The 123,558-nt window shown below is 36.9% G+C and overlaps 4 protein-coding genes across 5 annotated transcripts; all 4 read left to right on the forward strand.

Moving 5' to 3' along the window:
* The first annotated feature begins 20,063 nt into the window (after window positions 1–20,063).
* nos1 (nitric oxide synthase 1 (neuronal)) lies at window positions 20,064–72,409 on the forward strand. 2 transcript variants are annotated; one of them, XM_014989807.2, is made up of 30 exons: window positions 20,065–20,227; window positions 25,054–25,817; window positions 29,438–29,540; window positions 35,334–35,471; window positions 41,677–41,822; window positions 43,470–43,632; window positions 44,683–44,774; window positions 46,242–46,383; window positions 46,466–46,605; window positions 47,538–47,712; window positions 49,759–49,860; window positions 50,992–51,186; window positions 51,300–51,385; window positions 51,871–52,015; window positions 52,857–52,961; window positions 53,036–53,094; window positions 53,174–53,290; window positions 53,986–54,039; window positions 57,590–57,764; window positions 58,121–58,259; window positions 61,265–61,343; window positions 61,503–61,696; window positions 63,930–64,099; window positions 65,324–65,534; window positions 65,951–66,038; window positions 66,546–66,667; window positions 66,882–67,030; window positions 67,289–67,483; window positions 67,742–67,860; window positions 69,098–72,409. In XM_014989807.2, the coding sequence occupies exons 2-30, from the start codon at window positions 25,120–25,122 to the stop codon at window positions 69,111–69,113; spliced, it is 4,317 nt and encodes a 1,438-aa protein (XP_014845293.2). In that variant the 5' UTR covers window positions 20,065–20,227; window positions 25,054–25,119; the 3' UTR covers window positions 69,114–72,409. The 2 variants fall into 2 exon arrangements, with proteins under 2 accessions (XP_087864794.1, XP_014845293.2); XM_088008668.1 differs by lacking the exon at window positions 69,098–72,409 and having other exon boundaries at window positions 20,064–20,227; window positions 67,742–67,864.
* A 448-nt stretch (window positions 72,410–72,857) lies between these two features.
* On the forward strand, window positions 72,858–86,142 carry lrrc74b (leucine rich repeat containing 74B). The gene is given in 13 exon segments (XM_088008445.1): window positions 72,858–72,863; window positions 75,237–75,430; window positions 75,432–75,475; window positions 75,956–76,093; window positions 78,850–78,900; window positions 78,903–78,986; window positions 80,277–80,483; window positions 83,671–83,726; window positions 84,484–84,565; window positions 84,568–84,598; window positions 84,851–84,929; window positions 85,852–85,947; window positions 86,026–86,142. Coding segments are annotated over 13 exon segments (1,185 nt in total).
* Window positions 86,143–88,091: 1,949 nt separating this feature from the next.
* On the forward strand, window positions 88,092–101,524 carry nipsnap1 (nipsnap homolog 1 (C. elegans)). The gene is made up of 10 exons (XM_014989809.2): window positions 88,092–88,235; window positions 91,945–92,072; window positions 92,665–92,710; window positions 94,914–95,008; window positions 95,389–95,459; window positions 95,571–95,711; window positions 96,646–96,677; window positions 96,796–96,890; window positions 99,315–99,398; window positions 100,881–101,524. Exons 1-10 carry the CDS (start codon window positions 88,156–88,158, stop codon window positions 100,943–100,945), a joined length of 837 nt encoding a protein of 278 aa, XP_014845295.1. The 5' UTR covers window positions 88,092–88,155; the 3' UTR covers window positions 100,946–101,524.
* Window positions 101,525–101,940: 416 nt separating this feature from the next.
* castor1 (cytosolic arginine sensor for mTORC1 subunit 1) lies at window positions 101,941–118,969 on the forward strand. The gene is made up of 9 exons (XM_088008669.1): window positions 101,941–102,270; window positions 108,530–108,600; window positions 110,718–110,911; window positions 111,880–112,015; window positions 113,914–114,037; window positions 114,482–114,598; window positions 114,811–114,893; window positions 116,824–116,918; window positions 118,591–118,969. The coding sequence occupies exons 1-9, from the start codon at window positions 102,158–102,160 to the stop codon at window positions 118,660–118,662; spliced, it is 1,005 nt and encodes a 334-aa protein (XP_087864795.1). The 5' UTR covers window positions 101,941–102,157; the 3' UTR covers window positions 118,663–118,969.
* The last annotated feature ends 4,589 nt before the right edge of the window (window positions 118,970–123,558 follow it).

Below are 123,558 nucleotides of genomic sequence, written 5' to 3' on the forward strand. Positions count from 1 at the left end.
ATTCCATGTAGTACTGGCATCACGTTTAAGAATGTTGTCCTGCATCAAGCTAACTTCTCTTTCCCACATTATGACACAGCCACCGCCATGTTTCGTTGAAGTGATTATACCACCCAAATCTAACATTTTGACTTTTATCTAAAATGCCATGTGTGAAAAAAATGGCCCATTCACATATTCTTTAACAGATCATCACTGTCAATCGATTCATAAAGTAGATGAATTCATAGTGATGATCTGTTAAGGAATATGTAAATATTTTTTTTTTTTTGTTTTTTCACACATGGCATTTTAGTTAAAAGTTAAAATGTTAAATTTTGGTGGTATAACGTAGCTGGAAACAATCAGAAGGATAACTTTCTTGCTCCAGCCTGGCTTTTCTTTGCATTGTTTTATAAAAAGTGACTTTTGAAGGATTTGGTTGCACTGGATTTTATTTAGAAGCATTAGCGTAAGGTGAGCAGAAGACAAACTTATAGTAAACTTTTCATTTCTGTTTCTTGAAAATAAATACCATTTATTTTCCTTCCACTTTGCAATTTTGGGCTTCCTTTTGTTGGTCTAAATTCAAACGTGGAATTTAGACCAACAAAAAAAAAAAAAAAAAAAGCAAAGCACTAGACAGCATGTTGCATAATTGTTATATGAATGAAGTAAGAGCCTATGAAAGACACTGACATGGGTGGAAATAAGCACAATTTTCACAGTAGTTTTTTTTTATTTATTTACTTAATTTTGTAAAGTGTTGGATTATATTCTAATAGAACATAAAGAGCACATAACTTTGCTTTGAGTGAATCTTGTCACTAGAAGCTCAAAGGACACTTTGCCTGTCACATTTCAATGTGTGCGAGATTCTCATATTCTGTTTTACACTGGCTTAACTTAACATATAACTGAAAAATGAAATCAAACAAAAAGTTAAAATCTTTGAGAGCCAGTTTTATTTTTTTATTATTATTATTTTACAATCAGTGCATCGTGTGTGAGTGTACACAGCGAAGGCAGACGGCAACCAGCAACAGACCTACTTTTCTCCAACTCCTCTTAACCTTCCTTCACAAACTTAGCTAATGAAACCATGTGGGGATCAAATGCAAAAACACAACATCAAAAATTAAAATAGGAAAAAATTATTCAGAGTGAAGAGCATAAGACTGCAAAATGAGGTGTCGGCTCTCCTGCTTGCCTAATTTTCTGTATCAAAACAAAATATTTATTGGTGACACATGAAAAGTAATCTGGGGGAAAACTAGCTTTCTATGACAAACTAAGATGAGTTTGTGAAATGCAAAGACACATTTTTCCACTACTAATTGCTCTCAATACACCGTTGGTACTACAAATGGCCAAAAGAAGTGTAACGTGAGCCGTTGGCATTTGATTTTGAAGACAGGGACTCGTAAAATCATTTCTATGTGACTGTTATGTTGTACAAGGGAGCACACTAAAAGGCCTTCATATAGAGTTTTGCTAAATTATTTATACTCCTTGACCTTTCTTACATGTTATCACATTAAAACCACAAGCTTCAGTGTATTTTCTACTGGAATTTTCTGTGACTTACCAAAATAAAGTTATGCATAATTGTGACGTAAGAGAAATATATGAAAACATATATTTTTACAAATAAAACATCCCTAAAGTGTGGAGTGAATATGAATTCAAGTTACCATAGTTGCAGAGCTGCAATTTGCAGGCACTGAAATTATAGCTGAAAGTCTTTTACAGCATGTCTCCACTAGTTTTGCACACCGAGAGGCTGAAATTTGTTTGAATGTTTGTTCACCAGTGGTCTGTAAAGTACCTAATGCATTCACTGGACAGCTGGACTTATAACTACATTACACACAAAGGGATACTTTATTAACTAGGTGACATTTGAAGGCAACTGGAAAAAAAAGTGGAAAACCTTTACTCCCTTTATCCATTACCCACAATTATGCATTAGTTTATGTTAATCTAGCAAAACATTTCCAATAAAATACACTGAGGTTTGTGGTTGTGACAAGAAAAAAACATGGAAAACATTAAAGGGAATGAATACTTTTTTTCAAAGAACTTTAATCCTGTTGTTTTCTTCTCAGTAGGTTTAGTTTGCCAATTTTCAAAAAACCTTATTATTACTGAATAAATGTCAAACTTGAGCATGTACAGGATGATGTCAATTACAGGCAGCTTTTCCAAGGGGGGAAAGTTGATCCAACATAAACAGATTAACCTGAATATTCAGAGTAACCTTTTTCCTAAAGGCGACAACTACAAATGCTCATTCTAATGTTCTCTGAATCTGCTTTTACCATTTCAGTAGAAATTGCTTGCTGTGAGAAATAATTATTTTTTTGTACAATGCTCACCCCTTTGTACAGTAATACATGCCATTTCTTTACCACCTTCATGTCTCCAAGATGCTTTGCTGCAAAACAATCATTGTCTGATCTACCATACTTCTTTTCCTGACTTAAGACAAATCACCTCCGTAACCTCATCCTCAAAATCAATCTCTTGTTCTTCATGATTACCCGGATCATCATTCTTATGACAAACAATGCTGTCTACACTGAAAGGAGCACATCTGTCATTTGAACTCGTAATGAGTCGTCATTTGTATAATTTGTACAGAAGTTTATAAAAGTTTTCTACCCTTCAAGAAATGATTTAGTTTCTGCTGTTGAACTGAATGTCACTGAATTCAAATCTACAGGCCTTGTTATAAAATTTGTGTTTTTTGTGCAACATTAAAAGTTGTTCTTCTGACCAGAAGAGAGGAGAAAAAAAAAGGAGCATTAAAAAAAATGAAGTCATATGTTGGTGTTTTGCGTGAAGTTTTTGTGAAATGTTTGAACTGAATCAGACAAGGTGTTTTTCAAGAAACATCAGGTTGGCACAGCAACAGCTTTATTTCATACCGCAAACTTTAGCCTATTATTGTTAATAACCTTTTATCTCTGAGCATCTGTCCCATGAGACAGGATTGTTGATTAAAAAAAGCAAACAGCATGACTCACATTATGCCCTGAGACATCATTAATGTTGCTATTAATGCAGCTTATGTTGCTTTGACATTAAATTTAGAAAGTTAATTTATTATTCTCTTGATATTGACCAAGGAGAGGCAACTTTGGACCTTTAACACTTTTTCTCATAAGTTGTGGCAAAAAAACAGAATTTTATCTCTAAAACAAAACCTGAGACATCATAGATGAACATTTTTCTCAGCGGACAGAAGTGGCATCCAGTGTGGTTTTTATAATTATAGTTCTAATGTTTTAAGTTCCCACATGGCGTGTGTTTGGTGTCAGTCTTTTGCAATGTTGCAACCTTACTTCAAATGGTATTAAATTAATATCTTTCCTCAAAATCTCTACACACAAATACGCCTTTACATTAATGTGAGATTAATGTGAGCAAAGCTTTCCAAATTCTTGCAAATTTGTAAAAAAAAAAAAAAAAAAGAAAACCAATGAATGACATTAATGTGAATATCCACAGCCACAGATATCATTGTATATTTAGTGTAGAATGTTTTGGTAGTAAAATATTAACATAAATGTGGAAGGTTTTTCCAGACGACAGTAAGTTTTACAATGCAAGATGACACCTTACTCTATTTCAACAAATGATGTATGCTGCTATTTTTTTTGTTTTATTTCAAATAGCTACGGTAAGTAGCATAAGCAAAAGCTCAGAAGTCAAAATATACCCTGGTGAACATTTTTAACATATTCCAATAACTTCATAACTCAATAGATTATAATAAAGCTTGTGTTGGGCACCACAGTGAATTAATGTGCAGCAATAAATAATTTTTTTCTTTTGCCAGTTTTATAATTTGCTCTGAGACCAAACAGGACCAACAATGTCTGTGTAATTAACCAGTTAATGAGAACAAACTGGTTTACAGAATACTTTATCTCCATACTACGGGAAAAAAACAAAACAAACAGCTTTTAATTAACTCCCAACAACTGAGAATCTCTGAACAAACTACAGACTACTGACACTAAAACAACGACCACACATACTTCAGAAAAAAAACATACTTTGATCCCTCCCTTAAGTCTTTAAACCTGCAGACGAAATAATCGTAAGAACTCTCAGTTTAAAGTAAAAATAGCAACTGTGACATGTGTGGTACATTTAAAAGGTATGCAAGCAGAATACAGACTTATGGGAAAACTGTGAAACCCAAAGGTGTCTTCAGATTCAAGGTGAGATACAATCTTTAATTTCAGACTTTAAAGAGGGACTTCAAATCAGCAAACTTAGAAGAAAAGGTTTCTGTGTGAGAGAACTCTGATTTAAACTGAGTCGGGGAAGCATCTATTTGCTGTGGAACCACCATCACATAGTAATTTGTGATGGTGAAAAGTCAGACAAGAGGAGCGCAAGTAAAGTTTTAAATAAATTTACTGCTAAAGTTTACAGAAAACAAAAAAGTCTGCTGCATATTTTGCTGTTTCTGTTTGGTTTAGCTAAATGTCTGATCACTCTTCTTTATTCAAAAGGGGATAGGTTATTGGTGAGCAAATAGAAATAATACAAAGTATGTTTGTATTAACTAGATTTGTGTACAGCTGAACCCCACTACATTTCCAGATACTTTGGCAACAAACCAGGGCAGGAACAGGCAGAATTATATTCCAGCGTTAACTATTTATGTTTTGACCTGCAAAACTGGTGCTGTCACTCGCCACAAATGCCAAGAATGATTACCAAACAGAAGGACCGATGATGGGTCCACTTATACAAGCCACTTCCACAGCATGACAGCAAAAGAAACATGATCCAGTGTGTTAAAAATCCCAGCATGAAGAATGACTTGCATTGTACTTACTACAATACCTTATTCAGTGCTACACAAGTCACAAAGCTAAATCCTCTGCTTTGTTTATGATATATTTAGAGTTTGTAATGTTTATAACAGTAGATTTTTATGTCGTCTCTGTGGCTGTTCAATACACTGTTTACCAGTGACGACCAAGAATGTACATCAATCAAACGAATAACATCTGAATGGGATATGAATAGATGTGAAGAGTTTAGAGTCTGAAAACATTTGTTGTTCTTGTCACCACTTTTTTAAGCCTGCTTCCGTTATGACTCCTGGATTATCAGTCATATTCTGGATCAGACATGTAAGGCTAAGTCCCTAGCAGCAGAAACACTTCCCTACTCTGAGTTGTTTGTTGTAAAAAAAAAAAAAAAAGAAGTCCATCTGAGAGGATGAAAAGGCTTTTATTTGCGTCAAAATCTATTAAAAGTAACTCACTAGTCAGCCAACAAATCTCACTGACACTGACTTTTTTACGTCAGCCATGTTTTGTTTTTTTTGTTTTTTTCAAAAGCAACTCTAAACAGCTCAGTTTTTCTTTAGGTTTCAAGGAACTCAGTGGAACTCAGTGGAACTCAGTGTCTTCAGCAAATAAGTTATTATCTCATGTGGCTCATCAGGGTGAAAATCTGAAAAATCCTCCATTTTTTCCTGTATAATGTACATTTTTTGGAGAAAGAGAGGTATAAGCAAAAGTCTACTTTTCTTCAACTGAGACCTCCAATTGCATTTGAATGTGTTGTTTTGCATTCTGGGGTAATGATTAGATGCCCCTCCCATTTGTACTTTAAATGGGACAATAATAACTGAATTTTGATGGGAAACGTAGTAATAATAATAATAGTTTGCTTTGGATAAGCTGAGCAGATGCTGCCAAACTGGAAGCGGATTGCAGCAGCTCCTAATGCTGTCACTGATTAAAGCTGGTTTTCTACCCTACCACACACTTAATTACAGTAGATTACAGTTAATTGGAGATATTTTGACTCCCCTTGCAATCACCTTGTGTTCATTAGTCCCTTGAAAAAATTTCTTCAGAGAAAACAAGATTCCAGAACCATAAGATCAAAGTTTAAAAAAGTACTTTCTACCCAAATATTTAAGGCAAACAGATTTTAACAATGTGCGTGAAATGGAAATTGTTTTCATAAGGACTCAGTACATTTTTAATTATTTAAAGTTCAATGCTGTGAGAATCTGCTGCATCTTATCTGTGACTCAGAGGTGTGTTTCTTTTATCATAATCTATAGTTTCATTTCCTAAATCATAATCCTATATTGCAGGTGAACAAGAGCTTTAAATTGACTGAAACATGCCAGTTTTAGTCCAGTTGTTGTCAAGTAGTAATTCTGGTGTTAAACAAAAGTGTTGTGTCCATGTTTATTTTGTCATTGTTGTCTTTAGATGATTTTTTGTCTAAGAGTTCAGAACTGAAAAAAATGCATCAAAAACATCAACGTGAAGAAGACAATGGTTTACATTAGCAAATGAACCATCCTGAGCCACTGCATAAGTTATGTGCAGCAGTTTTGAAGCCGATTGGAACAAACACACAGGCAAACGTAAGACCAGCCTTTAACCATTTCCTTTCCCAAGGACGCTGTTCTGCTCTGAGATCAAACTCCCCCACTTTTTATGACTATCAGAAAAGTCACATTGACTAAAGAGGCCATATGGTTGTAATGACTGACATGAGTTTGACATTTACATCAAAATTCATGGAGTTGTAGTAAAAACGTGCCTGGTTGTAGAGCACAACTATTTACAGCTTACCATTAAACACTGTAATTAACTCTCTAATTAACTCTATTAATTGGGCTGAGATTTTCTGATCTCATTTCTACACATTCAGATTGGAGGCTTGTATGATAAAACTCTCCCATATGTCTCATATCTATGACACATGCACTTCATACTGTGGGATGAAACGCAAGCTTAAATCCTCAAAAACGATTAACTTTATTATGTTAAATGTAATTATGTTTTATCCAGGGTGCAGTGAGCCTTTTCATAGGTGTGCAGCAAGTGTGAAAAAAGAAGACACACTGCAACATCAATATCAACAATGTCTGACATAATGATATTGTTAGGCATTTATTAGATAAAGGCATTAGCTGATTCCCATCGAAACAACATTCATTATTATTTTTCCTCAGAGAAAGTGTTTATATATGCAGCAGCCATTATGGTTGCACGCCATGTCTGCATAAATCACTGGGGACCTCTGCAACACAAAACAAAATTTGTGCTCATTTGGAAAAGTTTTTCCAAAACTAATTTAAAGTTTTTGAGATCAATAGCTCCAGTGGGCTCATCCCCTCACTTATAGATTATAAATTTGAAATAGTTTGACACTCACATGGAGCCTATTATTGTGCTACACTGAAGTCATTTCAACATCTACTGCGGTTACATGCTAAAACTCCACAAAGCAGCCTCGTGTGGATTATAATGCTACATTCATGCTCTATTTACTGTAGCAGACCCCAGAGGATGATCAGGGGCAAAAGTTGGAAGCCAGACAAACTACTTGCTCTCACCAATCCACTGAAGAACACGTTGAAATGTTTTCTTATCATGGTGAACAACAGCACCGCTTTCTTTTTTCTGCGTAGAGCTTGACATGGCTGTCACGAGTTCGAGTCCTGGCCAGATGACCTTTGTCATTATTACCCATTTTCCTGTCTGACCACTGTCAAATAAAGACCACTAGAGCAAATCAAACATTTCAAAAAAAATAAAACAAAAGAAATTGCTGGTCACTATTTTCAAAAGATTTTGTTAAAAGGGTCTGAAAAGCTGCTAAATATAGCAACAAAGTTACTAAGTGCATTCCTAAAAGCGGTTATGAATAGCATAATGGAAAGGCATTGTTATGAACTTGTGAAGACGTGCTGAAGTCGGTGAAAACAAATTCTTAAAGAGAGAGGTCAAATTGCAAAGTCAAATTTCTTTTAAGTTTTCTATCATATATACCAAATTCTTTAAACTGAAAGTAACATAATTACGTGATTGTACTATAAAATGACTCTATGTGTCTGAATAGTGCATATCACCGCCCCATTAATATGTTTTGTGTGATATTAATATGTTTGCAAGACAATATTAAAGACGTGCTTAAAAATATAATTGTCAATGTCAATTTTGTAGATAACAGGTCTGAACAATGTTCTCAGATCTTTAAAAACATATTTATAAAATGGTTATTAAACAAAAACAAGCTTCATTGTGAATTGCACAACAAATGTGGACTCATCTAAAGTGTTCTAAAATATTTAGAAATATAAGCAAGAGTTGAGGAAAATGAGAAATGGTTTGAATACAAAACTTCCCACATCTCAAATATTTAATGCAGGCGTTTGCACACCACCCACAAGCTTTTCAGTGTTGACACCTTTGGCTACTGCTTTCACCCTCAACAGTTTGCAAGTAATCGGAAATGCAACAAAAATGCAGAGATTTTCTGTGTAGATAATGGTTTTGCCTGATGACCTCAACAAAGTGCAAAACAGCTCATTTCTATGCTGAGTGTTGCCTGTGGCTCTTTGTAATCCTTGGTCTTTCGTTCTACAGGGTTGACCCTTTTAGTTGCTCAATTTGCTGGTTACAAGATGATCTCAATTCCAACACAGTGTGGGTGTTTTCTTTTCAAGTGAAAGATTCTGCATAAAATTACCCAGGGGAGATTCTGCCTCCCTGTGGCCCACGGGTCTTAAGAGATTTTAGGTTCCACCCAGCGCCTTCAAATCCACACTAATTTCATGTTTTGGACCACATAAAAAGAAACGTGCTCCAAAATGATGATTGGTGGGGAATTACTGGCACCATCTTGCACATATTCAGACCTTTTAAGTCTTATCTCAGTTTTCCCTGTGCTGCCCACTTAATCTTGACCTCTCCAGCAATGCTAATCAAAGCTGGCAATGTCTGAGCTGCAAATTTTCATGTTGAGAAGGCACAGCATGATTTAAATGCCAAACTGTATATTTCCTTGGCAAAACAAACAATAAAACAAAAACAAAAAAAAGACAAGGGCTATTCATGACAGAAATCTAAATTTGACAAAAAACATATTATTTGAAGAACGAGTAGCTCAAACAATAACCTAAAGCTTTAAAGGGCTGTAGAGATTAAACATGCAGAAGCTGAAAAAACAGTCGAGTTTTTATGTCTACCAAACTTGTAAAGCCATTCCAAATAAATATTTGCACCTGCTAAATCAAACAGTGTCTTCCTCTAATACAGTTGCAAAGTAACTTCCTTCGCAAGTCAATCACTGCCCTCCTAATGCCTTGCTATGGCAGGCCCCAATAAAGAGACATTCTATTGACAGAACAATAAGTGCCTTCCATGCATGCAATGCATGGAAGTGCAATGCATAGGGAATGCCTTCATTATGCATTGCCTTCAGTGTTGACACCTTTGGCTACTGTTATCACCCTCAACAGTTTGAGGCATGCACGTAATGCATGCCTTCTTGAAGTCGTGCACGTAATGGCTGCCTTCCAAGCATTACAAAGAAGGCCCCAATAAATAAAGACACATTCTATTGACAGAAGAACAATAGGTGCCTGGAAGGCACGATAGGTGCCTTCAATATATTGAAAGCATTGAAGGCATTTCAATGCTTCTCCTATGTAATGCTATGACAGGCCCCAATTAGAAAAAAAAAAAAAAAAAAAACTTTCTCCACTGCCAGTACCTAATTTTTGATGTGATCCTGACAGAAGATTACATTGAACCAGAAAAGCTTACTTAACTCAAAAAGAGTGCAGATACATTTTTAGACATGGTACACTTGATAGTTTTATTTCCATCACTATATTATATTATTAGTGCTATTTTCTTTGTGAATGAAACAGATCAGATAGTAAGATGCAAAGATAGAGCCTGTGTGCAGAACAATGTTTATATGTTACCATCTGGATGAATATTTAAGTTTTCATTATATGTTTTGATCCTGATGTCACTGACAATTAAAGTAATTATTTTTCAGGCCAAGAGTTGATCACTAACGGTATGAAAGAGTTAAAATATATGGGAATAAGACTATTCTTTCACTTATTTTTGCTTCTGAGTTTAGAGAAGTTAAATACCCTCATTAAAATGTTCTGTATTTGTTTCAATGGAGCTTATTAAGGTTTAAAACATTCATTAATCGTAGCTATGAACACCCCAAATCTTGTCTTCAGATCTTTTATGGACTCACCAACTTGTTTGTTTATTTTACTTTTTCTGTAAAACATAGAAGAACTGCATCGCTCAGTTAGTGGATTTCCTTTGTAAATCTTGACTCAAAAGTTCCCTTTTTATACATTTCTTTTAAATTGTTCTTTTGTGAGAAACAACAGAATCTTAACCTCATTTTATAGTGGGCTGTGCAATTTTTTATTTTTATTTTTTTGGCTGAAAACTTTTTTGTGACACTGTTACCGCATCAATGTTTTATTATTCAAGAAACAAACAATTTTCTGTGCCTTTTAACCCTTTTAAGATTTTTTTTCCTTTTAAAAAATGTGTTTGTTATTTTCATCACTTAAAGTGTACGAGTATCTACTGTTGCAAAAAAAAGAGGACAGGTTTGAATGACCTATTGTAACTACAGTCTCACCCACATGAAGTAAATCCCACCCATCCATCCATCCATCCATCCATCCATCCATCCATCCATCCATCCATCCATCCATCCATCCATCCATCCATCCATCTATTTTCTTCCGCTTCATCCGGGGTCGGGTTGCGGGGGCAGCAGCTTAAAAAGGGAGGCCCAGACTTCCCTCTCTCCAGCCACTTGTTCCATGTTTTGCCGGGGAATCCCAAGGCGTTCCCAGGTCAGCCGAGAGACATAGTCCCTCCAGCGTGTCCTGGGTCTTCCTCAGGGCCTCCTCCCGGTGGGATGTGCCTGGAACACCTCACCAGGGAGGCGTCCAGGAGGCATCCTGACCAGATACCCACCTCAACTGGCTCCTCCCAAAACTCATTCTTGCCAAAGAAAGGATATTCCATTTTGTTAGGTAAGTGTATCTGGTACAACTCTTTCTGTTTAACTGGTTTTTGATGTATAGTTAATCGCCTGGCATTAAACAAATCCTTTTTAACAAGAAGAAACATGTTGGGGAACTCAATGTGAACACCCTCCTGCCATGACTGACTATGGGTTTAAGAAAACAGAGCTCAATGGTCTATAACTACTTTCTGTGTAATAATTGTAAGCACAATGTGTTTGTAAAGACTTCATGTTGTTATTGTGTACTTTGATACATTTTTAATTTCAATTTAAAAAAAATCAGTTCTAAATGAATTAGTTAAATGAATGTGTAATTCTGGTGTGCAACTTAACTCACTGGTAAGAATGCATTCAACCAGACACATTTTTTAAATGCTCCATTTAATGGATTTGTAAGATGATGATATGGAGTTTTCTGTTAATGAAATTAAAAATAAAATATTTACTGGATCTTGGGTTGATTGAGTTTGTTTTGGGTTTTGTTATTATTTATGTTCCTTAGTTCTTTCTATAAGTTCTGCATTGCTTCTTTTTTTCTTCAATTCCTTCCTAGTGATTCTAGGGTAACACTTTATTTGAAGGGGGTTGAATAAGACTGTCATGACACTGTCATTAACATGACATAACACCTGTCATGAACATGAATAAGCCTTCATGAATATTTATGACTGTTGTCATAAAGTGTCATTCGGTAAATTATGACACTTTTAATACAAAGTTGACATTATTCAAAATGTCTTTGTTATGACAACTTGACATTAACCAGGAAATCATTACTGATATAAATTTGTTATAAAAGTATTACTGATTGCACTTTAAAAATTAGGTAACTTTATGTTATTAAAGGTAAAGTTTAAACAGTAATGATTTCCTGGTTAATGTCAAGTTGTCATAATAAAGACATTTTGAATAATGTCAACTTTGTATTAAAAGTGTCATAATTTACCGAATGACGCTTTATGACAACAGTCATAAATATTCATGAAGGCTTATTCATGTTCATGACAGGTGTTATGTCATGTTTATGACAGTGTCATGGCAGTCTTATTCACCCCCCTTCAAATAAAGTGTTACTGATTCTAGTCATGTGTATTTATTGTGTCTTAGTTACTCTAGTTTTTATTATGTTTCTTATGTCGAGTTATTTTACTTTGATTCATTTCCTAGTCCCCAGTGTGCTCTCCTGCGGCCCATGTGTCACTTTCTCTTTCTCTCTCTCCTCTCTCCCCACACCTGTAACCTGTCAGCTCATCAGCCCAGCTCTTGTATTGAGTATTCAACCTCCCAGTGCTTAACCCTTGTATGTCGAAATGGGGTCCAACCGACCCCACACATGTAAAATCTGTATCATTTTCCATAGACCTCTACGTTTGCCTCAGTCCTCCCACGCACAAGGGTTAAGAACCTCATTATCAGGTCCTACTTGTTGTTTCCTCCCATTTATTCCTGTTTATCCTCTCTAACCTGTTACATCTTTGTTGTTCCTGGTTCTTGTGATTTTTCTTCTCCTACTTCCTTCTTTTTTTTTTTTTTTTTTTTTTTTTTTCATTAAGCCTTCAACATAATCCATTCTCCCAGCTACTGTCTGCATTTCGGTCGATCAACAAACTCACACATCATGTCAAAATTAACATTATCTTTGATCACTTCAATATATTTGCTGTGTTTGTGGCATAAGGGAGCAAAATTGTATTTGCTCTTGCTCGCATTTAGTGCCATAGCAGCAACCAGTGAGAGTAAAATAGATAATAGGGAAAATTATACTGCTTAATGAATCTGTGTAGTGTGATTGAGCTATGCATTTAGATTTTACATGTGCTTGGATGAGCAAATGTGCTGTATACTGGTTTGCTAAATTGTCAAAAGATTAATATGTTCTGTACATCTGTCTCCAGTACTTTAATGATCCTCTAAATTTCAAATGGAACACACTTTTACTACTAAATCTTGTTTTTCTAAAAGCAATCCCCTTCTTTTCCTCCCCACTGATACACAGACTTAAGGACTTATGAACTGTGTGTGCCCCTGCTGGCTCTTTCCAGCCATTTTATCAGTATGTTTTTAGGAAAGCAGCTTGAAGGTAAATCGTCCGATTAAGCAGATATACATTTAAGAGACCATCTGTCCTGCAACTAGATTCAGTCTGTAATGTAATTTTAACCATGAAAGCCGCATACAAAGTATAAAGAGTGGAAGGTTTTTTTTTTTTTTTTTTGCCTTAAGATAAAAATAAAAAAAGCCTTTATAATTTTTATCCATCTAAAGCTGGAGGGGGGATGATATTTCAAAATTGCAAATGGATAATAGCTGATGTTGGAAGAGTCACCAATTTTATCAGATATCTTGTGTCTCTGGAACTACTGCAAACTTATTCACGTGATTTTATTTTTATTTCGTATTTAATGGAAACACAATTCGAAAATTGTGTTTTTTTGACATTAGTTTTGTAAGATCACATGGACTTTCAAGTTAAATGTAACAAAAACATTATGTGCAAATGGTACAGAAAAAGAGAAAATTTTAATATGAACTTGACGAAAACAGCCCCAAAACACATTCCATTTCTGTGAATGAAGCCTACAAAACTATTATTGAATATCCTAAGAAGGTTATGAGAAAGTATTAAAATACCTCATCAACCCATTAAACTCACCTTCTATGCCCTAAGTTTTGCTCAGTATAAGTTATCCACTTAGGAAATAAAAAATATATACTTTTTTCAAAACTACTTGCACTACTAAACTACTACAACTACTAAATCACATATTACAGGACATTTGAAAATAAAAATTCCCAAAAGTCTTAGAATTGTTCAGCTGTTTGTTTTTTTTTCTTCTTGTTTTGCTTAAAATGTGTATCAGCTGTGCTGCCCCAAACCCTGTTGTCTTGGAGATAGTCCATCCTCTCCATTTGGCAGGTGTGCAGGACTCATCGATCAATGCAGCACACCTGGGGTGCATAGAATTAAAGCATTTCCAAGGTATGCACAGCAGACATTCATTCATTTCACTGTTGTTTTGTATTGATAAATTACTCCTAACCTGCTTCAGTTCAAGTTAGTTTCTGCACACATCTATGATTAGGAATTGCCTGTGGTCTACTAAGTTGTCCTCTGTGCGAGTCTAAGTGCTTTTTCATTATGTGCATCAGTTAATCATAGTCTTCCTTAAGCTGTACAATCCAGGTGTGGATCTTAAAACATGATGTCTTCTAAAGGAACAATTGATTAGATTAGCATGTTTTAAAATATTGGTCACAGTAGATTTTTCCACCGCAGAATATAAATATATTTGCTTGGATCAAATTCAGAAATTGTGCTTGTTGCACAAGTACAATTTGGGGCGGGGGGCAGAAGAGTGTTTCAGAAAAGTAAAAAGAAACAAATGTCACTTTTACCAAGAGTTTTAACTCTGGGAAATGTTATAGTTAAGCAGGGGCTTTACACAGTGATCCACATGGTGTATGGCTTTATGAGAGGGCAGATGGTCCCACTCAAGCAGGAAGTGATTGACATAATGACACGGCCGACCATGGAAGGTGGGTGTATGTGTGTACTGAATGAGCGTCTGTGTGATTGGTTCTAAAAATAAATCCTTTAAGTATATTTCTGAGCCTTCGTGTTTATAAACAATATTCTTGATGGAAATTACTTTCATTTGATGTGAAAGTTTTTGCTCTGTCACCTTTTTAAAATAAAACCAATACACTAAACTAACAAAGTTTCAAATTTGCAAGTGAGCAAACGTACAAAATCAGAAACTGATTTTAAAAAGAAAATTTCCTTCCCTGGACTTTATTCAGTTTTACTTTGACTGCAAATCTTTTCTGACCAGTTATATATGCCTTGGCCAAGTACACAACTAGATTTGCCAACTATTTATTCATAACCCAGCACTTCTATGTGGAGATTGCAGAGAAACTTGAGTCTCATTGTAACAGGTGTTCTTCTTGCTTTCAGTAGTTGAGTACATTTGTGCAGACAGTATTTCTTTTGTTGGTTTTCTCTTCCGAGATGAAAAATTGCCATTGTTTCTGAGGTCTATAAGTAAAAGCATACACTTAATAAACTCCAGTCACTGTTTGCTTGTTACTTTGGAATTTCAGAAATCAAAATAAGGGACTCCCACTAATGCGCGTCGTCCTAGTCTCACAATCGGGGGACTGTGTTACCCAGAAAGCAGTTGGGCACAATATTGCAAGACCAACACACTGAGTGAAAGAATGACTGGGGCAGCCTACTATATAAAGTACTCAGGACCACTCTTTTTTCAGGGCAGTGCAGAGACCACTAAAGGGGCAGGTACTCAAAAAACAAAGAAAAAGGGGATATACAAAGAAATACAATCAAAGCTAAGGAAAATATGTTAGATATTTTATTAGTAATTTTTTGTGCAGATCTGTTTTGTTATAGGAAGGTATTGCAATATTCAAACCTGCAATTTAGCAAGATATGCAAATCAGAGCTAGACCACCAGACATATTTTGTCTTTACAGAATTACACTATTAAAAATATAAACAAGGGCAAAATGCAACCTTTTACTGTACTGACATCTATAAAAAAAGAGCTGCCTGTTTCCTACTGCAGTGGAGATGAAGATGATCCATTCAGGAAAGCAGAGCTGCATCAAACTTTAACGTGGAACTGCAGAAAAACAAAAGCAAAAATTTAATTGTTAATGCATGTCACCATGAGAAAAGCCTACTGAGTTTTTCTTTAAAATTAAAAAAAAAAATTAAAATCACAAATTTTTGTCTCATGAAGTGAAAACGTTATTTGCAAAACAAACTTATTTGTGCTTGTCAGAAATATTTTCTTACTATTCTAAGTTTTTGTTTGTGACTCAAAGTTTTGCTTGTGATTCTCACATGACGTCATGGGCAAGGCCTAAAATCACAACAAAAGATTTCTGATGTGTGCAAATAAAAGTTTATGTTTGGTAAATAACTTTAAGTTCACGAGACAAAAATGAGTTATTTAATTTAAAAAAAAAAGTTTTTTAAACAAAACGTTTTTTTAAAAAAATAAATAAAAAGATCATTTCAAATCCAAAAGTTTTGATTACAATTTTATTTTACTTAACTGAGTTTTTTTTTTTTTTTTTTTTTTTTTTTATTGAATAATTTGGGGGGGAGGGGGGGAAATAACTTCACACTCTGCGAACCAGACCCTAAACTTATTTAAAGTCTGAATTGAGTTTTTCCCCCTTCATTAATGAGACTTTCATTACATACATTATATCCATGGTAGTTCAGGGTGAGTTATTTTTAATTCTAAATGAATATCCTTGTTGGACTTTTATTTAAGTGCTATTCTCCTTTAAGGTACATTTACCTAACGTTAGAAAAAATGCAATGTACATTAAGCAGCAAAGGAAATTAAAAGATCGGACATATATCCATTATGGGGATGATCGGTTTTGGACGGGCGATGTGCCCGTATTGCATAAGCGATACTGAAGAATGACTGATGTCATTAACGATACAGGGAAGAAGCTTTTAGTTATCTAGCTTTGCTAGCAAAGTCGTTAGCTAGCAGCTAGCTAATAGCACAACAACAACAGCCTAATGTCTGTATGATAAAAATACCGAATCGATAGATAAGAACAGTTTCTCCTCACCTGTTTGTCTCCTCCCGCTCAGTAGTTCTTCAGAGGAAGGCAGACGCAGAGGCCTGTATTTCATTACCTCTCTGCTTAAACCAATACTCCATGCTGAAGCAGAAACGATACTACAACGTTTTCCGTCATCTGACAAGTAGCAAGTCTACTCCACTTTATTCACCATAAACGTTTTTTTTTTTTAATTCACCAAAAAGCTCCAGTTAGCCGCTTTTTCTCACTGCGCGAGAGGCAATTGTGTCATGCGTCACGGGCAAAAGGTCAAAGGTAACAAGGGGCTTATTATGTTTTTACAAAAAAACCCGACATAAAACCAAATAATTTTAGAGCGCACTTGGGGGCAAGGAGCAAAAGGGGCAGGTGCTCAAGCACCCCTAGGCCCCACCCTCTGCACGTGCCTGTTCTTTTTTATGACCCATACACGTTTGTAGAATACGGAACAAATCGCGTCCTGTTTCCTTTCAACACGGAACACTACATTTAACAGCCAATTACGGGACGGCTCCGTATTTACCACCAGCCCCACCCTCTGCACGTGCCTGCAGAGGGTGGGGCTGCAGGCACGTGCAGCCTCACCTTCACGTGCCTGCAAACGTTATTACCCAAACACATTTGTAGAATACTGAACAAATCGCGTCCGTTTCGGTTCAACACGGAACACTACATTTAACAGCCAATTACGGGACGGACGGGTGACAACCCTACTTGGAATGTAAATTGTTGATTTTGTTAATTGTTGCCAGTAAACTGAGTTAAGAAACCAGTTTTGATCGGAAGGCATTTTTTGCTTTGTCTTCTTTTATTCTCTCTATCCCTTTCAACAAGTCCTGTCTGAAAGGGAATCACCTGTCTGAGTGCCAAGGAGAAACTCAACAGGTTTACTATTATGAGTAGAGCCTCATGTGATATTGGTAATTATGTGGTATAGATGCATCATGCTTGATTGCTTTAGGTTTATTTCAATGGACACACATAAAGATGGAAAAAGTGGGCAATGTGGCAAAATGTTACAAAGGAAAGTGGACAATAAGAATAGAGAAGCAAAAATGAATCAAAGAGATACAAGGAAATGTTTCTAGAAATCTGCTGGTTTTTCTTCTTATGTAGAAGGGGAAGAAAACAAAACATGCTGTGTTTTCGTTTCCGTTTTGTTTTGTTCTGCTTTGAAATCTGATCCTTCCTTGAGAACACTATGTGTGGAGATAATTAACCCCACACAATGGTGTAAAAGTTTTTTTACATTTGTGCAAAAGAAGTGGCATAGTCAATAATATGACGCGCTGACCTTTTAACGTGTTGAATAACTGAGTAAAATGTGATTTACTCGAGGTGAATGATGCAAAGTGATTAGGAAAACACCTAGTTTGAGTTGTCAGACCACATAGAATAGATTTTTAATCACAGAGGTTGAGGAGGTTGAGGTTGAGGTGCGATTTGTGGATGTGTTTAGGAAAACTGTTAGGAGAATGAAGTTTGAATTTTTCAGAGCAGTGCTCAGAGTGCATAGGGATCTGATGTCCTGTGTCTTTGCTACAACAAGCAAAAACTGAAAAACTGTACCCCCCTTTTATTTATTTATTTATTTTAAATAAAAATAACCTTTTGCCATCAAGAGGTTGAAGGCCTTCTTGCTCCTTCTAGCATTTCAAGATTATACATTATCTGTGATGATGATGCAGCTGGAGACCACAAACTACTGTAGCCATGAAGTCAAAGCTAATTGCATTAGGCTGTTTAGATTAAAAAGACAACAACCCTCATCTGTGAGTTGTGAAATTTTTGTGTATTTCATTGCAGTTAAGCTTGTTCTAACCTTCCTGCCTTTTCTCCACCAAAATTGTAATCCTAAAATGTCAACGTTGCATAAGATTAATAACCAATGTTATTAAATGAACTTAAAGAAAAAAATTAAATGATCAGGTTGTTTTCACAAGGTTTTTCTTAGCAGGCTTGCCCATTTAGTAGAAAGTAAAAAAAAAGTCACTTTTATTAACAGCAAAATGTTTTTTTTTCTTTCAGCATTGTCCTGCATTTATCAGAATCTGTCTTCCAGTCTACTCCAAACACTTTTTGTCTGTACTGAGCACACAGCATGATGAAGCACTCCTAAGGGCACATTGTACTCAAGGTATTGGTATCGTTCTGCCTTACCTCCAACTGTCACGAGACCAACACGTTTATTTTAGTTTCATGAAGAACAGGTTCTTCCATGTTTCAATTATGTTCATGCCAAAGTCTTGGCTAGTCTGAAGTTGATTCATTTTCAAATTGCATCCAAAATGCTTTGGGTGCTTTGGTGCACAAAACATGGTATGCAGTTTTTTTGTCTTGTAAAACTAAACCTGCTTTAAGCTGCTCCACATAATGTGTGTGTTTGTCAAAAATTGTCATTGGACTATTTTACTGTCCTGAGGTTCCCATTGTGTGGAGTAGCTCCAGTTTTATCAATACCTAGAAGTCACGATTTACCATCTGTACCTTTGTTATAAATGTTTTGCAGTACCTTTACTGTCACAAAGTATAAAAAAGTCTATCCATTGCTGAAAAATTAGAGGCTTTATCGGTTGAAAATTTGAAGACTTTATGAATCTTTGAAGTAAAAATGTGATGAGCTAAAAACATTGCCTCTGATCTTTCTCTGAACCAGGGTGAAAACTGTTACCATCTGGATGAAAATGCACGGTTCCACAGTTTTAATAAGGTTAAACTGAGAAACGCTTTCATAACACCAGTCAAACCTGGTGCTAAACGTGGAACATTACTCAATGCGGAATGCTGTCCTCTGTTCGTCTTGAATGTACTTTTGATTCAAGGTGAATCAAAAGTACATTCAATATTGTTGTCTGTAGACAACAATAATCCTATTGTTGTCTGTAGACAACAATACTATTGTCAATAATGTCTGCTGTGATGCAAGATGAATATCAGACTATCTCAATTCTATCCTGTTTTATATTGTATGATGCAGTTATCCAGCAAACCTCCAGGCCTTCACAGAAAAACTGGATTTAGACTGAGGTTAGGACTTTATCTACCAACTGCATTTTTAAAAAAAAAGAAACTGTCTGCACACTATTTTGTGTAAAGTAAAGTAAAGTAAAGTAGAATAAATGTATAAGCATACCACGGCTTAGATCTTGTATTTAAAATAAAAAAGTTTCCCCTCCATATTATTATTATTATTATTATTATTATTATTATTATTATTATTATTATTATTATTATTATTATTATTATTATTATTTATCACTGGAATGTTGTAAACTGAGTCTTAAAGTAATTGGTTGATGGAAATTAAATGGACTATTTTACATGTCAAGTTCGTAAACTAAGTTGAGTATTTTGAGCTTTAGAGAACTTTCAGTATAATGTTTGTTTACCCAGTTGGCCAGAATATTTTGTCTGTCTTCCTCTTTTCCTTGCAAAGCCACAGAAGCCAATAAAGTGTGGAATGTGAGTTGAGACTACTGTTGCGCACTCACTGACGATGGCGGCTACCTAACCCACCTGCAGCAGATTTCAAGGCGCGCGCACGGCTCCCTCCCAGCCCCGTCACAGAGGCTCCCGTCGCTTGGTATTTAAATCGCGCCCCTGCGCGCAGAGAGCCACAAGCATGCCTCGTCTCTAGAGAGGCAGGGCGCGACTTGGAGACGCTTTGGTTCAGAGAGAGAGAGAACTGTGCAGCCGCTGCTGAAGCAGAGCGCAGGAGTTTTATCCCAACTTCACTGCTGCAGGTCGTTGAGACACAGCGACCTTGTTCTCAGGGGTAAGTTCCTGCTGCTGAAATATCTCAGCCCGCTGTCGTTGTTTCTCTCCTCCAGTGTCGGTGTTTATCTAAGCTGCGCATCCCACCGTTATATGACGATGTTGATCATGAGGAATGATGAAAGTAGTCTAGAAATTATATAAACGGTGCAAATTTACAGCCTTCTGCCTCAGTGTGTGGTTTTTCAAATTCTGCAAAAGTACTTGTTGCTGATGAAAATAACACTAGATTTGCGATTGATGGGGAAAATCCTGTTTGTTTTTCTCCTTCTGTACACTTACGCAAGAAAGGACGGCAATAAAAACATTTTTTTTTAAATAAAAATGATTTTTGCGTTTTGTTTAGGTGAAAAATTACATGTAAAAAATGAAATCTATTTGGATATTTGTCTATGTGCTCATGGGTAATTGTTGTTATTGGTAACAATACTGAGTGATTTTTTTTAAATTATTTTTTGATTTGCAGGCAATTCAAGGAGTTAGCTATATTTTTGCGTGTGAGACATTCGACAAATGCATTTCTGAAACCAAAAGTTCACATTTGAAACTTTGCATTGTTCATTTTGTTGCTGTCTTAACAGGGACCCAAAATAACTTGCCCCTTTTTATGTATGATCGGATTAAACAAAATATGCGAGAAATTCTGCAGAATGGCCTTTGATCCCCGTTTTTTTAATCATATCCCGCTAATTAATTCACTTTGTTTTTCACGTGCTGCAATGTGCAACAATAACATTATGTTGAAAGCACATTTTCACACATCGACTGACAGAATTCAGTTAAGGGGAAAACGGAGAATAGTTGACCTTGTGGCTCCAAAAGGCGCAAGAAGCTGGCCGGGTTTAAAAAAAAATAAAAATAAAAATTAGAAAACTGGTATTTTCTTCTATCCATGAATTCTCAATCTATGAGAGCAAATAAATGCCCTGGTTTGGAAGGAAATGAAATGATTTCCAGTTGCTATGAAACCAATGAAGAATTAACATAACAGACGACTTTGGGTTGTCGTCTGTACTCATGATGTTGGTGAGTGTAGCAATTATCTAATTTGTGACTCCATATTTGTGCCCCCCCCCCTCTCCCTCTCACGCTCCTTTATAATCCATGTCAGTTATTTGCTTGACATTGTTAATGGGGTTCTTTTTTTATTATTTTTTATTCGTAATCCCTTTGTAGTCATACCCTTCCAGACACAGCAGTATTCCCAGAAAAGACCCTGATCCCGATATTCAGAGCACATTCACCTTCCATTTCCTCATCGTCTCTGGTTATTTCTTATCTCAGTGGGGGGGAAAGCTGCACATATGGAGAATTAAAGGGCCGCCAGATTAAGTTATTCCAGCCAGAGTTCACAGTATTCACCACAACACTTTTTCCCCCTCTGAATGCATGAACTGAGGACACCGCTCCCTGATCTGTGGGTGCTGTTGGTGTCTAAAAGTGCGACTTGTCTACATGAATATACTGGTGTGTACAGAACTTTGTTTTGTATGACAAGCTTGTGGGGAAAGACGTCAGAACCAACTTTACTGAGAATGTTTGTGGCACATCTGTAAAAACTGAAAGTGCGGTGTGAGAATGGGCAGCGCGCACAAACTGCTGGATAAGCTGAGCGCTGACCTTGGTGTTGAATTATTCCCGCTGCGCGCACAGTGCCTGCCTGCCTGCCCTCCGTGCGCCGACGGCGCGCGCAGAGCGGCGGCTCTCCTGTTTCTCTGACACGCGGCACATTCCTTGCACGCCACCCACGCGGTGAGATGTGAGATTTTCAATGAAAAAACCGCAACTCGTTCAAGTGGCTTTGCATTAAACAGAAGAAAGAAAAAATAAACAAGGGTGATGGAGCTGAATATGCAGTTTCCAATTCAGACGTAGTCATTTAACATTTTTCTTTAGGTATTTACAAAACGGGCGCTGCTGAAATGTTTATCCAAGTCTGCTAAATTTAGGCATGCTGTATCCATGTCATTGTCATTGGACATTTGAGTACAAATAAAGTCCAGATTGACTTTTTATTCAGACATTTTCAACGGTTTAAAATGGAAATTTTTACTGTATTACAGTTGATTTGTGACCTATAAAAGTGTCAGATTGCTAATGAAAATATGCTTTGGTGTCTATATTGTTTTGTGTGTGTGTGTGTGTGTGGGGGGCGTGGGGGGTTCTTTCTTTTTTTCTGCTGCTTGTGCAGATGAGGGTGCAAAGCTAGCTTGATCTGAAAATGCACGACAAAAATTCTGATGTTACTTGTGCACATCCGATCTTGGAAGCCAAAAGTGAATGTCTGTTTAGCTGTTGTGACTCAGGGGATTCGTCTTACAATACCTCTGGACAGAGGGCAGCAACACCCTCAACAGGAAAAAACAGCTGCTGCCTTCCTTCCTACTTCATTCAAATATTTTTTTCAAGTTTTTTTCAGTACAAATTATGGTTTTCTAAACTTTATCCCCATTTAGAGGTGGAACAGACATTTGGGCTAACTTGTTACTTTAACAGTTTTGAATAGAGCTGCTTTTACGGCACAATCTGATATGCACAAGCATTTAGTGCTTCTTTATTTGATTACGTTTTCTAAGTAATTGGCAAACTTTCCAGTAATCTTCTTTGGACAATTGTTTAGGCATAAAAATTTGGTAAAAAGTAATCAGGGATATTTGCTGGGGCATTGCAGTATATTGGAGCATGTGCATCAATGTCACAGTAAAATTTATATTATTCCCCCTATGATTTGAATGTTGTATTATTGATTCTGGTATCTGATGTATAAAATGTGGGTTTCATGTTTTCCTCGATTCAGAGAAAAAAGGATCTGTTGACACTATGGTCTGAGCGGTGTAGATCTATGCAGTGGGTGCGGGCTATACAACAATTTAAAAATGGATTGATCAATTCCATTTACTTTGAAACCATGAGCATACTAGAGAAACTTACTAGTAGACTGGAGAGCTATGAAAATGTATGTGGAGGTTAGGTCACTCGAGAGAGGCCCGTTTATGATTCTGAAAGGCAAGGCTCACTTGTATTGCAGCCTCATAAACGGGATCCAAATTTAAAGTGCTTTTCAGAAAACAAAGGAACAGAGGAAAGGAAAATTATAATAAAGATGAAAAATGACAAAATGGAACCTTTTAATCATCAGGAAAACAGAAGCTTAACTGTACACATTTTTAGACAAAAAAGCTAAAACTGAATTCATTCAATCTTTTACAGAATATGAGAAAACACAGTCAACTGTAATGCTTTTCCTATTTTAAGGTACCCAACAGTTGCTCCATGTAACAGGTTTGTAGGGAATTGGCTCCAGACCTGAGAAGCAGATAAATGAAATGTGGCCCCCCTTTAAGGTCTGAAAGTTGAGTAAACTCTAAGTGGTGTAGCAGGTTCATTCAGGTTCATATAGATTTAGTGGCAAAACCATTTTGTGCTTTACTGACCAATAATCAGATTTTAAAATGTATCCTTTAACTAGCATTTAAGCCAGGAATTGAACTGGGCACAACTGGTGCCCAGTTCAAGGACTGCAGTCGCCATTTGTGGCGTGTTTGGACAACCACTGATCAAAAGTGAGGTGATTTTATTAAAAAAAATAAATAAATAAAAAGCGAGTTAGAAAATGTTCAAATAAAGCACCAAAATGTTGTTGGAAAAATTTATTTGAAACAACTAGCTTCCTATATTAAAAACAACTTTTTCCTTTTAAATATTGAGAAACCTTTCCAAGAAAATCTAGCAGTAATGCATTTTATTACGTGTTTCTTTAAGTGATTCCATTCAGTGTTACTAATTGGTTGCTTAGTCTCTAAACATTGTTTAAGCCTCATTAGGATGGTATGTTTATATCCAAATTACTAATGCTCTTTAGCATAATTGCGGCAAGTAATTGAATGTTGCGGAGATTTCCAAATAGAAATAATCTGGAATTTATTTACAATATTCTAAATATTTGCTTTTCAAATGATTTGATAAATGCATCTGTTCTAATGCAGTTCCCTCAGTGTGCAGAGGTATAAACAGGTTTTAACAGATTGCAACTACTGCTTGAGAACATCACCTGCAAGATAATTCTCCTAAGAGCAAAGCATGCTACAGATCCTAGTCTGAATTTTTGTTTTTCTTATTAATACATGTGTTATGGTGCTAAAAATACACATGGGTAATAAAGGATGCACTTTCACCACATGATTTTACAAAAAAACAAACACAGAGTCACAAGACCATTTGAGCAGGCATTGATAAGCACTAAATAGGTATTTAGTAAATTAATAATCCATTTTTTCAGCTGTGTCTATAGCAGTGGCTGCTATGGTGATTCTACAGGAAGCAATGTTGGACTTGGGAAAATGATCTTGATGCAACATATAAACTGACTTGAGATGATTTCTAAAGAACTTTGATAATTGATTCCTACCCCTAAAGTCTGCCCTGGTCATTCTTCCAAATCACTTTCAGAAATCCATGCAATTTTCTCACATCATGCAAATCTCTTAAATATTTTACTGAAGCTGGAGAGTATGCGTAAGTCTCTCTGTGTGAGAGATTTTAATTAAATCCTGTAAAGAGAAAAATGGAAAATACACAAATGGCTTAAAATAACCAGTCAGTTTTTGTGTGATGTAATCAGCCACATGTATGTGGATTCTATATTTATTGTAAATTATCCAAACAAAATCAAAAAAACCACCTGACCCCCGACTTGCTTCTTGTTCTTTAGATGAAAATATAGAGTGAGATTTTACATAAAGTTCTGGTTACCAGCTTTAACAACTTCTGTACCCGTTTGACTGACTTATCAGTTTAACTAAAAGCATTTCTGTTTCCTCTTTTCAGAAACGTTCCTGCGGGAAACGGTACAAGTGAACACATAGACACAAGTCACACGCACACACAAGCACAATGCAGGAGTCGGAGCCCACAGTCTGCCAGCTGCAGCCCAACATCATCTCAGTGCGCCTTTTCAAGAGGAAGGTTGGTGGTTTGGGCTTCCTGGTGAAGCAGAGGGTGTCCAAGCCGCCTGTCATTGTGTCAGACTTGATTCGTGGCGGAGCAGCAGAAGAGTGTGGCCTGGTGCAGGTGGGCGACATAGTGCTAGCCGTCAATAACAAACCCCTGGTAGACCTTTCATATGAGCGAGCGTTGGAGACTTTGAAAAATGTGTCGCCTGAGAGCCATGCCGTGCTCATCCTCCGAGGGCCCGAAGGGTTTACCACCCACCTGGAGACCACCCTGACCAGAGACGGCCGCCAGCGCACGGTGAGGATCACCCGACCTGCCTTCCCATCCTCAAAGTCCTTCGATCAGTGGTCCCCTGTCAGTGCATACAGCCCCGGGCAGCAGCTCAACAAGGAGCCCCAGCTGAGGGCCATTGAAAACCTGTCCTCTCCTTCCATCACTCAAACGCTCTTGCAGAGGGGAGGGATGCAGGGCCAGGACGGGGGCCGCGGAGCACTGCTGTGCAACGGGCTGGAAGAAAACAACGACCTGCTTAAGGAGATCGAGCCGGTGTTGCATCTCATCAAAAACAGCAAAAAGGAGATTAACGGTGAAGGCCAGCGGAATGCCGGGAGAAGAGATGCAGAGATTCAAGTGGCATGGTAATTTCTAAAGTGATAAGTCATTATTGATCCCTTAATTTGACTGTCTTTTGCCTTTATTCCCCTCCAAGCTGATGACTGGAGTTGGAGCCCAGTCAGAATTAGAAGTGAAACCCTTGTGGGGGAAATGTTATTGGCTTACACAAGAGCCTGCACCTGGTCTGGTTTCAGAAAGAATTCCTGTTCACTCTGTCACCATGCAGTCTCTGAACAGCCTGGCACATCTGTGTTGCATTAGCTGTTACATCCAGGCTGTCAGTACTATGACTCAGAGTACAGTGGTGTACATAATTCATGTCTGCATGCTGGCCTCCAGTAAACCCCACTTAAAGTGACAGTATTTGGAATATATTTGTCAGCTGCTTTTCTTGATTCACTAAGCCAACTACGATGGCTCCATTAAATGACTTGCATCAGTTTGGCAGCTTTCCCTTAATTGTGAGGCTTGTGGCAAAATCCAACAAATTTGAAATGCACGGCAGAATTGAAATAATTTGCATGAGATATGTTAGTGTCCTGCATAAGTAAGTATATTAGGGTTTTTTTTGTCAGCTTGTGAGATATTTAAAATTCACAGCTTGGAGGAATTCAGTAGATAAATGTCAGGGCATTAGTTCAGTTGTCCAGGATGTCCTACGAGGAAAATTTAATCAGGAACATTTTCCAGACGGTCATAAAGGTTGCACTTAACTGTAGAATACTTGAAGTACTGTAAGCTTAAGTACTCATTTGGGACAAGGTTTCACAAGATCCTTCAGGAAAAAGTAACGAAAATCAATGTTTGACTTTGCCTAAATGGTCTGCACAGTTTTCTGTTATTGACATATCAGCTATCTGCTCCCACACAGTGAAGTCACATTGAGGTTGCAGTCTGCTTTTGATCAATATCTCATTTTTTACCCACCAGTGAAACTCTTTTTGTCCATCATAAATATAGTTTAAGTGATTTGTTGATTTCTGTGGATAGGTATACAGCATAGCACACAAATACAGGAGTTATGTTTTGAGTAGCTTCAGATGAATTGGATACAACCACAGTTGAAAACTAACAATCACATGGTATTCAGGTGTAAGATGACGTGGTTAAGATTGGTCTTTATTTACAGGGTCCAAAAATGACAACTAACCTTCAAGAAGGCACCGAAACATTTTAAAATCTATTTCAAAATGCAATTTGAGGTTGAATGACAGTCTTTTTATAAAATTCTCTGCAGCAAAACTAAAGTTGATCAGACTTGCAAATTAAACCCTAAAAATATGTGCACTGCTGGTTTTCTTTACCCTTGTGATAAGTCAGAGTAAAGGGATTCTCTTGATTGTGTTCAGCATGAGATGGAATTAGTTGATTCTTCTGCAACATCAGTCACCATGTGTTACACAGACAGTAAACACATGACTCCTATTTGGGTCAGAAACCATTTCCAGGATTAAAGAACAGATTGTGGAAGCTTTTACTCTGTAGGCGTTCAAACCAACAAGCTAAAAGTCTAACATTCTGGATAATCTTTTTTTTTTTTTGCAAAGTCACACTTAATTTTATTTTTAACTTTCTTATTCTTAAGAAATCCTCCTGCTTCTTGTTTGGCCTCAGATCTCAATGGTTAACCCTGAAATAATTGGGGTTGGCCTGTCCAAAACAAACTTTGTGAAAAGCCATCTTACAATTTTTAAACATGCGTTGTGCTCGGAGGGTATGAGGATATGAAAACGCCACTAGATTTCTTTTCATAGCAAAGCCAGCCTTGTTTCCAGCATGCGACTGTCTAATAAAGCAAGTGCAAGTTATTATGAGCCTTGGATATGAAAATTAGTAAGTTTTAAAATCAATATAAAATTTGAGACTCCTATTTTAGAGGATAAAATGAAGTAATTCTTGAGTTGTCTGTTTTGATAGATGATGAAAAGACTTCAGTTCAATCTTTTGCTAAATTGTATACCTACTTTGTCCCATCATATTGCCATTTTGTCTCAATTACTTTCACATAGATCACCAATGCATAAAACTTTTCATGACACTTGGGGGCATAAATAATCATGACATTTTCAAATCTCTGTATATTTTTTCCTAAAGGCTTTATCTTGAATTCTGTTTCTCTTTATTATGGTTTTGATGCTCATTTTGACTAGTTGACCTTATGTTGACCCTTCTATGTTTGATACTTCTGATCCTTGACTCTTCCTGATGAAACCGTAACTCAATCAACACATTTTTTAACAATACACAATATGATCTTAAAAAATAAGTACTTTAAGTCATTCACAATAATTGCAAAAGTATAGTCAAGGTGGAAAAAAATAAGATAATTTGAATATCTGCATGTCCCTTTGGGATCTTCTGCAGTAATGTCAAGGGTTGTACAGGAAATACTCAGCAAAAACAGATGTATTAAAGCCAAACCTCCTCATTCAAAAGCACAACTGTGGTCTGACTGTGTAACAAGGCATGCCAAAATCAACATTTTATGCACTATCAAGTCACCAAAGAGTACGTTTCAGCAATCAGAAGAAGTTATCTTTTGACTGTTTTGGTTTCTGATGAAGATCTCAACTGAAAATAAACATAACAAAATTTTTGGTTATTTTTAACATAAATGTTAATGTATTTCCGGGTAATCTTTCCACAGTAACATTTCTGGAATCAGCTTTTAAAGACCTATTGTCAGGAGCAGAAAAGCGCCAAACAATGGCCGTTGCTTGTTTTCAGCAGAGAAGGAGGTATATTTTCACAGCTCCACGTCAGGCAGATGATGCTCTGCGTCAGTCAGCAGTAATCGCAAATGACACATGCGACTTCTCCCATTGTTTCAGCCCGTTTGAACTCCAACTCTGCAGCGTCGGAAAGAATATGCTTTCCCAAATTGTGGCAATAACGAGATGGAATGTGACAGGAAGTGTGAAAGAGAAAAAAGGATGCCTATGAGGATTTACAATTGGCACGGACACGTGCTCATGGCGATGGCAAGGAAAGATGGGCGGGGTGGTGGTAGGGGGCTTGAGTGTGTGAAAGACTGTAGGAGGCAAAATGTGTGTGGGCGTTTTCGAATGGAGGAAACCAAACTTAAACAGGGAGATTAGTTGTTTTTTTTTTGTTTTTTTTTCCAAGTCCTGTGTTCTTCAGTGTGGTGGCAGCTCCAAATCCCACCCACAATCCCATTCTCACAGCTCAGATTGAGATATCTCACAATTATGCACAATCCTTCTTCACTTGTAATATTTCCCTATTGTAATTTTTACACCTCTTGGTTTGTTCAGTGTTTCTATTTAAGAGTCATCAGGATTTAAGTTTGCATTTCTTAGAATTTGCTTGATTAGTTTTGCCACATAGTTGCTTAAATAATCCACAACTAGCACTACCTGTAGTACAAAACAAATCAGTGCACCTTTTGAAAAGACAATCCTGTTTAAGGTTTACCTTTTAGACACAGAAACCTTTCATGATTTTAATAGCATCGGTGAGCAAACAGTCTTGTGTCCACAAAACCAAAATTGAGTGTTTACAGTCTGTGTGTGCTTTTAATTGTCAGGGTTTGCTTTTTTGTGAGATTTTTAAATTGAAATGAAAGTACCTTGTGCAAGATCAGAGTGCACACACCTGATGGAAAATTGGGTTTCTCTTCCAGGGACCTCGGTGTGGGAAATGAGACATCCATCCAGCTGGGTTCGGATAATGACAGGATGTTGGAACACGTGCCAGTGGCAGACCACAATGCTGATATTGACAAGGTAAAAAAAACAAAAGTACAACTAAAACGGCATGTTAAAATAATAGCAATGCTTTAAAAATGAAAACAATTTGAAAATAAGTTTATCCAAATTAGGTCTGAATGACCCACAAATCACGGTTGCTTTTTCTTTGCATTTGTCTGTACTGCAGTTTAATTCTGGCCAGGCTTTGATAAGGTGTCTTATTTGTAACTCTTTTACATTTTGTCACATAACTGCAAACTTCTGTGCATTTTATTTCATGCAGTAGAATAACACAAACTAGTACATGTCTGTGAAGCAGAAGGAGAAGGAAACACTTTATTTGTAAATATTTTTTACGAATAAAGTGTGAGAGGCAGTTGGATTCATCCCACCACCTCAGTTCACACTGACATCACCAAATGCAGTGCACACAGTTTCTTTCAAACCTCACCTAATGAGTAAATGTAATGCAGATGTGTGTAGTTTTACTTCAGTGTAAATCCAGCTGTTCAGTGAAGCATTCAGGTTTGTTTGAGAGCATTAGTGAATAAACAAAACCATAAGAAAAAAGGAACATGGCATGTCAAGGATAAAGCTGTGAAGAAGCTTAAACAGATTTGGGTTACTAAACAATGTCCCAAATCTGAAGCACTCCTCAGTCCATCTGCCAAACATGGGGGGGAAAATTTATTGCACAACAGCAAACCTACCAAGACATGACTGTCAACTTTAAATAACAGGCTAGAAGAGGAGAACATTCATCAGAAAAGTGGTTAAAAGGACATTGGTACATCTGGAGGAGCTGAGGAGATCCAGAGCTCAGGTGGATAAAAATGTTAAGAGGACAAATGTTAGTCATACTTATCACAATGCTGTTCTTTATGGAAGAGTTGCAAAAAAAAAAAACATTATTGAAAGAAATATGGTGGTGGCAGCATCATTCTGTTGGGATACATTTCTTTAGTAAGGACAATGAAAGGTTACACCAGGGTAGGACTTCACCTTCCCATCCACAGCCGAAGTTCAACACATGTTTTTACAATTTAAAACATGTATTTTAATAGGGATATGTCTTTATCATGCAGCTCTGCACAAGGTGGCAAACTGTTTGCTGATCCAATCACCTCTGCATTTTATTTTTCTGATGATTTGTTGCAGTGTTAAATCTGACCTTCCACACAGAAGGATCTCATCATCGGTCTCAGTGATGTGGGTAGTGTCGTAATCTGCACACAGCCCGCATTTTCTGCACAATTGTAACGCTTCTCGAGGCTTCATCAATGCAACCGGATGGGGTGGAATATTTCCAGTAGGCCTAATGAATACATGCAGCTGCAGTACGAGTTCTTCCAATCAAATGAACCCTTTTCTTTGATTAATCAATTCTTTCAGACCTACAAACAGAATGGATTTTCTTTTGGAATATGTGTTTTGTTTTTCATAGAAAAAACAAAAACAGATTTCAATGGCAAACTGACCTCAGAGGTGAATTTAATATGAAACGTTTTTGCTCAAACCTGAAGATTTGAAATGTGCATTTTGGGGAACATAATTGGTACAAAACCATAAATGAGAAATATTACTCCAGAGAAAATCTTATTGAACAGTTAGTGGTTTTAGAAAATTGCATGTCTAATTTATTAAGCTGCCAGAATTTTAGATGACACGCTCACCCGCGATTCAGTTTTCTCTCTGTGGGAAGAGATTGTTCTTTCAATCTTCAACCTGAGTTTCTCCTCCATTATGATTAATATATAATCACTCTGCAAAACTATGACAGCAGATTGTTCTGTAAAATTATCACCGATTTCTGGTGGCACTTTCTTGAAGAAGTCACTGAAGCAGGAAAATGTACCTCACAATCTTTTATTTATTTATTTTTCCTTAAATCCTAAGAAGTGCATAAATATTTTACAATCACACTTTTTCTCTTCTCAGGCTGTCTGTTTTATCCACTTTCTATCAGCTGTTCCCATCTACCAGATTTTGCCACTCATCATCTCAATTTCCCATCAGATGTTTTAATTGATGGGTGGAACGTTTACTGCATAAATACGTTTGCTTCAAATACTTTGGTAATTATGCGCCATCATGACATTCTCTTAATCAGTTTAGCTGTTATTGTCATTTCTTGTACATCAGATCCTCTCTTTTCCACCCATACCTCATTCTTGACATTGATATATGTTGATTTGAATCTGATGGGAGGCAGGAGGGAGGACCGGATCATTTAGATAAAGGAAATATAAAATAGTCTTCTGATAGATTGACCTGTTTTGAGTTGAGAAATACAAAAAAAAAAAAAAAACTACAGTGGTCAGAATTTATTTTCATCCAGCAGTTGATGTTCACTCTTCATTTATTCATTTGGCTTGCAGCCTCACAGAGGTGTGGACATACAGATTCATTTATAATTGATGGAGCACAACTTTGGAATAGAGCTGTTTTAGCAAATTGTCACACATTCCCTGCATTATTTAAAAGTAAATGGCAAAAATACCATCAGTTTGTGGCTTGATTCTAACTTTAAACCTTTTTCTCTGTACACTGACATAATATGCAGTTCTTTAAACATGTCAGACCTTACCAAGCTCACCTAACATGTCAACTTTATGACAGCGACAATGGAAAAGGCCTGAACAGGTATGTCATGTTTTGAGTGATTGCCAATTTCACCTTTAAAAAGAAAATGGCAGAATTAATTTGTCTTGCACTACATAAGACTTCCTCAAACTGCACAAGCTATTTACCTTTTCTCCTACTGGTGATCAGGATAGGTTTTGAATATCAGGCCTATTCAACTCAATTGTGTTGAAACCTGACCTTACAGCTAAAACTTGGCTCAGTCTGGGTAAATGATCGCTAGCCCATCAACATAAAATGACCTGTATGTCTCAATGGCAGAGTCAAAGTTCAAACCTCAAAACTTATTGAGACAAGTACACCTTCAAATCGATGTGCATAATAGAACACCTGCACACCTCAAATGGAAGCTATGGTGTAAAAAATAAGTTGTTTTGCAAAAGATTAGAACTTGTTGCCTTGCTGTACAACATATTAAAAAATACTTGTTGTGAAGAGTATTTATTTCTCTTACCCTTTCTGTTAGTTATACTCTTCACCAAGAATACTAACCTTTCTCAAACCACACACACAATTCATAAGTTGCTCTGAGTTTTGACCTCTAAAGTGAATTGAACTGAGCTTGCTAGTATTGAAAATGTCACAGTCAAATTTACAGGGATCTAGACACAAGTCTGTCAACTTCCATTTTCTTGTATGTTCTATTGCTGACTTTCAGCAATCCACCTTATTCCTGGGAGGGTTGCTGTGGAAACTATTATGGGTCTTACTTCCGGCGCCCACCGGAAGTAGCAGTATTTCACTGTAAAATTTATAGGGTTTTTTGCTAATCTATATTCATGATAGAAGATTCATCTTTTCCGGTTATTGTGCAGTATTTAGTAAAACTTGTATCTCTCAGATAGCATCTTTGCTATCTGAGAGATGCTCAGTACAAAGGATCGTAATTGTGAGTTTAATCATGGGGAGCGACAGGAACACGATCGTTACGTTTTGTAACGGAACACTTAATTAGCAGCGCTGCTAGCAGCTCGTTTCTCTGAAGAGCTGACAGTAATAAAGAAGAGAAAAGCAGAGAAGCTGGACAGAGTTCTGAGCTGCTGCTTTGCACCGAAAGTGCAAAACAACTACATAATATTAGCTTGGTGTGATGTGAATTTTATTTTTCGTTTGAATTTACAAAAAACAAAGTTCATGAAGTGGCTGCAGCAAGTGGTTTTTTTTTTGTTTGGTTTTTTTTTTATCACGTTTGGGCCAGCAATACATTTTTATAAGACAAAATAAAATATCCGGGGTTTATTTAGTCCATCACAACCAGAACCTCTTTTTAATAATCAGACTAAGTTTAATTTGTGGCTACAGCAAGTGTATTTTGAACGTGCTCCCAAAACAAAAGCGGTAGTTTTCGTCGCCTACCGACAGATAAGGAAACAACAAGAATTTGGCTAAAAATTCAAAAGTTGAAGAGAGAACCCAAAATGCTTTACGTGTGCTCGTTTCTTTGTGTGGATAAAAAGCCAACGGAAGGAAACCCGCATCTGCATCCAAAGCAACTGAATCGGTGAAGTAGGTGAATATGCTAGTGCGGGTTATTTACGGCCGTTTCTCCAAGTCACCATCCCACTCCGCAGTAACTGTATGTAGCGGTAAAACAATATTGTCACATTTAAGCTGTGATGGCTGGTGTTCACATATATTTTGGAGACTAAAACCTCTGACGAAAGCTGGTTAGCGAGTCGCTAACATTTAAATAAATTGCGGTTCCGGTTTGCGGCGGAAGTCGTGTTCATAAATCACGCAAAGCCTCATGGGGGCTAAGAATAAGGTGGATACAAGGTGATATTAAAGTATCAAGATGCATTTTACTGGTGTTAGGCACAAAACTCTCACTGGTAGATATTTTACAAATGAATCTGGATTCAAGGCAGCTATATTTGAATTTTAAGGTTGGTGTTTGTACGATTTATGAAATGTTGCAGATTTTCTGATTGGAAAATTCCATCTTGAGTTAAGAAACGAATGGAAAACTTTGCAAATCAAGCTCTTCTACTTCCACCTCCATTTTTTCTCAAATCACCTGGATTAAGAATTACAAACTTAGCATAAGATGATCTCTTTTGATTGTTTTCCCTTTTTATTATAGCTGCCAGTTATGTTCCCTTTTTTTTAAAGTTCTTCTATTTTGACATTTAAAATGTGCATTAGTACCGAGGCATAAAATTTAAAGAGTACGCTGACATTCAAAACTTGTTCTTGTCGGGGGGGAAAAAAAAAAAAATCTGCTAAAATCTCAAACGTTAATGCCAAAGTTACCATTCAGTCAATCAGCAGCCATACGTTGTGTCACTGTCAAGAAATTCTGTTTCAAAAAGTCTGTTCTGGCAAAAAGTTTTTCTTTTTTTTTTTTTTGTGGAACATTAAATTCTTCCTCAACTTTAGCGTCAATCATGTGTCACTGTTTAGCTGCACAGTGAGTCTTGGCTGCTGTATGAGACTGAACATACAACAAAAAAGGCCTTTATATGTACTGTTCAAAGCTCCAGACTCCTTTTTGCAATTTGATAAAACACAAAAAGACTCAGCCAGTGAACACTGTTGGCATTCTCTCCAGCAAGCATAATGATTATGTCCCTGTTGCTCAAAACTGTGTAATTAACAATGCCGTGGGAGATGATGAAAGAGCTTCTAAAGAGTGCCATTGATTACTCTGATCTTTGGCAATCACTTGCTGCTTTTCTCCAGGAACGTTTACAGGCGACTTTGGGGTTAAATTGCCTTCATTGATCAGTCAGTAGCTTGAGAACCTCAATGAGGTGAGAACTGGCTCACCCTCGACTTACGGTTTCGCACTGATTGCCTTTATCCTGGAGTAGAAAATAAAACGGAATTGGAAGAGGGTAAGAATGTGAATGGTTTTTGTAATGGGCTCTGCTTTCATAAGCCTGTGTGAGAGGATCTTGAACACAATGCATAACAATTTTCCTTGAGAAGAAAGAGCTTGGGTCCAAGCTGATTGCGTGGTGAAACACTTCTGGATAATGCTTGTTATCTTCACCCTAACTCTCCTGTCATAAGCTTCACTCGCATTCGCTTCCTGGCTGTGGCACCTTCCAGCTTTTCTCGATATGACACCTGGTGAGAAACGACTCGTCCAGCCAGCGCTGCAAGTGTTCCAAGGGTCAGAACCTATTAGAGTAGTTATAGTTGTGACTAATGCATATATACATCTTTGTGTGCTCTCTGCAGTCTACAGCCCAGGGCAGGATCTCACCCATTAAATCGGTGCAGAATGGCAGCCCCTCCAAATGCCCTCGCTTCATAAAGATCAAGAACTGGGAGACAGGGACTCTCTATAATGATGTCCTCCACCACAGCTGCAGTAAGGTGAGGCAAACACATCTAATGTTTTTTTTTAATTATTATTTTTTTATTGATGTAACAACCATCCAATATTTAAGCAAGGGATTTCCTTCTATTGTGTAAATCATTCTACAGTGGAAAAGCTAATTAATGTACAATTATCATAGGGATGAATGAAAAATAGTTTTAATCTGCCTCATTAATTTTATTTCAAAACAAAAAGACACACTAATGGTGCTTCCATGAACATATAAAACACAACTTATATGTTCACAATAAATAGAAATAGATTGATAAATTTATTGGAATTTTAACAACACTACAAAAACTAGTGATGAAATGCAATTTCAATCATTTCTCACTAGTTTCAGCTTTGTAGTCCTAGAAGGGCATACATTTTAATTTTCACAAGCTTCAATTTTCAGGGATTTTTTTTTTCAACCTTTGCCTGGAATAAAACCAGACCCTTTTTCTACGCTTTGCTTTGTGAACTTTGGTGATATTTGAAAGGATTGGAGCTGATTTTACCAAGCCCTAGTGTTTGGTTGTGATGTTTAAAATGTTTAGCTTGACCGTGAAGGAAGCTATGCTTTGGAGCTTACTGGAAATTGCATGCACTGTAAATAACCATCCCCCACTCCAAAAAGAGAAGTGCTGAGCTGAACATCTTTTTCTGCAATAAAATGTCTTAAGCATTCCTCTTGCTCCGGCTTTAATTGCGCAATATTTGGAAGCGTGGCCAACACACCCTGAATGCCTTTCACTTCTGCTGCCATTGCAACAGTAGGCAGACTACAATTTAAAAACATAAGGAGTTGCAAATGAAGACATTGATTTTCTGCACTGTTTGCTGATTGGCCAAGATGAAATGCATCCTGAGAAATCCAGAAATTCAATGGACCAAATCCCAGACGGAGATGAGAACTGAATGGAATTGCATAGGAAGGTATTGTCCAAACTAGTTCAACCTTGTAGTTTGTGATTTTCTTTTAAGCTTAATTTTTAGATTTTTTTAAAAATAAAATATGTTTTTCATCTATCATTTTAGACTAACATTCAATTACTGAATAATTGGATGCATTAACTTGGACGATTGTATTAAACTGAGATAATATTAAAAGTTGCCATCGTTGTAGTCCTTAAACTCGAGTTCATAAAGGTTAGCAGGAGAATGACATGGGTATTTCAGTGTTTGAGATCAACTGAGCAGCAGCCATCTCTTTTAAATTTGTTTTTGTTTTTAAATTATCCCCATGATTTGAACAACAGGAAACTGCACAAAGAATGTGAAATCTTAATTGGTCATTATCCAACACTATTATGTCAGAATTCTCTGTGTTGCATGTTTATTATGTGACTGGCTATGCTGTTCTATTCCTGTTTAGACAGCCATTGTCTGTCAAATACAGATCATAGCAGCCCTGGCGAGTCTTTCATTATGCTTCCTGTAAAACAATACTTGCAATTACCTGTGAATATTTATTTGGTAAATACAGGGACTTTGCAACGTGCTCAACCAGTTTAAAGTACATCTACCTAAGCACACTTGGAACTGGCTGTTGGAAATTTAGTTTTCTGGTGCTGATATTTGTGACTTTTTGGCATACTTCATAAAAACTGTCACTGTATGGTAGGAGAGTGATTTTCCCTTATATTTCAGGACTTGAGCACTTTGTAGTCAGTGAGTCACTGACCCATAAATTCCAATGTGGATCAAAGTCTTGTACAGTCAGATGTGAGCCCATCTGCTCAACAGAACCTTGACCCAAAATGGGTCACCCAACAGCACAATGATCACCAAACACACTAGCAAAACTTCGACCGAGTGTCGAAAATGGAAAACAATCGCTTTGTTGCTAAAGCCCGGTGATGGGCTCCTACGTTTCCTGGTTATTCCAGACCCGTGCATGGATAAATCCCCAAAAATGCAGCAACAAAATCAATATTTTTTATTTAATTTCAAATTATATTTATTTAGTTGGTGAACATAATCTAAGAAAGGGGTGGAGGCATGATCATGTGGCATGCAGGTTCACAGTTTACTGTTTTCATCAAGTGTCGTGGCAGCTGATGTGTGCAGCACTGTGGGACAATTGGTCTGAAACTATCGGGCCTGTTTTTTCTCTAATCTTGTTTGGAGAGTGCAAATATCCAAAAGGCCAATCTTCATTCTTTAAAGTTTCTATGTGTTTGACATTATTAGAAAGCTTAAAATCCACATTTTCAGAATCGCTAAATAACTCTAGTTGCTTCCAGGAAGACTTGTTCCTGGTTTTGCCGTGGCCAGTCATGAATTCCTGTGCTGTGACCAACAAAACCTAAGAAATGTTTCAGAAATATGGCATGTATTTTCTTACATGACTAGCTGCACAAATTTGACAGGTTATTTGTATCAAAAGGTATCAAATTGACATTGGGTGAAATTTTAGGCTGATATAACAAATGAGTGATGAAAGGCTGCAAAATCTGCAGGACCTTTTCAGATTTTACTTGTAAATATAATGGCTGCAGAGCTTCACCTTGTACTACAGGCTGGATATCAGAGGAAGTTTCTCAGTTGACTGAACAGTGTGCATACTCACCATTGCACAGCTTGACTTCAGCAGTCTGAAATATAATAGCATAGCTTGGTGTGTCTTCTTTTGTCATTCTATTCATCCAAGACCTAAATTTTGTTTGTGAAGATTCTTGTCTGAAGATTTATGGTCAAACAGCAGGGGATTAGATATTTTGGAGTATTTTTTCATTGAGTAATGAGAGCCTTATAATAAAGCAATGCATCATCAGCACACTGGTATTTGACAGCTCATATGGATGAAATGATTTTCTGTAAAAGAGAACTAATCAATATGAAATTTTCATTTTTGTCATATTATTTTTCTTAGTACTTTTTGTAAATCTGTAACAAAGCCATCCTAGTTGCTACCTTTTCTAAGAAATGACATTTCCTCCACATTTAAGGCTCATAAAATCTCTAGCCATAATTGGCACACTGTTCAGCTGTCCAACAGCTGCTTACAATGGAAATGTTACAATTTTCCTGGTATGGGGAGTTGAAACAGAGCTTCAGGTAATTTGTTCAGCATTTCAAGAATTGTGCCTTTAAAATTATTCTTTGCAAAATTATAGAACAAAAGTTCACATCACAGCCTTGGGTAGGAGGTTTTTGTAAATGAAATGCCTAACTAAAAACAAGTGTTTGCATAGATGAATTTTTACTTGTGTTGTTACACCATAAATCCAACAGACTTCTTGTCCAGGTGAGCTTAGCTGTTGCACTCAGTTGTGGTCCAATGATGCATAATCAACGAACTGTAAGTTTACAATGTAGAGATCAAATATGGAACAACAGTGACTGCATGAATTTTACGTTTTCATGTAAACATCTTTAGGAATGACATACAATTTGAAGAGGAATGTTTGTAGCTAAACAATGTTTAGATAATTCAGCTTGCTGCCAGCGTTTAAAAAATACAGAACTGGTAACCTCTAAGGAGAAAGAGGAGGAATACATTTGTAAAACCAACAGTCTGTTATACATGATGTTTATTTTTACCTGAAACCAAAGATATGATTTCTTGTTGTGGACAGCAGAACCTTTAAGTGAAATTGAAATATTCAGTTCTTTAGATGAATAAGAGCATAATATATATATATATATTTTTAACACAGAAATTACGCCCCTTTTCTACCATACATTTTCATCCATGAACTTTTCATAAATTTGCTTGGAAACTGCAATCTCAGTAGCCGGTTCTTTAGTTATTACTTTTTTCTGTCTTTCACACCTTGTAGAGGGTGTTGACAGACATGATCTGTAAGCCACATTTAATTAATGAAATGAATTCCTCTGATTTTCTATTTTTGTACCTATATGTCTATGTCAAAAGTTCAATTGATTGTCTCCATCTGGCAGAAACTCTATGAACTAAAAAATCAATGGGTGGATGTTTTTTTTTTGTTTGTTTTGTTTTTTAAGCTGTAGAAGTTCCTTTTCCTAAATCAGCTGGTATTTGATACATTTTGTAGGCTATTTCCCAAGTTAGCATAAAGACTTTAAATGTCTTATACCTTATACAATATTATATATTTTTTTAAATGCTTCTGTACATGTTTTTATATTTAAAGCTATGCAGTAATTTCACTTGCTTGGGTGAACAAGGTCAAATGTGGTGCAGGTTTTTGACTCACCTAAACTTGCAAATCTGTGTGCATCTGACTCACTGTTGCAAGAACACAAAGTAAACGAGATCAAGCAAAAATGATTACTCTTTAAAAAGGTAGAAATACAAAAGCTTTTTGTTTTGTTAACTGACAAAACAAATAAAAATCAAAGACAAACTGAATCTTGTTAGCACAATTTATGTCAAAGAAATGCTGTCACAGTTTGCAGGTTTTAAAAATAAATAGAAGGATTTAAAAGGATACGTCGTTTTCCAGCTGAAACATGTCGGCTGGAAGGTTAGCATCCATTTATTCATTTGCAACACAAACTAGATGCAAAAAAAACCTTATTTATCCATTTTAGAGACCAACTCTTTTGTGTGAGATATTTTTCTCTGTATTATTGCACAAAAGAATTCAAATAAGATGTTCAGTCATCTCAGTTATCTCATTTATGAGACTGAAAGTCTTAGATGCTAATGCTTAGCCTTTTTTTTCTGTTCATTTCTCAGTTGCTTTGTTTTTTTCACAACGTATTTTGTCAAGTAGCCAAAGTTTCTACTGTTAGTCAATGAGTCCACCTACCGAAGAAAAGGTGATCATTGCTGTTTTTAAGCATGCACCGTCCATTTGTAAACAGAAACCTAATCCCTTTAACTTACTGGACAGCCTGTCATGTGCATCCCAATGAATGGGCTGTAATGGCATCTTCAGATTTATTATATATCACAAATGAGCCGTCTTATTCCAAAAGGACAGCTGGCTGGCATGAATGCCCAGAGCAGTGTGACGAGCGGACGTGCTGGAGCATGAGTTATCCCTTTGTTTTATTTTTAACTCTCTGCTCATCCATTTTCCCCTTTTTACTCAGTCACCTCTTTGTTTCATCTGTCTTGCTCTTGCTTGTCGGTCACCTCTCCCCAGCTTCCTGTTTTGTTGTTTTTTTTACTGCTTATTCCGACTTGAAATCCATTTGTCTTCCATTGTTGTTTTTTTCTTTCCTCAGTTTGCTCATGGATTATTTTTTTTTCTCTTTATATTTTTTTTTTCTTTTTGAACACATCCTTACAGTGTTGGCAAAGTGTAAGTGGGTGGTTGAGTTTAATGAGCCAATTTTGGGCACACTAGGGTCCTAGTCAAATTTTCTCTTTGCTAACACCCTCCACTTATGCTGCTCTCGGTTCTGTGTCCAAAAAAATCAAGGTGATTGTTGACTAAATCTTTAATAACATGATGACCACACGGGGGGGGATGGCTTTTTTTTCATTGTAGCCATCTGTTATTTATGTGTTTGTCTTTTTCTTGTATTTTTCTGGTTTCTTCTATTCTTCAAGTCCCCATTTAACGACACCTCATGTTGGAACGACACCAAATGACTCACTGACTTACTCATTCATTGATACACATGCCATCCATTTATATAACAATGGGAAATGTAACATTTGCAGTGTCTGGAATTCTTAAAGAGTTAAATCAGCTTCACTTATTATCCCTACTTAAATTTAATTCTTGAAGTTTTTGAAGGGGCTTGAACCTGAGGAAGGGACTCATTGTGTTGATTGTATGAAAGCAGAAAAAAATAACTGAGGTTGATTTCACACCTAACTGTTTCAAAAATGGCTCATGAGTGTCTTGGTTATTAAACTTAAGGAACCAGATGAAAACTGAACTCAAAACAAGTTTTCTACTTTTGTATCTTTATGAAAACCTAAGATTCACTACCACTCTTTTTCTCCAGAATGTTGGATCTTGATTTTCAAATGAAATGCAAACTTTACTTTCTTCTGAAAATATGTATATATTTGTCTCCACACCCTCAAACACTTGAGGTTGTGGTTATCCCGAAACACAATATAACTGTCTGCACTATGTTAAAGGCTATAAACTAAAGGTTTTAACATGTTTTGAGTTGAAGCAACACAACTCTGGATGTCTTTCCCATTGAGTGTAAAATCTGGAGGCTGATTTTTATTTTTTTTCTTTAAGGCAACAAAAATCGAATGTTCTGATGATTTAATGTTTAAATTTTCTTTTGTACAGCATTAACTTGCTTGCTTATTTGCAGATGCCAATCTGCAGTGAAAACGTCTGCAATGGTTCTGTGATGGTGCCAAGTCAGGGTGTTCGCAAACCAGATGAGGTCAGAACCAAAGAGGAACTTCTTCCCCTGGCCGCTGACTTTATTGACCAATACTACACCTCCATCAAAAGGCAAGTTCAGCTCATAATACCGTTTAAAATAAAAAAAAAAAAGAAAAATTGCCTCTAAACCTGTGTGACTTGATTTTGAATTTTTGGTCAGTTAAACTGTCATCTAATTAATCATAATAAAGTGACAAGTCTGTCAGCTCTGCACACTGAGATCACTACACAACGCAATACACTTGGGTTTCCAGTAAGTCAAAGAATTAATCTAAATTAGAAGACCCATTGTCAACTCTACATTTTGCCTTGTAGAAGATTTTTAGAACATTAAAGGAGATATTTGTATTTATATCTATGTTGGTTTGGTTTCAGCTGTCTCTTCTTAAATGGAATGAGAAGCGTTCTTGATAAATTAGAGAAACTGCAGTAGCTTTGGAAAATGCACTTCACTACAAACTCCACAGGATTTGTTAATGGAAGAAATCTAGGCTACAAGAGACATCCAGTGTGAATAACGTCACTGAACAAATCTGACATTTCAAATGAGTTTTCCAACTGAATTTGAAAAAGACGACTAGCAAAAAGAGCAATCAAATACTTTAGCTTGTCAAACAAACAATGCGTCTGTAACCTTTAAGATGTTTCACATCCAAAATGGATTCAGAAATTAAGCTCAGAATCCATTTTGGATTCCAGTGTTTGAACACTCAAGCAGTGTGCATCACCAGCAGACTTGTTTGTTTATGTAATTGATAAGGAAGGGAAAGATTCCATTGTACAAATAATGAATTTAGGCAGACAACCTTACACAATCCTGCAGAAGACTGCTGACTTGACAGTTGTCAAACAGACAAGCATGATCATGAGACTGGAATAGATCACGTGCATATTTACAAAAATAAACTCTGTGCCTACTGAATCTGAATTTCACTATTTATAAGTATTATCACAACATCCTTTTTTTATTTTCTAGTACTGTAGTCATAAAATTTGTTTTTGGGATGGATATTCCAAATCAGGTTAATTAACAGATGCTACACAAAATATCAAATCTAAAACCCTGCCAAAGACCTGTTTTTTTGTTTTTGTTTTTGCTTGCATAAGTTTAGAATAGATCACTCAGAGTTCTTTATTCTTGTTTTTATGTATTGTCTATTGATCTTTTGGTTTTATTTTACATAGTTTGTTCCACTTTTAGGCATCATGGTCAATTTATCATTTCCAAATCAGTAAATTCGACATCAACAGGCATTTTGATTCATGTTTATACAATGTTAGCATGTGAAACCATGAAGATAAGGCAACCATCCTTTACCTAAGGGGTATTGTTTACGATGACTATAGATGGGCCATTGGTGGTCCACTGGAGAAGAATCCAGTTTTAGTCTTTCAGTGGAGCCTCTTTTAGTCATTTAAATTATTTTCACGATCAAAACGAGAAGCTTGTTTTGAGATTCTTTATCACCCTGGTCCCTGATGATTTCTGAAACATTTTCCCCATTTAGATGTTGCTTTGCTTCTGTTTTAGATTAAGTGCATATAAACACAACACCCATGTGGGAGCCCATATTCTCAATGTGTCAGCATGTTCTGTGACTGCTTCTTAACAACTTATCATTTGATACTGGTTTGACAATGCCACATGTCCTCACAATTTAGTATTCTGTGTTGTCAGTTGTTATATTGTGTCCCTGAACCTGTCTTGGCTCTCAGGTTTGGCTCCAAGGCTCATGTGGACAGATGGGAGGAGGTGACAAAAGAGATTGAAGCTTCAGGGACTTATCAACTAAAAGACACCGAACTGATTTATGGAGCCAAGCACGCCTGGAGGAATGCTGCCCGATGTGTGGGACGGATTCAGTGGTCCAAACTACAGGTTGTACCCAATATGTCAACGATTCAGCATCTTGCTAGTAAAAAGTTTTAGCTCTTTGGCAGTTGTTTCAAATAAGTTGACAATTTTGGGGGGAGGAGGGCATTTGCATAAAAACCTATACATTTGGAAATTGTTGAAATGAACATGGTAAACTGTGGGATATGTTTTTTGTTTAGTAGTTTCTATTCATCATTGCATTATCTTAACCAAGAACCCCATTATAATCTCTGGATGACAAAAGCCTTCACTTCATCAAGGTTGAACTTCAGCATCACTTATCTGGGATCTATTTTTATTTCTTTTCTTTTTTTTGGTCATTCATAATACATATGTCATGGCCATAAGTAAGAGTGGGAACCTTGACTATTAAACTGAGAAGTTCACATTTTGGCTCTGCTCAGCCTTGAGCGTGTTCACGTATATAAACATGCTTGAAGCCGAGGCTGATCCTGAAAAGGCAGAAATCCGTTTTTCTCTTGTTGACCTGCGATGAAGATGACCTGGGAAGATTTGTTTATTGTCATGCTGAAGGCTCTGGACAGTGTGGGGACGGATTATCAAACCTTGGATTACAGCTTTCGTGCTGTCCTTGGACCAGTCCACCAAATCTTCACTGTCCCAGAGTTTTTGAGCAATTTATGGGAGTTTGTTTGTCTGTTCCACATGTATTGTAAAAATGACTTATAAGTGTTTTCCATATTTCTGGAGAGTGCTTCAGCAGCATTGCTCCCAGTGATTCTTTAAGGGTTATTTTGTAATTATACACCCAAAGCAGCAGCTGTCTCTGCTTTCCTGACACAAACTTGAAATTCTTGTTTCAAATCCTGTTTGTGGACAGGATCTTCAGGTGTAGAACTGGAGAGGAGGCCATCGGGTTCAGGAGCCATGTTTTTGTGAATCATGTGATACTGTTGGCTTTTTCCAGTCATACGGTGCACTGGGTTGGTTCTGAGGAACTAGACGAGAGTCTGCTGGTTTTAGTAAAGCTCTTAACTGCTGAACGTTGCAAGAACATAACTTTAATTTCCTGTTTCATGTTTGCTTCTTTAGGTTTTTGATGCCAGAGACTGCACAACAGCCCATGGAATGTATAACTACATCTGTAACCATATCAAGTATGCCACCAACAAAGGCAACCTTCGGTAAAACCACACACCAAGTTAATACTATTTACACCATTATTTCTTTTCAGTTTTCTTACTGTTACAGCTCTGCCCCGGTTCCCCTCGTTGCATCTGATCCATCTGTCGCTCCATGTAGCTCATCACCCCTTTCTGTCTCCAACTACCCCGACTTGACCCTCTGTCCCATCTGTCAATGTGCGCTCTGTCTCTTAACGTCGTATATGACACTATCTGCTGCCTGTCTATTTATCCGTCAGCACTTCAGCACCAATCATTGCCCGCCTGGTAAGGCGGCAGACCTCGCTAACAAGCAGTCATTTGTCAGACCCCTGCGCCGCCCTCACACACGTTCTGCCAAGTCCTAATCATATGTGACATCTCACATTTACTTCTCGTAAGATGGATGCATCCTGACTCATTACTACAAGTCTCCTGGCCCTCTGAGAGCTGGCTCGGATGCACATGTCAAAAAGAGGCGCCACACAAATGAGACTGAAATTCTGGCGCGTCTGCTTTAACGTCGATCAATAAACAATGATTAAATTTCAATGTAGTTCTTTATAAATCATTAAGGGAAAAAAAAAATGTTGAACATTACAATGGAGGACCTCATAAGGCACTGTCATACCATCATCTTAGTCATCAGTTAGCAGTCATACCTGTAATAATCTATAATCTGTAATCCTTTTTAAATTTGTTATTCTTTTTTTCAGTGTAATAAAATCTGGAGTACCAATTATCTGCAGCTTTGTTCTATAATTAAATTGAGAAGTAGAACATTTTATTATGATGAAAAGCATGCCGCTAATCTACTAGAAGCTTTATAGCATCACATTAAAGGAGTGAGACACTTTTTCTGATCTTTGCTGAACTAAACAAAAAGTGCATCAAAGACCATCCTGTTTAAGATTTGATGCATTTCCTGATCAGGGAAGGAAATTATTATTCACATTTTGTCTTTTTTCTTCCCAATCAGTGCCAATGAAGAGACGTATTGGTGGTTTTGATCATTGGCTAGTTGATTAGTGCATTACTTCAAATGATTGATCACAACATGTGTTGCTCCAAAGAGAGACGTTTGCCTATGATTTCTTACCATGACCTTGTTTCCACTGGATGCAGACTTGCAGCACATCTGGCCCAGATTCAGACAAGCTGTTCAGTAAATCCATCACACCCTCTTCAGTTACTGACAACCAGCTTACCAACATTAACAACCTCACCCCGTAAAGAGCATTAAAACAGTGGGATCTAGATTGGGCAACATGTTGCCAGGCTTTGACAGTATCATCCATCAGGTAGTGGTCCAGTTGATTAATGCAGCACTTACATCACCTGATGTGTTGCTGCCTCACCTCTAACTTCAAAACCAGTGTGTACAGAAGCCACACACATGCAGAGATGTCAATGTAACGCAGCCTTCTTTTTTTGCCTTTACTTAATTGCATTACAACATAGAGTGTATTCCTTATTCCTCTTCTGCAGGTCAGCAATCACCATATTTCCACAGAGAACCGATGGCAAACATGATTTCAGAGTGTGGAACAGTCAGTTGATTCGCTACGCAGGTTACAAACAACCTGATGGAGGTATTCTGGGAGACCCTGCTAATGTTGAGTTCACAGAGGTACAGATCAGTAAGATGCAGCTGCAGAATTGTCCGTCTCTTTGGCTTTTCTTTGGCTAACATTTTGTACTTTCATCCTTAGATCTGCATGCAGCTTGGATGGAAAGCACCAAAGGGTCGATTTGACGTCCTTCCACTTCTGCTACAGGCCAATGGAAATGACCCTGAGCTTTTTGAGATCCCTGAAGACCTAATTCTGGAGGTTCCTATCATACATCCAAAGTGAGTTCTGCTTTTTTCTCTTTGGCATGCATAAAACATAAAGAATGTAACAAAACGACAACAGAGGAGGCTGTACTGAGGGACATCCACCCACTTGCACATCTTTTTAACTACACTTCTCAAACAATGGGCTCCTTTCATGCCAAGGAAGCTGATTGGTTATCTTTGCATTCCAACTGTGCTGATTATTCCCTGAAAGCACAACTAGCTCTTGTTTGCTTTTTTGGTGGCAGCCACGGGACTTGTTAGTGGAAACTTCAAGCTTCTTATTTGTTATTCGTTTTGTTTACTTTTCCTGCAACAGAATATCCGAAGCCAAATCTCAAAAGCCGTAAAACCCTCGGTATCTTAATCATTAAGCTCCACTTGCATGGTAGCATTGTAATTATACAAAAAAAAAAAAATCAGGTTTTACTGCCACACTATCTTTCACAACTACACACTTACAGATGCACTCCAAGCTATAACAGCATTGTTAAACACTACAGAGTGTTTCAGAATCCCTTGACACACAGATCACCCTGCCAGACGCTTACAGATTTGGCTTTCTTTTCTCCATACACATGCATCAGCTGGCCCTTAGCTCTGGCAGCAGCTTGGCACAAGCTTCGGCCACGCATAGTGTCTCATCATTACACAAGATTAAACCCAGTGCTGCAAATAATAGACTGAAAGCAATGCTATCAATCCCCCTAAAGGTTTCAAAAGGCGGCACTTCCTTTGGCCAGGATTACAAAGGCCTTAACAATGGGTTTCATTTTGGTAATGTTGGTTTTTGGACACACTAGTTTTTTATGTGTCTCAGTGGCAATTACACTGGCTCTTAAGGATCCTAGTGATGAAGCATATTGCTAGCTTGGCAGTGGATAATGAAGCAAATTATCTGACATAACCCTTTAACTACGTCACAGTTGTCTCCTTCATTTCCCCAGGTTTGAGTGGTTCAAGGACCTGGGACTGAAGTGGTACGGCCTCCCAGCAGTTGCAAACATGCTGCTAGAGATTGGCGGTCTTGAATTCACTGGATGCCCCTTCAGTGGATGGTACATGGGCACAGAGATTGGCGTGAGGGACTTCTGTGACAGCTCACGCTACAACATTCTGGAGGTATCTTTCACGCCAGGAAACATAGTCATGTGACATTAGAAGCAGGAAAGAATTGAAGGCACAGATTGACTGCAGCCTTGTGTCAAGACAAGCATGTGTTGTGTCATCAAATGAGCCAAAAACAATGTAACTATGCAAAATGGAAAGAAATCTGATTTGCAAGAAATTTAAGTGTTTGTGTGTTATCTAGATTCTAAAGAATCCTTTATGGCCTTCAGTTAAAGAAAAAAGGTGATATCGCAGATGGAAAATGCTGAACAGACTGTTGTTTTTTTGTGTGTCGTATGTCATGTAGCAATACTCAGACATGTAAAGAGGAAGGTTTCCAAAGATTTCATCCCAAATCAGAGCAATCCAATTTTGAGGAGCACTTCAAGGCACATGGGTGCCAGCTTTGGATTTGTCTTGTTACTCAACTGCTTAAGTTGTGGAGAAGGCTGATGGCTTCTTGCTGCCTTTTGGGTTTTTCTGCTTTATTCAGCACTAAGTAATTTGCCAAATATGAAACCATAGTTTTAACTCAAAGACCTTGCATGCCCTAAATAAATAATCTTTTGACCAACTACAAGTTCTTAAAATTAAGTCAATACAGTCTTGCATTATTAAAATATAACTTCTTGTTCTTGTATTTTTACAAAATACAAAACATGACAAAGACATAAGCAGAATATGGACACGATGTCTAAAAGTAAGCACACATCTAGAGTAATAAACCACTCATAGGAATAGCATGCTAGCAGTTTGCTGGGCTGAATCAAATAAATGTGTAAATATAAGATAAGTGACCTTGGAGAAGCAAACTGAAAGGTTATCTGGTCATTTTGAAATCCCACTGTTGGGCGTGTGAATTGGGGTTATTTTCATTTAGAAGACATTCCAAACATTTTTCAATTTTCACCGGTATTCCTACAAATTCCCTCTGAGGTCAGCTTTTGGATTTGTGGGGGTAATTGCCAACATCTGAAAGAGATTTCTTAGATTCTACATCCTGCTGATGTTAAAGTTCACAACAATACAATCAGCAGAGCAGCGAATGAGTTTATCAGGAAAGCCATTCATCTCTGTGAAGAGTAAAGGTTCATGGCTTGGGATAGCTGTTACTGAAAGAACAACAGGAACTCTGGAACCATGCTATTTGGAGAGACAAGACCAAAGTTGAGATATTTGATAACTCACAGTGACATGTTTGGTGAAAACCAAACTCAACAAATCACTACAAACTGTCAAATGAACTGTCAAGCACTCTGTTGATGAGCTCTTCTGTAGAGAATCAATTGTGAGGCTGTTTGACAGGTGAACCTGGGCAGAAACTGTATGCAACAGAATGATATCCGAATGGATACTTAGGAAAGAGTCAATGTGGCAGTATGGCTTACTCTTGTAGTAGTACATTAACTTTAAAACCACATAAAATTTCTTTTTTAGACATATAAGAGAAATGGTCATGTTTGATTATGTATAACTGGCTAAAACGGCTCACAGCACCAATCACACAAGGTAGTAAGAAAATTAGTTTGGGCATCTGGAAGTGATGAATTATAGAATGAACTCTCTATAAAAGTATGACACCCAAGAAAAACAGCAAATATGAAACAGATTTTGCAGCAGCATATTTGAAGTGCAATTTTAACTGAACTATTCTGAAACATGTAAATGTAAACAAAATGAAAGTAAAATAAAAAATGTTACAAAGTGATGTGAAGGTACTTTCATATAGATTATGGCTTAAAATTACTTCTGTAAACGGTAGCTTATAATTTTCTTTCTTTTTTTTTTTTTTTTTTGGTTTCTTGTAAACTGCATTTTCATCTTGACTTAGATTTTTATAGATTTTTGCCAGGTGTTCTGTGTGTCTGTGATATGCACCAAATCCTTAGGCCATTGCTGGACCAGATCTGATGGGGTGCATGTACACTTCACATTTGATTGAAAAATCCAAGCTTTTGGGGAACCCATATAATCAAACCTTTTTATCAAACAAAAACAGCACATTGCATACAATTGGTTTTCACATTAATATCATCTCATTTATCTTATGTTTTGTAGGAGGTTGCCAACAAGATGGGCTTAGACACCAGGAAGACATCTTCCCTTTGGAAAGACCAGGCACTTGTGGAGATTAATATTGCTGTTCTCTACAGCTTTCAGGTGATTGCATCCTTTGCTTAAAGTTGTTCTAAATATAGATTTCAAGGGATTTGAAGGTGTGTGCGCTTTCCTCTTGGGAAAAGAGAGCCTTTTGTCATATTGGATTCACAGCAAGTTGCTTGTTTACAAAAGTGATCTCATCTCCACGAGCGCCCTTCTGAGTTATATGCTTAGTGTTGAACTACACATCGTGAACAAAGCTTAATAAAACGTTGACATTTACATGACATATAATAATATGGGGTATTTAGCCTAAAGACTGACTTTTCAGAGTCACAAATAAAATAAAATGTCTCTTGACCTGTCTGAGTCATTAAGTTAACTTCTGTTATAACCGAGCTTTAGAGGGGTTATAAAATGACAATTTATCCACATTTAAATTTGTACTTTTGTCAAGGCTTTATAAGGGGGATTTTGTATGATAGAACAACACAAAGTTGTGCATATTTGTCAAGTGATAAAAGTATTACATGGATTTTCAGTCTTTGTCCTCATAAAAACTGATCCACTATTTATTTTTTTGCGTGTCAGTATTCTTTATCACTGGAGGATTAACCTAATTTCCAGTTTTAACAACCTTCCACAACTTGTTCCTCTTGGCTAGACTTTATTAGGGCATTTTGGGAAGAATAAAAGCTAATGACTCAAGATGCCTATTACCCATGTTTAGAGCTTTGGGTTTTCTCAGACCAGCTCATTTGAATTTGCTCTGTTGGGCCGCATTTTATTCTATTATGCTTTTTCAGACGTTTTGTGTACTATACCTTTTAATGGGATGACATTTGCCTCCCACAGTGATATCTCGCTCATCAGCAAGTCATGCAGTGATCTGACTGGTTTTATTTTACAGAAAGTTATCTGTTTTGTTGGAAAATTTATTATAACATTGGTTTGTAAAGTTGTGTTATTATGAAATATGTATTTGCTTAGGTCTACATGTCAAAAATCCAAATACAGACTACCTAAAAACTAGTACATTTAGGGAATAAAACAACACACTTATTGCATAGATTTTTTTTTTTTTTAAGGGTTTGGAAGTTTATTGTCACTTTGTTCCTTATGCTTTTTCATTTTCCATTCCTTAATTTTAAAATATTGCCTTTCCTCCCATTTTCTTGCTTTATACTCCAGACTTGCAAAGTGACCATAGTGGACCATCACTCAGCCACAGAGTCCTTCATGAAGCACATGGAGAACGAGTATCGGGTGAGAGGAGGCTGCCCTGGAGACTGGGTGTGGATTGTGCCTCCAATGTCAGGAAGCATTACGCCAGTCTTTCACCAAGAAATGCTCAACTACCGTCTCACACCTTCCTTTGAGTACCAGGTGAGAGGGATGCAATTAAAAATAACTCCTGCAGACCAAACGTGGCTGCCTTAGGTGTGAAACATTTTTTGTTGGAAAGTGTCTTATTGTGTGTTTTTTCCTGTGTGCAAAAGCCTGATCCTTGGAACACTCATGTGTGGAAAGGAGTCAACGGGACACCCACAAAGAAAAGGGCCATCGGATTTAAGAAGCTTGCCAAGTAAATATGCTTGCTCATATTAAATTAGTGAATTCCTTTATTGGCTCACTCAAAGAGCGAAGTATACATTACAGCCCCAAATGCCAAAGATAATAGATTGTGTGTAAGTAATTACCCTACTGATAAAAGCAAAACCCATGAAAGGGAGGCTAATGTACTCAGCAGTGAAATTCATCCAATCAACCCCTCTGGGAGTAATCAGAGTTCTGTCAGTTTTCTTGTCTGTGCATGCGCTTGTGTGCATGTATGATCTGCTATTAATATAATTGCCTCAAGGAAAGTACAAGCTAGGTAATCAGAATTGCCACCCATCCGTATAGCTACCTGGAACAGCAGCTCAATAACAATTGCTTTGTGATCGTGGCAGGAGACACAGTGACTCCACACTGTGCCCCGAATTAGCTTACCTTGGATGGTTCAGATGCTTGCTCTTTTTATTTTCTCTGCATCTCATTCATGTCGTCTCTCTCTTATTCCCTCCACAGGGCTGTGAAATTTTCTGCAAAGCTAATGGGGCAAGCCATGGCCAAGAGGGTTAAAGCCACCATACTGTTTGCTACTGAAACAGGAAAATCACAAGACTACGCCAAAACTCTCTGTGAAATCTTCAAGCACGCCTTTGATGCCAAGGTACTCTTGCGCCTACCTTGCATCAGTGTTTCCAAAAAAAGTTGAGCAAGATGTTTTGATCGATTTCAGCGAAATCTAATTGGAAAAGTACAAATTCAAACAATTCCTCTCTTTTCTCTGCCCCCTGCCTGATGAAGCCAATTAAATGCAAACTGAGACCTACAGAGAAAAACTGAGAGTCTTTTTATGTTACCTTTTTGTCATGCAGTGAAGTGCCAGAGTTCTGGACCAATTTTACTCACTGAAGCATTGAACAGACAGTAGTTTAAGACAACATCCTGAAACACCTTTGGCTGTGCAAATCTGTTAAGGAGGAAAAGATGCCGCTCTCTATCATGTACTTGGTGCATTTCCTCTAGGGTGCATCTAAATTCTCCTGTTTTCGCAGTGTGATCAATTACACAAGAAGACAGTCATGCATGCAATTGTGCGTCACAGAGAGTGGGTGTGCACAAATGGAGGGCAGATGTGAACGCCTGAGGCAAACTTTTGTTGTTGCAGGGCTAAAGCCTATTTCCTCTTCACGCCTTTTGCTTGTGCAGCTTTGCATGTGTGTGTAAGAAATCTGTGCGTGGCCCATGGCAGACACGCACCCCTGCTGAGTTGTGTGCATCATGGCCACTCAATGTGTGTGGCAGCAGCATATTATCATCTCGTTAGAGGTGAAGACAGAGTGGTCATTACAACCTACTTCTTTGCCAGCGGCTGTGTGTTCGGCCCTAATTTACAAGCTCAAGGCATCTGTTGAGTGGAGTGTGCAGAGGGGAGTGAGATGAAAACTGGAACATATTGGTAGCTGAGATCTACCGATGTGTTCTGAGGAGAGATCTTTCGCCTGCAGGTCATGTCCATGGATGAATACGATGTGGTGGACTTGGAGCATGAGACGCTGGTTTTAGCTGTAACCAGCACATTTGGCAATGGGGATCCACCTGAAAATGGAGAGGTAAATATAAAGTTCCTCAAAAAGCCTTTTTAAATTATCACAGCACAATAACAGTCTTTCACTTGTTGGTGCAGAAATTCGGAGCTGCCTTAATGGAAATGCGCCACCCAACTTCCAACACAGAGGACAGAAAGTGAGTACAGCTGTGCCCTCTTGACCCCCATTTTTTAAGTAAAATTCCTCCTCACGTCTCTCTCTTACCCTATCCACAGGAGCTACAAGGTTCGATTCAACAGCGTGTCTTCTTACTCAGACACTCGAAAGTCCTCCAGTGACGAACCAGAGGCCAGGATCAATTTTGAGAGCACAGGACCTCTTGCTAATGTCAGGTAAATTTATTAAGAATTAATTTTGTCATTATAACTAAAAGCTTTATCAAAAAAATACCATGAAATTAATGAGAAAGTCACATGTGAAACCCATGTACCGTAACGTACACAAACGTTCACATGTGAATCACATGTAAACATGTGATTTTGGAACATTTCATGGTGAAAAACCTGTGATTCGCATAGAAACATGTATGTTGGATACACATATTTCCACATAAATTATGGGATCCACATGTGTACTGAACTTGTATAGCGCTCTACTCAAAGCACTTCACACTAGAATCACATTCACCCATTTGCACTGACAACTGCACACACACTTATACGCCGATACGTAGATCCGTAAGTTGGAATTGAACCAACAACCTTCTGATCCCAAGGCAACGTCTCTACACACAGAGCCACAGTCACTCTGACATGTTTTCACTTGGTATACACATTTCACGCATGCATCATGTGTGGAACACGTGAAATAGTTGAAAATATATACATTTGTAAAGTAATGGGAACCACATTTCTTTTTACCATGAAAATGTCCAAATTCTTCATGTTATTCACTTTTTATAACATGGGATGAAGATGAGGTCACGTATCAATCTGAGATCAAATAAACTTAAATTTGACTATTTATTTCTGTTTGAAACTGCTGAGAACCAGAAACGACTTTTAACATCTGACATGACACCATGCAGATTTCCCCCAAATCAGGCCCAGACAACCAACAGAGGGGGGAAAAAGAAATTCAGGTAAAACCTCAGCTACTGGTCCTTCACCTTGTTTCAGGAGCGACTACAGCATACGACTGTGAACCTTCTGAGTCTCCTTAATGTCTTCAAGGAGGCTTAGAACACACACACACACATGTTGGCATTGGTGGCTTGTATGGGGTCTTCTTAGACTTGGCAGTAACCACAGGTGAAGGTTCTGGTGGTGTGTTTTCCTTCTCCAGTGCTGAAGATGGTGAGGTCTCTGGCTGTTCTGCTGTGTCCCATTCATTCCTCATCTGAGCTTTGCTGGATGACTGGCCTCAAACAAAATAGAAAAAATTAATAAAACAAAGCTCATATGATCTTGAATACATTTTATGTGTGCACACACACTACACTACTTATACTACTTTACATTGGTATGTAATTTATCAGAATGACATGGGGTGCTCTGATCTGGTAAATAAAGAAGCACAACATGATGGTGTTTGGTGACCATCCATCCATTGTCAGACTAAAGAAAACACTTATGTTGATAAAAACTATGATTCTCTTGGCTTTTAAAAGAAAAATCACGCAGTGTTAAAAACAATAACGGGTCAGTTTATGTTTTTGAGCTGGGAGAATAAAACGTTAATGATAAATTATGATGTCATCATAATAGCGAACTCACTCAACGGCCGCTGACGACTGCACACGAAGGGAGGGGGGAGAAATGGCTGCTTTATTATCACGGTCCTTAACTTTAATTCTGTTTGAAATAAACAGCTGTCCTCTGTTGTGCCTCTCCCCCTTTAAAAAGCAGGTAAAGTTTAAGTAGTGAAGCATCAAACCCGCAATAATTTGACATTAAGTGGAAGCAGTTACTCGTTTTGGATGCCGTAGGACTCAAGATAATGAGGGCTATGCCTCCAAAGGCCTAGTAAGTGTCCAAATATTCACACATGAAAACAGAAGGGATCACAGCGTCAAGAAGACGTAGAGGCTTAGGCATGCCCAACAATGGCGTGATGAAATCCTCGCCTCAGGATTCCTATGGGCTAAATCTGTACTTCAAAATCCAGCTTTGTTGAATTTCATCTGTTGGGAGTTTTAGACATCCTGGCATGTGTGTATTCGACTTCCAGTGTAGCCTAATGCTATATTTGACTATAAGTGTGAAGTAGGAGTTGGAATTGCATAATTTCTGGGGTCGGTGGATTTTTATTTGAGAAAAGAAACGTGTCTCCATCTGGGTCTGGCTTTTGTCTGGATTTTTGGTCATTTTTGTTTCAAACCATCAAACAAAGATAACCAGAGTACATCTTAATATTTGATTTATGCCATCACTACATGGTTGCCTAAGTATTATGTTCTTTTTCTAAAATGCAGTCTATTTCGATCAGGGTGAAACGGGGTAGACTCTTTCCAATAAGTTCCATTTTTGTCTTGTCAGTCCATATAATATTGTCTCAAAAAGCTTTAAAAAATGCTGGGTTTTTTGAGTAAATGTTTTCTCTTTGATCAGCATTGGTTTTCAAATTGGCCTTACCACATGGATTCCAGTTTTTGCCCAGTCTTTTTCTTATTGTGACCTGCTGGATCAGTTATCAGTGCAGCTTGGGGATAATTTCAGTTGGCCAGCCACTTTTCCAAAGGTCCACCACGTCCCATGTTTTCTCTTTGTGTTTAGCCACACTCTCTGAGGTTCGTTGAGTCTCAAAGCCTCAGAAATGATTCTGTAACACTTCCCAGACTGATAGACGCCGATTACTTTGTCATCTGCTCTTTTTTTAGATTGGGGCATGTGACGTTTTGTTAAACAGGATTCAGAACAGAAATCTGATTTCTAGTTCATTAACTTGAGTTTTTCCTTGTCTGAAGATGGAAATTACAAGTTTCCAGTTGAACTGAAAGGTAACATGATGCAACTTGGATGTTACATGTCACTGCTTTCATTCATTAATACTTTTCCACTCCACTGATGCCTGCCTGCAGGTTCATAAGTTTGCCAGCTGTGCGCCCTTTGTCATCAAGCTCACACTGTAGTCTGGAACTGAAATTGCCTCCACCTCTACACGTTTAACCTCAAACAATCCTTGCAGCATTGTCTTAAATCACGTATCCTTCTAATTTATGCTAAGAAGAATATACCTTGAAATGTTGCTCTTTAGTCATACTAACACGCTGCCTTTAGGTTCAGAGGCAACACCAGCAATGTTTCTACATGCTATATGAGATCTGCTGTGGGTTTGTCACCATTAAGTGTCACATTACAAGAAAAACTTCTCAAAATTAAGATAATTGTTCAGTCATCTGTTCTAGACTGTGTTGCCTGATGTAAGGGTTTTAAGCATATTTTGCACCCTAGGACAAAGCTTTATTTAATATAAAAACCTAATGACACCATAAAAACCCAAGCTATGGTAGATGAATATTCTGCAAAACTTGAGTGTCACTTTAAGGTCAGATGTATTTTGTTAATAGATTTTCTTGCTTTGACATAAGCATTAGAAGTTTAATGCTCAAGTCATTATATTTTGAGGGAAGATTGTTGATCTCAGAACAAAGCTCACAGTTTACAGAAAGGGTTTAACTACTGTATGTTGGTAAAAATCCCAGTTTTGCATAGCAAAAGTATACATTATAAGAAAGCATTTGCCATCTTACAGTTTGTTTCAGATCATCAGACAAAATATTTTTTATAATTATCAAAAAGCAACCCAGATGTAAATAAATTCAAGAATGAGACATTGTTCTTGTTGGCACTCTTTTCTCTTGAAAGGCTCACATTGCCATTTCTATGGTTTTTGGACTCCAGTGAACAAAACTGATTCACAAATCAAGAAAACATGGAACAATAGTGAAATAATACCAAAATCATGTGAGTTAATAACTCACCTTGGAAGAGTTAATAACTCTTCCAAGGTGAGGAAGAGTTAATAACTCGTTATTAACTCTGAGTTATTAACTCTGGAAGATTAAATCAACAAAGCTGATTGGTTGATTTAATCAACCAATCAGCTTTGTTGATTAAAGGACAACCAAGAAATGGGCTAACAATGGCATCCATGAGTGGCCTAAGCCCAAAGCTGATGCTGATCAGAAAGTTCACATAACCCTCAAACGAACTCATCTCAATGTTCCCAAAGACTTTTGGAAAATTATTTTCTGAACTGATGCGACAAAAGTTGACCATACTGGGAGTATAAAACTAACACAGCAATTTAGTAAAGGAAAGTAGTATTGAAATGGTGGTGGTAATGTGAAAGTCTGTGGCTTTTTTACTGTTTCAGGACCTGGACGACTTGCTGTAAGTGATGGAATCGTGAAAAAAAAAAAAAAACAACTTTTGTTTTGTCTCAAGTTATATTTGTCCGATATTACAGTTGAGCTCAGCAGTGCATAATAGCGTATAAAATTAGTTTGATTGTTATTAAGATTTCTAAGAGTTACATGCCAGCCTTGTAAGCTAAAACATGCTGGATCAGCATCCTTACCAACAACACTAAAGGTTCTGTAGTGACAGTTGGCGGTCATCCATGTTTGTGTTTTGCTTTTAAGTTCTCTCTTTCTCTTTTGTATTTTTGATGCATTGGTTTTTGTATAGGTTCTCGGTGTTTGGCCTTGGCTCCCGGGCCTACCCACACTTCTGCGCCTTTGCCCACGCTGTGGACACGCTTTTTGAAGAGCTGGGGGGTGAGCGCATCCTACGCATGGGAGAAGGAGATGAGCTGTGTGGCCAGGAGGAATCATTCAGAACATGGGCCAAGAAAGTTTTTAAGGTTCGTTCCTTAGGTGAAGACCTCAAAGGGTTGTGTTGTGGTTGGATAAAGTGTGTCGTGACATGTTTTATTTTATTTTTTTTAAATGTTGGTCACCTTCCAAGGCAAATTTTAAAAGCCTGCAACCATTGAGCATCACAAACAACACCAAAAAGCCATCTAACGCTTTTAAACAACTTTAGCTCATAAAGTGGCACTTTTATGTTATTTGACAAAACCTTGAGACAGTAAAAGCAGTTATTGCTGTCTGATTTCTAAAGTGCTAAAGTAATTTTCGAGTAGTTTTATTATGCAGTAGATTTGAAGAGTTGTCTTTTTTTTTTCTAACAGCGACATTTTTTCCTGATGCTTTCCAGGCTGCCTGTGATGTGTTCTGTGTTGGTGATGATGTGAACATCGAGAAGGCTAATGACTCCTTGATCAGCAACGACCGCAGCTGGAAGAAGAGCAAGTTCCGCCTAACGTACACAGCTGAGGCCCCTGCGCTGACAGAAGGTAGTAATCGTGTGGGAGCGTAGCGATGAACTACTAAGGGGTGACTTGATTTTAAGCAGACAATAAGTGGTGATAAGTAGCTTTACACAAAATAACAGTGATTTATGAGTGACTCAGCTATTACATCACCTGGAGATGTGATCTGAGGCTTGACTGTGGAAAGAGATTTTAATGCAATTTCAAGCGATTTTACCTTTTTAAAGGCTTGAGTCAAAAATAACACATTTGGTCTGTAAATGTGAGAAGCTCAGCTTTATAAATGATGTTTTCATTACAGACGAGGGTGTAACTGGACTCTAATGTATCAGAAAGGCTGTTTATTTAAGTAAATGAATGTTTACCAGTGAATTAGTCCCCAAGCTGTAAAGGAAAAACAGTATGGATAACTGTAATTTAGAAGCTTATAACTGTTTTCTGTCAAGTTGCCACCCACACATATATTCTACTTGGACTAAGAGTGGTGAGGCTACAATCAGCTCTCATTCAGTTGTAGAGAAATATTGAACAGAGATGCACAAACAGAGGCATGTTTAATATCAAGTAAGAGGACCCAGAAAAGCAGCAAAGTTCTGATTGTTAAATCAGAGTGCGTTTACAGGTGCATCTAAATGAATTAATATGTAATTGAAAGATTATTTCAGTAAATCAAATCAATAAAAGAAGCTCATAATAAATTAATTACAAACAAATATCTTATTCTTTTTAATAATAAGATATTTTCTTGTTTGTCAGCAAAGGGAAGCATAAAACATGCTGATGTTTTCTGGTTTATTACTGCCGATGTTCTTCAATATTGTCACTGTCCGAATAAATTTATTGTTTTTGCAGTTTTAAGCCATATTTATCAATAGTATACCTAATATAATGTATCATTTTTCTTTAATTTCCTTTAATGACTTGAATTGAAAATGTCTTTGCTCTGAAAAGATGCAACAGTTCAGGATACTGCACTTATGTTGGCTTACATACGCCCCGTGAGGTTAAAACTGATGTACAATTTTCGTTTTTGTGTCTCTTATGGTAATTGTTTATCACAGGTAAACATTGATCTGTTACATGACCACATTTTGGTTAATAGTTGCCAAGCTATAAAAGCAATAACATAAATGTAATTTTGAAGTGCGAAACCACATTTTCTATCAACTAACCACCTACACAACTGTTTGTCTTGGAGTATTGGTGGGGAAGCAACAAACGACTTTCCTGCAGTTGCGCAAAAATAATGGCACAGAAATACAAAACCTGTGAGAATTGGGAAACAAAAAGATTGAAACTAGAAAATTACTACTAGCACAATTACAACAGAGGACAATTAAAGTCTGAAGAAATCTGAAGAACTACTGCAAAATGACATTATTCTTACCAGTAAAAATAGCGCGATTTAATTTTCTGAGAGTCATGTTATACTATTTACATATCTGTGTATGGGGGGTAAAGCAAATGCCAAGAGGCACATCATACAATTTACATAGAAAATAAGAGGCATTAAATGTGATAGTTTGCTATGAGAAATAACCATGGATTAAAAAACATGGTGATTATTAGAAAATTGAATAAAATATCTTTGTTTGTTATTGTTAATATTATCCTGTGAAAAGGTTACAATTAGTATAATGGTGTTTGCAATGCACCCACACACTAATTAGTTCTACTGCATTGTTCGTCTGTGGGTAAGCTCATCCATCTAGAAGTTGTTTACAAATATATACAATAAACATAGTTAATAGCATATTTTAAAATCACTTCTCCTCTCTTTACTAGAGCTAATTGTTTTTATTTTTTTTATTTCCACCAACTCAGATTGGCTCTTTCCTCCCCACCCTCAAAAAATATTTAATACTTAGAAAAGATGTGTTACATTCCAGGAACTTAAACTGTAGTGGTCTGGCTGTGTTGGTTGTAAAAATAGTTGAAATATTGTGAATGAAATCTTACCTAATTTAAGAATGACAAATCAAGTAAAACAAAAAAAAAAGTATTTCAGGAGTTAGGTTATTAAAGTAATGTGGGTATGTTAGTGGTGGACAGGAGTCAAATCCTTCTGGATTAAATTGGCATCTCTGTTTGATGCACTGACTCCCATCTCAGTACTCACCACTTTTCCATAAGTTTTGCTTCATTATTTTAAGGTTCTATTAATTCATGTTATTTGTGAACCTTTTTCTACCACACTTTTTCCCCCCACTCAACTTCCCATGAATATGCTTTCATAGACTCTTAACTCTTTCGCATTAGTGGCTTACGCTCCTCATGTGCTGGACTATATTATCAAGTAAGCCATAAAACATTTATATAATGTGTCTTAAAACACTTTTTCTTAAGTGACCTTATGTAATATTTTTATTTTCTGAACTATTTTATTTTGGATTTCCATGAGCTATAAGTCATAGTCACTGAAAAAATAAAAATAAAACATTCAATATCTTTGTGTAGAGGTCAAAACTCCAGCAAACCCCGATGTCCTATGAAGCAGCTTTATTAGAAGACAGACAAGTTTCAGTCTGTGACTCTGATGAAAGCTGCTCTTTTAATAAAAGTGCTTCCTAGAACTTAAAGTGTCACTGGACTGGAGTTTCCTCCTTTATGGACCTCTTCCACGCACCTTAGGAGTCGGTGAAAATGTGCCAGAAACAATTTGAATATCTGCCTAATACATGTATGAAATACCTTTTCAAATGATGATGTTCAAACTTATGGAGAGACCACTGTATATGATTTGAGTCAGTAACTCAAAACTAAGTGGATCAATCACATAAAGCTTAATCAAACAAAGATGGCGTGTTTGCAAAATATAAAAATCTTGTAAACTAAAGAAATTCTGGCATTGTCTTTAAGATAATTAACATATGAATAATTTTTAGAAACTTATCTCGTTTTCTGTTTTCATACTTTCCTGTTTATCCAGACAAAAAGACTGAGGATACTCTCAAAGTGTATCAGCCCTACACAGTAGAATCCAGAGTAGTTTGTAATACCTGTAATAACATGTCATTTCTACCTTATAGCATTATACAGTGTCCACAAGAAGAAAGTACAAGGAGCAATGATGATTGAAGCTCAAAACCTACAAAGTTCAAAATCCAAGTAAGTTATTGCTTTAGCTCTAATATGAAATCCATTCAGTGTATTCTATGTGCACAACTTATTCATTCTGGAAAGTGAATGAAACAGATGGAAAAGGGTGCAATATTTTTTTCTTCCTTTCCTGTAAACCTCTAGTCTTTTTTTCTTTTTTCCTTTCAGTCGCTCAACCATATTAGTGAGGCTCGACACAAACAACCACGACAGCCTGCGCTACAAGCCTGGCGACCATCTGGGCATCTTCCCTGGCAACCACGAGGACCTGGTAACGGCACTCATAGATAAACTGGAGGATGCTCCGCCTGTCAATCAAATCGTCAAAGTGGAGTTCCTGGAGGAGAGGAACACGGCACTAGGTGGGTGATGATATTAACAACGTCACGCCACTGTGTGAATACAGGGGGCGTGTAATCAGTTCAAAATCTGGGAACGAGGTGAAAATGGAAATGTTAATAAGATACAGTTCTTCTTGCCTCAATAGACTTACACTTGCAGAAGGAATCTATACTCAGAAATCTTTCAGTTTTGGCACCTGTGGTAACACTGGGGTGATGCAACTAAGCGACAGATACACTGACTGTAAAGCAACATGATTTTTTTGTGGGGGGGTGAAGGGGGGAGGTTTAAGTGTGTGCGCTTGATTTAAAACACTGCCTGACAAATTAAGCCGTTTCTGAGGGTTTGGTATCCTCTCTGGTAAAATGATTTTTACCAGTGTGAAACAGCAACCATACGATCACAGCAAAAGGGATTTTGTTACTCATTTATTCCTACACAGCAGTTTAGTATTTACAAAACAAATAGCTTAGTATAGTTTTATATATGTTTCAATGTTTACAGAATGAATATAAAATAAAAACTCATACCATCACGACAGAAATTCCAGTTGACAGAAATGAGGAAATGAATACAAATATCCACCAACCTGTGTTAGACTCTATTGATGTAGTTTATATTTATTTGAGCTTCTTTATTCACACCAAGTTTTGTTATCAAAAGTTTCCACTTTTTAGACACTATGGAGATTTATTAGACCTTCTAGCACTAAAAAATATGACTAAAAAATGCAGTTATTTATAAAAACTTTATAACCTTAAAACGGATTGTTCATTTTAAATTTTGTGCATTTGTGTCAACTGATTAGTTGCATAACTCAGTTAACTTTAAAATACAACACTGGCATGGCCTTCTAACCTCAACTACTCACTTTCTATCAACCAGCTGTGTGCATGGATTCAAACCATAAGCTGCAACTTTTAACTTCTTGCAGCCTGAGGGGCAATTTGAGCTGTGCAAATGTAGAGAAACATGACAGAATAATTGATTTTGAACATCGACTGGCTCAGCATGTGCAAATAAACTCGGCGTATAAATATTTTCCACCATGATTCATTTTAATGGCCCATTTTATGAGAAGTAGTTATACAGCAGATTTCAAAATAACATCGAGATATTATCTTATAGCATGCTATAACCTGCTCCTTGATTAGAAAATAAAAACAATACCGTAATTTTGAAGCCTCGCTGACTTAATGCAACTGTTAACATTTGAGTTGTGTACATAGATTAAATTTGATCTTCCGCGGTGTTTGGTCTCATGTAATATAATGGCTGAAGTTTTAACACAATAATAGAATGCTACACAAACTTTTATGTTCCCTTTTGAATGCAGGGAATTAGATTGTTGTGGTGGTTTGGAGACTTGAAGACAGGACAGAAATAATGCAGTACTTTGCAAAAGTATTAAAACCCTTTGATGTTTTTACAAACTGCCTTGTTAAAACCAAAAATTTTAGCATGTTTTTTTTTTTATTGGATTCTTTGTGATCGACCTAAAATAGCACACAGTTCTAAAATGGAAGGGAAATTATCCATGATCCTACATGGGTGTTGGTGTGGAGTGCTTTTGTATTCTGATACTAGTAACTGAGAAGAAGTCAATCATTTGGTAAAAATAATCCATCTTTTTATGTAATTTGCTCACCTATTAGTAAAGCTGTAGTATAAAGGTTTCTTATTAGATTTGTTCTGTTGTTGTTACTTCACAAGGTTCCCTAAGAAAAAAAAGGCTAGGTGGAGCACAATAGGGACACGAAGAAAGTCACTGCAAAAAGAAGCCATTGAGTTTTGTTTCAGTCCCATTAGCAGTGGATGGGATGCAGAAAGAAGGGTGTTCTGGAACCATGGGGTCAAAAGTGAACATTTTGGCCGTAAATGCAAAACGTGGTAGAATTCATTTGATTTGATGCCACATAAAATCTATTTACATACATAAATATCTTGTCCAAAAAAATTGAAATTAAAATACTTAACATCAATTCAAATCCTAGTTATACAAGACTGAAGTAAGGTTAATTACATTCTGGTGTGCCACATAAAATCCTAACAAAATGTACATTTTGTGGTTACAATGCCACAAAATGTGGAAAAGTGCAAAAATGTGAATACTTTTGCAAGTCGCTGTAGCTCAAAAACAAGCTAAAATTGCTTTTTTTTTAGGAGAATAACTACAACCAATCTTTACATTCATGCATTGACATAACTAATCTGAATTGACCATCTTTTACAGATTTTGTGTTTTATCCGCAGGTGTTATAAGTAATTGGACCAATGAGACCCGTATTCCTCCCTGCACCATCAACCAAGCTTTTCAGTACTTTCTGGACATCACCACTCCACCGACCCCTGTGCTGCTGCAGCAGTTTGCAGCTCTGGCAACCAACGACAAGCAGAAAAGGAAATTAGAAGTCCTTAGTAAGGTACATTTACATGGCATTGTATTGTCTTTCCTCTTGCAATTGACAATTATTGAGATGTTACTTTAAGCATTTTCACTGATTTGTGGCCACAAATGGTAAAGGGTTCATTTAAAACCCTTTTTTTTTTCAATTTTTTAGTTTAATACTTGCAAAAATGTGGCTTTGACATTTTCATTTAATGTGATCTTCCATTTGGCATGAGCCCCTCTCCCTCGACCCTGCGAGGATAAGTGGGAATAGACAATGGATGAATGATCTTCAATCCACCACCTTTCATTCACCATGTGCCTAAGCTGCAACAGTAAAGATCCCCTTCATTATGTTTGCTAAAATATGGGAGATGGTTTTCAGTGTCTTAAAGGAGATTTGATGCACTTTGCACCATTGAAAATGGATGCAGTAGGAGTTAGCTGGAGCCAAATCAGAGCTGTTGATCGCTCTAACCCAGGAGTCCTCCCCCCATTGTGGTGCCTCCCACAAGTCGCCCTCCATTTTTGTTGATGTGTGAAAAAGGCTGGAGGAGGCCAAGAAGTGAGTCATGCGTAGAATCACTGTCACTAAAGTGAGAGGGAAAGATGGAGGGCTTCTAAATTTGTAAAATAAAGTGGTACAGTACAGTGAGCAGTGCAGATCATTTTTGATTTTTAGTTTAGATCTCAAACCAGTCTTCGCCGTGTTGCCAAAGGTTACCTGCCTATCATGTCCTAGAATGTCAGAATACGATGATAAACCTGTTCTCACAAGTGTGGCAGAAAGTTTGAAAGATTTTTGGTGCAAACTTCATCTGTTTTTAAGGTGAAAAAGCTCCGCCCTCGAGGTTCTTTGCCAAATTCACTTGCTGTTCAAAAACTGATTTGGACTCAGAATTGTGGATTCCACAGACATCTTAATGGACTGTCGCTCATTAGTGGCTTGAAAACAAAGCAATGTTCAAATTATTGCTTTCTTAGCCTGGAGGCAATGCCCCAAATTCGTCACCACGAAAATTTCAGTAACACAAAACAGTTGAGTTCTGAATGGTGACGGGCTCTGCTTACTGCTGTTTCATGCTTCCGATGCAGAAATGTTTACGTGACTAAAAAAAGAAGAAATTCCTCCATTTTTTTTCTCAGCCTTTCACTGCAAACGCATTACATTTATGCAAAAGACATCAAGATAAATAAAGATGTAAAAATTATTTTGATGCAGTCTGTTTTTCATACCGTTACCTTCTGGAAAACCCAGGGTTTGCAGGAGTACGAGGAATGGAAGTGGTACAACAACCCTACACTAGTGGAGGTGCTGGACGAGTTCCCCTCCATCCAGATGCCGTCGACTCTGCTGCTCACTCAGCTTCCCCTGCTGCAACCTCGCTACTACTCCATCAGCTCCTCTCCTGATATGTATTCAGGAGAGATTCACCTCACAGTAGCTGTGGTCTCTTATCGTACCAGAGGTGAGAATCCACCAGTACTTCAAAGTTGTGTGTCTGGTAAAAGCTTTTGCATAGTTTAGGATTTTTTTTATTTCCAAGTGGGTCAGGGTCCCAGAATGCCAGCTGTATAATCTGACCTTGCACGTCGTTCTCACAGACCTACACCTGTAATCTTAAACAGGTAATGAAGGAAATGGCTACAGATGAACCACTGTTTACTGGTATTTGCGCTATTTTAGCATATTACTATAATTGCATGACCACTTGCTGTATTACAGTGATTTTTTTTTCCTTCTGTAAGAGAAAATAAGAGATGGCTTTAGCCTTGTAGGTGAGCTAGGGCCACTCTTCTCCTGTTAGTTTGTGCACTTCAAATGAGTGGGAGGCAGGTTGGAGAGAAAAAGGTAAAGTGATTACTTGGTAATCATCTGTTTCAGGTGGGCAAGGACCCATCCATCACGGAGTATGTTCATCGTGGCTCAACAGGATAGAGAAAGGAGAAATGGTGCCGTGTTTTGTCCGAAGGTAATGACTAAAATGAAAAACATTCTTGTCAAAAACCTGGTGTAAAATTCATGCCACATTTTTTCCTTCTGTAAATTAAAAAACACTCCCTACATCACCGTTCTGGTGTAACTTCATCACTCCTGTACAAAATTATTTCCCAGTCATTATAGTGTTTAATAATTTTAATAAATTGAATTGTCTGTAATGTTTGTTCATTATAATTTAAAATATTTTTTCTGACTAAATGAGGTTTGCAAGAATACCCAAAGCAAAGAAGTCCAATTGACAAGTGTTTAGAAAGCCAGCCTGTCTGGTGATTACACAGTATTCTTACTTTTCAAAGTGTTTTTATTTGAGCAGACAGACACCAGGTAAGCATATGTGGTTTTAGTGTGTGAGCAACACACAGCCTAACACTTCGGCCAAAGATATTACTTTTAACCTACAACTCCTCTGCTTTCTGTTACCACATGAACACGCTAAGATGACGTGATGAAACGTTTTTGATCCTTTGTGTCGTCGTAGTGCACCGTCGTTCCAACTTCCAAAAGACAACAAAGCACCGTGTATCCTCGTGGGTCCGGGAACGGGCATCGCCCCATTCAGAAGCTTCTGGCAACAAAGACTATACGACCTGGAGCAAAATGGTGGGCCATTCTCACCTGTTTGTTCAACCAGTAACTGAGGAGGATCTTACCATAATGTCCTGTGAAAGACTTGTGAACGTGTCATTGTAAATGTATTCATTGGATTTTCAGATAATTGCTTTTCAGTGTTCTGTTTAAATCAAGTCATTCGCAATGACTCACTTTGCATTGATCCTATTGCAATTTCATTTTTCATGTTTTTGTCATCTCTAAGGGATTAAGTCTTGCCCCATGATCCTGGTGTTCGGTTGTCGACAGTCTGAGATGGATCACATCTACAAGGAAGAGACTCTGCAGGCCAAGAACAGAGAAGTGTTCAAAGAGCTCTACGCTGCGTACTCCAGAGAACCTGGCAAACCAAAGGTAAAACCACCAAACAGCAATGAGCATTTGAAAGTAACTTGAGAGGTTTAGTTCACTCTTACTTTGATTAATTGGATTGGCTAAACAATTCCTGATATTTATAAAGAATACAAATTAAATCTGCAGGTCATTTATTTTGATGTTCATTATATTTTTAGCATTTCAACATTTAGTTTATCTTTATCATATGTCGAAGTGCAATTAACGTTCACATCATCCCCCTTTTTGTTCTTTCACTTTGTCTCTTCACTCCTCCAGAAATATGTGCAAGATGTGCTGCGTGAGCATCTGTCTGAAACTGTGTACCAGTGCCTGAGGAAGGAAGGAGGGCACATCTATGTGTGTGGGGATGTAACAATGGCAGGAGATGTTCTGAAGACCGTGCAGCAAATCATCAAGCAGCAAGGTCACATGAGCATAGAGGACGCTGGATTCTACATCAGCAAGCTTAGGGTAAGAAGCTACTTATTGTGATTGGAAATGTTGAATTGAACAGCTTTTGTTTTTAGTATTTCCTCAGTATGTATGTAACAAGAAGAGGAGCTTCTAAATGAAGGCCATTAGATTATTTCCTGTCAAAATATAACAAGTCAAAGTTCTGTAGATCCAGACTTTTTAATGAAGTCACTTGCTATCCACTGGGTATCATTTTTCATAATTTCTCACCATGTACATGTCACTCTCCTACCTCCACTACCTTGTTTATGCCAGGATGAAAACCGATACCACGAGGACATCTTTGGGGTCACTCTGCGCACCTATGAGGTCACCAATCGACTTCGCTCAGAGTCCATTGCCTACATTGAAGAGAACAAAAAGGACTCGGATGAGTAAGTGCCTTGGAAGTTTTAGTTTTTCATCATTTTCAATTGTGAGAGTAAAAGACTGATTTTACCAGAAAAATATTGAAAGTGGTTATTCTAATAAATGACTAACTAAACTGGAGATTTATGGCTGAAGACATGATGCCTCACTTACTATCTTGCAGATTTTCTGTTCCATCATTTCATAATTTAGTTCATTTCATTTAGTACTAAATATTTTAAGAATTATAATATATGTAGTATTTACTGCAATTACTTTTGATATACAGAAATAAGAAAAAGAAATTACCTAGCAATCAGTAGTTGTGTGCTTAACAGATATGCTGCAACTGAAGGTTGGAGCTCCATTAGTTAATGCTTTTACAGTTAAGTAAATGGTAAATTGAATTTATATAGCACTCTTTTGGTCATACTGACCACTTGAAGCACTTTACACCAGAGCTACATTCCCCAAGTCACTCTCAGTAACGCACACATTCAGACAACTCAAGGTTGCAACAGGTAGGGGAGAGAGATTGTTGCATTACTACACAGTTCAAAGGACTTTGAACCATATGAACGATGGAAAACGTAAGCAAATTTTAAACTTAAAATTCTGGCATAGCTTCGTACCTGAAACTGGAACAGTCCTGTACACACATAATAAAAAACAAATAAATAAAAGACATAGATCACTTTTTTATTCCTTCTTTAAATAATATTTCCATTGTTGACATTCAGACGTCTCAGCAGGTTTGTCTGGATTTCAGAAGATAAATCCACTGAGATGGATCTCAAACAATGAGATTAGCACTGCTTCTCTTATAAGTCAACTCTGATCTGCATCCTGGAGTTGTTTGGCAGCAGCGTGTTGTCACCCCGACATCGGATGAAAACAGAGCGGGTAACCATAGAAACGTGTGGAGAGAGGCCTTTAAACTAACAGGATTAAAGTGAAAGCGGATGGCCCTGTTCCATTTCTGTTTTTGTTTCCGTCGTTGTTTTTGCATGTTCAAGATTATACACTTCATATACCCTTGCCATGAGAGCTAAACAAGGGCCCTACATAGCCACTACGCCTCATTAAGTACCAACATAATGCATCACAGACGATGGTTCCTGTGTGGATTGTCACTTGAATTTCACATTTGGCCATCAAAGCCCCTGCTCGTTGGATGAGTAATGACTGTAACATCTTTGTTTCCATGTCTCTGTTTCTCTGTGTCCGTTTTGTCTTTCTCCTTATTTTGCTTTCCTCTCTCAGGGTTTTCTGCTCATAGGTCGATGAATGGAGGGCTTGCTGAACACAACCAGTCTGAACGACACGGCAACGCTGGTTAAAGAATACTGTGCCAACTTTTGTACTGTAAAGAAAAAAACAAAAAAGGGTTTTGTTTCTTTTTTTTTATATACCACTTAAACAGTTCTGTTGGGCTCTGCAACTTTGTCTGTAGCAAGTTGGAAATGTTCTGTTCTGATATCGTTTTTGCTTGTTGATGATACTTCCAAAAATTTACAAATTGATCATTATGATTCATAATGTGTGCACTTAGTGTAATGAACTGCCTCATTGTGAATGCATGACAAAGAAATTAATATAATCAAGAAATATAATATACTCTGTGTTATTGTTGCAGTTAAAAGGCTTTTATTGAGGTTATATATTTGCAAGAAAATGTGCACCATTGATTAAAAAAAAAGTTCTGTATTAAATTTGTCGACTTTACATTTGGGAATGTGTAGGGACTGGTAAATCTGCTATATTTTGGGGGGTTTTATTATCAATAAAGGCTTCAGTAGACAAAGTTAAGACAGTGAAGCATGTACAGGCATGTTGACAGACAAAAAAGAAAAAGAATAATTTACAAGCAAGTTTGGTGTGTTGACAAATTTAAATTGTGAAAATTGTGATTTGGTCACAGCGTCGATGAACGCATCTATTAATGTGCCACTGGGAGTTCATCAAAAGGCATCAGCTTCAGGGCAAGTGCTCTTTAGTGGGATGTTCATCCTGTCATAACATTCATAACATTTTCATGTCTCAGCTGGTGCTCTCCAAACAATGAAATCCAAGAGCTGCTCAGTCTTCAATTCAAACAAAAATGTGTTTAAAATCTTAAGAGCCTTGAACAAATTTAAATGTCTTTAAATCTTGTGTGAACTAGGGTACAATGTATCACGCTTATAATTACAGTAAAGGCAAATTGTTTAATAAATTGTTGAATTACAAATGAATAAAGTAATTCAAAACATGTAGGATCATGGCTTAAAAATGCTGGGATTTGTTGAAGGGTTTAATAAAATGCTTTATGGAGAGGATGTCACAAACAAGATTTTTTGTTTTATGATATTGATCCAAGTAATATTAAGATTAAGTGTATGTTGATTCGGTGTCTCGGATACTTTTTATACAGCACTGATTTGCACACTGCAGACCACAATTACAATAAAGATATCTCAGTCAATGCATGCAAATTGTAGGCACTGCAGCAGCTCTGGAGGTTTGTGGACGTGCTTGAAAACACCAACTATATTCCTCATGGTAGCCTCCTTTCCTGCATTGCTGGAACGTGTGTGTGTGTTAAACAGCCCACACATCCCCACACAACTTCTTACATAAATGTTTATATACTTGCATTATTACATGTTCACATATTGTGGGCATGGTCTTCGGCAGTTTCCCATATATTTACATCTTGATTCACAAAAATGCTGGGCATGCAAACATAGACTGTTCAGATCCGTTCAAAATTCATCCAATGGGCTGTAAGGCTAAGCAGTGACATCAGGCAAACCTCCAAAGTAGATCTATAATGTAAAGCAAGTAGCTGTAATATCAGACGGTATATCTTGTTTATGATGGATTATTAGTTCTTTCCAGGATAAACTGCATCAGAGATCAACATATCCATCCTAAAACTATACTTTCCATCATTCAAATAGTTTGGTCAGTTACCTGTTTTACTGCAGCCTCCTGGAAATTAGTTTCCTTCATAGTGTTGCTTTAACTTACCTGCTTGCAAAATTAGCTGAAAGAAAGTTGTGAAGTGCAACAACAGCTGCAAATATTTGTAGAGAGGCAGAGGTATGGAGCATTTACCAATGTCAAAGCTTAAGCAGCTAAAAAAAACACATCAGCTTTCAGGATGAGGGGTTAGTTTACTTTGCACAACTTTACTTTAATCAAGAGACAAGTTAGACAAGTTTGGCACACTTAATTTTGCAAGAATTGCTGTTCAGGTTTTGGCATTGCGATTTCCTGGTGAGTACAAAAGCAAGAAGGTTGAGTTTTGTAAAAGGTCAGAGTTTAACTTTGATCATACTGCAACACAAGGCTAGAATATTTATGCAGAAATGACCATTTTGCACTTCACCATTATTCCAGTGATGAAATACAGATAAAAACATTTTGGTAATGGTGACTGAGATTGTTACTAAATAGAATACATAAGGAGGAATATAAGTTTAAGATTTTGGTTTTACTGTAGAATAGATACTCTAAGAAAATCTGTTTCCACATTACCAAACCTGAAAACTCGCCTCATGTGAACAGCTTTTTATTTTTTACACTTTAGCTTTTGTACAGAACAAAAACTCCAAATGTAACATAATGAGCTTTAAATGTGCTGTTGGGAAGAATTCACTACCTTTTTGAGAGTGCCAATTCATGTTTTTAAACTTTTTGCTTAGCTAATTGCATCCCAGCTGTAGCATTATATTTACTCAATTATCAGCAAGCTGGAGAGCGTTTTCCCTCGACGCTGTTTTCTCAAGAATTAGCTGCTTCATAGCTAAACATTAAGGAAAGCAAATGATGCTGCTCTGATCGTATCCGACAGCTGTCGACTTGCACATTCATCACCAATGAAGCTTTTAAAGAAAAATGCAGAAAATGCATTTGCAGCATCTTTACTTGTCTGCCTCTTGCCTTACATTACCTCTTTGCCAACATTTGGTACATTCATTCATTCATTCACTTGGCTTTCTGCATGTTTTCCTGTGGCTTAAGTGAGACCCCCCTCTCGCTGTAAAATAAACCCTGTCTGGTTGTCAGCATGTGTGTATTTGCCTGCCTACTTGTGCCCCAAAAATCATCTCCGGTGCACATATTTGAGTGGATGTAATCGAGCTTGATCTCAGGTATGTTTGTTCATTCCTCCTGTTGTTTCTTTCATTGTTCGTTTAAAAGCAAAATAAAAAGAAAAACAAATCTCAAACATGGACTTGACATTAGCACGAGCCTGCAAATTTGAGGTTGCAGATGGTGTTTTGGTAGCAGGAAGCTGCCCACGTGGATTTTAGCGACGATCTCAGCAGGACAGTCCAATTGTTTTAAGTTCTAATTAAGGCTTCTGGTCGGAGAAAAGAGATCATCCCACACTGGCTTTGGTCACTTGCTGCTTTAGTCAGATTTGAATAAAAATATATATATTGTGCAAGCACCAATTTTTTTTTTATTTTCTTTTATGACTCACTTTGTATTAACATGCTTTTCCTTTATCTTCTGAGTCCTGTGTATTAATTTCTGTATCTTCTATTCAAATTAAAGATGGCATGATTAAAGGATTTAAACTGATATCTCCATTTGCCCAGATTATTTCTGCGTTCTGAGTCAGCTCTTTTGTTTGCTGGGTGTTTCCCATTTCTCCAGTTGTTGCTCATTTTAGATGAATATCTCCTCCCATTCCAGATAAATAATTTGCTTGATCTCATTTAGTTGGAACGAGAGTCATCTGTGACGTAACTCTTGCCACCAGAAAAGTAATACAAAGTATGATATAGAGCACCACATCAATATTTTATAAGAATGTATTTTGTCTTGGAAATTATGAAAATTGGCTTGATTTTAAAAAAGGTTTAAGAGGAAATTTTAATTTTTTCTCAGATTCTTTAGGTGTGAGGGTAAAGGAGCAGTATTGACGAAAGAAATGCGTGATGTGGTCTTTTCTCTCTGCTGCTTGTATAAAACAAAATATTTCCCAGTGCTGTCATTCAGTGAGGCAGTACAGAGGAAGCCCAGGGGGATGGAGGTGAGTTTCTTTCTGTGATTTTTTGCACATCTCTGCTGCTATGAACAACTCTGATCCAATCAGCTTGCTCTGCAAGGACCTTTTTGTTGTTCACTTGATTGAGGAAGTTCTATTTTGTTGCATCGACTGCAAGGACTTTGCATTTACTTCTAAATAAAGAGAAACATTTACAGAATATGTCAACACATTTGCTTGGCTTGTTTATCCAGGTAAATGATGCTGTTTAAGCTTCATGCATTTGAGTGTAAAGGTCAGTTTTAGGGCTTTAAAATATTTTCTTTAGCCATTTCCTGCTCCGCTTCTCTTCTGGCCTCCACAAGTGGTGGTTGCCATGGCACACGGGGCTGATGATCAAAGTAGCAACAGCAACAAAACAAGAGTACTTGGAGTAAATTGTGCTAACCCTGAAGAACTATGCTTTTGAATCCAACATCAGTAACTAAAACAATTTGGGGAACATTTATGCTTTCATACTTAAAGAATGCATGATTTGCAGTCATTTCAATATATCAAACACACTGTGTAAAAATCATGATTAATGGGAAGAAGTCGTTGAAGACTGCCCTCTGTTCTGGATGATGAAGCAGAAATAGAGGACAAATCACAACATGAGGAGGTAAGCAGTTAAACCTTTAATAAAGGAAATGTATCTTGAAATGCAAATGTAAGCAGAGTGAGACTCGAGGAATTTCAGTGTTGGAGTTTTTCAAAGCCTTAACTAAGTCGTTCCAGAGAGACTTTGAGAATTCAAAGCATGTTACAGACCTGCTAAAGCATAATAGGCTTTGGGAATGGAGGTCATACCAACCATCTCTAGGCACATCTGAGCACTTTCTTTGCCTGAGGCGAGGAAATAAAAGCAGAAAAACAACCATTTCTTTTTAAATAAATTGCTCTTTTGACCTGTGCACTCATGAATTTATTCAACAGGGGGAACTGTGTCTCACTTCTGAAATCTCTTAATTACCCTTTTATGTAGTCCAGTCACAGGGCAGCATATGATTAAAATGGAAAATACATTATAAAAGCAATACTCTTAAATAACACCAAAGTTGTGCCCACAACTTCCATAAACAAGCACTTAACAGGTTGAAACATGCCTATTAAAGCATGCTGACTCAAAGGACAGGTCAGGATTACTGAAATGAGGTCATGTGAAAAGGTCACAAGTGTGGCGCCTGCTAATAATAGTAAAGGACACAAATGCCACTAAAACCTTTTACAAAAAGCTTTAAGCAGTTTTATGTCTTCAATAGAAAACATGTCTTCAATAGGCAGCAGTGAAATAACAGAGTTTTGCTCACGTGTGTCTATTTAAATATATTGTAAGGTTAAGATTATTTATCACCAAAATTCGTCGTGGTTTTCCATGAACCATGTGTAGTTCACACTCCACCCAATGGATGGACATAACACATCTAAAAGAATCAGTTCTCAGTTCTGTGTTATTAAACTGAGATTCATATTAACAGCTTCTTCCACTGTTTGTTAAAACACAAAACTTAAAATTAAAAGAGAGCCATAAATAGCATTCATAAATATTCATCCTACAATATACACACAGCCATATGAATAACATAACATGGTTACACAATTGCATAAATCTCTGATAATTATTGAGTCGGTAAGTAATATATTTCATTAAATAGAGATAAGTGGTAGGATTGAAAAGTGTTCCTACTCCTTTTCAGACAGAATGTCAATGTCAAATTAATTTATGTAGCACATTAAAAACAGGTTTGAAACTGCACCAAAGTGCTGTACAAAAAAAATAAGTTGATGGAAAAGGAAAAGAGAAATATCACAAGAAAAGAAAAAAAATCTATAAATATTGTTAAATATAAGTAATAAGAGTAATAAAAAGGAGTGGTATATGATTGCACGTTTTTTCTCTTGTCCTAGTAATTCTTTGTGTTCTGGTTTTTAAAACTTGTTTGAAATGAAATGAGACACATCTTATAACACACAGAGTTCATTCTTTACGAAGGCAGTTCAGCAGCTGGGTTATCGTTTTTATCTGCAACCTATATATTCATGGATGCACCTTCTCTTGTGTCCAAACAAGTGTGTTAAGATTTTCCCCATAAACGGGGATGTTTTGTTGTTTTGTTTTTTTTTTTTAGGGATGGTATTGGTTGGTTGTCTTTGTCTCTAGATTTTACAGTCTTTCATTCATTTCATTGTTGTGTTTTACCAAAACCAGTGCACTATTTAACAAGTTTCAGAATCAGTAAAAAAACTATGCTATATCTTGTACAGGGTTGCATAATGTCGCAATAAAACAATGCACACTTATCGATTGACTGGGTTGTCCAGAATTAAGTTACCAGTTTCATTCTGCTGGCGGCAAATTTATCATATTTCCTCACTTAGGCTGCCAGCAAAGCAGGGTTTAACGAGTCACGATGTGCTGCTTTCTCATTCTCCATCCAGCAAATATCGAGCCAGACAGAGGTTGATGTGCGTGGGCCAAAAGACCAACGCTCAAGCCCTGACGAAAGCAGTCGAGACGGAGGCGAAAAAGAAAGTGGAGAGACGGAGGAAGGAGGGAAACTTCCAGGAGAGGAGACTGGCATCTGATGAGGACTTTGAAGCAGGCCTGGACCTTAGTGGTAAAACTGAATATGGCTTAAAATAAGATAAATAGAGTGAGACACCTATTAGATTTCACAGTCGGAGGTGTGATGTTCATTATTAGAAAACACTTGTTTTGTGGCTTGTTTAATTCAACTGCTTCGCCCTGGTTTTACATCTTTTGATAGTGCCTTGTTTTGATCATGATCATAACAGGCATTGATAAGGAAAAGCCCTCCTGTCTTCCCATCTGTTCCATCTTTTCTCACAGAAACCCCTCCATGTGCCCACCCACGCGTGCAGAATCCTTTTCTGCATAATGACTTCATCTCGGTCTTTGTGTCAGATTCTCTTTTCACCACAAGCAAAACCTGTCTGGTATGAATGAAATGAATGCGTTCTCTTGTCAGGGTAAAATCAACCAAATGGGTTTTGGATTTTGAAATCAGAACCAAAAGGTTCTTCGCCGCTGCTCAACTTTTAAATTCAGAAACCCATGTCTTTTATTCATGCTGCAGGTAAGGAGGAGACAAGTGATTCGGCAGGGAAGACGTGCTACATGAAGGCTTACAAGACTTTAAAAATGGTGCCTGTCATTCCTTTCCTGGAAGGCACAGAAAATAGTGAGACGTCTTTGATGCATTGGGGCTGGAGCCTCCGGCACTGGAATCAAGCTGAAAATTATTTGACAGAAAGGTAGGCAAAACGTAGTAGCAGTTTATAACATGTGTTTTCAGTTAATTGAAGGCAAGCAGACTTATGAGAAGGAGAAAGGAGTAGGATCGATTAACCATAAAATGGTTAACAACACCAAAACACATTCTCTGCTTAGATCTCATAAACCGTCCAAAGACAATAACATGTTTTGGTTGAATCCTTAAGTATTAGATTTGAGTCAATGTGAGCCAAAAGGTAAAGCAAAATTATTTACAGTGCATCATGTGCCATCCCAGAATCCACGCCTTTTTTAGTTGAATATATTTATAAGAGTATTCTCCAATAGGGTGGCAGTTCTGTTCATAAGAAAAGTCCAGCAATTTTGAATTATGAACAACACAACAGAGCTTTTAAAAGTATGTATCAAAACAGAATAAAAATAGTTCAGATTAAAATTTTAAATAAACCAGACTCTGCAAGTCCCAATATGTCAAACTGGTTAACTTTACCTTCTTCCTTTATTTATTTCTAAGACAAAAAAGCAGGAACTATTTTATGTCTTTCCGCATTTAATTTCGTCTTCAGGTAGAAATAAGCAGCGGGGTTCTCTTGAGATTCCCCCGCTACTGTCTAGTGAATATTGACATCCTTTTTAGATCCAGAGACTCCCATAATGCTTTTTGATTTTTGTCTGTTTGTACTCTACCCAACCTGCTTTGCTGAATTTGGTTGAATGTGAGCAGTTTATCTCTCTATGCTTCAGAAATCATCCAGCTGCCGCTTTCTTCTCTCAGATCAAAAATAAACACCAAATGCTTTAGAAAATTGTGACTCCCAATTCCATTCAACTCCTTCCCCATCACTTCTATTTTATGTTGATCTCAAATTCTCTTATCTGAAGAATGCTGTTACTGATACGAGGTAATTATTGGCAACTTTCAGTCAAGTTCAACCTGCCTTTTTGCTTCTCATTACCATGTTTTGATTAATGCTGTAAATGTTCTTCCCAAATCCTCAGAGTATTTTGGATGCCAATCTTCTAGATTATTCTTTGCTCAGCTTCGAGTTGCTTTACCATGAATCTATTCATTGACCAACGTTGTCCTTCTTTTATCACTGAGCTGGCTTCTTCTGAGTTACAATAACACGTTTAGTTAATTCAACAGTTAGAAGTAGAGCTGCAACACTTCAGTTCAGTTCCAGACCTTTTACCGTAAGAGCAAGCATTATTCAGTGAATGTAAAATATATATCTTGCATTAAGTAAGACAACAGTTAGAAAGCAAAGAGCGAGGATAAAATGTACTGATGAATTATTATCAGCCATAAAAGGACAGAACCGTGTTACTCATTATTTCTAAAAGCTAAAATCATATCTTATCTTCTCTCAGCAGGACTGCTAACCCTCTTCAGAAGTCTGCATTTCTTCTTTGGTGGTTGGTTGTAGCCCAAGCTGTGGGTTTTAATTTACAAGTAAAATGAGCGGGCTAGCAAGGCTTTCTGTTCTTGCTTTATATTTAGATTCTTCATTTATATTCGTCTTGATTCCTCGCCGGTTGGTAACTGATGGAAAATGATCCATTGATTTCAGGAATATTGAGTCCTTAACACGCATCAGCAGAAGCCACATGTAAAAACTATATGTCTGTTTGAAGCTGCAGCCTCAAACAGTGCAGCAAGAGGAAATGATTGGATAAATTTGAGCTTTAAAAGGACTGTTCATAAGTGATTATCACAACAAATAAAATAGTAGGAATTTAGCTGGAAAGCTGACCAGTTTTATTAAAAAAAATACAGCCACAACCAGCAAACTGTTTTCTTATAGCTGTTATTCTGGAAGATCCTTTCTGTTTCCTCCAGCAGCTCTGCCAGGAATACCTGGATATGGAGCTTTTTTAGTCAGCCTGTCCAGTCAGTGTTTGTTAGTTTTTTTCACTAGAATCCTCTTCACGCAGCGGCTCTTACCAATCCCCAGTTTGTAAGGGAACCTGGGATTAAAACGCTCCCCAAAGGAGGTAACAACACGGCTGTCCAGGAAGAAGCAGTCAAACAATTTTCTAAATGCAAGATGTGTACTCATCTAGACACCCTGAGGAACTGTAATAACTAAAACCTACATTTAAAAAATGTTTGTTTGTTTTCAATAAACTGCTGCGGTGTAAACAGAATATTACACCCTAGGTAAATATTTATTTCTCACAATGTGGACATTTCTCCCACTAAATAAATGTTACCAAATTAAAGTTGTATTTTTCGAAATTGTTCAATTACAGACTATAAGATTAAAATGTGTTTATTTTAATGCTTTCTTGAACATCATTGCCATGATTCCCAAGAAATACAGAGAGCATTGTAATGAAAACTGCAGAAAAGTTGCAATAAAGAAATGCTAAAAATATTAAACATTTCTAAAACTAAATACTTTTTTTTTCTTTCATCCAGGAACCCAGTTGACGCAAATCTAAAACTCTGAAATTACAGATTTTGATTTTTTGAGCGCTTATGCACTCGACTTTCGAGTTAAACGTGCTAGGAACTATAATTTCCATGTACTGTGAGCTTCATTTCTGACCCCCTGCCTCCACACAGCTCCCTTCTGCTTAATTTGTCTCACACAGGTGATAATAATCCTCTGTGCCTGTCTGCCCACCTGCTTCTACTCTTTTAACAGGAATCCAGATAAGAAAACATATTTCCATGAACAAACAGAAAAGATTTCACTTTGAGGGGGGAGTGGCGGGGTTGGGTGGTGTGTTCGCAGGGCACCAAAGCTCTGTCGGTTCCCTTGGCAACCAAGCACTTCATTACTGCCTGAACCTGCGAGATAATTGGATGGAAGGAATGGGAGGAGCTGCTGTAGTCAAGATGTTGAAGAAGAAATGTTGCATTGCAGGTGGTTGTACTGAGAACACAAGCAGGCACACTTGGTCTCATCCATGATGGCACTTTTTAATGAAAATAAAACAATTTAATTTCAGTTCAGTTTTTCCTTCTGGTGTGATATTTCTAATTCATTAACTACCCACATATTTTAATGTGAGGACCTTTCTTTCACATTTTGCAAAATAATTAAACAATTTGATCCCTGAAGTCCAATTTCAAAACATGCAATGTGCCAGTTTTAACTCTTAGTGGTGATTTACATCCATATGCTGAAACGAATTAGCGGAAAATGATGAAACTAAATGTTCTAGTTTACAAAAACACACATTTCATCAAAATGTATCAAGAATTAATTTGGTCAAGTAGTAACTTAAAAATACAGTGTGTGTACGGGAACAATGAAGGCAATGGCATAGTTAAAGCCCAAAAAAGGCATTAAAGTTTGAGGCTAATGATAGTAATCCACTGTACTCAGGCTGGCCGTGCTTAGATGCTGATGCAAGTGATAATTAAGTCTTATAGCTAATGTCTCTTAATTAGCAATAAACTGCCACAAAATGTCCCTAGTTAAGAAGTTCAAATGACCAGAACTAAAGAAATTACATTTTACATTCTTTCCAACCTCAGATAGTTTGCAAGTCATCAGCACTTCTGAACTAAAGGGTCCATTTAATCCTCAGATAAACACATACAGTAAAAGGGTTTTTAATGGAAGCGTCAACATCAGGCATCAAGTGGAGAAAGTTGCTACATGATGTTTTTTAAACTTCTTTTTAAGCAAAAGCACATTTTGATCATTTGTAAGTTATGGTTGGCTCGGTATCAAAACATCAAAATCATGGAACAAATCTTTATTCTTTCAAGTTTTTGTTTTGATATATTGGAAAAATGCTACTTGATAACAATTCTAGACAGTTCCTCTAAATTTCTTAGCTTTGTAGATTCCGATTTCTGAATTAACTGAATTAACGTTCTGAAAATAAAGTTATTGCTGTAAATTCTGAAAGATCCATCCAACAAAAGGAAATTAATCATAATTTCTAGATAAATTACTAATTTTGGAAAGCTCTTCCTATATAAATATCACATTTAAAAGATTTCAAGTTTTCAAAGTTTGCTTTACTCCACCAAGCTGTAGTAAAAAGAAAGGAAGTTCAGATAAAGTAAAGTGAAGAAAGAAAAAATACCATCAAACTCAATTTAGGCAGTTTTGAAAGATGCTTATTCTTTTCCTCAACACATCTTTTATTTCACCAATCATGTTTTGTGCCAATGTTCAAATTTGCATGTCAACTTTCAGATGTGGACTTGTCTGACAATAATCTTGGGGATTTTGGTTCCAGGGCCGTATCTGCGATGCTTAAGGAAAATGGCACCCTGCTGAGACTGCATCTGTCAGGAAACCGTTTCACAGACCAGTCCTCTGACTATCTCGGCTTCGCACTTATCACCAACTCCACGCTACAGCACCTCCACCTAAGCAGCAACGCTCTGGGAGAGCATGCACGTAGCGAGGCAATTAGTATTCCACGTTACGTTTCTTGTGTTTTCTGTCAGGTCATAGCCTTTCAAAGAATGAAACATTACCCATGACTCAAATTTTTAATATAAGCTGCTATTAAGGATTTTGACCCCTGCACTGTTTTTCACAAGTTTTCCATTAGCATCTCCAGATAAGTGAACTTTAGCACCAATAAATTTTATGTTGCATCACCACAAGACAGGAAAATGTAAGAGGTAAATTGGTCCCCAAATGTTAGTTTCTCTTTTTGTTTTGATTGTAGCAATGTTAAAAAGGTTTATATCTAACCTTCAAATCTCTCAATCTTCCTCTTAAAGCAGAATCACTTTTTATCTCTGCACTCCTGTGGTTTACACTTTCTCTCCCACACCTGTTCTTGTGTCATTCCAGGAACACAGAGTCTTGACATTTTTCTCAATCAAATCCACACTTTCCTAAGTTGCTCCTCTGATATCCTTATGTATTGAAATGTGCCAGAAAAGGTTCTTAAAATTCAATTTGACATTTGAGCAACATGGCACCCTATCCCAACATCAGATATCCATGGAAATCTTTTACAGTGATAAGTCATCTTTGTCCATCTTTGATGTTATTTCTCACAATAATACATAATAATTAAAAAAATGTATGAAAAATATATTAAAACGGTTCTTTTTTGACCTTTCTGAAATATTCATCTAATTTCATGTGATACAGTCAAAACTTCACAAAAGTGCCATGTGTGTATGTGGCTGTTGACAGGAAAATGTCTTAAACACAAAATTATTGCTTACGCATTTTTCAAGTTACTCTTTAGAAAGAGTTGAAACCAGAATTTTACTTAAAATCAGTAAAAACACACATATTCTAGTTTTATCACAGTTTGATAATTAACCGCATGAAGTTTTCTAAGGTAGAATCATAAAATTTTTCCCCCCTCCAAATCAGGAGTTTACACACATTTTCTCACTATTTGGTGGAATTGCTCTTTAAACTGCACCACTTAGCCCTACAATCCTGAGTTTGCTTTCACAGTCTTCTCATAATAGTTTTCCGGAAATTTTGGCTTGTTCCTCCTGAGAAAACATGTAACTGAGTCAGGTTGTAGGCTGCCGTGCTCCCACACATCTTTTTAACTCCAACTGATATGAGACTGAGTAGTTTTGTAATGGCCATACCATCAAAGTTGACTGTCTCCTTTATAAATAATTTGGTGGTACGGTTAGGATCGTTGTACATTAAGAAGACCTACTGGCACCAAAACTTTAAAATAAATTAGCTGTCGTTTCTTCAGACCACAGAGAACCATGTGTTTCCAAAAAGATGCACAGTAGTCTGGATTTGCAAACCGTAATATGAGTTTATATGTTGAATTTAGAGCAATTCCTTCTTCCTCTCTGTGAGTTTTGTTCCAGCTCATGTTGGCACTCATTTCACACTCTCTGACCTGCTTCACAAGGTCTTCTGATGTTGATACTCACATTTCAAAACCCATTCATGTCTGCCAAACCCAAATTCTTCTCAAACAGTCTGATGGCTGAGCACTCCCAATCTGTTGATAGTTACTTAAAATTGTTTGAACAGATGAACTTGGCACCTCCAGGCTCCTGGACAATGACCCTAAGGATGAACCAGACTTATACCATCCTGATATATTTGCTGACTCTTTTAAATTTCCCCATTAAGTCACACACAGAATCATTGTGGTTGAGGTTTTGCCTTCAAATATCTACATTCATAGAGGTGCCTAAAATATTAAGAAACTTACACAGCCTTCACAAATGAGCTTTCTCATATTGTCCAAATGCAAAGTAATCTTATAGTGTAGCTAAAATTGTGACTTTGAAGAACATGATAAAAACAAAATCTTACCTCTCAGTATTTTAATCTGGCATTTAGCAAATATAAATGCCAGAATTTCTACTTATGGACTTATTTTCAATAATTCCAGTATTAAGTCTGGAATGTCACTATACTGTGGCCATTTTGTTAAATATCCACAATGTGTATTTGCCGTTTACTAAGTCACGTCTTCTGACTTTTTAAAATGAAACATTTCAGCAAAACTCTTGCTAAAAGCTACTGGCAGTTTTTCTTTCATTTCAAATGTTTGCGAATGAATTAATGACCTTGTATTCTACACCCTGCTTTACCTCCACATAGTGGCTGCTGAAAGCTTCCAGATACATCTCCACAGTCCTCCATCTGGCCTGATTGAATGATAACTGCATAAACAGTCGAGCCCTATGAATTGAACAATTACTGTGTAAAGTGCAGCGATGACACCATGAAAGCTCGGCTCCAGCATTATTAGATTTCTTGAAAAAGCCATTTCTATAAAAGAATTTGCAGCAATAGTGGAGCTTCATCCCTGCACATCAACATCAGCAGGCTGTGGCACTGAAAGGTCAGGAACGTTGCACCTTCATTAAAATCTCTTCCAATTATCATGTGGATGAGTTTGTGATTGGCTGCTGTTGGAAGAATGGCGGAGCAGGAGCCGGAACGTCTCTTGCAGGTAATTGGAAATGAGTGTGCGAAAACGGGAATGCCTCCATGTCTTATTGCCATATGTGCAGGTATGATTTATCTCCATATATTTGGCCTTTTCTCCTGCTGAAATATCAAAAGGACGTCATCTGGAGTCTGGAGAGGTCTCTTCCATAAAGAGACAGAGAGGCCAAGTTGAATACTGTGGCATTTATGTTATTGTTTTAATGCATTTTAAATATTTACATAATGGGCTGTCTAAAGTGGGGCTTTTTTCTTCTTTTGTGAGTCATAGACATGTTCAAATACTTCTGTTGATGGGATGATGACAACTTTTTTTTCTTCGTTCAAAGAAATAAAATAGAATAATGGGAAAAGCTGCCTCACAGTATAGAACCTTAGGTAAAAAGATAATACTATGGTTTTACTGCTTTAATTACTTTTATTTAAAATAGAAACATAATTTAAAATGCTGCTAAAGTATTCAAGTATATATTCCAGCTTTACTAATATAATAACCATTTGCATGGTTATTCAGATTTGTACAGACATTGATATAAACATGCAAAATTTAGACAAGTAGCCAGTGGGCAATATGAGTACAGACACACAAGACAAAGAATTTGAAAGATTTCTTTGATTTTTTTGATATTTTCATTATGCCAAGTTGTTGATGACTAAATTTTTATTCCCTTCTCCTTAGGGAAAACCTTTGGCAGCTCTCTATCCGAGAACCAGGGTCTGAGATCACTTACTCTGGCCTGCAACCACATTTGAGAAAAAGGAGCAATGATGAAGCTGATGGTTTGGGGTAATAAAATTGGAAAATCTTGTTTTTACTTTTCAAACTCTGCTAAGAAATAAGTAATATGACCTGGAAGTGGAGAATAATATTGCATAAATCTGTTATTCTTTTTCTGATCTTATAAGAAACTGCAAGCTCTAAATCAACAAAGTTCTCATTAAGGGTATATTATTTTCATTTTAAGGCTTTTAATGTGCCTGATGTCAAAGGGGAATGTGTAAAATTATTTCTTCCATCTCCTTAAGCAACAGTGCAAAGGTTTTCTCCAAAACAAATAGCAAGAGAGACAGAGAGAGAGGAGAGATGGTGAGAAGTACTTTCTTTTTTCTTCTAATGGCCAAGAAGGTCAAGTGGATTCTCATCAGTAAACTTCCCTGAGAGCTTTCTTTAGTTTATTCCTCTGCATTTGTATACAAGTGCATAGATACAGTTTTTAAAACCAAGCATGCACAGCAATATCCATTTTTTACCCCAAATGTCAGAAAAACAAACATTTTAATGAAACACTCTTGTGTTTTTTAAACTTTGAGAAAACCTTGGTAGAAAATATTTTGGTGTAAATCTTAAATGCAAAATGCTTTTCAGTGTTTACTTAGATCAACAAATTCTTGTATTTCAGGTTCAGTTTGTATTTCGGTGATATGTTTGTATTGGGTAATTAAAGGTATATCTTCTTCTAGCAAAGTCACTATTTTTCTGTGAGTTCTTCAGGAAAATGCTACCCTAACAGGAATAGATCTGTCTTTTAATGACTTTGGCAGAGAAGGAGCCATCGCTTTAGGACAGGCTACTAGAAAAACAACGTTCTGGAGGAGCTGAATGTTAGGTCAGAAACTTTGCTTTCCTTGGGATTGATAATCAGATGAAGCACAAGAGACAAGTTCAAGTTCAAAATGAGCATTCAGAAAAGACAAATTCCTTGTTTTTGCTTTTTCAACAAAACCAAGCTTTCTTTGCAAATTCCTGGCGGTTACTGCTACTTGACTGCATAATATAATTTAAAAGATAACACTTTATGATTACCTCCATCACACTCCAACACCCTTTTTCTGTTATCTGTATTTTTGTCATGCCACAGTAACAACCGAATACCCCCTGAGGGAGCCATCCACCTCGCCACGGGCCTCAAAGTAAACAAGGCAATCAAACTCCTGAATGTAAGCTGTTGAAAAGAGATTGGTTCTGGCTTCACAAGCAACGGGGGGCAGCAGTGGATAAAATGGGATAAATAAACGGATCACTGTACTTTGCTTTTATGTCAGCACCACTGCTGAAGCGTCATGGCCACGCAGGGAGAAAGAAAAGTAACCGTCAAGACTCTGAAGTCAGTTAAAAGCATGAGCAAGTGTGATTGATTATGTTTACGCGCCTGTGTTGGGAATCTTTTCCTGCATATTGATGTAGGAAAAGTTGTTCTGCATGGATTTAAATGAAATGATACTTTGGTTTTAAATGAATGAACTCAGTTTGTGAGACAAATGCAAAGCCAAAAGAGAACAAGGATGAAAGATAAAACAAAAAACTCGACATAGAAGTAGAGATCTGAGTCAAGATGATGGCAGTATGAATAAAATTAGCTGTAGTTTGTTAGGTTGACAAGTAAAGAATCCTGTGGGCGCGTAGAAAGTTCAGGAAGTTCATCATTTTAGGTCTCTTAATAAACAGCATTTCCAAAATTAGTGCTTCAGTTTACACAGCTGGGTTTGAAAAGGTAACATGATCACTACCACCAAGTTATATCACACTCACCTGCTACTTTTTACTGCTTAGTAAGCATTTTGTGTTTGTTGTTTTGCATGTCAAAAAATGTCTATATGTTTCATATGTATCTCAAGAGATATGTGTTTTATAAGTGAGCAATTTTCTAGCATCTAGAATTTAACTTATATTGTGCTGTTAGTACCTGTCCAATTTGAAAGATTAGCAATTCAATATAAAGTAAATGTGTTTCTATCCGTCAGTGCAGTGTAAAAATGTTAATTTATTTAGCTTCTTGCCAGCAATAAAAAGTAATTAAAAGCATGTTTGTGCAAATCCAGACTATTGATTCCAATCTTTATGGCTTCTGTTTGTGACCAGATCAATAGAAGCCCCATCCGGAGTGATGGGTCCCACGAGATCCTTCAGTCTGTTCAAGAAAACCAAAATTCAGTCATGGAGACATTAAAACTTTCAGTAAGTGACACATTTTACCACTTTTTTTCGGGCTTTGTTGCAATAGACGAAGCGATCATTACATCTGTCACTTTCTAGGACATACCAGTCAACCAGGATTTTGAAGACTTGTATAAAGCAGTGAAAGAAATATTCCCAACGCTGAGAGTAAAACACGGAGGCACATTTGGCATACTCAGAAAAGCATTATCTTGAAAATTGCTACTGTAATTGCTGTACTTATTTGCCAGCAAAAAGCTAGGAAGTCTGTTCAATGTACCAGATGAAAAGGATAAAATCTTAAAGAAAAGTAATTTTTATGAAGATTAATTTCTTTTACAAACTATGCCTCAGACTGAAATAATTATGTCTAGTTAAATCCCAAGTCACTTTAATATAAAGGTGAAAGAAATAAATGGCATTTCTTCAGTGCACCAAGCGCATCATCCACAAAGTCTCTGAAATTGGGCAGGTATTGAGGATGATTCTTTTTAGATATGATATGATCTGATTTGATGTTATATAATGCAGGTGGGTAGAAATGATGGAGAGGATCAGAGAGCACTGCATTGTGTTTGAAAAGAAATGAAAGTGGGTTGCACAAAAAGGATCTAAGTACAGCGTGACTAGTTTAACAGAAAAACCCAGCTATGAAAGAACCACTGTCCGCCGTTAGGTAACAGGTCTGTTTACAGCAGCAAGACAAACTCAAACTGTGGTAGATATAGGAAAATGTCACTTTGGATGCATGTAACTCCCCCACACACAGGCGCCCCAAAAATGAACTCCAAGCCAGATATTTTTGTTTAAATATCTGATAAATACAACTAAAAAGCTGTGTATTTAATTAGTTTTGTCATGTTAGGGGATCACATGAGGTGTAGAAATTACATAACTGTTCAATAAATTTGTGGTACACAGCGAAGGGAACGGATAGCGTAATGTAATAATCTATTACTCAAGAAAATACCACTGAACATATAACTGAGTTAATTCTTTAAAGAGAGAAAATACAGAATAAAATTAATCTAATCTAAATGAGGTTAGTTTAGGTCAATTAGTGATCTAAATTATTGTAAAACTACTGCAAAGATTGCTCTGTGGTTTTGACCTTTTCAGATCTGTTTGTTCATATCGTATCTTAGTTACATTCATAACAAAAGTTGGTAAATGAATTTTTTAAATAGCATAAAAGAACAACGCACAAGGAAACTTGCAGTTTATTTTCTGACTAAATTATAATGCCATTATTTTGATAATAATGTATCAAAAGATAAATGGAGACAGAATGTTTTGCTGGGATACACAATCGCCTGTCAAAAGACTTAAAAAAAATGATGGTAATGTCAGTTTCCAGGCTTTTTACTGTGGTGTAATTGACAAACCTTGGTGAAAATAAAAAGTATTAGGCTAATGCAGTTACAGAAAATAACAAATTTTAGCTTTGATTACCAACAAAAGTCTCAAAGTGAATTTACAGTCACAGGAGAGAAAACCTGCACTGAGTCATGAAACACATCTGCTGCAGCTGTGAAGCCTGTGGATACAATATGATGACTCTGCATAGCTTCCAGTGACTTATTTATCTATTTGACAGAAGATGGAAGAGGATTCATTCTGGAATGTGTCGGCATGCTGAATGCTGTCTGCTGAAATTCAGGCAATGTCAGCAACTGAATGAAGGGTAACAACCTGACTATTCTGTACCGTCTCAGTCAAAATGCCTCTTTTCAGCCAGAAAGAGTGAAAAATGACTAATCTAAAAAGGAGAAAAAAAACAGCTGCATGATTGCTTAGTGACACAAGGCCTTTAAAACTTGAAGTTTTTACCTTTTGCTTTCAAAAGATTGAATAAAAAGCTAGTATTTATATGACCATCTATTGTCTTTTGGAGATGTGTCAACACCTTTAGAGATTCCTAAATGTTTTTTTTTTAAGTAATATCAAAACTGATGCAATTACAAGATGTCAAGCTGTACACAATCTACATGTAAACCTACTCTTTACCCCAACCTGCACCTCTCTCAGACCCTATCAGCAGGTCGAGTTTGCACATTGGATCATTGCTTCACAGAGTCACGCATGTTTTTAACCTCTGGAGGGCAAAAACGTATCAGCAGTTTTCAACCCATCTGATTACCTGTCAATTCACCTCACAGTACCAGAGGTAAACATTAACCAGCAGGGAATGCTTGAGCGTCAGACAACTGTTTCGCTTTCCAGAGGAACATGGCGGTGAGCTGCAGATCTGTGCAGAGAGCAGGACTCGTTCTGTACAGGTGCTCTGTCTACTTACACCAAGCCTCCAGGTACGTTTATTTTCATCCTTTCAAACTGGACGATGAACATTGTACCCTGTTAGTCAGGAGATTTTTAAGTTTGTCAGCAAAACCATGAACTTGTAAAAAGTTGGAAAACATCTTAATACGTTTCAAAATCGATCTGCTACCATTCAGAAACATCATTTATGTTCTTTTTCTTTGTTTCGAGTTAAGATCATGAAAATCACCCCAAAACTATAATTGTGACTTTAGACTGTAATAGCACACTGTTAGAAATCCACAAGTTTTATTTCAGTATTTGACTTTTGAAATTCTCTTATAGATTAATATAAATTTGCATTATTAAAAATAAGTCCTAAATGTTATCTAAGACCCATTCGCTAACCTGCTTTAATGATTTGCTAGACCTCTGAACCTTGTACTGCAAAAGCACACTACACGAACATTTAGGGCCTCCATCAGCACTAATTTCCGCTCTGACTGATTTTAACATAATTCAAACACAACATATGCTTTTGTTGAAAAATTCATGGGAAGTTTTGTGGTTAATCACACCTCCTAATTAAAGTCTTCAGCCCACAATGTTACTAAATGAGGAGTTTCATTGACCCTGAAAGTTTGAGGGTTTTAGAAAGCCTTAAAATGTGCACTAACAGATGGCTTTCAAAAAGCACAAAATGGAACCAGCTCTCCCTAATCCATATGTGTGGGGGATATATCACTCACTCTTCCTGTGACATTTCAAATCCTTTGCAAAAGCCAGAAATTGAGGTTAATTGAAGCAGTTTTGAAAGGATTTAGACATCATGAGTTTATAAAAAGCAACAGAAGTCACTGAATTGGAGGTTAAGCTGAATGTCGCAGGCCTGTTTAATATTGGATATGATTATTTTGTACTAATACAAATTTAGATTTTTAGTTTCGATATACCTTTATTTATCTATAATTTTTTTTCTTAGAACACCAAAAACATACCTACAGCTTATGTAAACATGATGAATAATATAGTTTTCAGACTGGGGTGTTTCCCATAATACAGTTTACATTTTGTTAAACTAATGTATTTCTTGGATTACAGTAGACAAATTCCTCCATACATTAGCAGCACATGCAGTACAATAGATGTGCAAAATTAATGTCGGCAATTAATTTAAAGCAAATACATCTGGAAATGAAAATAAAAGGTTAGTGACTGTTGATGTCACTACACTTTAAACATGAGGGAGCTGCTTTGAGCTCTAATTCTGGATTAGAAAAAAAAAACTTCACATTTGAATTTGAAATTTTAATTTCACTGAAACATTGTGTTTTATACTTTTGATAAAATTAAGTAATTCACATTTATTAATGTAAAGATAATGACAATTTAGCCACATCCTTCAATTAAACTTGAAGCTTCAACAGATATATGCATTTTTGGGCGGCAAAACGTCACATACAAACAAAGACATTATTCAAAACATAACCAAACATAATCGCTATACTTCTGCTACAAGACTGTTATTTTTCTATTTCTTTTGTATTATAAGAAATAGAACTTGTAGTAATTTAACTCCGTTAAGAACATTTCAAAATACAAATGCAAGTTTTATGGTGCATTTTAACTTATCTAAAAATTTTTGTCTAGAACCACCCGCTGGGTGCTACAGAACAGTCTTTCTCAACCGTTAGTCGCCGGACCACTGGTGGTCCGCGGGCGCCCCAAGTGGTCCGCGGGGTACTGCATGTAAAGGACCGTTTATTTGCCGTGACGTGGGCTCGTGCGACGCTACAGCTAGCTTACCAAAGGATTGTGTTGAAAATAATAATGGAAAACTGGCTTAAAATTAAGTCACTCAAAAGAAAAGCTTCAGATACCAATGGAAAGAAAACAACTCCAGGACTACTAATATTATTAGAGAAAGCTAAGTCACATCTGCTGAAAATGTTTATTTCTCGTTCACTAGCGATTGGATTCCTTTGAACGGCTCTATGCGGTTATCAGTAGGACTCGACTCAGTTCATGTTCTTTGGTTTTCATAATGCTCGGCTTACACGTCTACAGCTATTGTTATTTTTATTTAATTAAAAATGATTAAATTAATTAATTAAATACAATAAACAAATACCATTGATAGAAATCAGTATTTCTATCAATGGATGGATTATTTTTATATTCACTGGTGCAGAAAATGATTTTTTTGTTTCTGCTAAAGCAACTTAAGTCTATATTTGTGCTTCTAAATCACAAATAACTCTAAATGTTATTAATACTCACAACACTCGATAAACAACAACTTCTGTTTTTTTTTTTTCTTTATGTTTGAGAAGCTTAGACTCCACACTTCCAGAATCTATAAATAACTCAAAATGCCCAAGTAGACGTGTTCATGGTTTTGTCGTGGTCAGTCACATTTACCAAAAAGCACGACTCTTCTCAGTAGGATGAAAACAGAAAACAACTATATGTGAGTTAAGAGACTACTATTTTCATTTCAGGTTGCATTATATATTAAGATGTGGGGCAATTTAAGTTATGTGGTCCGTGACTTGGCAGGGGTGTCAAACGTACGGCCCGCGGGCCGGAACCGGCCCGCCGAACGATTTAGTCCGGCCCGGGGGCTAAATGCATTATCATTATTCATGAAAAAACATATACTTCGTTTAATTGAAAATCTGCAGTTCCTATACTATCCACGAGGGGCGCTGTGTTTTATTCAGAGAGCACAACATGATGCAACACTGCAGTGGAACTAACAGCAGATGGCAGCACTGAGCTTCAGGTTCTGTAAACAAGCCAGATTCTATGCTTTACCAGCTTTTTATTTTGGCCCTGGCAACCTCATATTTCTCGTGCATGCTAACATACATACATGTTATGTATGCAAGTTTTTCTATATGTATGCATTTTATGCATCAACAAATGTATTTAATCAAATGTCTGTTTAAAACAGCTGACACTTAAGATTTCAAATGTGTGAAGCCAGATAATTTGTTCAAATTGCTTCCCAGATGTTGAAAATTGATTTTAAATCTTTTCTTAACTTTTGTCTGTTGTATTTTGTGATGCAGGACAGTGTTTTTAAGTTCCAAAAACTGTGAATAAATGTTTTGCAACATTGTACAATCACTGAGATCAGTTCTTATGCATAATGCACTTAAATAAATGCTTAACTGAGTAAAAGTATTGTTGAAATTGCAGATACCTTTCTTAAAAACTGAGATTATTCATAATATATTTTGTAAAAGTGAAATTCGTTTAATATAAAAATCAACAACAAGTCCACTTTTATTGGTTCTATTTAATCTTGCAATGAGTTTACTTGTGTGGCCCCCTGCAGATCAGATTAAGCTGTATGCGGCCCCTAAACCAAAATGAGTTTGACACTCCTGGGTTAAGGGCTCCTCAGCCTGAAAAAGTATTGGTCTAGAAGTATAACTAAATACTTTTTATTCAAAACTTACTGTTACTAGTAATCAGAATCTGATTTGAGTTTCTTAGGATTTAAGTAAATATTTCCCACATATCTATCCAGTGGGTGAATACAAGTTTTATGCTCCACTCAACCCACTCCCTGATACACTATGCATATTTTTCATTTCAGATGATAACAGCATGACTATATTTTACCCCATGTATCATGACATTTCCTACAATCCTTTGAGTTGTGTTTTTTATTATTATTATTTGAACATTTCTCTGTTAATGGTTGTTCTTTGTGCTTTTGTTTGCTTCTTTCATCTCGTTTCTGTGTAGGAGGTTTTCAGAAAGCAGCGACAAAGGCTGGTTCCGCTCCTTATTTGTGCACAAGGTGGATGCGAGGAAAGATGCCCACTCCAACCTGCTGTCAAAGAAAGAGACCAGCAACCTGTATAAAATCCAGTGTAGGCACACGGTATTTTACTAACATACAAAGAAAGGGTTATTGGCTTTAGATGTGGGGTTACTGAGGTTCAAAGACTTGAAAAATACAAAAAGAGGATTTCTGTTTTTTGTCTATTTAGCCACATATCTCTACAGAAAACAGCTAAATAAATTATGTTTGTTTAAATCCAGTCTGTGCTGAACCACAGGGACCTGAGAGCAAACTGAAATTTTCATTACACATGCACAGGAAGCGGGCGGCTGCCAAGTTGATAACATGATGTATCAATTTTATACCTTTTTATGACATCAGAAAAAAAATAGTCTTTTCTTTAGAGTCTGAGATCATAACTGTGTCTGTCTCCTGAGAAGAAATTACCATTTTTCCCCAGACTTTGATCTTTTATGCAGCGTACATCATGCTGTGCAGAGATTTCAATTGGAACATTCTATCAGCCATAGCCTATAACCTTGTGCCAGTGAAACCGCTTTGTATATAAAGTCTGCTGAATTGAGGTGTGAAATTACTTTGTTGGAGAATTTGATTGTGTATTTTAAAAGAAAACACAAGCTTTGATAACTACGTCTCTTTTCTTTTCTTCTTTTGTTAAGTTCACAACGTCAAACCCGAGTGCCTGGATGAGTACAACAGCCTGGAGTGAGTGTTACCTGGAGTGAAATATTACTTTTATTAACTTCGCTTTCCTTCTTGTGTTTTTTGTCGTAAATTTTATGGGAGTTTTTTTTCTTACTTTTTCAATATATTGTGTCAAACTGTGTTGTCAGTTTAACCTTTGAAGAATGGAGAGCTATGAAGCAGTTGAAGATGGCAACGGATTTGCACTCCTGCATAATGTTTACTGAGGTTTCAATGACTTATTTGCTAGTGACAGGGTTTGGTTCCACATGATTGTTAGGAAAGGCCAGATGATGCAAATTTTAGAGATCTATAAATAGCCTGATTGTATAGACATCGGCCTCAGCAATGAGAAAACTGTGAACTCTTCTGAATTGCTGCTTTGCACTGGGATATTTAAAGTTACGAATACAAGTTAATACAGTAAGAAGATAGCAAAGTAGTTTTTTCGTTGTCTATGTAGTTGCATGAGGTCTAAGCATTAAAGGAAGTCTGCTTGTAAAAGTTGCTTAAAAGACAAATCGCCTGCAGAAAGAATTACTAGACGTGATGCATTATGTTTCTGAGCAGCCACAGCAGGCGCAGACATTGCATCCATGAAAAGGTTATCAGGACATTCTCTCCATCAGCAGGATCAATTTAGTGTCACATGTTTGCAAATGAAAACCTTACATATTTGGGAAACATACAATGCCTCGCAAAAATATTCAGACCATTAACTTTTTCACAGTTTGATGTGTTACAATCACAAACTTAAGAGCATTTCACTGCAATTTTGTGGTAGACCAACACAAATGTATGAAGTATATTGCATAATGTTTTTAAATTCTTGGATTATTCGTTTATATTCAAACATCTAAGTCAAGATTTTGTAGCACCAGATTTTGTTGCAATTAAAGCTTCAGGTGTTTTGGGTGAAATAGCCCAAGCTATTTTCAATGGACTTGGATTTTTATGTTTTGCCACATATTCTCAATTTGATTTTAGTCTGAACTTTGACAGGGCTATTTTCACAAATGCTTTCATCTATGAAGTTGTAATTCTGCCTGGATGTTAGGAGTCATTCTCCTGATGGAAAATTAAACTTTTGAGTTTCTCCATTTTTTTTTCAATCTGAGAAGTTTTTTTAAATAAAATTTCCCATAACAGTAAGGACTGTTAATGCAACACTGACTGCCACAGGAAACCCACCGCGCAGCGTATTTTTGTTTTCAACCTCTTGACTCATTCATGTTGTGTGAATCTTGCAGCCAGTTAAATTCATGCAACATGTGTTTATCAACACCAAACCCTAAAATTGCGAACAAAAAAACAGATTTGACTGGAAAATATTTGTTTTACCTGAATGCAAATGTTAACTTTGCATGTATTCTGTCTGTTGCAGACAGACCCATTGATTTTTCTTGGTTAGATAATCTGTTCCATCTTAACATAGTAGCTCTACTCTAACATCTTCGTAGAACAGCTGCACTTCTGACGACTGAAGCTCTTTAGTTGCATAGAATTCTAGGACTTAGTCATCAGATTAAAAGGCCCAACACACGTTTTAAATTTTTACGTTTCAAAAAATTAAATCTACCTATCCTCTTTCTTTTACTTTATAATTATCATTAAATAATGCATTGAAGTTAGTAGTCATAACATTGCGAAATGGAAATCAAGTTAAAGGCTTCTGAATACTTTTGCAATGGGGAAATATTTTAAGTGGTGAGTTTTAAATTATGAAAACATGATGAGTCCACACCCTTTGGATTAATTATGCTTCTGTTTTGTAGAAGTAGATCGTAAACCAATAACCTGTATTTATTCTGGCCACTTTTGATTAATTAGGTTGTAAACAAAAGTCAACATCTTAAGAACTGATAGATAATAACAGACACTGTCAATATTTTGCGATATCCAATTAGTTTGCTCTTGATACTTACACTGATGGCTGATGAAATTTAAATATTTTTATTTTTTTTGTCTTTTGTTTTATTTTGTCTGACACAGAATGAGCTGAGAATGTAAAAATTAACTCTTTTTTTCTTAATTTTTGGAGAATATAATGTTCATATGCCTTAAGTAAGACAGCACATTATTAGATTATGTTTAATTGAAGCATTTGAGTAAGTGGAGTAACTCGCTTTGATATATAATCTAAACAATACTTTATAAACACAAAAAAAACTACACAGATTATATGTTTTATACTGTTTATTGATCATTTTTGTGCTGATGGTAGGGCTGAAGTGCAAAGAAGACTCCATCAGGATCAAGATTTCCCATGTGAAGTTGTTGGAAGCTGGAATACCTGGTATGGAGAGCAGGATCAAGCTGGTAAGTTGAAATGAAAGCTTAAATGGGAACTGACAGAAACCTTATAAGACTGATAAGTTGGATTGAACCTAGATCCTGCAGGAGAAAATTCATTTTTCTGTCTCAGTGTCTCAAACATTTACTTGTAGTGGCTTCACTTTGATCATAATCTGTTTGGCAGAGTGTGACTGAAGCCTGCAGAAGCGCAGATACTTCCCCTGACGACTCGAACCATTGTCTTTCTTCCTACATATGTTCATTTACAGTTTATGGTGTACATTAGGAGCATTCAGAAAAAATGAGAGCTGGAAATGAGATGAAGGTTTTGTATGCCACAGCTGTGTGGGTGGGATGTGCCTTAGTGAAGGGCTACAGTGACATCTGCTGTTCTTGTTGCTCAGTGCATCTGTGGCGATATAGAGGAGGCTATCCAGCTCTGACTGAATGCCTGCAGAAATTAAGAGCCAACAAGGTATGATGTAAGCAGTTTTATTTTCCAACTATAGCAGACCAACAAATTGTTTCATTCGTCTACATTTTCATGCATTTTTTATTATTTTTTTTAAATTAACAACCATTTTAGGAGTACTTGGAGTTCCGGAAAGAGAGGGCTAAAATGTTGATTTCAAGGCAAAATCAGCTTCTTCTGGAGTTTAGCTTTTGGAATGAACCTTTACCAAGAAAAGGACCAAACCTCTATGAACTTCGCACCTACAAGCTCAAGGTAATTTGTGTTGGTGTTGGTCCCTTCAGGTTGCTGCTTGATGTGGAAAACTAAAATAAAATGTTAATTTTCCATTGCGTTTCAGAAGGAAAATTGTAGCCAGATGTTGCTGATTAGATGCACTAGTTGGCAGCAGTTGTGACTTCTTCTTTAAAAGAAAGGTTTAAGCAGTTTTCTGGAGAACACCAGAAAACTACCTAATGAAGACAATGCAGGACGATCTACAAAAATCTACAAAAGAATGGCTTTGAAATGAAATGATCAAGGCTTTTCAGTGATCCATGCAAAGTCCAAGTTTACCTACAGTGCTGCTTTGGAGCCTTAAGAGAGCTGTGCAGAAATAAAAGTTTGCAAACCTCTAAAAAACTGAAAATATTGAAAACAAAATGTCTCATAGGAAACTTAGTTCAAGTTAAATGTGGTTCTATTGACTCACTGGAAGTAGTTTGTTTTCCCCATGACTGTAATGAGTCTAATGAGAACTATTTCCTGATGACTGTGATTATTCACCATTTGCATTCATACTATTCACATTGAAATTAAATGAATAAATGATTTAACCGTTAAGGTAAATTTGTAATCACTTCTACTGCTGTGATTGCTAGTAATCAGACACAAATATGGCCGGATATTGATTGTTGTCTGCAAAATAACAGTATTTTCACCCGAGACTTCATGTACTTTTTCTGAGTCTCCTTGCTGCATAATTTCTATTTTTTCATAGCTGACTCACTGAGTGAGGGAGTCACTTCTTTATTCACAGGAAAGAAAGCAAACGGATCACATCTGTTTGCAGCTAGTGTCTCACTTGTTCTTGCATGTAGACTCAAGATAGAAAGACATGTTTCCTGATGAAATTACCGACGTATATAAAATATAATCGACATGCATTAATTAAATTAAAGCTGTCTGTCTTTGCTCTTGTGTCTTTCAGCCAGGAACCATGCTGGAATGGGGCAATCGCTGGTAAGACAAGTTTCACTTGCCTGAAACGTGACATCAGGTTCATGACCTTCTGTTTGAGGAATTATTAGATGTGTCTCTGAGAGCAATTCCCTCCTGAAAGTAACCTCTCCTGTTACAGGGCAAGGGCAATCAAACACAGACAGGAAAACAATGAGGCAGTGGGAGGGTTCTTCTCCCAGATTGGTGACCTGTATGTTGTTCATCATTTGTGGGGTGAGTCATTTATGATGCTTGCTGTCTGTCTTTATATGTTTCAGAGTTTTTGGACGAATCATGAAAGAAAATAATATTAGTAACTATTTTAACTTGTTCGCGGTAAGAGATGTAAATTACGCTCATATCGATTTTAAGCAGACAGTTACACCTAATCCATACTTCCTCTAAATATTCATTCATGCTCATGTTTCTGAAATTGAATTTATGGGCTGATGTCCAACCAAACGAGGAGTGAACAATCAATTTTCCAAGATGACTATATAAATAACTATGAATGTTGTTGAGGGTCAGATCATTGGTTGAACTTGATTATTTCCAAAAATATCCAAATTTGATTATAAATTTTAAATATAATTTTAAAGGCTACTGGTGTCAGTGATCACTGCAACAGACTAAGGTGCAACACGGCACACTGCCAGCTGAGTGTTTGTGAACTTTTGTTATGTGACTGGGCGTAGTTATTTTTTGGAAAAATAATTTTTTTAATTTTAAAACAATTTTTTTTCCATGTTTTTGTATATCACTATGTATTGTACCTGATCATGTTCATTTAAACCGTAATCATTGAGAACAGCAGTTTGTTCTCCATGAAATGGATTCATTATACCTTTGACTTCAGTGAATAAATACTCAAGCACACAGCTGCACAATTTTAGGAAAGTCAGTTTTGATATTATTACATCCAACAATTTCCATGATCTTAAGTATGCTTGACACTATCTGCTGAGTCAGCTACACTGAGTGAGACTCAATCCAAAAGGCAGGGAAATATTTGAACTGCAAAAAAAAAAAAAAAAACACATAATGCAGTGGTTCCCAAACTTTTTCTTCTGCGCCCCCCCAGTGGTTTCCAAAGCCCTCCCTATGGATTACAAATGGCTGTCTGGTTGAAACGACGCGTGTGACGAGGGGAGTGGGGGGGGATTTACATTTTTGGGGGCAAGCTTAAGGTGATGTATTGATATTAGCTAGTCATCTTTTAGCTAACATTACCTGCATCCAACAGCTTTACTCAACTCAGTCGGTTAGTTTGGGTGAAAAACTGTGAAAAGTTCTTTGCGTTTTGCTGGTTTGCTGCCGTGATTCTAACACACCTGCGTAGCTCCGCCCAGCAGCAGCAGGTCTCCTTCACAGGTGGAAACCCAGCGCGAGCGTCGTAGCGCTCATGTTGCATTTAAAGGCGGCTCGGAAAAACAGGTTACAACATGTTAACAACGGATTAAACAGTTTTAACTGCTGATAAAAGTGACAGAGGACACAAATATGGGAATTGTGGAAGCCTCTACTGTATCAAATTGACAGGAATAACAGAGAGTGGGCCATTCTAAGGTAAAAACCCAGCGCATACAGTCTTCATGTTTTTTTTGTTTTTTTTTCATCCAGACGACTTCCCGCCCCCCCACAGTTTGGGAAACTCTGACATAATGAATGTTTTATTCTATATTTTACTGTTGACTGACTCAGGCAGTTTTAGGACAATTACCAGGTTGATGTGGCTGTAGATCTGAGCTAAGCCCATCTCGCTTATCACAGACTTCAGACAGCTGGGGAGGATAGATAATGCTTAATATTTTGTTTACAAGCAACCGTGGAACCAAAGGCATTTCCTCACAGATCAACTTACAAACAGTTACAGACATAAATAATTGATTAAGCATTAGGATTTGGCTTTGTAGGAGTAACTTTTAAACCCTGAATGTTTCCTCCAATATGCGTACAACCAATGCATTTGTAAGCTTGTCCTGGGTAAATTTGCATACTGTTAGAAAGACTCTGATGGCAATGTTCGCTTATTCCCCAAGATGACTCAAAACTTTAAAAATAAAATCAACTTAAAGACAAAACACTGAGATGGAATGAGAGTCACTTCTGTTTTATTATGCAGTTGGACATTTTCTTAGTAATAATAAGTAGTAATGCCCATGTTTTTCTAAAACTTAACAGTAGGAGGATTTCTCTAAGTTTCTTGCTTATGGCACATGACAATAGCAGAAACCTATGTTGCAAATTTGGACAAACTAACAATTGTTGGTTCCTCCTTGATAGATATTATCCTTTGATATTCTTTATGTTTCTTTTAAGCTCATGAATCTTAAACCGCGACTCTAAATTCTGCATACATTTTTAGCTGCATGTAAACACTTTTAGGTTGCAGAGAAGTAATGCACTGTTATGACTACTGTGGTAAACAGAATATCTAATACCAAAGAATATTTTTGAGTGTTTTGCAACAATCCTTGACAAGCAGATCCAAATATTACTTTTTGGGATTATATGTATGATTATTACAGTTATCATAAAAAAATGGGTGAAAAAAGAGAAATTTTTTCTTTGTTTAAAATGTTTAAATGCACAAATGTCTATTTTTTAATCTACTATAAATTCACTCACACTTAATATAATTGTTTTATGTTTTTATAGCTTATGAAAGCCTTCAATCTAGAGAGGAAACAAGAAACTCTGCCTGGCAGAAAGAGGGCTGGGATGTTAATGTGTATTATACAGGTAAGACAAGTCCAGCAACAATAATGCTTTTTTTTTTTTAAAAAACTACTAATGATAACAAGTTTTTATTTCTGTTTTGTGAGTTTGCATTCATGTGAAAATATACAATCTACAAAGGCGTCTTTTGTGATAAGAAAAAAAAAATCTTGTCTCAGTTTTGGAAAAAACTGACACAAGATTAATGAAAGTTCATTTCTATTAAATGTGGAGTATGATAAACAGTATTTCAGAAAAATAACATCATACATCACAGAATCAAACCTGTTGGAAGTAGTGAGATGACCTGGAGCTGCTTTACAGCTCTGGATCTGGATGACTCGCCATTGCTAATTGAACCATTAAATTCTCCTATCTCAGGAAATCCGGCAGATGAACATCTGGTCAACAGTTTATGACTTAAAGTTTAAGCTTGCTTACGTTAGGCAGCAGGACCATCAGAAGTACACCTGGTAGGATGTTGATGGGTCCAAAAATAACACAATGTAGGTTTTGGAGTGGCCTACTCAAAGTTCAAAGTCTAAACTCAAATCCGGTTCAGATGCTGTCTCATGACCTTAAAACAGCTGTTAATGTTTGAACTTTAATACAATTCTGCAAAGTGCAGTGGGGCAAAATTACTCAAAAGTAAAAGGAGAGACTCATTGTCAGTTATCACAAGCACTTTGAAGCAGCTGATGCTACCTAGGTCGGTTCATCAGCTATTATGTTTAGGATGTAATTACATTTTCAGACAGCGCTACATTGCTTTGAATCAGATGTCTTTCCCTGTTTTAAATGAAGTTGTCATTAAAAATAAAAACATTTTATGTTGTCAAATTATCCCTACTTAGTCTCAAGATTTGTTCAATGACCTGAAACATATAATTTGCAACAAAAAGCAAACAATTTATGCCAACTGGAAGGGGAAATGGAGGTAAAAATGTTGTTTAAAAACATTATGAATTACTCTCTACCTTGAACTATAAATGATAAAGTTGTCATTTTTAGTTTAAAGTAGAGAGGAAAAAAGAAAAAAACAAAAGTAAAGCAAGGAATATTTTAAAGCTAAAACCATAGTACCAGCTGGCAACAGTCATGCTGTGGAGCTGTTTTTCAGCCAGTGGTGATGGCTGTGGTACAATGGGCATTGAATGACAATGAAGGAACTTCAACTTCACCTCAAATCAAATACTATATATCTCAAACCTGAACGTAACGTGTTATTCTAGCTCAATAATACCAAACATGCAAGTCAACATGTTTCTTATATCAGAAACATTTTGATGGCCACAAAAATAAATTTCACCTTGTAATACAAATTTTTGCACCCAAATCTTTTTAAGCATTGCTACGGCTGTGAGTGGCATAGTCATTATCTTCCAAAAATTTGTTACGTAGTGATAAACATTTAAATGATGAAAGAAAATGCTGATTTAAATAGATTCTATTCTCCATTAATTTATCAAGGCCTGTGTCATAATATGTGTCTCTGTCTGTTCTCAGTGCCTTTGGTGAGGAGCATGGAGTCTAGATTAATGATTCCTACCAAGAGCTCACCTTTACAGTGACACGTTGACTAAAACTACAAGCAACTCGATGACTAAAACTTACCATCATCCTCCCCCACAGCTTAATCAATGGCATGCTGAATGATTTGTGTTGCATCACTATCTTCCTATCTGCACTCCAGCCAGTTGTTAAAAATTATACAGTGGTTCATTGTTAGGATTACAGATACAAATATTTCAGAATATCTGTATTTCCAGACAACTTGTCAATTATTTGGGAAAGCGTGCTTTAAAAACACTGACAAAGCTTAAAAGGAATTATCCAGATTCAAAGGGGCACAGTATGTGTCATTTACGTTTAATTATAAATGTGTAAAAAAAAAATTCTGGGAGTTTTCAAAGTGAAAAACTTTGAATATGAACTATATGCTGATTTGTAAAAGAGTATATCTGTGCTCCTCATTATCAACTTATCTCAATGTTTGAGATGTGCAGAAAGATCTGGAAACCACATGTGCAAACTTGTACTTTCTATTATGAATAGTTTTCAAAATAAAAGTTGACTTTTGTGGCGTTTTGAAAACATCGGCAACTCACTTGAATGTACATTCATAAATAAAGCTGAACTGTTTGAAATAAGTTAGCGTTGTTCTTTTTAATAACCTGGAAATTAATCAAGTTTAACTTGCAGAAAACAATTGAAAGATAGAGTTACCTTTACTTTTTGTTGAAACTTCATTTTTGAACAACTTAATGCACAGGAGTTGATAAACACATATTTAAACTGGTAGCAAACACAAGTACAAATTGTTCCGTTTGGTCTTTATTTTTACTTCCTCTCTAAAGTTTATATATTTTTGTGTGTACGCTGCTATTTTATAAAGTGAATAAAATGTGTGTATTGTTTCTGGAACCACATTTCCTTTATTTTGAAATTCCAATACGGAAGTGTTATTTCTACTCGTTCATCCAAACTTTTCCAAAGCACGTGCGAGTCATTTAAAAGCGTTGACCTGTAGCTTTAACAGGAGGGGGCGTGTCCGCGTAGGGCAGGCCCCCTGTATTTGAATATACAGTAGTTCAGGGAGGCTGCTTTCGTCGGATGTTTTTTTCGTCCTGTGAGACGAGCCTAGCGGGACGTGGGGGTGTACATCCGTCGGTAATGCTCTTCACTCAGGACTATATATAACATTTGAATGACATCGTCCAGCTAGAGAGACGCTTTAAAAGCTAAAAGACGAGCGGAGAGAGAACTGCTCGTTAGCAAGAAACATGGACTTGCAAATACTGGATCACAGACTCCGGGTCACCAGCATATCCAAGAACGGGCTGGTCAATTACACTCACCCGCTAATAAAACTGATATTTCTCCGCAACAGGACGCGGTAAGTAGGCTTCCTGCTCTGGCCAGATGGTTGTGAATCAGTCTGGTAATCCAGTTCGGATACATACAGCGCCTGCTCATTCACTGGGTGGCCGAGCTATTGTTGGGTTGTTTGTCTGTGCATGCCTCACTCTGCAGCTACGGTAGGGATGATGAACTGCAGTGCATGAAGCTGTTGACTTCAGGGAAGTGTATTTTTCTCACATGGAGAAAAACTAGCAGTTGTTTAATAACATTACTCATTTTTGTACTTTCGTTTCCTGTAAAACATTTATGTGACTGCATCCTGCTTCATCTGTAGGTGTGATCTGAAGGTTACCAAAAAAAAACCCTTTTTTTTTCCTCCAACACAAACTTGACCTTTTTGACTCCTAACCCACATCCATTTTTTAAGTTGTTTACATCTCATGATTTCAGATAATCCCTGGAAATCCAGATGTTGTTATGTAATTGTCTAGTTCTCTGGCTGCCCCACATGTGCATGGATAGAGGAAGAGCTCTACATGTACTGCTCTGTCCCTAAGCTGATGAGAACATGCAAACAAAAATAAGGAACATGTATCACACTGCTGTCACAAATCTACTGCTTGCTGTCAAATTTTCACACCGTTGTAAAACGTCTCACAGCATTCATAGCCCTGGAACAGTCTCACCTTTTTTTGTTATAACCACAATTTTCTAATGTGTTGGTATTTCATGACATAAATAGTCCACCATATAGTTGCAGAAGTGTGACATAAGAAGAACATGTTGCATATTTTTCTGTTTCCTGTAAGCTGCAAAATGGAGGATGCATTTGTCATCTCAGCTGCCCTGAGTCAATATTTTGCTTTTGCATCTATGGGCCATGAGCTTTTTCAGATTTTCCTATCTAGAGACAGAAATGTTTGCACATTCGTTTTTGCAAAATAAGTCTGGTCAGTAAGTGTGAACATTGATTTTCTTGTACTATAAATGTGCTGTTAAATGTAGGTCTGGACTTTGACTGGGACATATGAATGACCATGTCTTGATAGCTTTGCAGTCGATCCAAACTCTTTTTATTATTATTATGTTCAGATGATGCACAGAAAAGTCTGCAGTGAGATTTTCACAACTAACTTCGTATCCCAACTCTTCTTTAACCATCTGCATATCTGTGCCACTCATGTGCCTGTGATGGTTTTAAACCTGTCACAATAACACATTTTGCTTGGCGATAATTTGTCCCAGAAGTTACTGCAATAAACAATAATATTGGTGTTTGCAGTAATATAAAGGTAATGGAATAATAAAGCAAGTACACCCTTGCATTATTATGCAAAGTGTTCATTAAAGTTCATTCATTTCTAATGAAGACTTAACACTGAAATTGGAAGATAATTTAAATATCCAAAATAAATGAATAAAACAACCGAAACAATAAATAAAGTGGTTCCTGAAGTCTCTGTAAATAAAATTGCCCTTCAAAAAGAGGTTTGAGACCAGTGCACCGGACTGAAGCCTTTTGTCTTTGGTAGATAGAAACAGAGAGAAACACAAGAAAAACAAACTATGCAAATGGAAATTAGAGATTGTTTTAATTTATCATTTGATTAATTGATTTATTGCTTATTATGACATATGCTTTAAATTAAAATGTAAAGTACATGAACTTGTACTTTGAGACACTTCTCTCTGTGTCTGTTCAGACCTTGTTGTCTCCTGCCATTTGAGTCATAGTGTTGAGTAATAAACTAAGTTTTAACATGTCTGTATTAAATAAACTTGCCAAAAAGGCATGATCTGGTTACCAAGATTTATGACGTGCCATTCTGCTCTCTGAAGTTTTCTCTGGCTGTATGATGAATGCAGTGCTGCCCCCACCCTCTCCTACCTCAGCTGGCTGAAATACGCCTTTTCAAATGAAAAGAATATGCACAATTATAGTGTTGCTATTAACTTAGACAATGCTGTACATTTCTACAGAATTTTACAGCATAAATGCTATGATATGAGGAAGGTCATTTAGGGACATGCTAAATGCATTGGCCCAGAACTAACCAGTAAAATCACTCATGCCTACTTCTGTGGATCTCCATAAGCCTCTATTTTGTTCTTCTCTCTCTTTCTTAACATGTTGTTGTGTGTACTTTGATGTTGCATCATCGCACGTCTACAGTGGATGTGTTTTGCCTTCCTTTTCCTGTTCTTATTGTGTACTTTTAGTTTTTCCTCTCCTTGTAAAGCTACATTTGATTGAAAAGGGAGGAGTGCTGGAGAAAGTTGAGCAAAAACAAGCCCGGTTTTGGCTTGAATGGCTCTCTCCCCCGTCCTCCTTTCAGGACTTCCTCTATTCATTAAAGAACAGCTCCCTGGCCCGAACACAGTGGGTTTGACAGCAGTTCTGAGAGGAATTTTAATGAGTGGATCTCTGACAGCGTTGCAAATTGCATATTATTACATCGTAGATCTTCCTTAAACATCCATTACAAGAGGAGTTTTGGCACGGACTGAGGATTAAACTAGCTATATTTACTCTGCAACTAACATTTAAAAAATTATGAATAATGCATCTAATCCATTCACGAAGTCTGACAAAGCATTCATTATGCAGTTTTTGCTTGTAGTCTTACATTGTCCTTTTTAGGTGGGGTTATGTGTACCCAGTATGTTGGTGTTCCTGCATTGTGAATGTAGCCCTGCAGGCGCTACACCATTCTCCTTTCTTCTGTTCAGCTGCTAAATAACAAGAGCATGGCTTGGAACAATGCGTCAGCTGAGCCAGAAACCCAGTTTTTCACATTTCTGCTTCAGTGATCTTCTAAAGTTGGGGCTCTCGCTCCATTTTTTGTTTTCACTGCCCAACCCTAATCAAGGCTACATGCATTATTTTGTATGAATTAGACATAAGCCAGAGGTTTCTCCGGTTCAACATATCAGTGAGTTAACCCCTCGCAACTGTTGCTGTACACTGCCCATCAGCAGGCTTAAAGACAGATTCCAAACCTGTCCACTTGTTAAGTTTGTTTTTCTGAATGTATTGGTGGTAAAAACAATTAACATTTCTTGCAGTTACCACTTGGAAATTATTACTAAACTTATTTAATAACAGTGTAAACAAGAAGTTTGGATATGATGCAGAAAAATAATACACTTTTATTGTCTGACATTGAAGCTGCAGCATATGTAACTTTTATAAAAATGTTCCTGGTCAGAAATGAGCAGTAAGAGCCAGAGGAGGGTCTTAGTACAGTCTCACTCAGGTACATGCTGCTCACACTCTTCAGTGTGTACAAGCTCAAGATTTCTGATTTTGCTGCTAATGGTGGAGAAACCATCTAATGTTAGGAAAACTTTTTATCTGCAGTCATCAATGGATAAATAGTTTTTCCCTTCCCTCCTGCTGTGCTGCAGCTCCTCCTTCACACCGTAACCTGACATCAGTGCTCAGACTAGTTAGCATGGCCAGCAATGACAGCAGATAAATAGCTTTTCTGTAATGTTAGGTTGTTTCTCCATTAGCACAGTTGAAGCAAACCGGCAATCTTGAGGTTGTATGTGCTGTGTGAGCAGCGCTTACACGAATGTGTTTGACATTTCTCAGTCATTCCTTCTGGCTCTGATTGGTTGTTTCTGACTGGGAGCGATACATTTCTGGAGATGGCAGTAGGACCACAGGGAGGAGGCAGAGGAGATCAGTTTTTATTTCATTTTTCTCCACAGACTTCCTGTCTCATATTATATGTTTTAGCAAAAATGGAAAAAAAAACCCAAACATTTTTGTAAAACTTATCTCCTGCTGCTTTAAATCAGATTCCTATTTTGTCTTTGTTCCTGTTTTAGGTCAGTTAAGATTAATATTTCTATTATGCCTAAATAATGAGCAAGAAGGAGCATTTTTCTTTTTGCTTTCTTCAGAGTCAGACGTTTACATACACTAAGATCGGCATTTCTTTAAAAACATTGTAATCCCTGATGATGATGCAATGACTTTGTTAGCTTCTGATTTTAAGGCAACACCTCAAACACATTTCTTTGTGGTGTGACTTTATATAAAAACATTATAGACCTCAAACAAACTATGCAAAAGGAAGTAAAATGTTAAGAAGTTAAGAGAAGTTTGCCATCATCTGATGATGTGTTGGCTAAATTTTATTTCTTATATTTTGCATCAGTTTTCTCCTCTCTTACCATGTTTTCTCAGCTGGAATGTCGGTTGTAAGCCCCCCACCCCCACCAACACCACCACCCCTCGGCCAACAACCCCTGCTGCCACCTGTTGCTTCGTGCGGCTGTATCAAAGTCCAGAGTCTTGTGTGCTTTGGTTTTCATCTCCACTCCATCTCTACCTGTTGCTTTCTTCATCTCTTCAGGTTCTTTTCCTTCCTGCATCAGAGGAAGGAACTTATTTTTCCAGCCCATTACCACCAACAATCACGCTGGGGCGGTGTATTAGAGTGCTCCGCTAACATTGGAGCTCCACAACACTTGAAACAGGCTGCGCCTCATCACAGATCCTCCATGTGTCTTTGTTTACCGAGCCTTATTTTCTCCTTGAAGCTAAAATTGTCTTCCAGAAGAATATCTCTTGAAGATCCGTAACAAAACTCGCAGTCTGATTCTGGTCCTTCTCAGAATAAGGTGCTGTGAAATATTTGTCCTGTTACAAATAGTCTTTTGTTCTTTATTCTCTTGTCACCCTTTAAATGTTTCAGACAAAGATAACAAAAGCAAATACAAAATGCAATTTTCAAGGCGTCAGACCTGCTTCTGTTAAGTTCAGTATTCGTAATTCAACATGAACAAAGAGACTGGGCAAAAAGAAATGGCATCGATGAGAGCGTCACTAAGCTAAATAAAAAAAAAAGCTCGTGTCCGTGGCGTATCAAGTTCACAGAGGGCACAGAGTGTGGTGGGAGGTCTGGTGTCAAACACAGAATGAATATGCCTTACTGGAGTCCATGTCAACACGAACTCTTCAAAATGCCTAGGCATATTAAATTAAGCTTTTATGAACTCTCTTACTTCAACAGACGCACAGAAAACCTTTTTCAAGCTCCAGGCCTAAAGCCTAAAGAAAAGCTGAGGGGTGAGCTAAAGACGGGAGAGAACGGAGAACTCTGTATGATGTCTCTAGACAAATGATCAAAGATCCTTTTCTCTTCACATGATGCAGGTTCAATATTCTGTGAACGGACAAATCTATGTTTTTACAGATTTGCTATTAAAAACTAATACTAATTGTAAGTAATTGCAATCTTTTGAAGCAATGAAGAGGATTGCAATCAGGAAAAGTTGTAAGGTCTTTAATTTTGCTGTGTTCCTCTTTATTTGGTAATAAACTGATGCCTCTCTTATCTATCTAGTCTGTACTTTGCAAACAGGAAACCAAACAAGATGTGGTTCCTTCATGTTGCTTGACAACAAAAAGTGAACATATTGCTTTTACTTCGCTTGTTTCACTCGCTCATGCAGGGTTGTTGCACCTGCAGGAAACTGCGAGCTGCGGAAGGTGAAGGTTCATCAGGAAGCGAGAAGGCCTTTCTAACACAATTGGCTGGCGGAGCCTGCTAGCACAGCTGGCAGTTACTGTTACAGTGTTTTCTCTCTGTGTCTCTCAGTCTTTGTCTCTCAGTGGTGTTGTTGTCCAATCCCATGGCAGGGATTGGTTTTTGCTGAGTCAGGAGTTTTTGCTCTTGCATTCAGGCGTCAGCTCTAATGGCTTTTGCAGGCTGATCTGCTGAGGAGGAAGGTGTATCCTCAGAGGGACACCATGAAGCAGGAAAATGTGATACTTCCTGTGGGTGAAATGTCTGCCTTACAGATGTGACTTTTCATTCACAAATTAAAAGCCTTGCTTAAGTTGGTAACTTGCATTTTTCTAGAGTTGTAACAGCAAACAATTTCTCTTCGCCAAAAATTGGAGAACTTTTGCATAAGTTCTGAACTGCTTAAACATGACCTATGTGGCCTTTTGTGCCCAGTGGTTTGGGTAATGCGGGCTTCTTCGGCAACCTCATAAATGCTAAATTAGCTTAGATTTTAGGCTTAGTTTTAAAGGTCAAATCAAAACTCTGAACTATTTTTCCTGAACTGTTTTCAGCTGCTTGTTTTGCTAAGTCTATGGCCCTGTTTACACAGAGAGCAGATTATGTGTGTCCGCAAATATTTCTTGTCATTTAGGCTGTGTGTCCACAGGACTCTGTAATGAACAGCATAACATTGCTATCTAACTCTCTAGTTTGACATGCTCATTTTATTAATTATGATTTTTTTTTTACCTTCCTTCTCTATTCTAGATGCAAGTTTTTTAGCCTGACAGAAACACCTGAGAACTACACAGTCGTCCTTGATGAAGAAGGATTTAAAGGTAAAATACAGCTATGCATAAACATGTACAGGTAATTTAGAATTTCATCTTGACTCATAGGCTGGGAGAGCAAACTGGACTACCTGCAGGAAATCCATCATTCTAGCTCCTTAGCATTGCTAAGGCCAATAGCACACAAACAGACAGTTGTCATATTAATTTAAGTGATTTAATGTTTGACTTTCTGCCCAGAACATTTCGCACTTCACTAGAACCTCACGTGCAGAACTTAGGCCTCATAGGTTTCTCCTTAAGCAGAATTTGTATTTGATGGGCAAATAAGAACATCGTTTCTGCCCAGTATCTTTTGTCATGAGCGAAGGTAGTTTCTTGTTGTTCCTGATATTCCTCAAAAGGTTTAGCAAGAATTTGTCTGAGTAAAAACTAACACAAAAAGCAAAGAGAAGGAATGTGCCACCTGTTTTTAACGCTGTCTCTTTTTTCTTAAAAGGATAACATAGTTTTCTGCCTGAGATCAAGCACATTTCTCAGTTTCTGAGTGATGCTTTCCTTCAGTATTTTACCTCAAAGTGTATGATGACACTTTTTTGGAGATGTGATTGATTGACAAATAGATGTTTTGTTTAGATTAACGCGTCCACCATTGCCGTACCCGCTGATGCAGATGTTGAAGGTGTCCATTGCCTTCAGGGTTTACTTGTTCTGAGTGCCTATTTTAGGAGCTAAGAGTTGGTGTGTTGAGAAGCCACAAGGGGATGTCTGTGAAAAATTATGCCAACTAGAGCAAAGGCTGTTTGAAAGGGAGGAAAGAAGAAGGAACATTCACAGTCAGATGCTGTTTGGTAATGTTTTTAGTAAGGCTGACCCATACTGAAACTTCCTGGTTGACCAGCAGTATCAAATTAAACCAAGCAATTGTTTATTTCCTATCATTTCAACAGACATATTTAATTCTGCACACTGCTGTAAAAACATGGTGGTCCAAATTTACAGAAAACGAGACTTTCTAGCATTTTTTAAGTAATACAGAATATTCTTATGTAGTGTGCTATTAATCACTATGTATTTGTTTTTTTAAAACGTCTTAATTTTACATAACTTCTCTGTACCTGCCCTAAGCAGTTGTCTTGATCTTGTGTTTCCTTTGTATGTTTTACTTCACGTTTCCTAAGTAAACATATTTCAAATATGACTATCCAGCTTTAGAATCTTAGGAATTTACATTATTAAGATTTGCCTTCAAAAATCCTCTTAATGACCTATTAACATGTCTGAATAGATAACAGATACTGGATACTGGTACTTGGTCTCAGTTTACCGCCTTCCTGACTGGTGTTGGCACTGTGGCCCGTCTTCAGCATGATATATTCTTGTGCTGCTTTTGTGATATAAATAGTGGGAGTTCTTTAGCCTCTGCCCTAAGGGGGAAGATGGAAGATAGCATTTCTGTTAGGAGAGGTAAAAACAGGAAATAGTGACTTTAAACTGCCCGATAATTTAAGACCTCAAGAAAGTAGAAAATGGATAGCATAAAATCTAAATGAGCTGATTTTATTGAGCTTTAGCATCAAACCCTATACGCCTGCATTAAGGACTAATATCTGCCCCTTTTGTACCTCATTGCCAATTTCTGGTGTTAACATTGATAAACTGACTTTTATAGATGAAATTCTAGCACTTTGTTGTAGACTTCACACAGTGTAGACTCTTGAATGTGTCTTGAATGTTCATTAAAGGCTATGGCACAAAGTTTATGAACAGAATGAAATATCAGTAAAAGCCAGTAGTGCTAAATCAAAGCTTTAATTATTAACCAATTTATTAAATTGAATCAGAAAATGCTGGAAAGTAAGAAATGTTCACTGGATTTTCTGTATTTGAATCCAAATAGAAAGTGGGCATCAACTCTTGTTAAGTTAATGTTAAAGCAGGCTGTAGCTTCAGGCTTCTCTTGAGTCGCCCCCTGCTGGACATATGAAAGAATGCACGTCTGAGACACTTGTTATTCAATATAGGAAGACTATTTCCATGTATCATAGCGTATGTTCAAAAGCTTAAATTTTCATCTTGATTTGCCATGTGGATGATCATGGACAGAAGGCCTAGTTGTTCGCGGTTTGACTCAGATCGCTCTTTCTTCCCTTGACATTTGACAGAGCTGGCGCCCTCGGAGCACCTCCAGGTCGAGAGCTCCATCTGGCTGCCCCTCAATGTTGCCTCCAACGGCAACGCCTCCAGCAGCTCGCAGGCTGTCGGCGTGACAAAGATTGCCAAGTCGGTCATCGCTCCGCTTGCCCAGCAGCACGTTTCCGTCTTCATGCTCTCCACATATCAGACCGACTTCATCCTGGTGAGCATCCTCTTAAAAAACATTTGCAGGAACCTGTTGAATGTCTTCCTACCCATGTGAAGCTTTTAGTCCCCCTGGTTTGAACCCCTGCAGACAAAATAGGCCACCATGTCTGCATCTTGAGTTAAACTAATTTCTGACAGAGCTGACAGCATCAGAAAATTGGTTGATGTATTACATGTCAAGAAGTAAATGAGCAAAAACGTTTAACAACATGGCAAACCACCGCGTCAGCAGGAATATTAATGCTTTACTTGCCGTTTAAAGACTGCATTCTTTGGGCTTTAAAACATGTCATCTAAATATGTGCAAAATGTAACATTACTTGCAGATGCATTTACATACACACTCCTGTTAAAATGCCAGGACTTTGTGATCTTAGCCATTTATCCAGTTTACATACAACTAAATCTGTATGTTAAAGCCACCTGCTTTTACATACTCTGCACACATTAACTAATACGTTGTTGAAGTACCTTTTGATTTTATTTCCACATTCAGTTTTTTTTTTGTGGATAATCTTTCAGTATTCCACATCTTTGTAATATTTGTCCTCTATCTTGCAAGATCCATATATTTTTTTATCTCTGAATTGGATCTATATATGCTTTGACTCGCAGTGATGGCGACAATAAAAAAATATCCATTCATTTTCAACTTTCTAACTGAAACCTGAAGGTTTTGGGTCAAAAATTATACAAATTTTGAAGCATTAACAATTTATTCCACCTTGATTTAAATATAAAATAAAGTAACCACAGAGCTTGACACACCACAATTAAAAAATCCCAGAAGTTTCTTGATCAAAATATCAGTTTAAATGTCTGTGGACTTATGCAAAGGGGATTTTTCTTTTTCAAATTCTCACTTTTTCAATGTCTCCTCTAAACAGCTCATGTTCGTAGTTAAGTTTTAAAATGTTACATACAGTACAGTGGTTCAGTATGTCCTCTATATTTGTTATGCAGGTGAGAGAGAAAGACCTGTCAGTTGTCATCAGTACGTTGAATGAGGAGTTCAACATTTTCAAGGAGGTGGAAGGAGAGTATGTGCCTGTGGGCTGCCAGGACTTTACCAACGGCCTCCTGAAGAACGGCAAAGAAGGTTTCAGCACCAATTCTCTTAACTTTCAAACATTCATCAGACTTGCCGGAGGGAGAAAAATTACATTTCATTCGTAAGCTCTAACCTAGTGCAGAAAAGGTGTAAAAAAAAAATCTAAAACCTGTTTGCTCACATTTACTTAGTTAACAAATGGAGAATATATTTTTCTTTCCAATGTTAAAGCCAAATAAAGAAGTAGCATAGATTGTAATCCAGTTTAAAAGTAGCAGGAAAAAGGGTTTCTAGAGCAGAATATTTGTGAAAGTAAAATCATATTTTTGACTTAAAATTACTAAATTAAAATATTAATATGTTGGAGATTTCCTACCTAGTTTCTCAAAAAAAATGCTTTATTTCTTAGCCCAGTTGTAGACTGTATTTCTAATAAAGGTTTAAGTTTTGACATCACTTGCTTAGCAATCAAGTGGTTTTCAACAGCCACACGCAAATGTTTTTTTGTTTTTCCTGGTTCTGTGGAAACTTGTAGCTTCTTATGTTTGACCTAACCAGTTTCTTCTCCACTGCCACAACTTGCTTGATGTTATCTTTACTTTTAATTTGGCACAAGATTAGATTCTTGTGCATAAGTCATTCTTCACAAAGTAGCTCTGGCTTGTTTCTGTGCATTAATGTTCAAGACGTCACTTTCATCTGTTTTACAAACTTTTACTTTATATAGATAATCGGTATATTTCATCAGTGATCTATTGTAAGCCTATTTCAAGATTTCCCTACAAATCTGTACATTTCACTTCTCCACTTTTTCTGTTAAGCTAAAAACCCTAAGTGCAAGACTTTGTGGTTAGTCAAATTTAATGATCAAACTAAGATCTGGTGTTAATGGCCATTCCAGTTTAAAGGATTTAGATCTGTATTCAGGAGGACAGTAGAGAATTTAGATAGCCATCACTTGAAGAGCAGAGTCAACAAAGTCTGCTTTAGGTTGCATGCAGAGTAGTTATTCTGCTCTAAATGGTGGCGTCCTTTACAGGAAGCTATTGTTATGTAACCCTAAAGTACAGAACAAGGTCAGAACATCCTGAAAGATTCATTCTTACGCAGTATCTTACGTCTTTGAATCTCCATGGGATCGTGGCATTTTAACGGCTCTTTGGATCAACTGACTTTTTAAACTGAATGTACACGGTCTCATAAATACATCAGGCCTGGTAGAAAAACAAGAGGGCGTCGATTGTGTCCACAAGTTGTTGTCAGTGTGGACTTTTAGTTCAGCAGAGGAAATCAAGGTTTGCTGGAGATTTATTCATGTGTTCTAGAGCGAATGAGGCTAACAGTGCAAGATTTCAGGTGATATGTTTACAAGTGGTTATATTAGATTAAGAAATGTTTTATTGATTTAAAGTAAGAGAGACTGATTACAGAAACGAGTTATTGGGTGTGCTAAGTTGTTTCCAGTGAAGTAACTCAAGAGCCATGGGAGGAGAACAAAGAAGTAACATTGAATGCTTTGCTACTTTTTTGTCTAGAAATAAAATGGTATCAAAAGGAAAAAAAAAAACACTTTTAGCATGCTCTTACTAATTTAAGATTTTCTCAACAGGACAATGTTATTTTATGAATCTGTATTATACTGTATGTGGGATTAATTTATGGGCAGCAAAGTTCTGCACAATAATTTACAGGACATTCTGATTTAATCTGACAGTCATCAGCATTATGAACTGATGTGCCTTAGATTTTAAATCAGTTGTCAGATTTATCAATACCCAGGTGTTTAAAAGCAGGGATTGGCCCAGTGAGGCCCACAAATGATGCCCAGTTGTGCCAACTGATAATGCAAACTCTTTAGATTAAATTAATTTAAGAGATTAAATTGACTTCATCCTTTTCCACCACATCCAAATTTTAAGGCGTTGCTGTGTTTGCTGTTCCTCCAGTCGTCCAGCCCACAGTTCACCCGGTGCTGATCCCACAGAACCAGTTCTGCGTCATGTCTCTGGACCCGGACACGCTGCCGTCCATCGCCACCACGCTCATCGACGTCCTCTTTTATTCCAACAGGTGAGATCAAATTTCTTCACACTACTGCAGTACTGCACTGAAGCACAAGATGGCAGCACACAATCTCATTTCATTATTGACTCAGACCATGTGAAATGAAACCGGGTTGCTTCTGTATGGGTTTTGCACTCTAATTGTATTGCTGTAATAATCGATTTAAAACTGATGATCTCATGTGGGGAACTGAAAATAGACTACGCAAATCATTATTTTTGTCAAATTTTTACTTTTTAAAAAACTGAGTTTTCATCAGCTGAAGTCATCAAAATGACAGAAATAAACCCTTGAATTGTCAGTATAATGAACATATTTAGCATGAGAGTTACTTTCTAAAACAAATGTATTTTTTTATTGATAATCGTATTTAGGGATATACACGTGTATGTCTAAATAACATGTACAATGAATATGCCATTTGTTTTTGTCATTCGTTTTTGTGTTTAGTCCTAAGAAAGAAAGCGAATCGTCTACGGGTAAGGACTTAGAATGTATCAAGTTCTTCTCCTTCTCCCTCATCGATGGATACATCTCAATAGTGATGGACACTGAGGCTCAGAGACGGTAAGGATTCACTCACCATATAGACATGTTTGTAGCTACCATTAAAACAAATAAATGGCACCCTGTTGGAAAACTTTAGAAATTAATTTGTTTGTAATTTTGTGGTCCTAACATGCCTAGTCTTCATGTTCAATAATTGAACTTTTATCAGTTGTATACATATTTGAACGTTGTTTCTTCGTGTATTGTAAAGCAGTATCATTTTGTTCCAGGTTTCCTGCTGACCTCCTGTTCACCAGCTCCTCCGGCGAGCTCTGGCGGATGGTCCGTATCGGTGGTCAACCGCTGGGTTTTGGTGAGGCAATCTGCTTTACCTTTTTTTTGTATTTTGACAGAACTTTAACGTCAAGTTTGAAGTGGTCTGTATATCTAATTACTTTATATTAGAGCTTAAATGAGCAATAAAAATATAATTTCTTTATTTAAATATTTTACCCGTACAACCTTTGCAAGACTCATCTTATAACTTTCAACATTACTGAAAAAATATTATCAAGCAAAATGAACAAATATCAACATAGTACTAAAAGCTGTCACAGGAATTGAACACACTGAAAAAAACATCCTATTTCCTTGTTAGCGTGAATAAATGTATTGCATTTGATATTATTATAGTTATACTTCCTGAATAATCATGAAAATACAATGCATGCTGTTGTCTCCTGTTCAAGTCTTAACTGTTAAAAGGGACATGTCATACAAAATTAACGTTATGCTCATGCTTGTATTTCCATTTGGATCTCTAATGCTTCTACAAACAATCCAAGCGTTAAAAAAAGATCCACACATCTAGCAATAGATTATATATTTTTTGATTTCTGGAAACTAGCTGCTTTACCATTATATGTACTGGAAAAGTCAAATATTTTGATGCTGACTTACCAATCTGAAACCACTTCCTGCATCTTTAATGGTTGTGCAGGAGTCTGAACACATGTAAGAGTTTCTCTAGAACTTTCTGGGGCATTAGTATTTTAATCCCAGAAATGTACTTATAGTATTTTGTAACTTAAGTTAACATAGTTAACATCTCATATCCTGTGAATCATATCCTGTAGTTGTTTTACAGGATATGAGAAATAAACGTTTGTTCATTGGAAAGATCAACCCGTACTGGTTGGCTTTAAAATTTAAATTTTTCTCACCATGTAACCACATCACATCTGGCTGTGCATTCTGTGGCTGCACTAATGATGTTCATACAGGAAATCTTGAGCTCAATTTTGAATTTTTGCTAAAATCTGATTTTTGGGCGTGGGGAATTTTGTGTTTGTGGTTGTTCTTACCACTAATTAAATGCAACCACAATGAGACTTCTGTGTAAATGGCTTGCTTCCTCAAATTGCCCTACATGCACAAAATAAGAACATTGACATGACCCAGCAGAGCATTGTCTGAGAAGGTAATTTTTGGAGCTACTTATGGATCGATTTTATTATTTATACAGCAATGAGTGGTAGCATCATTCTAAAAACATAACTCGAACGAAGCTAACTAATAGCAATGACTTTTTCTGGAGTATATACTGCAACTTCTGTAGGGAGGTCTGTTTGGATGTTTAGTCAGAGCTGGGAGTGGTCTGATTCAGTGATACCGACTTCTTTCATGAGTTCATAAGTAATGGCTGGTTTACCTGGGCTCATCATTTTGCTGCACAATAATAAAACAAGTCTAGATTAATATATTTTCTACATTTTATGAAATCATTGGTTACCCTGGAAACAGAACCATGAAGACTGACATAAACATTTTCAAAAGAAAAAAAAAAAAAGCAAAGAAATTCACAGAAAACTCCAGCATTTTTTAAATGTGCATTTGTATTGATTTAGAATTACAAAAATGAGCAAACGAAACAAGATCTTGGAATGAAAACTGTTGAATATGTTAAAGAAACCATGATCTGCTGTGTAGATTTTGATAGAACTGGATCCCCACTCCTCTTGAACATCCTAATTACTAAATTACTAAACTGGCTTGAGGCAGAGCTGTTACAACTTCACTGTTTTTTCCGTGTTTAAAATTCCCCAAAGATCATGCCACCCTGGGCACTGAGCCTTATTGCCCATATCAAGAACTGCCACTGGCAACAACTGTTTTGCAGTTATTTCTTTTGCATCAAAGCATTTCTGCTTTTATCTCATTATTGCAGTACTGTAACCTATGAACCTACAATCTATAATTATGTGATACTTTTACACTGATGGCATTTCCTGCTTGTGTTTCAGATGAATGTGGCATAGTCGCCCAGATATCTCAGCCCCTGGCAGATGGCGACATTTCTGCCTATTACATCAGCACCTTCAGCTTTGACCATGCTTTGGTGAGTCCAGAAGGTTTCACTATGACGCCTGTAGCGATAGAAACTACATGTATTTGGGTAAATAGTTTTCACTTATCTCACTTGTTTTCATTTTAAAATGGATTGGGCACATTTATTTTTTAATGGAAACTTTCAAAATAAAAATAACATAAAGCAGCATACTAACGTTTGAGACAAATAGCCAATAAAATTCACTTTTTTGACTCCGTCTTCATTTTCACCATTCTTTTCCTTGTTATTTGCAATCTTGCATATCAATAAAATGCAAAACGTTTTGTAGCGAGACTTTACTTTCCAGGGCATTACTTTTACAGAAAAGGAGATGCATATGATCAGCTGTCAGGTTAGGCTGACAAACCTGGACACTGCATTTATATATGCAGTTAATACATATAATTAACTGCTGATCAATTAATTATATGCATTTGATCAGCTCACAGAAAAAAAGTGATTTTGATGCATTAATTGATTACTTCAATTTTATGTTAAACATTCTCCATAGTTGAAGGTCCTTTAGCACATCTATTTTGGTTTTGGCCAAAATTACATAGTTTTTATTCTCATTTTTCAGTGATTTTCATCTGTGTTTAAAATTATTGTCACAAATGACCATGGAACTGCTCTGCTTGGGCGCTCCAACACCCTGGAGAACCTGGATTGTAACTTATGTATTGCTTTAGCTCTTTGTATGATGATTGCAAAGCAAAGACGTGTATTCTGAAACTGTGGAAGTCTGATTTAGCCCCCAAGTTTCACTAACTGAACTTGTAGGTATCCTACAGGTGGAAAGACTGAGATATAAACCCTATGATACACTCTGAAGTTTTCTAGAATAAAATGTTGGAATATGACTAATGATGCTCCCTTTACTCAACCACTTTACTTAAGTGTCAAGTGTCTTCCAGATAAAATGGACAGTTGAGCAAATAACAGTTGTGAAATCTGCCCCAGCCTTTTATGTATTTAGTTATTTTATTATAATTTTATTCATTTGCTTGTGTAACATGACTTTTTTTTTGTTATTCTATTGTCTCAGGTGCTTATTGTATTTGTGTCCTTTGATATAATTTTATTTGAAAATCTTCATAGTGTTAAAAAACCCAAAATATTTTCCATAGCTTAGTCAGCATTGCCCGACTGTTTAGTCAGTGTTGTCTCCTACATCTAGTGATGAATGCTAATCAGATGTAAACCTGGTGAGGTTGGCCGTTTGCATGTTTCTATGTCTATGTCTTGACTCTTAATGTTCCACATTAAGTTCACAAATATTTTTTTTCATTGCATTGGTCTGTTTTTGTATTTCTATCCATCTGCAACCTGTGAATACTGGCTAATTATAACCTACACCCATCTGCTTGTCCTGTTATGTTCCTGTTGCTTAACCTGTTCGTATGTTATGCCATCTCTTTATTGAGAAAATTCTCTTTTATGCTTTCATGATCTTTTATTTCAGTACTTTCTGTTTTAGTTGGCTTTCAAGCCCCCATTTCCCATTTGTTCTCGGTGGGACAAGGTTCTGATGAAACCTAAAAGCTTTTATAGCAGACCAAAAAGGGGTCTGATGGAAAAAGTGATTTTTGTCCCTGATGAGCACCTGTATTCTTGTCATAACTATGTTTCTAATAGAAATATAGGTAAAGTAAATAAAAGTTCTATAACTTTTCTTTTCCAGGTGCCTGAAGAGGACATTGTGAGTGTGACAGACATGCTCCACCACCAGAGGAATGAACCGTCCACCACTTGACTCGTTGTGTCCTCCCCTCCTTGGTCAGTTCTTCTTGGACAGCGGTATCAGGAAAGGATGCTAACTGTGCCTAGATCCTCACTGCATCGCCAACAGTATTAACGACTTTGCCATTAAAACCAGGAGCGCTTCTTTATGACTTCTCTAAAGCTCGTCTGTGACCCTTCTTGTCTTAGCTAAGCTAGAAAAGATTTGTAGGCAGCCCCACCAAACCTCGGGGGGCCTGGAAGAACACACATGATGCACACGATGGAGACAACAGCACACTTATACAATTCAAATTAAAAATACAGGCATGAACAGGTAAGAGACTCTTTGTATTTTGTGCAAATATTATGATCCATGTCTGGTATAAAGTCAAAGTATTCTACAGGACTTCCTTATGTGGCAAACACAGACTACTTAGTCTTCCTCTTATATGTACAAGTTAAATAATGAGACCAATGCTGGGGGTATTTTTGTTTAATTTGGAGAAAATGCGTAGTACGTGCGTAGGCACTTTGGAAGACCCATAAGCAGCAGATAGGAAAAATATCAAAGGGATCCAAAGTGTAGGTCTTCTCTGTTAAAGATCTCTTTAATTGAAATTGGATGTTTATTCCTTGTGGTTCAATCAGCCCATTAATAGTAACTGACACGGCCATTAAAACATATTTCTGTCAGTAATTAATTGTAGTTTCCTCATTTCCTGGAAGCTGAGCATCAAAAATCATCCCTTACCCTATTAAAATACTAACAAGAAAATTGTGGGAGGATGTGTCATACTATCCTCAGCAACCTTTGAAGGAAAGACTTGAAAATGTTATAGCTATAAGTTGTAATTCCAGCAATTAGTGTCATAATTTAGCTCCTCAAAACGTTCAAGTATGTGAATATCAGGTTTCTAACTCCATGGCTAAAAGATGTGAGAAGTAATCTGTTAATTATTTTCATTTAAGAGTATTATGAGAGCTCTTTAGCACAAGTTGTAGCTCATTTTCCTTTGATAAGAATGTGGAGTGTGAAATTCTTTTTATAACGGGTCAGCATTTTTAAACAACAATGTTATGGTCAATAACACTATGTCTTAGTTTTTGCTACTTGCACAATAAACCTTTAATTAATGAATTTCAATCAGAAGTTTTTTTGGTATTACTACGTTTTCTACCATTTCTGAAGTGTTCTGTAAACATTTGTAACTTTTGTGCTGCTTCCTTCATTCAATAAAGACAGATTATAAAAAAATAGATTTTTGTCACTATAAAATGAAATTATTTTGCAGATTGTAGGCCAAGAGCATAGTGGAAATATGAAGTATCTCATGACAGAAAGGTAGTTAGTCATTTAGGCTTTTTATAAAAGGGAACTAATGTGGTGATTAAGTGATTCAGTAAATCTTTGCACCTAGATATTCAGTATAAGGTTCAGATTAGTGACATCGCTGAAATGGTTCCAAGTATAAAAAGACGCCCAGACATCAACACATTTTCAGAACTAAAAACTCAAGCTACTCGGCTTCACCGCTGGCTTCAAGGAACGGATAGTTTTGGATGAAATATAAGGTATTTGTTGCTTTTGTTATTTTTTTTAATCTAAAGACTCTAAAGTGTATATTTAAATGTCAGATAAAGAGTTAATTTCTAAAAACCAATATGAAAAGGAACCAGAGCATACCTTGGAGTACACCGTGAAGGTGGACCACAAGTCATTCCGTGAAGGTGGAATGACTTGCATTGTTATGGTATTCCATTCGTTTATCTGTTTTCTTGTATTTTAATTAACACATAGACTTTTAGGGTTTTAAGTTGTTCTATGTGATCTTTGCCTAAATGGAAAAATACTGTGAGTAGACTCAGCTGAAGTACAGGAATCTTCACTTGACCACCAAATGCCAGAAGACTGGTCTGACAGAAACTGCTCCTGCTAAAGGCCAACTGAGCAAAATGTTGCAGAACATGTAATTTCTCCATTCTAATTTTTTGTCCTGGGGCCCAAGATTCCTGGCAAGCTTTCCATTCTCTCCTTTACGTTAACAAAAACAACTCATTCCTCACTATTTTATACAAATGGTGAATTGCAAAGGTCATTTTATGACCTCAGAACTGGTTCAATGGCATGGAGATAAAATAAACTGATTGCTTTTTATCAAAACTGGATAGTGTGGCATGTACTCTGCCCCAGTTTGTAAGGGCTGTCATAGCAGCATCCATGGCTGTTGAAACTAGTGTTCCTATTGTTTTATTCTGAACGTGCTACATGCAGTTTCTGCTTTACTTCTGCAAACAATCATGACATTTTTGTCACCTGCTAGGCTCCAATCATGCATGTCTGTTCTGCTCTCATAACCTCATCTGACCATAGAACGGTGCATATCTTTCCACTATTCGGCTGACTCACAACTTGTGTAATCAGGGTTTGGTTCTCAATAAAATAGGCAAGCACTGGGAGCAAGCCTAACCCTAACCCTTCAAATTAATTCCTGAGTCTTTGAAATTCTAAAATGAGCCGTTATCTGTTAATGACGCAAGTGTCTAAAAACACTTCAATGGAATCTTATTGAATGACTGAGAAGATTTTGTGCATGTGTCAAAAGAGGTGGGTGTTGTCAGCTATAAATGCAATATAGGTCACTGTTGTCACTGAAGAGCAACACCTTGAGTTACTGAAGTCACTTGCTGTCATTATGGACTCTAAGTTCAATGGATGTCTAATGCACTATGGTAAGTACTTTTAATTATAACTAAAAAATTGTTTTCAGAGTATCTAATATTTTCTTTTTAGTAATAGATTAGCTTTCATGGTGTTTCCTTTGGTTTTGTGCTTTTGCAACTTTTTGTAGTTGTTAGTATATTCTCATTAATGTCTCTGTTTGATAATCCAGATTTGTTTTTCCTTTAGTGATTAATAATTTATATTTTTATAATTTTCTTTTTTACTTTGACTATATATATTTAAACGAGGGCAACATACAACTCAGACATACATGCCACCATTTCATGCACTGTACCGGTTCATTGTCTATAGCTAAAACACATCTGCAGTTCCATTGCAGGCCAAGATAAGAAAAAGCCTCAAAAACAATTAAACACTGAGATATAAGTGACATAAAATAATCCAGCAACATTATTTTATGATTATGTATTATCCCACACCACCAAAAATATTTTTAAAATATCCTAGTTATTGAATGTAAATGTTTGGTTCCAACTGAATGTACACTATATATATATATATAAATTATATATTTTTTATTTTTGGTTTAGTGCTGGTCTTGATGCTTCTGGGGAATCACTGGAGTCTTGTACTTTCAACTACAACTGAACACGGGTGTTCTTTCGAAAGCAATGCGGATCTCAGGTGTTCTTCCCAAAACATTGTGGCTCTTACAAATTTACTGATACTCGAGACAAATGAGGCACTGCGAGAATATGTAAGTACCAGTGTAAGTGATTTTACAATTTGCTGTACCAAAGCATAATTTTGTTGCTAAATAAGTCCAAACACTGCCAACAATTTTTACCCTCACCAACAAATTATTTGAATTTGAATTGAACAAAAAAACACAACTAAATACCAAAGCCCAACCCAGAAGTGCTTTCAATGAGGGAAATAAAAAGAAAGAAGTTAATGGGTGCAATAGCTCCTTTCAGGAAGAGCAATTAATCCAGTATTGTGGAACTAAGTACACAATATACAAGTATATTATACACTATTCTTTAAGAAGCAACAGTAAAACAAAATTAACCTTTGACATAACTCAAGTTATCTGTGGCTTATGCTTTTTGCACTTCAAATCCTTCAGCTTTCCAGACGTAATGTTTAGTGATTGGCAATAGTCTAAAACTAAAATGTGTATTTTAAAATGACTTTTTTTAGCCCACAATGTTTTACATTTACTTTTCTTTTATCACAGAACAACGACTCCTGTAGTCCTCATATTCCAGATGAGGTTCCTAGCACTACGGTAGCAGGTTTCAACATGATTGAGAAGCTGCAAGACATCTATGCCAAGAATGAGCTGTTTTCTTTGCATCTCTCCCAAGTAGAAAGATATCAGAAGGACCTTTCCACAACAAAATCCAGAATGTTGTGGAATCTGAAATTTATTTTGAACTCCTTGTCAAATCTAAAGATGCGACTCGACTATCTTTTAAAAACAGTAGAATGCCTTATCAAAGCCATGGACCCATCGACACCTGTGCCCACATCACCTGCTGCACTGAACCTGCCCTATCAAAACTGCTATGAAAAGAAAGTCTATGGATGTGCTGTTTTAGTCAGGCTCAGGGGTTGGGGACAGAAAGTAAAGGAGGTGCTGATGCGGGGCCAGTTGTAGTCATGGATACATGAGGAGGCAGGCGAAAATGTTAAGGGGGCGTCATTATGTATATACATATAAGGGGTTGATAGACTTCATATATTTCAAGGTGGACTATAAAATGATAAAAGTCGAGTAAGAGTTGACTCCTCGCAGCAATGTCAAACATAAGCGAACTTCACACCAACTGACAGGCTATATTATATTCACAGCAAATATTGGCAAAAAAGCCTTTTAAGTCTACTATGCAGGAATAAAAGTACCAGAAACAGAACAATGTCACAGACTTCTTCGTCAGCAACGAATTAAGGTCTGAAAAGTTGCACAAAGTCAGGTGTGACCTTTTTTCCCTCGAACACCGGCTACTGATGATCGTATATGCCAGAGGTTCCCAAACTGGGGGGCACCATGTCATTGCAGGGGGGAGGCGCTGGAAGCCGTCTGGATGAAAAAAAAAAAAAAAAAACATGAAGACTGTATGCGCTGGGTTTTTACCTTAGAATGGCCAACTCTGTTATTCCTATGTCAATTTGATACAGTAGAGGCTTCCACACTTCCCATATTTGTGTCCTCTGTCACTTTTATCAGCAGTTAAAACT

This window comes from Poecilia mexicana, unplaced genomic scaffold (genome assembly GCF_051168715.1).
Source record: "Poecilia mexicana isolate PSO_F unplaced genomic scaffold, ASM5116871v1 scaffold_9, whole genome shotgun sequence".
Lineage (NCBI taxonomy): Eukaryota > Metazoa > Chordata > Actinopteri > Cyprinodontiformes > Poeciliidae > Poecilia > Poecilia mexicana.

Bases quoted from the DNA above. Each gene is read 5' to 3' on its own strand.
- nipsnap1 (XM_014989809.2), top strand. From the start codon at position 88,156: ATGGCGGTGAGCTGCAGATCTGTGCAGAGAGCAGGACTCGTTCTGTAC. The intron at 95,712-96,645 runs GTAATTTGTGTT...TGTGTCTTTCAG, and splicing joins TTCGCACCTACAAGCTCAAG to CCAGGAACCATGCTGGAATG. The intron at 96,891-99,314 runs GTGAGTCATTTA...ATGTTTTTATAG, and splicing joins TGTTGTTCATCATTTGTGGG to CTTATGAAAGCCTTCAATCT.
- castor1 (XM_088008669.1), top strand. From the start codon at position 102,158: ATGGACTTGCAAATACTGGATCACAGACTCCGGGTCACCAGCATATCC. The intron at 114,894-116,823 runs GTGAGGCAATCT...CTTGTGTTTCAG, and splicing joins TGGTCAACCGCTGGGTTTTG to ATGAATGTGGCATAGTCGCC. The intron at 116,919-118,590 runs GTGAGTCCAGAA...TTTCTTTTCCAG, and splicing joins TCAGCTTTGACCATGCTTTG to GTGCCTGAAGAGGACATTGT.
- nos1 (XM_014989807.2), top strand. From the start codon at position 25,120: ATGCAGGAGTCGGAGCCCACAGTCTGCCAGCTGCAGCCCAACATCATC. The intron at 61,344-61,502 runs GTAAGTTATTGC...TTTTCCTTTCAG, and splicing joins CTACAAAGTTCAAAATCCAA to TCGCTCAACCATATTAGTGA. The intron at 64,100-65,323 runs GTACATTTACAT...TGGAAAACCCAG, and splicing joins AATTAGAAGTCCTTAGTAAG to GGTTTGCAGGAGTACGAGGA.